The following is a 112,812-nucleotide window of genomic DNA, read 5'->3' on the forward strand; positions in this document are numbered from 1 at the left end:
TCTACCAACTGAGCCACAGGAGTAACCGAAAGGTTACCATTTGAACAGACCTTTAGAATGTCTGACTGGAACCTCTACCAGGCATTCTATAGTTTGAATATTAAGGAACGTCGCAAATTAATTTGACTTAATTAGAAAAAATGTAGTGCTACTGAATCTGGTTGGACTTGATATTGAAGCGGATAAACATTGCAGTATAACTGCTCAGATGCCCACTGAGCTAAGCTAAGTATCGATCCCTCTGGCTCTGAAGACACTGTCATGTCACCTCTGTGTTTAAGTGTTATCTTGTCAGGTTCCAATGATCTCTATGTCAGATTCGGGAGATGTCCTTCTGACGTATATATGTAGCTGAAACTCATATGTGACCAGCCGGCTCGATTCGGTCTTATGTAGCAACATTTGAAATTGTGTTTTTTTTTTTTACATTGGATAAAAGTAGAGACTCGGAGCTAGAAAATTGTCTTTCATACACTGCAGTTGAAGAACAACGGGAAAGTCATTCTGCTCTGAAAGTAGATAAACTTGTAACCGCACTTTTGAGAAAATGGCCCTTGAATATTATGGTACACCTACTGGAGAGCTCTTCTTTGTCTACACCTGTTCAGCATCGTTCACACCCTCTTAAGACTTAGCCCCACCCATCTCATTAAGGATTCACATTGAGGCCATGTGTTAAACAGAGTGAGTAGTGTAGTAAACAACCAAAGAGTTCAAGATAAAGGCTGGTTTATACTATGTTACTGCAGTGCATAATTATAGAATATGATGCATCTGTGTATAATTGTGAACAGGCATAATAGCTGTGTACGTTTGTGTTTGTGTCTCTATTGATTGCATTGTATCATCATGTTTGATAGAACGCTGGAAAGCACATGTGATGAGGATTAGCACAATCTATTTCAGTTACAATAATTGTCCATTCTGTTCCCTTCAACAGTTGTCATCCACTTCTTTGAATACCTTTTATCTAGAAAGAAAAAAAAAACATTAAAATGAATGTGAACAAAGGCTCAGCAGCAGAGCAGCACAGTGCAAATTGCTTCATGATGGATTCCTTAGTCCCACTGCTGATTTAATTGATACTTAAAGGGTGGGTATCCAGTCTCGGGTGCTGAAAGGCTACAAACTGTCTCGGCCTAGGTGTGGTAACAGGGTGAAAAATTGAAAGCAAGTTCTCCCACTGCTAATGTACACCCCGCTTATTGTAAGCACACCATCCGCAATCCACTTCCAGCGCTCATCCTCATGTTTTCACTCAGGCATGTTGTAAACGACATCTCTAAATGTCCTTTGTTTTATTTTTTTCACACCCTCAATTTTTCATCAGACCAATCTGCCCAATGTATACCCATTTTGGTGCAGGTGTCCGGTCATTTACGGATTGGCATAGCTACTCGTGAGTCCTTCTTGTGCTGCAGGCCTGAGATGGTGCTGGTGACTGGCTATCAAAGTCACCCTGGTTGTAACTGCAGGCTGTCTGGAGACCATATTAACACCTAGCAGAGGTTCTGGTCGGAGCATACAGGTGGTGCCATGGTGATGGCGGAGCCCTTCCAGAGTGTATATCTACCAGGTATGCTTCTAATCCTCACCTTTACCCTTGTGTATCTCATGTCCACACGAGAGGCAATGTGACAGTCTAATTCTGTGTAATTTACTCTATGCAATATATACTGGTTCATTTGTAACGTTTAACATAAACGCAGTGATTTTTACTTGTGAGAAATCCAATACTCAGTTTCAGGTCATCTAGTTAATTCAATGTCAATTCAATTCGACATATCTTGCTGCAGCAGCCTACATTACTGCCGTAGCTTGTTGTTTTAAAAGTGGCATGAAGATATTACTGTTTTTTCACCTGTGTTTGTTTGTCATAAAGAAGAGATGTACGTCAGTCTGACAGTCATGTCACATTTTTTTCCCCTCTCAACTTGGAGCGTAGTTTCTCCCTGTAGAATTCAGAAATGATCATTAACCTTTCTTATGGTTTCCTCCCTTGCCTGGGCGCCTCTCCTTTCTATTTGGTTCCTGGCCCCATATGCCGCTTTCCTATTTCCTGCCTGCAGACAGCAGGGAGTAGTTCTATTATCACCTTCACAGAGCTGTCTTTGAATGTGAGAGGCAATTCCATTTCACTTTGCCATGGGGAGGAGGAAAGAGTCAGGTACACTGTACAGCACACAGAAATTGGTTGAGGGCTACCTCTCATAGTTGAATGGCAAGGACACGGTTTGTCTGCTTTTGTTGCTTCGATTTTTTTACATTTTATTACTATTATCAAACATGTTGTGTGTAGGCCTATAGTGCTGGCATAGGTATTCTTCCTGAAGTTTGAAATTACTGCAAAGTTTTAACATATCATGTCTAGCTGTTGCATGAACACCTCATTGTTAACTTCACTTAGAGATGGGGCTCTTCCTGAAATATGAATGGACATAAACCGGTGATACGGCGCTGCTGTGAAGCCGTGCTAAACATATTGAAGATGTCTCTAATGCTTTCACTCTCGAGCGTTCACTCAGCCATTTTGTGCGGTGACTGTGTGGCTGTGTTATTTCTGGCTTTGCCTTTTTGGGTTGGGTTCCAGGTTTTATCAGTCACTATTCCTTTGACAGAGAGGGAGCCGGACTGTATTGCTCTAGGATAAATGAAACATGAGTTAGAGCGATAATCTGTGGGCCTCTCTTTTCACACTGCATTCCCAATGAGCCGTGTGTTGGCCTGCTGTTGTTGCTTGCTACTTTAATTAAGATTATTCTTGTAACACGACAATCGGCTGTTTGCTCCCATTTTCAAAATATCCTATTTTCTGCACCTTGCCTGAGAATATTGTATTTTCTGTGCAGAGGGGAATTTTTATTGTACATTTAGGGGCGGATACCCGGGCACAGATTTAAACTCATCCTGTACTAAATAGCAAGGTCAATAGAGAATCTCCATTGAAAGTGCTTTTTAGTCTAGGACTAGGCTTAATCTTTGTCCAGGAAACCGCCCCTCAATTTCATATCTTGGTGTTACGCAATATCCACTATTTTTCCATGAATATGATTTGCAGGTTGTTGTTTTTATCACAAAATATATAAATATGCTTATGTGGTTTTCAGGTTAACATTTTCTTAACATTCCGTAAAAAAAAAAAAAAAAAAACGAAAATACTTCTAATAGTTTCACTATCTCAAAGCAAATGTTATTATAATGTGAATTTACTTGTGTCTCTTTGCAGATATTGGGATTGTAGCAGCTTCTACCGACATGCTCGGTATGATCTATTAAAAGGGCAATGCTGTGGATACCGGATTTTCTTTTTTTTACATCATTAGATTTAGGCCCAGTGTATAAAAACTCTCTGAGGAGGCTGAAGGGAAAATGTCCACACTTCATGGCATCGGTACTGTTAAAATGAAATTGATGTTTTATAAATAATTTCAAAGTTACAAACAACAACCCCACAATCACAGCGATTCAGTGATATTCATTTGGCATAAGTCAGTTTCATTTCTGTGTGCTTTTCATCAGAAAGAGTTTTAAATTAGAGTTGGCCTGAATTTTTTATGCCACGGGCTTACTAGGGACAGTGGCCAATGTTCTTCACTTGTAGACGTCTGGCAGTGCATGGCAGCAGAAATAACAAAATGGTCACAAACCCCAGCTGCACTCACAGGGTCACACAGTCAGGTACATTTTTAAAGAGACTAGCAACAAACGGAACAGTTGATAACAGGTCAGTAGCAGGTGATAAAATAAGTTTTAGTTGGAACATTAGCCATTTTATACACTTTGTGATTTCTGGCATTATCTCCTCCTAGACCCAATAACCCTTTCTAATACACATCAGTGATTTAGCTTGGCAAAGCAGTTGTAGAGAATCCTATAATCCAAAGGAATATCGTACTAGCTATCTATAGTGCTCTTTGGTATTGTCATATGTAAAAAAAAAAAAAACAGAAATTGTACAACATTGCTGAATTCACACAGCTGTATATTGGTGCTCAAGTCCGAGAGCTTGAGTTCAAACATGGTGAAATCTGGACACTCAGTGCCACACACACTGAGAGTACAAAACATTAGGAACACCCACTCTTTCATTGACATAGACTGACCAGGTTAATCTGGTTGAAAGCTATGATCCCTTATTGATGTCACTTGTTAAATCCACTTCAATCAGTGTAGATGAAGAGGAGGAGACAGGTTAAAGAAGGATTTTTAAGCCTTGAGACAATTGAGACATGGATTGTGTATGTGTGCCATTCAGAGGGTGAATGGGCAAGACAAAATATTTAAGTGAATTGGGTATTTGAATGGGGTATGGTATGGGGTATGGTAGTAGGTGCCAGGCGCACCGGTTTGAGTGTGTCAAAAACTGAAACGCTACTGGGTTTTTTCACACTCAACAGTTTCCTGTGTATCAAGAATGGTCCACCACCCAAAGGACATCCAGCCAACTTGACACAACTATGGGAAGCATTGGCGTCAAAATTGCCCAGCATCCCTTTGGAACGCTTTTGACTCCTTGCCCCAACAAATTGAGGTTGTTTTGAGGGCAAAAGGGGATGCAACCAGTGTATTCATCAATGCCAAGGGAAGCCAGGCTTCCTTCAATTCGCAAGAGGCTGAATGTATCTTACCGGACAAAGCATCCGAGCGAGCAAAAACAGCGCCCCTCTGTGTCTGTATGTGTAACCCATCTATCTGATGCTGTCTGGTCAAAAGGAGTATGACATTGTTGCTGCCCGTAGCATTGAACGCAAGGGAAGCCAGCGAGCATTTGACCAATCAGCGTAGTATAAAATAATAGCCAATCAGCATTGAGCTAAACTGAGTGAGCTCAACCGTGAATGGTCCTGGCGCACCAAAAAAAAGTGTCAAGGGAAGCCAGTTTGGATAGGGCTTCACACCAATCAAATCACATCGAGAGCAAAACATCATTGACAGAAAAAACTTGAATTGTTGCATCTCTTTGTGTTGTTGTCCTCCAGTGGATAGCTATCTAGCTAAAATGGTCCCTTTCCTAAATAAGCCATGGATGGAGATAGGGATTTGGCCTTATGGTTTTACTTAATTCTCTGTACTGGCCAATGATTATAATGGTGATTCTGATCCAACCGCAAATTCATACATTGTGCCCCTGGCCTGAGAGGATGGAAGTTCAACATGTATCTAGATGAAGAAGGCTAATGTTAACTAGCTGGCTCATCATTGCCCATGAAAGGAAGTTAGGCTAGCAAGCAAGCATTTTAGCCAGGCAGACTAGGACAACAAAATCAACACACACACACACACACACAGAAATCATAACCATGGACAGCCACATATTTACCTTATTTAGCTTGTTTTTGGTATATTTTAGTTGTCACTGTATTAGAACAAGCTTAGGTGATTTTATGAAGTTAAAATGTAGAGGTTGAAATGGTGCAGGAATAGTGGAGACAGCTCCTGTTTTCTTTGCGACATGTGGTTACACTCCGTGGTTCTAAATCAATAGTTGTCTACAGTAGTAGTTGAAAATTTTTAAAACATTAACTTCCTTGACCACGCTGTAGGTAATGGAACTGTTTGTTACATGTGATATGCTTTGTGGACTTCAGCGGACACAGGTTGTTCTCCGGTTTTGTGATGAAACAAAGGTGTGGTTGAAGTTATTCTGCTACTGTGTCTTCTTATTCTCTTGGCCTTAGGCTTATATACAGTACAGTTGAAGTCGGAAGTTTACATACACCTTAGCCAAATACATTTAAACTCAGTTTTTCACAATTCCTGACGTTTAATCCTAGTAAAAATTCCCTGTCTTAGGTCAGTTAGGATCACCACTTTATTTTAAGAATGTGAAATGTCAGAATAATAGTAGAGAGAATGATTTATTTCAGCTTTTATTTATTTTATCACATTCCCAGTGGGTCAGAAGTTTACATACACTCAATTAGTATTTGGTAGCATTGCCTTTAAATTATTTCACTTGGGTCAAATGTTTTGGGTAGCCTTTCACAAGCTTCCCACAATAAGTTGGGTGAATTTTGGCCCATTCCTCCAGACAGAGCTGGAGTAACTGAATCAGGTTTGTAGGCCTCCTTGCTCGCACACACTTTTTCAGTTCTGCCCACAAATTTTCTATGGAATTGAGATCAGGGCTTTGTGATAGCCACTCCAATACCTTGACTTTGTTGTCCTTAAGCCATTTTGCCACAACTTTGGAAGTATGCTTGGGGTCATTGTTCATTTGGAAGACCCATTTGCAACCAAGCTTTAACTTCCTGACTGATGTCTTGAGATGTTGCTTCAAAATATCCACAAAATTCTCCTTCCTCGTGATGCCATCTATTTTGTGAAGTGCACCAGTACCTCCTGCAGCAAAGCACCCCCACAACATGATGCTGCCACCCCCGTGCTTCACGGTTGGGATGGTGTTCTTCGGCTTGCAAGCCTCCTGTCACGTCTGCTCCCGATCTTCCCTCCTCTGGCGCTTGAGGGCGCCAGGCTGCCCTGCATCACGCACTCCTGTCATCAATTACGCACACCTGCCTTCCCTCGTCACGCGCATCAGCGATATTGGACTCACCTGGACTCGCTCGCTCATCTGTTTATTTCCTCCCCTGTATTTGTCAGTTCCCTGCTCTGTTACGTGCTGATGCATTAATTGTTTTTTGTCTGTGTTACCTGTTTGCTGACGCTGTTACTGTCTCGTTCCTTGTCCATTCTATATTAAATGTTTTACTCCCTGTACCTGCTTCGTCTCTCCAGCGTCATCCCATGTGACAGAATGCATCAGCCCATACACGAAGCATCGGGGAGTACTGGCGTTCTGGTTGGTATGGTGGCATCGGCTCTGGGTCGCCACCGATGGAACCGGGGGTGCCTAGCCAGCTCGTTGGGCTTCCACACCCTAGCTGGCTTGAGAGGTTTCCTTGCCCCGGTTAGCTCGGATAGCGCCCATCCCACGTCAGGCCTCAGCCGGATCGTCAGTTCTTGTTCGCCCAGCCGATCCAGGAGTTTTTTTTGTTTTTTTCTGGTGACTTTGGGGTGGATTCCGCCACCGATGGAACCGGGGGTGCCTAAGCCAGACCACCGGGCTTTCACGGCTTGGCTGGCTCGAGAGGTTTCCTTGTCTCGGTTGGCTCGGCGGCTTCCCATCCCATGTCACTCTCCACCGGATCATGGGGCTCCCTCTTTGCAGCGGGATCGACAGGCGTCTTGCCTCAGCCGGATCGTCAGGCTCCCATGCCTCAACCGGCTCGCCAGGCTCTCACGCTCCTGCCGGTTCGTTGGGCTCCCACGCCCCAACCGGCTTGCCCAGAGCCCATGTTTCGGCCCGTTCGCCCAGGTGTGACGCCGATTGGCGCCCCAAGGGGGGGGAGGGGGTACTGTCACGTCTACTCCCGCTCTTCCCTCCCCTGGCGCTTGAGGGCGCCAGGCTGCCCTGCATCACGCACTCCTGTCATCAATTACACACACATGCCTTCCCTCGTCATGCGCATCAGTGATATTGAAACTGTTCTTCCTTGTTGAGCAGCCTTTCAGGTTATGTCGATATAGGAGTCGTTTTACTGTGGCTATAGATACACTTGTACCTGTTTCCTCCAGCATCTTCACAAGGTCCTTTGCTGTTGTTCTGGGATTGATTTGCACTTTTCGCACTAAAGTACGTTCATCTCTAGGAGACAGAACACGTCTCCTTCCTGAGCGGTATGGCGGCTGCGTGGTCCCATGGTGTTTATACTTGGTACTATTGTTTGTACAGATGAACGTGGTACCTTCAGGCATTTGTAAATTGCTCCAAAGGATGAACCAGACTTGTGGAGGTCTACAATTTGTTTTCTGAGGTCTTGGCTAATTTCTTTTGATTTTCCCATGATGTCAAGCAAAGAGGCACTGAGTTTGAAGGTAGGCCTTGAAATACATCCACAGGTACACCTCCAATTGACTCAAATTATGTCAATTAGCCTATCAGAAGCTTCTAAAGCCATGACATTATTTTCTGGAATTTTCCAAGCTGTTTAAAGGCACAGTCAACTTAGTGTATGTCAACTTCTGACCCACTGGAATTGTGATACAGTGAATTATAAGTGAAATTATCTGTCTGTAAACAATTGTTGGAAAAATGACTTATGTCATGCACAAAGTAGATGTCCTAACCGACTTGCCAAAACTATAGTTTGTTAACAAGAAATGTGTGGAGTGGTTGAAAAACAAGTTTTAATGACTCCAACCTAAGTGTATGTTAACTTCCGACTTCAACTGTATCACGATGGCAAGGCATACGAACTAACAGGTTATAGAGCAAACAATGCAATTATCACAACAAATTGGTTGTAATATGGCTTTTTTTCCCTGGCTTGGTTTCCCCAGTGATTTTACCCACACACCGCTACTGGGTGCAACTCAATATTATGAAGGTGTTCCTAATGTTTTGTACACTCGGTGTGTTTAAGAAAGTGTACTATGATGATCTCATACTAACTTTATCTTTGACAATGCACTTAAAAGGTTAGATCTCTTATTAGTTTCAAGATTCCAAGTGCAAGGGTTTGTAGGCTTGTGATTACAGCTTGGCGACCAGAGTTTCATTTTAGTTTGGAGTCAAGAGTGTTCGAAGAGACACCTTATGTCATCTGCCCTTTTATGTAACTCCCTGACAGCTAAGTAAAGGGTTGTGGTCAAGAATCGGCGGGATCTCTGACTTGAGGACCCAAAAGGACATCAATAATGAGGGCTATAGGAGTGCACTTCTTGGGATGACATGGCCGGGAGGATGGCTAATAAGGCTTTAAAAGCCACAACTGTCCACCTGGCCCCTTAGCAGACCACCAGCTGTCTTTTTCCCAAAGTGCACCCTGATTCTTTCTGACAGTGGGAGATCTGTGGTTGCAGGATACCACAGGGGCCAACATTTATGTTAGCGTCAAACAAACAAAGGCTAAAGACAAATGAGTTGGACTAATTAAGTTTAGGGGGAATTTATTTGCTTCCTCTCTTTTTTATTCAAACGGCAGAGAAAAAGAGAAATACTTACTTACTAACTTGATTTATTGATGAAAATTCCAATGTGATGTCTGGCAAACAACATATAAATAACTTAAAGGGCATCTTAAATGCATTCCCATGAAATTTTTAGTGCCACTGTAATATAAGCCACTACCTGTCATGAATCACAAATAACCTTGGCTCTATCCTCTTAGTTCAGCTCAGTGTGCTTCATTCCTTATTACTGGCCTGACAGGGAAATGTTTACCCATCCGACAAGAGAGATGCCATTTCATAGTCACAAAAAGGAATTGCATCTGACTGGGGCAGAACACTCTGTCCCCATATCCTTGCTGGCTATAATTTTGTTGTCATTTTGTGTGCTGTGATCACATCATTGATGTGACAGTGCCGGGCATTAGGTAAAGTCCCTGAGCTGGTGCTCACTTTCAGGCTTTTTCTCTCCTTGTCATCCACATTGATTAGATTAGACCCAGGTGGCAAACATAGTTCTTTGGGACATCAAGGAAAAGGACGATACCGTTCACGACTGAAAATTCAGAGTTAAAATGTTCAAAGATTATTAATATGTTTTATTATGTATTTTAATATTTACAATAATTGTTAAAAGGAGATACCTTAATACCTTATGAAGAGACCTGGCTAGCAACCATAGGCCGATTTGTTGGTGCGGTGGACAGCTCCCCTTACTGTAACTGACGTTTATGCTTTCATTGATGGCAAGTGTAATGTACACACAAGTGTAATGTACACAAAATGTACACAGTACATTTTGCAGTGTTAAATCAACACTTAAAGACTTAATTTTAACACTTTCTCAGATAACAGATGGTCCCACTCTACAGAGTGTAAAAAGTACTCTGATTATAGTGTTATATATACACCTCCATAGCGTCAAAATTAAAACTGCATTACACTTGCCAGTGTTATTTATATTTAACACTACGGTTGACCTAGAGTTAACTCATATTAGTGTTAAACAAAAACACTGTGACAGTAAGTCATTTCGGGTGTTGTTGTAACACTGTTTGGTGTAAAGCCAAATTTGCACATTTCCCATTATGCTTTTTCTGTTAATGGTTGTTGAATTCTTTCCTATTAAAGGGATGTGGTTTTCACCAAATGAGTATCTAAGGCGAATGTTATCATAAACATTTTACTTTATGACAACACATTACATATAACATAAGGTGTTACTTTGATGGCCTAGTTTACCCTAACACATTGGTGTTAGGAAACTCCTGGTTTGCAGGCCACATCAGGCCTGCAAGTCACAATATTCTGGCTTGCAAAGTGATGTGTAACTCCTATTGGAATCCAGACAGAGTTAGGATATCCAACAGTTGGAATTTTTATTCACCCGCAACCTGCATTCAGAATGACTGTCAGGGTTGGGAAACTTGATAAAAAGACCATATAAACTTTTAAACCGGAACAACCATTTTAGTAACTGGTGCTATAAATCTAACTAACTGATTGGGTTAGTTTAGAAAATCATTATATATACACACACACACACACACGTGTTTTTCTCCCCAATTTCGTGGTATCCAATTGGTAGTTACAGTCTTGTCCCATCGCTGCAAATCCCATACGGACTCGGGAGAGGCGAAGGTTGAGAACCACGTGTCCTCCGAAACACAACCCAGCCGAGCTGCACTGCTTCTTGACACAATGCCCGCTTTACCTGGAAGCCAGCTACACCAATGTGTTGGAGGAAACACCGTACACCTGGTGACCATGTCAGTGTGCACTGTGCCCGGCCCACCACAGGAGTCACTAGAGCACAATGGGACAAGAACATCCCTGCCGGCCAAACCCTCCCCTAACCCGGACAACGCTGGGCCAATTGTGCACCTCCCCATGGGTCTCCCGGTCGTGGCCGGCTGCGACAGAGCCTGGACTCGAACCAGGATCTCTAGTGGCACACCACTGCGCCACTCGGGAGGCCTAGAAAACAATTATGTTATTTATCTTTGTGTAGCATAAGATGAATCAATCAATGTAGGTGCAAAAATACAGATATTAAAAACAATCCCAAAAAATCTACATGCAGAGCATGCTGGGAAATATGATAATGATGGGTGTGGTTTTCATGGGACTGTTTTACTCTCCACAGTGTAAAACATGAACTCTGGATATTAACACCATCACTCTTGCAGAATCAATTTACATTTACATTTACATTTAAGTCATTTAGCAGACGCTCTTATCCAGAGCGACTTACAAATTGGTGCATTCACCTTATGATATCCAGTGGAACAACCACTTTACAATAGTGCATCTAAATCTTTTAATTAATTTAATTTAATTCCTGAATCAACACTAGAAATGTTACACTGGCCAATTTGCTGTGTAATATGACGTTTTGGGGAAATTAACTTCAGTTGAACGAGCTGTCCATAGGCATACAGGTAAAGTTTCTTACAAAATATATTTAAAAAAAGAGATATCAAATGGATTGAACTGAAGACATTAGCAGGCAGTATTGTTCTTTATATCTCCCATTACAACTATGCATTTAAATAATGCTTATGCTTATAACAGATTCAACTTTCATTCTTTCATATTGTCTTCATAATGTCTGGTCAGAGGAGGGTGTGTGCCAAGCCTGAGGTCCCTCCTTAACCTGCACAATGACCTCCTGAGGGACACTGGCCGTGGCAGGGATAATCAGCCTGGTCCCTCTGTGGTTATGGCCACTAGCTGGGCTAATAAGAACAAAGTACTGGGGCTAATAACAAACAAATGGGAATAGAGCGTGGGGAGAAAACAGACTATGGTGCTGCCCAGTTTGCTTATTAAAGATCAGTGATGGAAGTGAACCATAATGCTGTAATGAGGATGGGAAGGCCTGCGCCAGCTCCTGGTTGGAGGCACAGGCAAGCCCATGCTTGTACGTTTTACAGGAATAGATTACTGGAGCCTATTGCCCTGCTGTAATGACCTCTCTTGTTAGCCTCAGATGCATGGCTCTTCATTAGAATGCAAAGCCTTTCACCTCTCTGGATACCCCACTATCATAGATGGGGGCTTGTTTAAGGTTCAAACACAGACTTTATGCAACTTTATTGAAACAGAATGCAACATTGATTCAAAGTGATGTCCAGTATGCTGATAGTTGATACTTTATTTCAAGCCTGGCTGTTTTCCCTCGGAAATATAATGTTGGTGACTCAAGAAAACACAGGAACTTTTTATACATCATAAGTATTCCGTATATTTTACTCCGGTTCAAACCTGACTGATTTCTGCCAATAGGCTCTGCTGGCTGTTTCAGTTATTAGCAGGTCATCCTCCCACTTTCACTAGTCAAGTGTCTTGACCTGTAGGAATGGTATTTAACCATGCACTTCTTCTGATTGTTCACATTGTGTTTTCTCACCTATCTTGATAAATGCATTTTCTGAACTTGCTAGAACTTGCAAGGGTCTACCAGAAGGGTATGGTAAGGGTGTACAATAATGTAATCAGTTGTGCTGATCTCTCTGAGTTAACACACATCTGTGAACACTGCGCGTGGTCACTGAGTTCAGTTCTTTATTTCAAGCTTTTTGAGGGTTGGGGAGGAGGACAATGGCAGCCAAACAGCGCGCTCTGAAGTTAGAACAACCGATATGTCTTATCATGACCTCTACCAATGTGCTTTGCAATGCCCACATGCTGAGAAACATGCTATTTTCGAACAATAATGTAATATCAACGACAGTTATATTGTGTTGATGTGGAGCATAAAAACAATACAATTTATGCACTTCAAGAAAACATTGGAGCTAGGAACACAATTATTTCGCTACACCCGTAATACCGTCTGCTAAATACGTGTATGTGATAAATAACATTTGATTCGATTTTTTGCGAAATGTTTATAGAATTTGGGGTTGGCATTGGGATATTTATCAAAACAAAATGTCCATGTATGCATATTTGGATTAGTCTTACGTATTTCAATCGATAAGTAGACTTAAGAAAAATGTGGAGTTTTGCCAACCGTGTAAAGCAACACACAGCATCGAATTGGCTCATTCTGGACTACAACATTCATGTTGGATTTTGTCCAATGACCCTGTCACACTGCCACACATCAATGAAGCTCTAATACTGAAAAATAGACAAGATGACAAGATGAGATCGACCTTTTCTGCAGAAGAGTTCTCTCTAAAGTTAGTCTATATATTTGAGAGGAATATCCGATTTTTTCCCCCCGTGCATAATTAATTAGGTCTATAACTGCTAATCAAACAATACAACTCAAAAGAGTCCAATCGTTTAATAATTACAGTGATATCTTATCATATCATTAAACAAAATCGCACCAATTGTTAAGATTTTACACATTTGTTAGAATTCTGAAATAGAAATTGGGTGAGTCCATCGAATTAAAAAATGATTTTCAGATTGTTATTTGATTGGTGATTTTGTTTTTTCATTCTTGCTGATTTTGATTATGTTGTTTTATTTGTCAGGGCACTCGCGTGGAGTGCTCTGATTCAAAACTTTAGACCAGAGTAATAAAATATTTACCTGCCTTGGGACTCATAAACACATCTTCAGATGAACGGCATGATTTCACGCTATATCACAAACATTTTAAAGCATGAAGTGCACTGCCTGTCATTGCCTGTCATTTTTGCTGTGTTAATAATATATTTTTGTTTCCCCGGTAAACATACTTTACCACTCTTACCACATTAATAGGTAAATAACGCACGTTTTCCTTAATAATGTCAAAATCTACAGGGGGAAAACATCATTGTATGTTTCCGGCACGCCTATTTGTATTGATATTGGTTTCTACAACCAACATGAGCATGTGACAATGCACCACAAAGATATGAAATAGTTAGCATATGATATACATCACATAAAGTTCTAATTAGGACATGATGCTGATTGATTGTCTCTACACGCAAATGGGGTTTATGCACAAAGCCATGATGACTATCCCAATTAAGAGCTGTCTTATTAAATTACTGTCTTGAGCTAACCAATAGCAATAGTTGTTTCATTAGCAAGGAAGAGTGTTGAAAAGAAAATCCTTCCTGATTACAGGATGGTGTCAATTGGCTTATTTGCTCTCTTACTCAAAGTGCCTCAAACCATAGGAAGGCGTTTTTTTTTTCGTTTGCTAGATTAGATTTATTAGGCGTGGACAAAAGCTTACATATAGTTTGCCTTAATAGCGGTTTGTCATTGAGAGCTATGCAGCTCGAGAATTGCATCTTGCCAGCTAGTGTGCTCTCCAAGAAATGTCTGAATGTGGGCAGTGGCTACCCATGCTCCGATGGATCTGAGCTCGCAGGACCATACTATTATATCTGCTAGTGACAACCTGGAGAGAAGTTCACCTCTGAAAAAAAATTCCATGGGGATGACGAATCAGTCAGAGGCAGACAATTTTTCCGACTCCAAGGACGCATCAGGGGACGTCCAGAGAGGCAAACTCTCTCCTGATCTCCACGGAGTCTCTGAAATTCGTCATAATTTCGATGGATCTACAGGAGAAAGGTATATCCTTTCTCAATCTAACCAACCACAGTCAGTCTCAGCAACTCCAAGTGCTATGTTCCCCTATCCGAGTCAACATGGACCAGCGCACCCGGCTTTTTCTATTGGGAGTCCGAGTCGTTATATGGCCCACCATCCAGTCATCACTAATGGAGCGTACAACAGTCTTCTGACCAACAGCTCCCCGCAAGGCTACCCAACCGCGGGTTACCCATACGCGCAACAGTATGGACACACTTATCAAGGAGCGGCGTTCTACCAGTTTTCCTCCGCGCAGGCTGGGCTGGTGCCTGGGAAAGCGCAGGTATATCTGTGCAACAGGGCCCTGTGGCTGAAGTTTCACAGACATCAAACAGAGATGATAATCACTAAGCAAGGACGGTAGGTATCCCTCTCCGGTTACATTCACTTCACCACAAGTCTGGAGGCAAATATTGTGATAATAGCCTAATACGCATTTTTTTTTTTGGGGGGGGGGGTATGGAAGGTAATTGCAATTGTAATTCGTTCAATATATTGGCTATATTCTCAATATAATTGAACATGTTTAACTGACTATATATTTTCTTGGATTGTTTCACAAATAATTTCACCATTTGATAGATCACTGTTACGCATGACACGTCGCCTGATATTACATCAGCGCACAACATTTATAGGATTATTCTTTGTATTATTACAGACGGATGTTCCCCTTTTTGAGTTTCAACGTTTCCGGTCTCGACCCGACGGCGCACTACAACATATTTGTGGATGTTATTCTTGCTGATCCAAATCACTGGCGATTCCAGGGTGGCAAGTGGGTACCATGTGGCAAAGCGGACACAAACGTGACAGGTACGTTCCTGTAGCCTACATCTCTGTGAAGTATACAGTGAAGATAACGGTTGATAATTAAGATAAACGTATAGGCCTTGATTCTGCAATGGCAAGCTAACACGCAACATTGAACTAATACCACCAAACAAATATATGATCTAATTAATATAATTGAAAATCAATATTTGCATGATATTTTCTAGTAGCAGCGCATTTCAATGTATTTAATGTATTTATTTTCTACAGGAAACAGGGTGTATATGCACCCTGACTCTCCAAACACCGGGGCGCACTGGATGCGCCAAGAAATCTCATTTGGAAAGCTGAAGTTAACGAACAATAAAGGAGGTTCAAACAACACGGGACAGGTCAGCGACGACATTTTAATTTTAGATACAGGCTATAAAACAAAACGTGAAATAGTATGACCAGAAACGTTCAAAGACCCTCAACTATTGAGTAAGGAGAGTTTTTTTGTGCTGACACCTGCAGTTACATAATAGTTCGCTTATTATGTTCCCCCCAATAATTGATCATAATCTAAAGTCTAAATAAGAATTTTGATAAAATGTGTTATTTTTCTTCAAAACGAATGTCTTATCCTGTCTTCGGTGTTGTTCCTTTAGGCTCTATCAAGAAACTACCATGGCTTATTTACTCCAATTTTAAGTTCGAAATTGACTTTGGTCATTTATGGAATATCTTCCTTACTTGTACCTCCAGATGGTGGTTCTACAATCCCTTCACAAGTACCAGCCCAGACTCCATGTAGTGGAAGTCAACGAAGATGGAACCGAGGACTCCAGCCAACCTGGAAGAGTACAGACGTTCACTTTCCCAGAAACACAGTTTATCGCAGTCACAGCTTACCAGAATACCGACGTAAGAAAACCATTTTGAAAAATCTTATTGACGATAATTCCATTCGTTAAGTATTATAGTATTGTTGCCTATATCCAAAAGCCACATTTCCGTCGGTATATTAGGATTTGGAACGGTAGAAAACAGCAAGCACCTGTTATTCGTTCAAATCTGCCTCATGTTTTTCTGTGCAGATTACGCAGCTAAAAATCGACCACAATCCATTTGCTAAAGGATTTCGGGACAACTATGACACGTAAGACTATTTGTCAATTACTATTTGTGTTTTTATTCTTTGTGTTTAATCCCGTTTGTTTTGCTTGGTTCTGCCTCTCTCCGATTAGAAATTAAATGAAATGATATAGGTGAATTAATTGGAGAGAACCTATTTGAGGCAATTGAAATGATAGAGATACTTTTTATGTAAATTAAGTGTAGCCTAATCATGCCTCATTATTTTTTGCTCATGCTACATTTTAATCTAAAGAAATTTCAATCGCAGTTAAACTTTTAACCAACATTTCTAATACAGCAAGTTGTTCGTTATATTGTGAGATTGTTAGGCTTTTCGTTAGGCTATTGCAAATGAACAAAATAGGCTATTCATGAGAAGCCATATATACAGCCATATAATATATGATATAGGCCCATCGAGTTCTTGGAACGTGCGTTCATTGGGTGCGAGGATTGGTATATAGCCTATGTTGTGTCCACGTTGGCTCTTCAATATCAATAATCTTAAAATGTGATCCGCATCGATAACGAATTAGCCTATCAAGGTTCAAGTTTTCGTTTCATTTTAATGGGGACACATTAATAATAAGCATATGCCTAATTATAATTTGCAGTAGGCCTCAGTCCACTATAACAACCACATTATGGTGACTTTTTATCAGGCCACTGGTTAGATGATAATAATTATTTGATGATGTCCCCCAAAAAATGTAGGTAGTCCTAGGCCTAGTTCCTGCATTTGTATCAAATTAGCATTTGTGAAAGTTTGTTCCATTCTTGCACATTGGCAGTAGTAGCGGTTCTAGACCATTTCAACTGGGGGGGCCAAGCTGGGGCCAGTTGTACTGTTAGAGGGGCCAGTTACATTAGACGTTATTGTTGTCATATCGTTTTCTTCACTGCATTGCAGGCATTAGCAGGCAAAAGACCATGTTCATAATCATCATCGTTGCCACTGTCTAATAACGGATGTAAAAAAAAGACTGATAGCAAAAATGAGTTATGTAAAAATGATTTCATACTCCACATTTAGGGGGGCCACAAGGGGGCCCAAAATTGTTATCACAGGGGCACTGGCCCCCCTGCCCTCCCCAGAACCGCTAGTGATTGGCAGTGACGGATATTGCTCATGATTCATAGTTTGTTTGTATGTTTCTCCCTCATCTTTTCAGTGTCTACACAGGTTGCGACATTGACCGGTTAACGCCATCACCGGGTGACTCGCCTCGCTCTCAGATCATGCCTGGTGCGAGATATGCCATGGCTGGTTCTTTCCTGCAGGACCAATTTGTCAGCAGTTATGCCAAATCTCGCTTTCACCCTGGCGTAGGGACTGGTCCTGGCACGGACCGCAGCGTCCCACTTAGTAACAGCTTGCTATCCCCGCAACAAACCGAAGAGCCCACAGTTGCATCCCCGCAGCGATGGTTTGTCACCCCTGCCAATAACCGACTGGACTTTGCCGCCTCGGCATACGATGCTGCCGCGGCAGCTGATTTTGCCGGTAACGCGGCCACCCTGCTGTCCTACGCAGCGGCTGGAGTAAAGGCCCTTCCCCTGCCCACTGCAGGGTGCTCAAGCAGACCTCTCGGTTACTATGCCGACCCATCCGGCTGGGGCACACGCACACCACCCCAGTACTGCAGTAAGTCTAGCCCTGTTCTATCCTGCTGGCCCACAAATTCTGTTGGTGGCAGAACAGGCACCTCTAACTACCTGGTTGATGACGCCGACACCATCCCAACAGAAAGGTCACCTATCGGAGGTTCTGACGAGGCAAAACCAAAAGACTTATCCGAATCCAGCTGGATTGAGACGCCGTCTTCAATCAAGTCGATTGATTCAAGTGATTCTGGTATTTTTGAGCAAGCCAAACGGAGAAGAATTTCACCGTCTGCCACACCGGTTTCGGAAACCCAGTTGAAATCTGAGATGTTGGCGCCAAGAGAGTGTGAGAAAAATTGCGCCAAGGACATTGGTTACTATAGTTTCTATCCACACAGTTAAACAACCAGACATCTGGAAGAAAAAAAACGCATGACCCATGTGTTATTTTTAGATCCATCTATCTGTAGCCCATATCCAACTGATAATATCCAACGGATTGCCTATCAGTTGCAATGCACACCCTGTCTTGGACCAACATTGACGAACGATTTGAAGATGTTGGCTCGTAGAGCATAGGCCCTACTAAGCACATTTAGGCGAGATTCTTCCATTTAACAGTATTAGTTTGCTATCTGATGGGCCTTAATACAGTAGGCTATTTATTTAATTTGAAGATTTTTCACCAACAGCAATTGTCTATTGTAATTATGAAAATAATGTACATAATATTTAACCCTTTAGTGATACTGTGAAATGAATGTAAACTATTGAATTCATTTGGAATATTTCTAAGTGTAGACATACTCGTTGGTTGTGTTTTAAAACGCATATCGTAGGCCTATACGATAAACAAGTGATCTCATAAAATGTGTTAGATAACAACAAACAAAAAAAACTATTGCGAGTCTATGATGGCTATGTCGTTGTGTAGCATTTACTGGTAGGAGCGAGATCTGAGTATATGTAGCCTAATTATTTCTCAACTCATTGTAGTAGGCTGCTCTTTGCCCATCATGTTCAATCACAGTGTCAGTACAAAATATCCAGATATTAGACATTTGAGTATGCAGCCATTTTATCTGACGCAAAATAAGATGGAAATTCTTTCTAGGTGTGGTAATAAACGTTCTAAATGTTGATATAGTGTACTTTTTACTAGGCTACATTAATAAGGGGAAAAAAACAATGTTGTAATTTTTACGTCTTTTTCGGACCTTCCATTATTTTTTACAGATTGTGTACTAGTGTATGTGGAAGCTTCTGTATCTGCTGTAATGTGCTTCATTGCAATAAATTATAGAAACGTTGGACCAAGATGCTTTCATCCTTCTAAATCCACAGTAGTAGCCTATGCATGGACCAAACGTGACGTACCCAAAACATTTCCAACATAAGCTACCAATTTTTCATAGAATGGCCAAATTCTTGGATTTTGTGGCTGATTACAAGTTAATATAGGTAGGCCTGGAAGTCACGGGCTTAAAACAGCAGGGACCATAAAACCACGATCGTACAGATGGGAGTGGAGATGTCGGACCACAGTCCTAAAAGGTCTGAAATGGCATCCTAGTGCACTACTTTTGAACAGAGGGGTCAACTCTGCCTGATCAAAAGTAGTGCACTATAAAGGGAATAGGGTGCCATTTCAGACGTAGCCAGAGAGAGAACGAGAGAGAGAGAGGAAGAGAAAAAGCATGTATAAGTTATCCTCACAGATGCACAGATCATGAAGATGGGGCTAGGCTATGCAAGCCCTATTTTAAGTTAGGCAAAAGGCCCCATTCAGGGACGGGCCCAAGTGCGAATTATACTGTGACATTCAGTGGTCACGTTTTTGTTTCTCACGGGAGTTCATATTACATCATTTTATGGGCCTAATAGTTAAGACATTTATTTTAATGGTAAACATGTATTACCTTTTAATGTGGTATGAACACAACCAGTCATGATGTTTTCATCTGATTGTCTAACAAATCACTTCAAAAAGTAGGCTACCTGCATACATTTGTCTACTCCAAAATAATTCCAGCATCCAAGCAGTACATCAGCCACTGGATGAATGGGAAGAGACATCTGTTACAAAACACCGACACTTGTAATGTCATTCAGTGATTGTCATTAGAACTACACTCTTGTAGCCTGAATTAATTAATGCATCTTGCTGACAAATTGATCATTTTTGCACAAAGAAAATTCGGGACACCTGAAAGGGGGCTGAAATAGGGGACGGAAATACAGCTGTGTCTGTCCTGAGCGGGAAACTGTGAGGGCATGCCAATTTACATATTGCATGTGACTAACACATTTCAGTTAATTACTATAGCTCCCACCTTGGGCCAATCAGTGTAATTTTGTAAATGCCGGATCTATGGCAAGACCACCCCCCCCCCCCACCCACCCAATTGATACAATGTTGCAAGTTTGAAAGCGAAAACCCAAGACAGACGGAGAGAGAGGCAGACAGGCGGGGCAGAGAAATGAATGCAATTGAAACAACCTGAACCAACCGTCACTGGGTTAAACCATGACATAGAGCTGGGGGTGTTCGTTTCATTTGGAATAAGGTTTCATTTTCATATTTACCACTGTATCAGTGCAACATTGCCTTTTAAACAAATTGGAGAATGATTAAATTAGAGACCCCCCTAAAGTTGGACTTTTGTTGCATTTAGGGGAGCTCGTGTCTCATTGGGGGGTTCTGAGCCCCCCCTCTGTTACTCCTGTAGGCCTATACAGTATCTGCACCACTGACATCTTGTGGCTATCATGGCTATCATTTAGCATTACATGTTAAATTGTGTATTTTATTGTTCATTGTCTTTTAGGTAGACAATACAAACATTCACTACCAGTCAACAGTTCGGACACCTACTCATTCAAGGGTTTTTCTTTATTTTTACTTTTTTCTACATTGTAGAATAATAGTGAATACATCAAAACTATGAAATAACTCATATGGAATCATTTAGTAACCAAAAAAGTGTTAAACAAATCAAAATATAGTTTATATTTGAGATTCTTCAAAGTAGCCACCCTTTGACTTGATGACAGCTTTGCACACTCTTGGCATTCTCTCAACCAGCTTCACCTGGAAGGCTTTTCCAACAGTCTTGAAGGAGTTCCCACATGAGCTGAACACTTGTTGGCTGCTTTTCCTTCACTCATGGGTCCAACTCATCCCAAACCATCTCAATTGGGTTGAAGTCAGGTGATTGTGGAGGCCAGGTCATCTGATGCAGCACTCCATCACTCTCCTTCTTGGTCAAATAGCCCTTACACAGCCTGGAGGTGTGTTGGGTCATTGTTCTGTTGAAAAATAAATGATAGTCCCACTAAGCGCAAACCAGATTGGATGGTGTATCGCTGCAGAATGCTGTGGTAGCCATGCTCGTTAAGAGTGCCTTGAATTATAAATAAATCACAGACAGTGTCAGCAGCAAAGCACCCCCACACCATCACACCTCCTCCTCCATGCTTCACGGTGGGAACCACACATGCGGAGATCATCCGTTCACCTACTCGGCATCTCACAAAGACACTGTGGTTGGAACCAAAAATCTCAAATTTGGACTCATCAGACCAAAGGACAGATTTTCACCGGTCCATTGCTCGTGTTTCTTGGCCCAAGCAAGTCTCTTCTTCTTATTGGTGTCCTTTAGTAGTTGTTTCTTTGCAGCAATTCGTCCATGAAGGCCTGATTCACTCAGTCTCCCCTGAACAGTTGATGTTGAGATTTTGATGCATTTATTTTGGCTGCAATTTCTGAGGCTGGTAAATCTAATGAACTTATCCTCTGCAGCAGAGGTAACTCGGGGTCTTCCTTTCCTGTGGCGGTCCTCATTAGAGCCAGTTTCATCATAGCGCTTGATGGTTTTTGTGACTGCACTTGAAGAAACTTTCAAAGTACTTGACATTTCCGGATTGACTGACCTTCATGTCTTAAAGTAATGATGGACTGTCATTTCTCTTTGCTTATTTGAGCAGTTCTTGCCATAAAATGGACTTGGTCTTTTAGCAAATAGGGCTATCTTCTGTATACCACCCTTACTTGTCACAACACATTCATTGGCTCAAACGCATTAAGGAAAGAAATTCCACAAATGAACTTTTAACAAGGCACACCTGTTCATTGAAATGCATTTCAGGTGACTACCTCATGAAGCTGGTTGAGAGAATGCCAAGAGTGTGCAAAGCTGTCATCAAGGCAAAGGGTGGCTACTTTGAAGAATCTCAAATATAAAATATATCTGATTTGTTTAACACTTTTTTGGTTACTACATGATTCCATACTTGTTATTTCATAGTTTTGATGTCTTCACTATTATTCTACAATGTAGAAAGTAGTAAAAATTAAGAAAACCCTGGAATGAGTAGGTGTGTCCAAACTTTTGACTGGTACTGTATGTCATGATGATTTAGATATATGAAGACTATTTAGCTATGCAAGGCATTCTCAAATGCAGTATCACTTTCCACAATCATTATTGACCAATATTCTGGTCAAAAGGCTAATACTGCTACAATATCTGTGTATCCCATTGATGCCGTTCCATTTGTATACACCAGAGGGCATCAAATACTTTCCCAAAACTGTTTTATGAGAATGAACAATAGTTCAGATAAATCAGTCAAAACAGCATCAATTCTGCCAGTTGACCGAACGATTCTATGACTTGATATATTTTATATGATGCCTAGCAGCAGGTATTGTGCCCAGTGGAAAGGAGTGATGTTTGAGGTGGATGGTGAGAGCTTTCTGAGGACATGGGACTGGTACCGGGCATAAGAGATGTGTTGTTTAGAGTGGGACTGGAGCACAGCTGAAACCTAATGGAGGGCAACGTGGGCTCCCACTTTAATGCCGAGAGCCAAAGGAGAAATGCTGGCATGCTTTCGAACCAAGGCCAAGTTGGACACTGAATTTGGATGACGGGAGCATGGCCTAGTAATGGTCAGGTGTGACCAGTCTGAGTAGTGTGATGTCCTATCTTGGTATCCTCCAAGGCCTGTCCATGAGATCCTAATCCATTTTGATCCACTCCTAATCTGAGACAATTTATGAGGATGGGCCCTGATCTCTGTGGTGAGTGAGCGAGTGCACAGGGGGAGCTGCTGGTTGTGAGATGGAGACATGTTCAGAGTTGGACTGTATATGGTCTGTAAGGGCTTGGAGAAGCAACAGTTGTTCTGGGAATAGGGCATAGTGAGACATTTTCATGACCTATGACCTGAGCATTGCATTTGACCAGCCAAGAGGGGGCAGAATATGTTATGTATAGATGGACTTTTTTCTCAGCCACATATTTACTGCCATGCATTCACATCTATCCTTAATAAACTAGCCATTACACATTTGAATAAATAAAACGAATACACTTAAAATAAACGTGACTTTTAAAAGACATGGACATTTAAAATGACATTATATGCTCTGGTTTCTCGCCTAGTACTGTAGTTTGTGTCAGAGTTGTGTGAAGTTTGTCTCCTGTGTTGATTTAGAATTGTAATTTTGTTATCACAAAAACTTCATTGAGATACGGTAGCCTACCAACATCATCCGTTCAAGAGGTAGCCTACCAACATCATGTGTAAAAGAAGGGCCCCGATAATCTATTCTGCCGCATCACGACAAGGCAAAAGGGATGCTCATGGTTTGTTAGCATGGATATAATATAAGCTGCGCCCCTGTGAGGAATAATTATCTGGCAGGGCTTCACGACTGCTAAACATGTGACCATAGCGTGTCAATTCGTGGTTCTTCTGCACCGCACTTTTCAGACCTGACAGAAATAGTGAAAAGAACAGTTGACTACCACCATTCCATACACACGGATCCATTATTGTTCACGCAACAGAACATGGACATCAAGGACCAAGGAGCTCAAATGGAGCCGCTACTGCCAACGGTAAGGAGCCACTCACCCCCCATTGCACTGCTCTCAGCGGACGTTATTTTCTTTGTGGCGCACATTGACTACATCCCGCGAGCATCTTTTATGATCCAGATATTTGGCGGTGAAAGTGATTTAGATGATGACAAGTAGCATGTGGAATGTAATACAGTGTCACAGCCGATATCACCACAGACATTGATACAATTAGATAAACAGGAAAGCCGGTATATATCTTTTTTACATCTGCTACAGTGGTTATATCAACCACCTGCAGTAGCATAAAATATGCCATATTCTTTTCACACACCAAGCGTTCTAACCTATGCATAAATGTGAAATGCAATTTTGGTCAAGGGAATATTTTGGACAGCTTTGATTGATGTTATGAAGACATTCTATCATAGGCTTCACATTTTTTCATTATAATATCAGTGAATTTAGATATAGTTCTCTTTTCCTCAATAGTCTATAGACTCGTGTCATGTAGAATATAATAGAACAAAATTCTTCATTTTCTTCTAGGAGGAAATTCCTTGCACAAAGATTTGGTGAGTCAACCAGGACAAATTATACCACTGGGTTATAAAATATGAATATAAACATATTGCTCATAAATAAATGAGTGAATCTGAATAAAAAAGCAGACTTTCTGTGACTGAACAGTGTAGCTTACCATTGCAGGCCTATACACATTTCATTAATTTCCTAATTATAGTTAGTAAGTGCTTCTTCTCGGCGAATGACATTAGATTTTAATTTGGAAAAAGCAGTGGTGACCCCATGCACCAAGGTCATGTAGTACTACTGTATTTGAACCCAGGGAAATACATTGTACAGTATGTTTACACAGACATTCACCGATTCACAGGCACTTTAGTGCAACCTATGAACTCATAAGCCTGATTGATCTATGAGGTTGCTTAATCATATCCTAGAGGGTAGTCTCAGGGTGCCTGCCAAGTGCCCTGCTAACGATCAGAGAGCCTTGAGTTAAGCGATCAGTCAAGATGCATGCATCCCAAATGGCAGCCTATTCCCTTCACAGTGCACACATTTTGACCAGGGATCACAGGACCATGGGTGTCTGTAACCAGGCTGAAAATTGTATTCAATAATTGCTTGTGGGCAAAGTTATAGCTTGTAGCATATAGCTTATTGCTTATATCTTGCACTGCATAGAACTGGGATGGTATTTGGGTTGGCTGCATTGTTGGGTGATGGGCTTCCTAAGGGAATATCCAGCAACTGCACGGGCCTCTGACGTCAACCTCAGTTTAGCATGTCTGTGAGTGCTTGTGGAATTGCTTAGCATCCGACCGCAAGGCGCTGCAGAGGGCAGTGCACACGGCCCAGGACAGGCCGAGCTCCCTGCCCTGCCATTCAGGACCTCTATACCAGGCAGTGTCAGAGGACGGACCTAAAAATTGTCAAAGACTCCACCCTAGTCATAGACTGTCTGCTCTGCTACCGCATGGCAAACGGTACCGATGCACCAAGTCTGGAACCAACAGAACCCTGAACAGCTTCTACCCCCATACCATTAGACTGTTAAGTAGTTAGTTAATTAGTTAACCAAATATCTACCCGGACTATCTGCATTGACCCTTTTTGCACTAACTTGTTTTGATTCATCACATACACTGCTGCTTCTGTTTGGTATCTGTCATGTTGACTAGTCACTTTATTCCTAGTTATATCTACATATCTACCTCAATTACCTCATATCGCTACACATCGACTCGGTACTGGTATATAGCCAAGTTATCGCTACTCATTGTGTATTTATTATTACTTTTATTATGACGTGTTTTACTTTTATATCATTTCTCTATTTTCTTTCTCTCTGCATTGTTGGGAAGGGCCCATAAGTAAGCATTTCACTGGTAGTCTACACCTGTTGTTTACAAAGCATGTGACAAATAATGTTTGATTTAATTTGGAAGGAAGGATGCAATGAACATTTTGCAAACTACTCCAGATTAAATTAAAAACAAAAATGTTTATGCACTACCAGCATCTGTGCTGCTATAATCACTTCCGAAGAGATTTGTTTTCATTATCCATTTGCTGTTGACAGTAAAGCAGCTTTTTGTATAACCCCCAAAATACAATCCTCTGTCTGCATTGACTGGTGTGGTGACTGACAGGTGGATGAGTCTGTTCTGATCCTGTGCTTAATACTGTCTTGTACCTATGTTACACCCCCTTAATTAGAGTGGTTGTGAATCAGAAAGCTATCTAGGTTGTTGAGAGCCATGTTCAATGATGAGTTATCTCTTCTGCCTACAGCACCATTTTCCTGACTAATCTCTGTGCGCAAAATGGGATTTGATGACCTAATTTTAAATCACCTCACACACTTATCACACACTTCAATCATCAGTAATTTGATTTAGATTAGATTATGTAAACTTGATTGTCTGTTGCTCACATACATTTCATAAAAATCCACAACAAAAAGAGAGACATAAAACAGTTATAAGGAACATACAAACAATTTATGCAAACGACAGCTTAATCAAATCAAATGTTTTTATATAGCCCTTCTTACATCAGCTGATATCACAAAGTGCTGTACAGAAACCCAGCCTAAAACCCCAAACAGCAAGCAATGCAGGTGTAGATGCACGGTGGCTAGGAAAAACTCCCTAGAAAGGCCAAAACCTAGAAAGAAACCTAGAGAGGAACCAGGCTATGAGGGGTGGCCAGTCCTCTTCTGGCTGTGCCGGGTGGAGATTATAACAGCACATGGCCTAGATGTTCAAATGTTCATAAATGACCAGCATTGTCAAATAATAATAATCATAGTAGTTGTCGAGGGTGCAACAAGTCAGTAACACAAGAGTAAGTGTCAGTTGGCTTTTTCATAGCCGATCTTTGAGAGTATCTCTACCGCTCCTGCTGTCTCTAGAGAGTTGAAAACAGCAGGTCTGGGACAGGTAGCACGTCCGGCGAATAGGTCAGGGTTCCAGCAGGTCTGGGACAACAGGTCTGGGACAGGTAGCACGTCCGGTGAACAGGTCAGGGTTCCATAGCTGCAGGCAGAACAGTTGGAACTGGAGCAGCAGCACGGCCAGGTGAACTGGGGACAGCAAGGAGTCATCAAGCCAGGGTAGTCCTGAGGCATGGTCCTAGGGCTCAGGTCCTCCGAGAGAGAGAAAGAAAGAGAAAGAGAGAATTAGAGAGAGCATATTTAAATTCACACAGGACACCGGAAAAGACAAGAGAAATACTCCAGATGTGACAGACTGACCCTAGCCCCCCGACACATAAACTACTGCAGCATAAATACTGGAGGCTGAGACAGGAGGGGTCAGGAGACACTGTGGCCCCATCCGATGAAATACCCGGACAGGGCCAAACAGGTAGGATATAACCCCACCCACTTTGCCAAAGCACAGCCTCCACACCACTGGAGGGATATCTCCAACCACCAACATACCACCCCGGGACAAGGCCGAGTATAGCCCACAAAGATCTCCGCCACGGCACAGCCCAAGGGGGGGCGCCAACCCAGACAGGAAGACCACGGTCTAATGCAGCCTTTAAAAGAAATATCTCAAAATCAAATCATTTCTGGGTTACAATTAAATACCGTACTTTAATAGTTTTCCATTAAAATGGTCAAAAAGAAACAAAAATAGCCTTTTAGCAACAAAAAAACGATTTCTCAAAAACTAGGACTGTCTGGTCTGAGTGGGGAGGGATATGTAATCTGAAAGTAGCTGTTATTGGCAGAAAGATTTTGAACCATCTTTGTTATTGTTCTATATTAACTTACAGTATACCGCCTGGTGATGTCACCAGGCAAGCCAAAACTCAACCCATGCAAAACCTGGGCTGTGTTCAGTATGTTTTTACATTCTGGAACATTACATTGAATGGAAACGGTGCTGTACTGAACGACCAGTTGAACAACTGGGAGGGGTTGGGGGTTGGGGAACACTGTCAGCATGGCCATTTCCCTTTAAACACGTCACTCATTGCTTCAAGCCACACCTCGCCATACCGACAATCAGGAGCAAACGTACCTCAAAGTCTATTAAATAGATTTTACATTTTAAGAATGTACCAGAAAGTTTTTGCGAAACGTGTTGTTCAGCACAAACCGTACCGCAAAGTGGCAAACGTTCAAGTGAACTGAACGCACCTCTGCTAATTAGAAGGTCCTGTGAAGATTGTATTTTCAACCAGCAGCTATCACGAAATAACACTGATCAAATTTCTTCACACTTTTACAGTGTTAGTTTTGTCAGCTGTTCATCAGCTGTACAATATGATACAAAACACAGGAAAGGCAGCATTTTGACTGCACTGGGCCTGCCTCTTCATAGGTTTCCTGTAATGAGACCATCATCCTTTTCTACATATGTTAGTGGAGTGTAAAGAAATCTGCACACATGGCTTCGCTGCATTCATTGCATTCATATATATAAGACTCATATTCAGAGGCATCATCATCATATATATTAGATATTCTTTCATTATGTTCTAGTCCAGTAGTTGCTCAAAGCTATCTATATGCCGGGCTCTCCCTTGGCAAATATTTAACCTAAAGTAATTCACTCTCTGTCCTCAACCCTGCTGAGAAGACCCGGTGGCTCAAACGGATTTGATTGATGAACCACAGGTGAACCATATGACATACATTTGTGGAGATCTTTGCCTCCAAAAGCCTCTTTGAATACCAGGCTGCATCCCACATTACACCCTATTAGGCTTGGGCGATATACTGTTCATACCGGGGTATTTTGAAATACCGACGGTATGATTTTCAATACCGCGGGGGCTGCGGGGGTTCGTGCTACACCACTACCTATAACCATAAATTAAGGATAACTATAAGAAATCTAAGATGTGTCAAGTAAATGATATGCAGCTCAGGGCTCCAGCTATGCATTTGGTTTGCTAACTTGCTAGCTAAGTGGCTACATGTCAAAGATCAAGCTTCTTGGTTACAGCAGAGATATTCAACCCCCTCCTGGATCAAGATCCCTGTTTCCTAAATGTTTGTTTAATTAGTTTTATAGCGCCCCTTGTGTGCAGTTCTGGTAATACCGTGTACCCCGGTATGGTACAGAAACGGTGTGACGGTATAAAATCTGGATACCATCCAACCCTACACCCTATTACTTTATAGTGCACTACTTTTGACCAGGGCTCTGCAAAATGGATTAGGGAATAGGGTGCCATTTGGGACGCAGCCGCAAGACTTCTGGAAGGCAGGACAGCTTCTGCCTTGCACAGGTTACAAAGTTGCTTTTGAAGTTGTTAGGTTTCATACCATGTGCTTGCTTGCTAAACAATGCTGATAATGACAATATTGTCTTTTCAGGTGTCAACTCCTGGACGCAGAAGTGTGGTAAGTTAGCCCTCTGATTTATTTTTAAAGTGCTTGAAAATGTTCACTGGTCTCTCTATCGAAGCACATCCCAGTGTGACTACAATATAGTCATAGAATCAATGCTTAAGAATTTAATTACTTAATTGTCAGTGACATTGTTGTCCTTGTTCAACCCTGGCAGTGATACGCAGACAAATATTGTTCTGGTACTGGGAGTCAATGCAGCATTTACAATAATGAACTTAGGCCCCAACACTGCACAGAAGGGCAGTTGGCTACATTGGTGAGATGGCTTTCCATCTTTTGTATTGTCCCATGGCTTACCTGAGCTCCAATCAGCACGGAGAAAGAGAGAGAGAGAGAGAGAGAGAGCGAGAGAGAGGGGGGGGGGGGGGGAGAGAGAGAGCAAGGTCAGGCCAGAGTGGCTGAGCTGACAGGTCATGCTGCAGATACTGGGAACTCTCCCAGCGGCCCCAGGGGAGACGCAAGGCGATGCTCTGTGCTCTGCGGTGCGGTATGGAGCAGTGCAGCGATAGCAAGCTGCTGCTACAGGGGCTATACACTGAAAGCCATACAAAAGAGGGAAACACAGTGGCTTAGCACCAGCTAGCTCCCTCTTAGATAAGAGGCTGGACACCAGTGATGTCACTGCTGTAATCTCATGCAGGATTGGTGGATAAATGGCTGAATCAACAGAGGCAGCGAGTGGTGCGTTTGTAAGTCGGTTCCTGGCATGTTGAGAGGGTAGATTGCTTAGCCGCGTGTGTGCCTGTCCCGGCAGCAGAGGCACGCTGGTGCTACGGAGCTCAGCTCGGCTCAGCCTCCTCTCTTTGGCTCAGCCTCCTCTCTTTGGCTCAGCCTCCTCTCTTCGGCTCAGCAGCACTCTTAACTACAAGCGGAAAGGGAAAGGTCATGCATTCTGCTGGAGGCTTGGATCCCAACAGTCGCTTTTATTCTTTAAAGGTATGCCTGTGCTCTGTTTACTCTGTAAAGGTATAACTATGCTCTGTTCTCTGCTCTGTGTTAGGGAGGTTTTTTCATCTCCAGGTGTTCTTAAGGTTATCTAAGGTTAAAGGATGTGTGTTTGATACTGGTGTTTGCTGATAGCCTTTTGGAAATATCTGTACACCTCAATGTCAAACACCTTGACTTCATTATGCATGCAGTATCCTGTTCTTTAATGACCTGTTAAAGGGCAAAGTTAACACAAGGACACACTATTTGAATGGCTTTAGTTTAATAGCAGAGTTAACATTGTATGTAAGTGTACAATGTTAACTCTGAGAGATAGGAGAGCGATACAGTAGAGGACAGGTGGGAGAGAAGAGAGAGGAGAGAAGAGAGAAAGGAATGAGGAGAAAGCAGAGAGGAGAAAGGAGAGAAGAGAGAGGAGGCAAGAGTGAGGAATAAGGAAAGAGGAGAGAGGGGAGAGAAGAGAGATGAGAGTGGAGAGAGGAGAGAGATAGAGGACAGAGGAGAGAGGAGGGAGGAGAGAGAAGGTGGAGAGAGGAGAGAAGAGAGAGGAGAAGGGAGAAAAGAGAGAAGAGAAGAGAGAGGAGAGTGGAAAGTGGAGAGAGAAGAGAGAGGAGAGAGGGGAACGGAGAGAGGAGAGAGCCTGTCCTGCTGTGTCAGCCATTGATTCCTGGGATGCAGGAAAGGAGATAAGTGCACTCATGTTTACTCTGCACCAGCAAAGGCAAACGCCTGCTTACCATTTTGTATTACAAAGCCTATAGGGCCGCTGTCCCTTGGATGTCTTTCTTGAGTCTTCGAGATGTGCCAACTTTGTTGGGGAAAAGTGAATGGAAGTTGAACAAGACTGTATTCGCTGTACTCTGTAAGTTGTGTTCTATGCCAAGCTGAGCTCATCTGAGCACAGTGTTGTTGTCATCATTATGATGCTGCTGGCCTGGTGCTGATGCTGCCAGAGTGACCATTGCCATCCGCAGGGATCAGACCCCTCATCCAATGAAATCCCTTTGGCTGCCCCCAGCAATCCTCCAGTCCTCTGCTCTTAAAGATGGCTTTGCTTTGAGCGCACACCACTCAAACAGTGTGAGTTAGGCCAACACTATTCATCATCATCACACTCCCTATTTTCACCACTGTTGTTCAGGACATGTATTGTAGTCTACCGATCTTTGGTCATCTTTTTTCTCTTGTTAGTCATTCCTACAGTATGTCATGGTTCTATGCACTTATGTCATTCTCATTAGGAGTTTTGGATATAGCCCACCAGGTTAGTCAGAAACCCCACATTGAGAGGTGTTCTAGATAGGGAAAATAGGTTACAAGCCATTGCTTCTGGAGAACAGTAGATTAACCCTAAAACAGTTTTACACTACTTTAACTCTTTACACACACAACAACATTTGCATTGGCCTACAGACAACAAAGAATGCTATACACGACAAACATAAACACACTTCGGGAAGCAGTAACAGAATACAGTAGAAGCTCCTTTTAATGTAGGCTAATGTAATGTATCGCTAAACAAAATGTGTAGTGTGTACTTTAATCCTGTAGCACTGCACAGACTTTGATCCCTCTCCAGTGTATTAGCATTCAGATTATCATCCTGGGTCTTGGCCATGGAGTCTGACCCATGTACCACTGCAGCTGTGGACGGACAACAGTGTCCTTCAGCATCCAAATAGGCCCTGGTGTCCTAGCTCTGGTCCAGGACATTGACGTGCAGCTTGCTGATGCTGAGCCGCCTTCTTCTACAAGAAGGTTCAGCATCAGCAAGCTGTGCGTAAACATCCTGGACCAGAGCTTATGATGTCCAAAACAGGTTTCAGTTAAGCATGTGGCAAGACAAACCATAAAGTAAAAGAAATACTGGGCCCTGTCAAAAGTACTTGATCTGTGGTTTTTTGTCATTACACTGTCTCTGTTTTGATACATTCTGAAGCTCCCCCCACCCACTCACACACATGACATCATCCCACAAGTGTATGTTTTGTGTGAGAGGGCATAGTCCTGACTGAAGAATCAGAGAAGTACAGCACTGCTTAGATTTTTGATGCCGGCAAGGTTTTCCTCCACTTTGTTTGGCTTATACTTTAGACAAAAATCGACTTATTTTTGTCACTAAAAAAGTAGGTTTCATCTGAGTTTCCGACCATCTTAGTGAACAGCATCAAAATAAAGCTGATTTCATCATTCTTAGTGTACACGTTCTGTACAAGATCCTAATTCTTGGCAATGTTTCTAAATATTTGTACTGTGTACATGGTGCTTTATGTCAAATTCTCCTATTTAAAAATGTTAAGCAATTTCTATGAATGTATTTCAAGTGTATGTAGTATAACTTGTTAAAATGGCTTCAGTTGATTGAGTACAGTTTTTTTCAATCACTGGTACAATTTTCACAAGTATGTGGTAAATTGTCACAACTCTTAATACAAAACTCAAAACAGATAATCAAAATGGCTTGTTTCAAAACTCTAAGCACATTTTCAATTGACTAAGTACAACACACAAAATCATAGTCACTTTTTCATCTAGAAAATACTTTCACATTGCAATATATGTTCATCTAAAGTAATTGCCTTTCACACTGCAGTGCTCACATTACTTTTGATATGATTCTCTTCTCTTTTGTTAAAATACATTTTACTATTAGTTAGTACAATTGCACTTAATTGATGATCACTTAAACGTTTGGTAAACCTATACGCACTGCTTTACAAAAATTGCATTGGACAATACAGTACTGTAATACTGTAATATATGCCATTTACCTGGCAGACACCTTAATCAAAAGTGACAACATTCCACACATTTTGGTATGTGACCAAAACCCACAAATCTGGTGTTGCTAGTGCCATGCTCTTGTGAACTGAGCCACGTACAGTACCACTACAATACATAAGCATAATACAATACTGTAAAATACAATGCAAGATTACAAGAATACAAGAACAGTTTTTAGTTTTCTATCTTGTATTTTTTTCTATTGGATCAAATGGTATTTAAATGACTAAATGATGAGCCTATCATTATCTGATGTATTGGTAACTAAACAAAATGGTATTTCACAGCAAACTTTGATTTTGCATGAATGAGGGGGGTGAAAGATGTGTGAAACTCCAATGAATGCACAATCAAAGGTTATGGGGCATTACAAAGATAGGGGGCATTACAAGCAGGGGCGTCACCTTGGTTTTAGAAGTGGGGGGGTGGGGGGGGACATAACCTGGCGTGGGTTCTGGGGGTCTCCAATTTCTTGGGGCATCTAATTCTTATTTCCTGTATTTTTACACGATCCAATATGCCGTCTCCATTTAGAACAAAAAGTAAGCAAAAATGCCCACAGTCATCAAACTAGGTAAGATATCATTATTAAATATGTTTAAGTGATTAATAAGACTAAACTAGATCAAAGATAATTCAATAATAAATAATGAGTTGCACCTTTAACCAATATCCTAACAAATGAACAATGCTTAAGAAAAGGAAAATACTTTTGATTGTCTTTATTAAGACATCCTCTATATAACATTTCAGCCAGAACCGACCAGCCAGCCTGAGCCGCCTGCACGCCCGACCCCCACCAGTCTAGTCAATAACTCGACTCTCTCCCAACACAATTTCCTTCCCAGTTCGCACCTTTATTTTTTTTAATTCCCAAGGGAAAGGTTTGGGGGAAAAAAACAAAAAAAAACACATACACCTCAAATATACATTAACACACAAAAACAGAAAATCCTCCATACAATTAATCTCATAGGACTAATAGTGTTGTAGAGCTCTTTTTACTTGCAAGCAATATAACGGGGTAACTCCGTCCTGTCTCTACTACCCTGCAGCCCGCCAACCCAACCGACCCCACTCAGCTTTATGATCTTAGTAAAACATTCATTATTGGTTTCGGGTGTGTTAGGCCAAGGTCAGAGTGACAACCCACAGGACGGCAGACCCCCAGGGCCAGGACTGAGCAGCCCAGCAGATAGGGATTGCCTAAATAGGTATCTCCCTTGACGTGGGCATGTTTTCAAATCATCTCATTTAGTCGTACTGTATTCCATATGAGGCATCCAGACCTTATGAAAGGTACCCAGTATACCCTTAATCTGGTAATAAATCAAATCTAGTGATACATAACTTGACATTGTGGGAATATAACCAACCTTCCAATTAATGGCAATGCATTTCTTAGCCACTATAAATGCTAGGTTACACAGTTTCTTTAGATAACATTTTCCAGTATCAACATTTCCAAGCAAACAAAAACAGGGAGAAGGGGCAATCTGTAGACATGCTGAGATAAAATAACATACTCTTCGCCAGAATTCAGCCAGCCTTCACAAGACCATGCAAATATGTCCCCTTTAGTGTTTTACCACTCCAGCAGAGGAATGACATCTCTGAGTGCATGTAATTCAGTTTCATTGGCATATAGTAGGGTCTGCAGATGGCCTTAAACTGCACAAATTTATATCTGAGATGATATGAACATGACTGGGCATTCAGGCATATCTGTATCCATTCATCATCATCAACAGCTTCTACCAGGTCTTCCTCACATTTTTGTTTTACATGTTTCGTGTCATCGGGAAAATCCTCACTCAACTCTTGATACAGTTTGGAAATCAACTTTGGAGGTTTGTCAGACTGCCTTAAAATAGTTTCTGTCTTGTCCAGTGTTTGCTGCACAGAGAGAATAAAGTGTTGTATCTGCAAAAATTCACCTCTCTCCCTCACAGACTGGTCTTCCCTGGCTGCCTTACCCTGCCGAGACCCCTGTCACCATCTGATCCCCCTAAAATGAGGCATGACAAAGAATTACCTTGGTGTACATTTATACATTATATTATCCCATTATCAATGGTTCAATAATTGAAATGACCATTATTCCCAGATCCCAGAATGTAGCTTCAAGCTTAAGCTGTTGACCTGTAGCTACTGTAAGTCTACCCATCAATTCAAGATGGAACGTTGTATCTTTCACTGACATTGTTAATATACCCCAAAATTCACCTGAGCTCCGTAGACTGGTCTTCCCTGGCTGTCTGGCCCTGCTGGGATCCCTGTCACCATCTGATCCTGCTAAGCCATGATGAGCACAGTGTGGTGTACTGACTGCACTAGAGGGCTGTATTCATGCGATCAGACAGACGACTTTCGGATGAAAATATTTTGTTGTCCCACAAACGGTCCTCTTTCTGCTTTGTACGCATTAGCCAACCTTTGTATTGAAAGCAGATATTTTTCGCATTATACATACACTCAGAATTCTCTGCTTCACGTTCAGTAGCCTACCTCTCCTAGTTGGGCGTGAGAGTTCAAGTGTGCCTAGTATGTGTGGTCTCATTGAAATAGAGAAGGCTGCCTACATGGGCGGAGAATCACGTGGCAGTTAACTTGAAATTAACTTAAATATGAGTAGACTGTAGTTTACTACAGTGCCTGTAAATAGATATTGATAATGAAAAGAAGTGGAGGATGCTCAACCAACGTGAGTCAAAGTGAAATCAAAAAATGTAATCAGCATTTAATAGGAAAAGGCACAACGTGCACATTGGTTAGGCTACTATGGTGAGCGAGCGTTGCGCCTTTTCATTTTCAGTAAGTATTGATTACCCATTTATTTGTCTCTGCTTGCAAGTCTTCCTCCTAAATGGTATGCTTTATTCTATAGTCCTATGCAAAATGTAGCAAGTGTCGCTATCATCATTCTTGCTGCTTCCAGTTCAGTAGCCATACCTGCGAGATCAGGTGTGCGTGTCCTCTCAGTTAAATAGAGTAGGCTATAGCCTATGCAAGGGGGGAGAAGCACAGGGAAGTTATCTTTCCAAGGAAATGTAAGTACTCTGCTCTCCTCAAACTACATCTAGCATATTGGCCTGTATAGCCCAGTAATACAATATAAGGCCCATGTGAGAATCTCTGGTAATTTAACTTATTTCTTAAGTTATTTATGTGCTTTTGATATTGCTTATAGGGCGCAAAATTGCTAGGACCTTGGCTGGCAAGTGAGCTGCGTCACACATGCCTAAAATAACATTGTGGGACTGCGGTTGGGTTTGGGACCAGTTCTTGTGGTAGCGGGTGAGTCAGACAGAAAGCCAGCGGGTGCGAGCAGAAGCGGGATGAAGAAATTGGTCCAAGCAGACCTCTGCTGTGCACCATGACAGTGAAGCCTGTAATGTTAGAACTGTTTATTACTGTGTCAGTGTGAAAAGTAGGGAAGTAGCTAGGGAAACTGACAGTTCAATAACATTACATTGCCATACTGACTAATAAAACTCACGTTTAATTGTTTGACTCACGGTTTCATTGTTTTATTCAGGTCTAGTGAGATTGAGGCAAAAATAATAGCTAATGTTAGCTAACCTTTGGCCAGCTCTTCCTCTAACGGTACATCAACTGGTGAAAGCTAGCCAAATGTATTTACTTCCGAAACAGGACAAAAAAGAAGGCTACAAAACATTTCCATTCAAACAATAGCTGTTCGTTAGTGATATGAGGTGGCAATTATTACTAACTGACAGATAACTAGAGGCTAGAGCTGACCTGGCTGGTGTAACATCAGCTACTAGCTAGTGTAACCGATGTGAAATGGCTAGTTAGTTAGCGGTGGTGCACGCTAATAGTGCTTCAATCGGGTGACGTCACTCGCTCTGAGACCTGAAGTAGTTGTTCCGCCGCAGCTTTTGTGGCGCGATGGGTAACGATGCTTTGTGGGTGTCAGTTGTTGATGTGTGCAGAGGGTCCCTGGGGCGAGGAGAGGGATGAAAGCTAAACTGTTACTCTAGCATAGCTAGTTTATTCATTCACCTCAGTCGAGAGGGGATAAAACATTAGCTAACGTTACATGTCAGTTACAATACTAGCTCAGCACTGCAAATAAACACTAGTTTAGTTTTTTTCTGTTAAGTTAAACAGCAGTTACCTTGCCAGCTACATCAGTCAACTAAAGAGTATCCAGTTTTTGCTTTGCTTGCTTTTACAACTCGGTATAAGAATGCAACACATGCACATTGAACTATGCTCAACTCTCCCGTGCTGGTCCATCCAGTCTTCGAGAAGCTTTGCCTTCACACAGCCTGTCAGCCCGCTCTGTGGTGTCCGAGCGGTCCTAAATCCAGCTGGCTGATCACTCCAAACAGCCTACCCGATCGCTCGCATGGTCCTAAAGCACACTGTTGCCACTTTTTGTATCACATTGCAATGATAAAACCTGGGTGTACAAAAATGCAATTTCAGAATGTAGGTGGTGGGGGACATGACCCTCCCATCCCCTGTTAAAGTTGCGCCCCTGATTACAAGTGTTATCAGTTTAGAGTTTTGTACATCCTGATCAGCCAGTAGTAACTCATTGTCAATTATGAGGTTATTACCGTTCGTTCTCCTGAACACCCATTGGACTTCTGTGATTAGGGAGAAGTGTGGTAGAAGTTCTATAGGAAGAGAGAGTGTAGATTCTTTCAAACAACAATTTTATTTTAAGATTTGCATAAATTAAGTATTCAACCATTACTAAGAATAGTTCAGAGTTGAAAGCTCAATGAACATAGTTGGATCTCAGCTTTTATAGAAAAGTACAACCTCTTTTGTCTACGTGGCAGTTTAGCAGATGTGTGGAAAATTGGGCGGAACATAGTGTAAAAGGTGATTGGTTTGTCTGTGCAGATTAAGATAGCCCAAGGTTGATAGCACAAGGGCTCAACCGTATAACTTTGTTTTGTTACAGTTCACACTATAATGTGCTCCTTCCTGCAACTTTCCATATGGCTGACTTCCCAGATAGTAAAACCACAGGATATCTCACACGCTGCGGTCGCTCCCAAACAGATCTTAGCTGTACGCCCAGTCTTATGACTAAGTCACACAAAGACAAGTTTGTATCAGGTTAGAAAAACAACACTAGCATATAACAAGAAACAATTCTTTAAGCAGTAAAACACGGGATAGCATGACTAATTTTGTAATTTTCCACAACATGTCCTCCCTTTTGAGGCTTATTCTCAACCTAATACAAAATTACTTGCCAGCATTTTCATCAAACAAGCATTACCATGAGGGGAAAATACATATTAATTAAACATTATAATTCTGATAACATGGTAAAACAAAACCCCTACTATCAATTTTATACAACCCAAATTTAGAATGACAGTGTTCAGTGCTTAATGTTGAGTCTATCACTTAAATTCAAGACCCTCAACTTAGCACACATCGACACGGTTAGAATGTAAATTTACAAACAGTATATTCATCTTATATTTCTAGCATTAACTATTCTTATCACGTGGTAATGACAGATTGGTATCTCAATGCATTCTTAGTCTAAATTACTATACATTTCGCAGTATGTAGACCTCCACAATCAACCTGATACCCCAAATAAACAATGTTGGATAAGCCTAAATCAATTACAGGCACGGTTGACCACCCCCTCCCTCCCGGCACTCATCCTTCTGGCATTTCTTCATGTTCTTCTTCAGATAGTGTTTCAGTTCGTCCTTCCAATGTTCAAAGTGGATGGCCTTTGATAATGTCTCTCACCTGTGCCGCCACTATCCTTTACAGTCCATTATGTCTTGTCCGTTTTCCTACCAGTACACCAAAAACATGAGAACATTTGGACGGGATATCTCTCCATGCTCACTCCATGTGGACTCATGTCGCACTCCTGAGAGAAATGGCATGAGAGAAAAGGCAGTTGATATCTTCTACTGGATGCTGTGTACAGGTTGCTAGCTCGGATTCAGGTCTTACGGTAGAAGTGGTGCAGAACAGGCCCGTAGTGAACACCATTTTTGCCATTACTTGAGCCGGTAAGGGGGGGTTGAGGTTCACACTGTTCTTGGTCAAATTATCCCTTCCAAGCATATAGACACCATCTGTGGTCACCTTCACCAGACCAGGACAGAGTGGACAGACCAGAACAACAGTTTAGTTTAGGGCATTTCTGTTTCAGGAAATCCAGACAAATGATTTACTGTGTGACAAACTATGACTACTACCAATATTCTTAATACAGATTTCTAAAACAAATGTCAAAGAGAATAACAATACACAGTTTAAACAAATTTTCCCCAAATTGGCTTATACTCCCCTATCATCTTGGTGATCTCACTGCAAATTCACCGGCTCAGGGAGTTAGAGAGCTAACCCTTAGTGAGAAATCCCAACAATCCAGCAGACCCAATCTGGTGAGATTTGTTATTGAAGCAAGACAAAAACAAACAAACAACACAACAACAGCAATACACTTCTTCATCTAAAACTAGAGGTGTGGAAAAAACTACACATATATCACTTGAGGTGGGAAAAACTTCAATCCATTTGGAGTAACTGTCAACCATTACCCAAATATATTTCTTCTTTTTATAGGCAGACATGTGTCACGTCCTGGCCAGTATAAGGGTTAATTAGTATTGTAGTTTGGTCAGGACGTGGCAGAGGGTATTCGTTTTATGTGGTTCGGGGTGGTGTGTTTGTTGAAGGGGCATTTGATTTAAGTATTCCGGGGTTTTTGGGCACTGTTTGGTTTTCATGTATTCTATGGTTAGTCTAGTGTGTGTGTTTCTATGTTGAGTTAATTGGGGTTGGACTTCCAATTGAAGGCAGCTGTTTGGTGTTGCCTTTGATTGGAAGTCCTATATTAGTTGGGTGTGTTTGTCTTGTATTTTGTGGGAGATTGTTCTGTGTTTAGCCTTGTGCCTTGCCAGACTGTTGGTTGTTCGTTCATTTTCTTGTTTTGTTATTTTGGTATTCATTTTGGAAGTTAAATAAACGTCAAGATGAGCCTGCACATACCTGCTGCGTTTTGGTCCTCCTTAACCAACGACAACCGTGACATGTGAAGAAAACAAATGTGCATATTTACCAAAGGGCCCCAGGGGACCGGTAATTAAAAGAACAACACTGCCTGTTATATAAAAAATAAATGAATAGAATAAAAAATTTAATTAGAATTACAACTCTTGATAACTCCGTTAAGGAAAATAATTATATCCCATGAGGTAATGGTACAATAGACTAGAGACAGGTGTCCCTCATTCAGGGGCACTGCTCTCTCTCCCCTTCCTGTTCCCGAATCACACATAGGACTATTGCTAAATTATAAACTTCTTCCTAATTATAGGTCTTTACATAGCCCATTTTAATATCACCCAATGTCTCCAGTCTTTCTAGTAAGGGTGACCAGGTCTCACCAGGAAGTCAGAACAGAGGTCAGTCAGCCCTATTAAGTATTTTCTTTTGCTGTACTTACGAAAACCATTTAAAAACATTTCAAATATTTCCATCATTCTGCCTACCCATTTTACAACCAAATTAAAAAAGACCCCACACAATATATCAAACACAGTATTAACACCACTGACAAATATTCATAACCAGTGGGTTGTGTGCCCATGTGTGCTGGTGTGTTTGGTAAAACGTAGGGCAAAAACAAACAAACCAATGGTCAGGCCTTACTTATTTGGGAGCTCCCTCTACGGCCGGATCGGGTACATTTATACTTTATAAAACTGCAGAATTTCACTAACTGTTCTCCCAATTGGGAAGCATTTCAAAGAGAGAGATAGGGACAGCCCATCCTCTCCTAAAATAGAAAAACATTTTATTAGTTTTCACTTTGCTAAATCTTAAACCATTTTACTTTCCAAATAATCTACATCTCTGTTTCCTTTAACTCAGAAGCCCTCTCAATCACCATTACCCAGTACATTTCTCTTCCACTCTAACACTTGATTCAAGTCTCTACTATACTCTTTCTCTTTCCGTCTAACGTTACTTTACCAGGTGAACGAAAGGTTTTAAATTATAGACAAAACAAAACATGATAACTTCTGTTCACAGGTAGGCCACTGTCCTCCCGCCACTCATTAATCGTTTTTTGTCTAAAATGTAAAAGGTACTTTTAGGTTTGGCAACCCCGATGCTGGTGCCTGACAACTGCTTCTTTAGCGTGACAAACGCTTCCTCACACTATTAACTCCACTCTATTTTTTTGTGACCCCTCCTCCCTTTCGTCAATTCTATAAAGCTATTTCAGAATAAGACGGAATAAAGTATCTCACGAGATTGAAAAACTCCTAGGGTTTTCCTGAGTCTGGGAGGTAGAGGTCAACCGATTATGATTTTTCAATGCCGATACCGATTATTGGAGGACTAAAAAAAGCGATGCCGATTAATCGGACGATTTTTATATATATTTGTAATAATGACAATTACAACAATACTGAATGAACAATGAACACTTTTATTTTATCTTAATATAAACATAAATCAAATCAATTTAGTCCCAAATAAATAATGAAACATGTTCAATTTGGTTTAAGTAATGCAAAAACACAGTGTTGGATAAGAAAGTAAAGGTGCAATATGTGCCATGTAAGAAAGCTAATGTTTAAGTTCCTTGCTCAGAACATGAGAACATATGAAAGCTGGTGGTTCCTTTTAACATGAGTCTTCAATATTCCCAGGTAAGAAGTTTTAGGTTGTAGTTATTATAGGAATTATGACACGTCAACTATTTCTCTCTATACCATTTGTATTTCATATACCTTTGACTATCGGATGTTCTTATAGGCACTATAGTATTGCCAGGCTAATCTCGGGAGTTGATAGGCTTGAAGTCATAAACAGCGCTGTGAATCAAGCATTGCTAAGCGCTGCTGGCAAACGCAGTAAAGTGCTGTTTGAATCAATGCTTACGGGCCTGCTGCTGACTACCACCGCTCAGTCAGACTGCTCTATCAAATATCAAATCATAGACTTAATTATAATATAATAAACACACAGAAATACAAGCCTTAGTTCATTAATATGGTCAAATCTGGAAACTATAATTTCAAAAACAAAGCGTTTATTCTTTCAGTGAATAGGGCGGTAACCCTAAGTCTAGATATTGCTGTTACATTGCACAACCTTCACCCAATATCGACTCCACTTCCGTCGCCATGTAACATTATCCGGGTATTGTTACTGGTCCTATGGTCAGAGACATGGATAGTAGTCGTATCGCTTTCGATTCTGCCCATTTCCCCACTAAATATAAGAAGACAGCTTTTTGGGTCACATAGACAGGGTGAGATTGTAATGATAGTATTTATGTCAAGAGAAGGAGCTGGATTATGTTTTATACAGATTAAAAGTCATTTATTTTCATGGTATAAAATGCTTTTCTTTTGAAAGAAGTGCTCTCATGTCTGTGAGCCTGTGTGTGTGTGTGTGTGTGTGTGTGTGTGTGTGTGTGTGTGTGTGTGTGTGTGTGTCTGTGTGAGAGGTGACTCAAATGTAGAGCATATGGCACAACAAACGACCGGATCCTTCAAACGTATGCAGGCCTATCCAGTGTTACAGTATGTTGCTGACAGTCAACACTGATAAACCAATCAAAGTGTAGACCCGTTGAGCAAGATGGACAAAAACACAGCATGCAATGGCACTTTGTAGGGGGCAGTATCATTGAAGTGCTGCAGTTAGCCTTCCCACAGTTCACTCGCTCTACCTGCTAGCTGAAATATATCTTCATATGTCCATCCTTCGCTCTCTGCTGTGTGCCACTCTCTCTCTCTCTATCTCCCTCTCTCTCAGCTGTCTCTTCAAAGGTGCCCTTGAGGCCGGCAGACAGGCAGTGTATGTATCTTTTGCGGACGTCACTGAGTGGGCTGGTGACGTGCGCGCTCCTGCTTCTTCCCGCAGTACCAACCTCCCCCCCATTTCCTGGGAGTTCTGGTCATATTTCCTCCAAGCTGCCACGTGCACACATTAGCAATTGCACTTATTAGCGTAGTGAGTGACTGGAAAGCACTAAATAAGGCATGTTAAAACGTAGAGCTGTGAACTACTGTGAAGGCTTGAGCAGAGCTCTGATGATTCAGTGGCCTTGTCAGGCCAGCTGTGTGTCTGGGGATGCAGCAGGTCGTGATAGAGTAACAGTACTATCAGAAGTACTTGCATTTAGATGGAACACTATAGGGGTTGTGTTCCACTGAAGCAGGGGTGAGACAGCTTGAAGTTGCTAGGTTGTTGGATTTCCTGGCCATCTCGGCTATTCATAGGTTCTGATGGTTTGCTAGTAGCGACATAACATTTGGACTACAACAGCCATCCTGAGACCATAACCCAAGTCATAACAATGACAAAGCATAAATCACTTATTTATTGCTGTTGCACCTGCTCACAACCTTGTGATTTATTATCACTGTCATGTTTGGGAGTGGAAGATTTGTCAATGTGAGTCTGTAATAGACATTAATAATACAGCACATCTGGACAAAGTCTGTTCTGGATGAAGACTGCTGAGTTGGAGATTGTAATTCCTAGGGTTTTGAAGAGGAAATCTTTTGAAATTCGATTTGTGAACATCTTGTCATGTCATGACACCCAGTCCCGAAAACGACAGCATCTCTCTCTCTCTCTCTCTCTCGCCCTCTTTCTCTCACTCTCTCTGTCTCTCTTTCTCTCTCACCATCCTTCTCTCGCTTTCTCACTCTCTCTGTCTCTCTCTCGTCATCCATCTCTCTCTCTCTCTCTCTTCTCGCTCTCTCTGTCTCGCCTTCTCTCATTATCTCTCTCTCTCTCACTCTCTCTGTCTCTCTCTCTCGTCATCCATCTCTCTCTCTCTCTCTCTCTCTCTTCTCGCTCTCTCTGTCTCGCCTTCTCTCTCATTATCCCTCTCTCTCTCTCTCATCATCCTTTCTGCTGTCTCACATGGGTAGCCACGTGGCTATCACACAGTAGAAGCTGCATCAGCAGCATTCATCACTAATCTCCCCAAGTCACTCCACTTATCAGCACCACACATCTAACACTTTCACACTTCACGTACACTCTTTTTCCTCCATCTATTATTTTGGCTAGCAGAGGCATTTTGCCGTGCAGGATTGTGTGCAAGGTGCCAAATGTGTTAAAATTGTGTTTAGTGACTGCATCACAGTTAATTCACAACGGGACTGAGTGGTTCTTCACTCCGGTGGTAAGTGTTTTGAGAAGAGGTTTTCTCAGACTGGGGCTTTGCTAAACATGAAACACTGTATGTAAATCCTTAGTATCCAGCTGTCTTAAATGAAGTATTCTGAGGTTAACCTCCTTCTTACAACTGTCTTATATACTGTAGCCCCTGTATTATGTTGCCCTGTTTTAACCTTCTCTTGTCCCAATACTTGGGTAGCATACTGTACGTACTAGTTTATGTTTCTTGTTACTCTGGAAGTACGTCATTGAAATTTGACGGTAATGAATACACCAGTCACGGTTATGTAATAAACTCTTGAGTGCTTTGTTGTTTACTTTCTAGTAGATATTGAGTTGGCCACATTGAAATGCCTAGGTGACCTGGCTACTATGTGCATGATGCAGCACCGAGACAACAAGCGCTGTGTGCCGTTCTGATTAACTGCATTGTGATCAGCCTGATTCACTGCACCTCAAAGCAACCGTGCCTAACGAGACTCCTGGGTATTATGGATGGAGTCTGTTTTAAAGCAAATATATTCTCCGGGGGAAGATAATGACTATGTAATCACTATATGGATTCAACATTGCAATTGTTCCCATTATGGATCAAAATTGCCATCAAGCAATGCACACATTCACTACCACACCACTTTAGGTTTCAGATGTTGATTGGCTGCTTGGCTGGTTTAGAGGCCTGTACAACAATGTGTTTGTCAATTATGACTACAGTATTTTCTCGATTAGTTGAGCAGACTTGCTATTAGTTGCCATGGAAACTGTCTTATTAAAGTGGTTAGTGTGTTTATTCACTGAGCCCACTGAGGAAGCACACAGAAGAGATTGTGTGTCTCAATGGGTTTCTTCCTGGTTACATAAAGATTAAATAATAAAAACAAAATATAAAAAGGTCAACCGCTATTAAAATGCTCTCTGCGGTAAATATCAACACAAGGACATGCTATCTTAATACCATGGTTTAGACTAGAGATATACCTTTGATAAGGTTTTTTAAGTGATATTCAGTAGCCTAAAGTCACATACAAATTTTACACAACGTTAGAATAATGACGTGTGAAGAATAGAAAAGTAACAAAGACAGACAATTTCTGACCATTTCAATCATCCTCTAACAACAGATACTGACAGAACTCTGTCTGTCCTTCACAGAGAAATGATGAAGAGGCTGTGGTGGACAGAGGTGGAACCCGGTCCATGCTGAAAACCAACTTTGAAAAGGAGGAACTCGAAGGTACACCAACTTTATGAAGTACAATGCCTTGAGGCCTTAATTCAGTTTTGAGGAAGGAAGACTCGAAGGCCACCTACATGGCATCCAGAGAATAGGTTGTTTTCTAGACTGAGGCATCTCCTGCTGAGACAGAGGCTGTCCTAATACGGACTCCGTACCCATGAGACTACAGAGGGTGGCAACGAAAGAGCTGCTTGAGCACACAAAAGCACAGACCTCCAGTAACAAATCAAGAGTCTGCAGAACCATTTATGCTGAGCTTTCAAGGACTTTACTTACAATTAATTTCATCTACATTCCCAGCCATCCATTCATCACAGCACTGAAGGCAGTGATTAGTTCTGATACCGTAGTGTTGGTGGCTGGGATAACGGGGATTGGTTTGAACAGCAGAGGCTGCTAGCTGCCTGGCCGTAGCCCCAGGCCTGAAGGAGCACTCACACAGCTGTGTTTATCCCTGAGGAGAGAGCAGGCTGGAGTCAGGGTGGATTACCCTCACACTGTCACAGTACCACATCTATTCAGCCTCACTGATATCAGCAGGGTGGCGATCCACCCCGTCTGCCTGCTCACCCTCCCCATTCTGCAGCTCTGGTTGTGCACACTGTACGGTTTGTTTTGAGTTTCTAGATGAGACCAGTTTGAATGACTCATCGATTACAGAATATTAGACATATTTCTATAACTATTTATACAATATTCATGCACACACGATAAAATATTTGCCATTTACAGATGGTAAAATATACTTTGCAATTGGTGTACTTCACTCAATAGTTTGCTTTTCCTGTATTATTTTGACAACTGTTCCATTTATGTAACTCAGTTTAACAGTAATATTACATCGAATATGAATAAATATCAAAACTGTTTGATATCAAATATTAGCTTACATGTCAAATCTGTTCACTATTTTTAGGTAAGTTTTTATTAAATGATTTATTCATCCTACCAGATGATGCTCTAAGGGGGTTTTAAGAGAGCCCAAGCATCTGTGGCAGATGTTGAAGCTAAAAACATTCCCAGAGATGTATTTTTAGACTGATACAAAGTAATGATAAAAGGGTTGCATACATGCCAATTCTTTAATGTCATAGAGATTTACATTTTAGTCATTTAGCAGACACTCTTATCCAGAGCGACTTATAGTAGTGAATGCATACATTTCATACATTTTTCCCGTACTGGTCCCCCATGGGAATCAAACCCACAACCCTGGTGTTGCAAACACCATGCTCTACCAACTGAGCCACACAGGACCACATAGAGATGTGTGGTAGGTATCGCTCAATGAAATACCAGTGACATGACCTTAGAAGCATGAATCCAGATTATTATAAGATACAGTATATTCATTCAATTTGGTAATACTTTATTTTATAGCCCTGTGTAAGCTGGTATTTACTTGGTATATACTGTATTGAGTAACAAACTAAGTCGAGTAAATTGTAACCCATCATTTATTTTTTGTGGGCATATTGCTGTTGGAAGTTGACCTATATATACAAACAGAAGGAGCAGGCTGAATCAGTAACTTCTCTGAATGTAATAATTGATCTTCTTGTATACTTCTTACCTTATTCTTCATTATTTTGTCTAATCTTGTTTCTCTCTCTGTGATGGCTGCCTCCAGGTCACAGGACACTCTACATCGGGGTACATGTCCCCCTGGGAAGGAAGAGCCATCGGAGGCATCGGCATCATGGACATAGACACAGGAAGAGGAGCAGGGAGCGGGACTCTGGAGTGGAGGACGGAAGAGAGTCTCCCACATACAGTAAGTCTTGCCACTCTAGCTGGCTGGCACATTTCAAAGCAGCAGTCAAAGTGTCTGGTACTTTGGGGTAGAATAATGCAATTTTCCTCCTCATCTGTTCTTACAGTATATCATATTTCTATCATTTTATAAGTTATAGGATTCTGCAATCATATGTTAAGTCTATATGGCTGCATAATGCATTTCAAAAGAGGGGATTCTGTCTACACATCGCCAAAAATATATACATTTGGATTCAAAACTCAACCTATACTCATCAAATAAACTCATGAAAATAGTAGCTATATTTATTTTTACAAAAGTGAAGAAAATGCAAATGTATGTGCATAACGTTCTGCAGAGCTCCGTAGTCAGGGAGTGTGTATGGCAGACAGTACTGTAAGTGATGACCTTACTTGACCCTGTGCTTCAGACACGCCATCCCAGAGAGTGCAGTTCCTCCTGGGCACAGAGGATGACGACGAGGAGCACATCCCCCATGACCTCTTCACTGAGCTGGACGAGATCTGCCTGAAAGACGGAGAGGAAGCAGAGTGGAGGGAAACCGCCAGGTAGGGAGTCACATGGCCTACCCCTGTCCCATCAGCCGATCACGGACAAGTCCATGTTATTACTGAACGCTTTTAGTCAACTCCAACGTAATCCATAGGTTGTTTTTTTACCTGTTGCTTTTTAATCATGCTAAGTGATGAAATTGTTATATATAGTATGATTTATGATCTATAACTTATTCCTTATAACAATATATTAATGTCCGAAACATTAAACAACTGTTACCTGAAAGAGTTAACGTTACATAAAGAGAGATTGTTGTGTAACCTTGGAGATGGGCTATATAAAGCTCTAATTATAAAGACGGCTGCATGAGCAATGCATGGGAGCCCAGCTCTAAAGGAAATGCTTGTTTACTTGTAGTACACAAGCATACTGTCTGGACTGGAGAAATATCCTGTTGTGCAGTACTATCTGTGCTACAGTGCATCTAGACACAAATGTTACGTCACATATTGACTGACAGAGCTTTACTTGCCATAGCTTGTCAGTCAGTCGGTCGGTCGGTCGGTTGGTCGGTCACTCAGTTAGTCCCTGCCACGGTGTACGGTGTTCAGTTGTCCTGTGAATAAAAAAATGGTTTATGCAGACACAGAGTGACACTTATTCTGTATTGTCTTGGGAAAGTCACCTGTTGAAGTGTCCTATGGTAAAAAAAATGCTTTTTTGGATGACCAAGTCCCTCAGTCGGGCACCTGATTCCCTTTTTTGTTCAAGCTGGGCTGAAATGCATTTTGGTAGGCTTTTGGGTAATGTCTGATGTGTCCTTGGTGTCCCCATCAGTGTAAGCTGAGCTCTATCAGCACATGGCTTCCAGATGGCTGGACAGCTGGCTGTCATCTATCCCCTGGTCCCTTGGCTCAGTGATACTGGTCTGCACTCTTAGAAAAAAGGATTCCAAAAGGGTTCTTCAGCTGTCACCATAGGAGAATCCATTTTGGTTCCAGGTAGAACCCTTTTGGGTTCCATTTAGAACCCTCTTTCGAAAAGGTTCTACCTGGAACCAAAAAGGGTTCTTCAAAGGGTTCTCCTATGGGGACAGCCGAAGAACCCTTTTACAAAGGATCTCAGGTATTTAACAAGGGAAATTGTCTGCAGGTGCGCTCAGATCATGGAGATGTATAGAGATCTCTAGTGCACAAAAGCCTGTATAACATGGGCAGCGCCATTTGAGGACTGAAATGTAGCGATCACTACACACCTCTATGGCTCCTGCAATTTTAGAGACAGTTAACAAAAAAAGTGCCATTAAAGGAACAGTTAGCGAAAAAGTGTGAGAAAAAACAAGAGCCTTTTCTACAGTTCTAGACCACGCGTTCTTTTCTAAGAGTGTGGGCATTTGTGCCTTATACAGGTGGCTGAAGTTTGAGGAGGATGTGGAGGATGGAGGGGAGCGCTGGAGTAAGCCCTACGTGGCCACGCTGTCCCTGCACAGCCTGTTCGAGCTGCGCAGCTGCATCCTCAATGGCGTTGTGCTGCTCGACATGAGGGCCAACTCCGTGGAGGAGGTAGCAGGTACTGTAGAGCACAGAGTGGCATCTGGAATTACCCTGTACACCTTTGTCGTATTCATTAGTGCATACCGTAGCAAAAGGATTTGCGTGAAACAAAAATCTGCATTTCTTATTGGACAGTTGCAGCTAGGTCCTTCACCGTTTTGGCTCGTTTGCTTCTGTTCTGTTCCTAGTGAATACGACCTTGTTCTATGATCTTCATTGTACAATTGTAAACATTGTAATCGGAATGTAATGGACGGTTTCCTAGGTGCTGTTGAACTGTTGACTGTGTGGTCCTGTTTGTCAGACATGGTGTTGGACCAGCAGGAGACCACAGGTCCACTGGGGGACGAGGTGAGGAGGAAGGTGAGAGAGGCCCTCCTCAAAACGCACCATCACCAGAACCAGAAGAAGTTGGCCAATCGCATCCCCATTGTCCGCTCCTTCGCTGACATTGGCAAGAAGCAGTCCGAGCCCCACTCCATGGACAAGAATGGTCAGTAACAGGCATCCCTCTGCTTAGAGTTGCAGAATTCCTCTAACCTTCCCAAAATTCCCAGGTTTTCTAGAAATCTTAGTTGGAAGATTCCTGGCATCAGGAGGGAATACGCAGGGAATCCGTGAATCCTCCAACCAGGATTTCTGGAAAACCTGGGGTTTCTGGGAATGTTACCCGGAATTCAGCAACCCTACTACTGCTACAATAATGGTTCAAGATGACTGCACGTTTTTCAGTTCTCCTCACTTTGTACTGCTGGTCATAGAAACATTGAAACTGGAAGTAATCTTGTTGTAAGTAGTGCTCTCAGTCATCCCATGTGAATGCTTTTCTCATTCTACATTACATTGTCCATGTATGACCTTTTCAGTGTCTCAGTGTGACTCTCTTCTCTTGTTTCCTTGTGTGCGTGTGTGTGCGTGTGTGTGTGTTTGTTTGTGTGTATACGTGGGTGGATGTATGTGTGTGTGTCTGGCAGGCGGTCCATCACTCTATTCTACCTTTAAGTCCTCCTTCTGGGGCTCATTTATGGCAGCGGGGTCTAGGAGTGACAGGCAGGTCACACCCTGCACCCCATGGCCACTCTGTTGTCCCCAGTGTGTCTCCTCCTCCATCTCCTCTCCACTCCCGACCTCATCCACCACCCGCCCCCCTCCAGCCACTCCACAACCAGGCCCCAGACCACAGAAACAGGGTCCCAGAACCCAGACTGATATCCAGCCCATGGACAAAGAGGATGACCCGGACCCAGGCAACTCTTAAACCTTGACAGAACCTTTCTCTACTGCTAGCACTTCCTAAAACATAACTTGTAAAGGTGGTAATCTCAAAGTTGTTTCCGTCAGTAATAGTTAGAGGTTGTGTTTTGTACTTCAGATACTTTGATGAAGTCAGTAATGGTCCATCAGGTGAGAAAGTGTATAGTATATAGACAATAACTCATATCATATGAGCCGTACATTGTATTTTATTGGGCACAATGACAAATCGTAGGAAGTGGCTAGATATAGCTATCAACGGGGATAAAGTTGAAGGAGCTGCTTGAAAGAGTTACTAAACTTATCATTGACATTAATGTCGGCTGTATATTAATCTCTTTTAAAGTATGACGATATGGTGTAGGCCTAACAAGTGTAGAAGATGTTAACAGGACAATATTCAGAAGAGAAAAAGCCCTGAGCAGCGGTGTTTACTGATAATAGGGTTGTGGGTTCGTTTCCCACGGGGGACCCGTAACTCGCTCTGGATAAGAACGTCTGCTAAATGACTAAAATGTCAATGTAAAATAAGGACCCTTTACGTCCTCTTGCGAATGATACCTCATTGAGAATGTCCATCACCTTTTACAGGAATTATGTTTCAGAAGCAAGTTTGCCAGTATTCCACATGCCAATTTTGAAACATGAAGAACACCCAAAACCCTTTAAGCTAATCATTCTTTGCGGTAATTTTAATTCAGAGTGGTTTGTCACAGGCACATTCATTCTAGTGCAGTTATGCAAAGGCTCAATGAAAGAGCGGCAACAGTGTGTGCGTGGCTAACAAAAAAGACCAGTGCCCATGTTAGTGACGGCACCCTCCTGCTCATTGCAAGTACTATCATTTACATCTAAAGGGTTTGTCGCTGTGGTGTTTCTTCATGGGCAGCAGCAGCTGACTCTGTAAATTGCTTTTAGACTTAGCCCTCTCATTGACTTCATGTAGAAATATGAGTCGAAATGAATCTTTGCAAGGCATGCTTTTATTTCTGATTCTCTTGATTCCTAATGCAACCGTTAGTCACTGGTAGTCTCCACTGGCGTGTGAACGGATCAAACACTGAAATTAGTATTTATCTGTGCCCTCTCACAAATGAAAATTAATCCTTTGGATTTAAATCCTTCTTGCTCTACTCTGGCAGCTGTGGGCTAATTTCGTGTTTGCGTCGGTCAGTCTCCTTGACACAATGATAATGCCTAAATCCTAATGGACAAGCTTCATCCACCCATCCTCACCAAGGCCATCCATGACTTCCATCCTTCACCATGCAGCCACTCTTAGGCTTTATCTTCTGTCCTCTCTTGGGATCTGCACTAAATAAGGGTACTTTGCCAATGTCTGATAAATCCCAGATTACTTCAACCTTAGAGTGCAAATCTATAGATTACCAAAGCATTTTTGGTCATTTTGGTAGGCCAAGAGCTCTCTCTCTCTCTGTGATTTATTACCATTGGTGCCTGCACTGCCATGAAACCTTGGTGTTGGTCTGATATAGAGGTTTTAGTAGTTGACTTATTGGACTCTGTCATCTCTGTTTGATCCAGGTCAGGCGATTTCTCCCCAGACCTCTCTGCCCGTCCCCAATGATGGCAAAGCTGAAGTGAGCAGAGAGAACAGCGCTGTGGACTTCAGTAAGGTATAGTAAGACATTTCTTACTATTGATTTAAAGGCAAAACCAATCCTAGATCAGCACTCCCAAGTCTTAGACGATTTATGAATACGGCCTTGAACGTACTAGTATACTACAGTACGACATACTCAACATACCAGTTCTGGCAGTTCAAGTGTGTATGAACACAGTAATCTGTTCCATTTTCATTGATTGTTTGTATGTATTGCTTGAAAAAATGGTTTCAACCATAAACTATTATTATAACACGATACAAATATAGCAAGCCAGTCATCTCACTCACACTGCCATTAGCACTGTAGATTATAGTAGGAGAACAAAAGTCTCTCTTACCTCTGAATCCTACAAGGGTAACCTTTTGTTCAGAGCCTTTGGTTCTTGTTCTGATACTTTATTTGAGCTGTCTAATGTGGTTGAACTCGCCCCAAAAGCATTTCAGAAAAGACAGCGTGATCAAAATCGAACCATAAGTAGAATACCACCGGGGTATTTTTAGACGAAGCTTAATGGAGAGTAACGTTTGCCCCGGATGTTCTGGATGTTTGAAATGCCTATTTAACACACTTAGGCATATATTTGAACTGTACACTATAATGATAACACCACAATTAAACCTCAGTAACTGCCGCATGTCATTATCCATACTCTTCAGTCAGGAGGCAGAAGCCCATATTCCGTATGTATTGGCCCATGATACTATTAAAATTACATTTGCTAAGTGCATCAATCTGTTACACATTGCATGGGAATGAGTTTTGCTGAGGACCATCATCACATGATATTCTTGTTATGTTAGCAGTGAGCATGGTGTTTATAACTGGGACTCTGATGCCCCTACTGCTTCCACTTAATGTTACAGCACTTCCATTTGACGCAGTGCAGCTCCAAAGCAGACAGACAGACAGGATCGCAGCAGAATAGTGATAGGAGGATCAGTTGGCAGGCAGTCAGGCAGGCTCAGATCTGGATGGACGTGTCACTGCGGGGGCAGACAGGGTATCGAAGAGATGATAACCTCTGGAAATGTTATGTAACTGATACCACTTTAGGCTGATGATGGCAATCTGCTGTAATATTTCATCATAGCACATGGTTAAATGTATGTTATGATGGTAATGTTATTAAATATATGAAATAGGGTCCAGTTGGCCAATCTATTATCTATCTTAAGCCATTAACAGGATATTAATTACAAAAACACATAAGGTTTCAAAATTCTGGTAACTATCCCAAAATTCTCAGGTTTTCCAGTACCGGTAATCCTGGTTGGACAATTCCCCGAATCGGGAGGGAATAAGCAGGCAAATGGAAATCCAGGGAATTTGGTGAAAGTTACCAGAATTTTGCAACCCTAGTCACAGCAGGGATCAACAGTAGGGATTAAGTAATATTTGTTTTGCGAATGTATTTCATATTTCTGCATTTCTTTTCCTACGCTCTTGTTTTGGATTGAGGAGTTGCGATATTCATACAGTAAAATGCACCATTCAGACTTCAGTCTAAAAACGCTCAACTAATGACTATCCTGCGTCCATGTAGATAGACCTCCATTTCATGAAGAAGATTCCGGCGGGAGCGGAAGCGTCCAACGTGTTGGTGGGTGAGGCAGAGTTCCTTGACAAACCTGTGGTGGCGTTTGTACGTCTCTCACCTGCGGTCATGCTCAACGGGCTGGCTGAGGTCCCCATCGTTACCAGGTTAGAAATACTGTGGCAAAATGGCAGTAACTTTATCAAAAATCCCAGGTTTTCCAGAAATCAGGGTTAGAAGAGTCCCTGGAATCAGGAATAAGTAGGAAATCCGAGGTATCCTCCAACCTAGATTTCTGGAAACCTGGGATTTTTGAGAAAGTTACTGCAATTTCGCAACCCTACTTCCAATTAGTCTGTCATTATGGTGTCCTATCTATGACTAACGTTATGGCCTTCTTAATCCCTTTTGGGCTGACCCCAACTGTCTCTTCACCGCTCTGTCTGACTCTTATTGTGGCCCTCATTTTATCTTCCTCCGTTAGGTTCTTGTTCATTCTGCTGGGGCCTGTTGGGAAAGGGCCACAGTACCATGAGATTGGCCGATCCATTGCAACTCTCATGACAGACGAGGTAAGACAGCCTCTCCAATGGTGAACATAGTTGTTGGGCATGACTGAACGAACCAGTCAATTAGTGACTGAATTTCCATTCTTCTTCATTCCAAGGTTTTCCATGATGTCGCCTACAAAGCGAAGGACCGAAATGATCTGATTGCTGGAATCGATGAGTTCCTTGACCAAGTGACTGTCCTGCCACCGGGGGAGTGGGATCCCTCTATAAGAATAGAGCCGCCAAAAAACGTACCGTCTCAAGTGAGTTTAGCCCCTTCATTAAAAACAAGTCTTTCATCAGTGGACATACAAATCACAGCAATGTCTTTCATTTGAAAAGGGAGAGCAATAACAGATGTGGTGTTTGAAAAACAGGAGAAGAGGAGGAGTGCAGCACAGTGCGGCACAGACCCAGGGGATGAAGAGGATGAGGACGAGGGACATGGGGGTCCGGAGCTGCAGAGGACAGGACGGTAGGTGGGTTGGTGCGGGGGGGGGGGGGGGGGGGGGGGTGTTACCAGGGACTTAGAGAGTGTGTGCTATGGGAGCCTGGATGTGTATGTTGTTGTGGTTCTGTATTATGTGGTTGTGTATTAAGAAAGAAAGACGGATAAAAAAAAAATAACAGGTTTCTCTCCTGCTTTTTGAAACATCTATCTACGGAACATTGGACAGAGGCCAGGTTTGCCATTGCCACTGAACTCCCTCCCAGGTGACTGTGTGCAGTTCATGCAAAGGTTTCCATAGCAACCTACTGCAGTGAGCTCCCAATTGCCTTGGCTATATTCTGCAACAGGGACATTAGCTCATGCTAAGTCATCCTCACGACTGTGTCTATTTTATGCACTTTAAGTTGTGTGAGGAGAGTAACACATTAAGTCCTGGTGTAGAGAGGGAAAATAAAGCAAAGGAAGGCTACAGCTGCAAGCTGAATGCATACCTCACCACCAGCCAGCAGGTTACCCATGTGGTTGTAGTTTGATTCAATCATTCGGGAAAAAAATGCAATACATAACCGTATTAATGCAATCCACTATCTTCTCCATGGCGTTATAATATTTCCAGATTCTGTGGTGGTCTCCTGTTGGACATCAAACGCAAGGCGCCGCACTACCTGTCTGACTACACAGACGCTGTCAGCCTGCAGTGCTTGGCCTCCTTCCTCTTCCTGTACTGTGCATGCATGTCGCCTGTCATCACGTTCGGGGGCCTACTAGGAGAGGCAACAGAAGGACGTATAGTAAGACATCATGGTTTCATCCCAAATGGCTCCCTATCCCCTACATAGTGCACTACTTTTGGGCCGTGGTCAAAAGTAGTGCACTGTATTGGGAATAGGGAGCCATTTGTATGCAGCCCATCCCTTTCGAATACACAGTGCTAGAATGAAAAAACGATTTGAGATTGATTGAAGTTCAGCTTTTCTTACTAATAGATTTTCTCTGCATTTGTTTCCCGCAGAGTGCAATCGAATCGCTTTTTGGCGCCTCAATGACGGGAATAGCCTATTCCCTGTTTGCTGGCCAGCCACTCACCATTTTGGGCAGCACAGGGCCTGTACTGGTGTTTGAGAAGATATTGTACAAATTCTGCAAGTAAGTTTGAGTAAAACACTCTAGTTGTAATTCTATTACACCCATGTGATGAATCATCTATAGCCCACTGCTCTCAGGGCATTTCTGTATCTATACCCACACCTCAGATAATCTGTGAATTGATTGTATTATGATCTTCTGTCCTTATAACGATAGCAATATAGGATGACCGTGTGCAATATACACTACAAAAAAAAAGGTGCTATCTATAACCTTAAATGGTTCTTCGGCTGTCCCCATAGGAGAACCCTATGAAGAAACCTTATTGTTTCCAGGTAAAACCCTTTTGTGTTCCATTCCATCTACCTGAAACCAAAAAGGGTTCCCCTATGGGAACAGCCGGAAAAACCCTTTTGGAACCTTTTTTTTCTAAGCGTGTGCTGCCAAAATACATGGATAATTTAATGTTCTAAACTGCTTTAAAGAGTATCAAAATAACATAATGACGACCTCAGATGCACTATATTCTGCAGATAGCTAGATATACAGGTAACTGCCAAAATAAAGGAAACACCAACATAAAGTGTCTTAATAAGGCATTGGGCCACGACCCACCAGAACAGCTTCAATGCACCTTGGCATAGATTCTAAGAGTGTCTGGAACTCTACTGGAGAGATGCGACATCATTCTTCTATGAGAAATTCCATAATTTGGTGTTTTGTTGGTGGTGGTGGAAAACGCTGTCTCAGGCACCGTTCCAGAATCTGCCATAAGTGTTTAATTGGGTTGAAATCTGGTGTCTGAGTTTTCATGCTCATCAAGCCATTCAGTGACCACTCGTGCCCTGTGGATGGGGGCATTGCCATGGTAGACAGAATAATGGCCTGCCAGCAGTTTTATACATGACCCTAAGCATGATGGGATGTTAATTGCTTAATTAACTCAGGATGGAAGCACCTGCTTTCAATATACTTTGTGTCCCTCATTTACTCAAGTGTTTCCATTATTCTGCCAGATATCTGTAGATAGTGCATAACATATCCCACAGATGTTGTCATATATGGGGTGGCAGGTAGTGTAGTGGTTAGAGCGTTGGGCCAGTAACTGAAAGGTTGCTAGATCAAATCCCTGAGCTGATGAGGTAAAAAATCTGTTGTTCTGCCCTTGAACAAGGCAGTTAACCCACTGTTCATAGGCTGTCATTGTAAATAAGAGTTTGTTCCTAACTGACTTGCCTAGTTAAATGAAAAGTACAAGGTATTAGATTGCAGTGATGTTTTAACTCTCTCCTCAGGGAGTATGGATTATCCTACCTCTCTCTGAGAACCTGTATAGGGCTGTGGACAGCGTTCCTCTGCCTGGTCCTAGTGGCCACAGACGCTAGCTCCCTGGTCTGTTACATCACACGCTTCACAGAGGAGGCCTTCGCCTCGCTCATCTGCATCATCTTCATCTACGAGGCCTTGGAGAAGCTCATCCACCTGGGGGAACACTACCCCATCAACATGAACAACAACCTGGACAAACTCACACAGTACTCGTACGTTTGCACTCACTCCATTGAAAGTGCCTTTTTAATCCAGAACTAGGCATAATCTGTGTCCAGGAAAATATTCCTTAGAGTTCTGAATGAAAGTAATATCTTAATTTGAGATGATTGTGAAGGAGGGATTTGACGGTGAAGTGTTCCATTGTTTCTATAAGGTGTTCATGTATTGAACCTCCGGATCCAAGCAATGCCACCATACAGTACTGGGAGCAGAACAACATCACTGCTTCTGAGGTCTACTGGGAGGCACTCGAGGTTAAGGTACTGTATAAGAATGTTTAGTGAAATCTGTGGAATCTATGGAAAGGATCAAGCAAAATTCAGAGAAGGAGTTCATCTGGGTCAGGTCTCGTGTTCCGAGAAAAAACCCTAGCCTCCTAGTACAATTTGTGGTTTAATAAACTGAATTAGAGAGCAAAAACAGGTGTTCCTCACAAAGTGGCATACTCTCCCAGATGGAGTTGGTCCTGTGAAGAAGATTAAGGACATGTGGTGGGCTGGATTATTCTGGATTACCCCATGCCAAATCACCATAAAAGCACATTTTTTGTATTAATGTTGCTTTCTGTGGACAAGGGATGCTCTTAATCCAAGGCCCTCTTAACCAAAGGATTTTGTAATTGACTGCATTGTCATGCACTATTAATTCCACTTGTAGTAGGGCAGACCAATCACCCTCCTCTACCTGTTGTTGCAGGACTGCATGGAGAAAAGAGGAGAGTTTGTGGGCAGTGCCTGTGGCCCTCACGGACCCTATATTCCAGATGTTCTCTTCTGGTCCGTGGTTCTCTTCTTCTCCACTGTCTTCATGTCAGCTTTCCTAAAGGAGTTTAAGTTCAGCCGTTACTTCCCCACCAAGGTGAGGCAGCAGACCCAGATCCCACTGTAATCCCACTGGTTTGTATCTATTATGCGTTTGTAGACTGCAGACAAGGTTTCTGTACTTCTGCTGAGGTTTATGGTGCAGTAGAGCACTCTAGTGGTCATATGTGAGTACTGTGTGATTATGTAGGTTCAAAGCAAGTTAGTAATAAAATAAGGTTTTTAATGAAGAAAAGTGTCACGCATCCCCCACTTTCTTTGGATTCTATTATGATTTAAGGCAGCACCACTTATCCCGTTGTTTGGCCACGGAAGCCCCCCCCTTTTTTTTCCGGAGAATTGAATCCACAACCGTGGTGCTCAGTGTTTGAATGATATGGATAGTCCCTGTACTAAGATCAGACGGTTGACATGCACCCCTCTCTTGCACAGTTGAGAGCTGTCATCAGTGACTTTGCTGTGTTCATCACCATCTTTACCATGGTACTGGTGGACTATGCCTTAGGGGTCCCCTCTCCAAAACTAAAAGTCCCCAGTGTGTTTAAGGTGAGCTATATAACAAAGTATTACAAGAGGATTATACATTTTTACTCAAAATACTGTACACCATGGACATGTGCCATGCTATGTAGATGCAATATTTCACAATAATCCGAATCCTTGCAGCCGACTAGAGATGACCGTGGTTGGTTGATCAGCCCGTTAGGCGGCAACCCTTGGTGGACCACCATCGTAACAGTGATCCCTGCTCTGCTATGCACTATCCTCATCTTCATGGACCAACAGATCACCGCTGTCATCATCAACAGGAAGGAGCACAAACTGAAGGTATTGTAGGATACTGTAGTGGCTCAGCTCAGCTCAGACGGGAGGCTTTGTTCACCATAACCTGAATGTCCACTTTTTAGTTGGCTTTGATTTGGTGCATGTGTAGTTGATTGTCAAATAGCGTCCAGTACTGGTTGATATGTACTGAAAAAGTCCCTTTCAGAAATCTCTTTCTACTTGGGGAATTAGTTAACATTTTGACAATATTTTCCTGAACTATTATGAAATGTTGCCGACGCGGAATATCGAGTAGTGCATTCTCAGTTGTACTGTACTGTGTTTCCCTCCCTTACAGAAAGGCTGTGGGTACCATTTGGACTTGTTTGTGGTGGGTGTCATGCTGGGGGTGTGCTCCATCATGGGGCTGCCCTGGTTCGTGGCTGCCACCGTTCTCTCCATCTCCCACGTCAACAGTCTGAAGCTGGAGTCCGAGTGCTCGGCCCCCGGGGAACAACCCAAGTTCCTGGGCATCCGCGAGCAGCGCTTCACTGGCCTCATGATCTTCCTACTCATGGGCTGCTCGGTGTTCATGACATCTGTGCTCAAGGTCAGATAGCTTCTCTGAGGAATATTGTGTTGGCTCTAGCTTCTGAACTGTCCAAAATCTGTTCCTATCGCAGTGTGATAAAAGTGTCTCTCATGCACATGTTGTATTTATTTTGCACCCTGTGTAGTAGTCTGCAGTGTCTCAAAGTGGACCGATATTTTACACTACGTTTTGTATAGTTGAATCTCACTTTTCAACCATTTCTTGGCTGATGCTTGTATGACTGAATCGTAATATAATTTCTCTTGTCCCTTTAGTACATTCCCATGCCTGTGTTGTATGGAGTATTCCTGTACATGGGAGCATCTTCGCTCAGAGGAATACAGGTAGGAGATCACTAAACACACTCAGATGTAGTTTCTGTACAGTACATAACATTCATAGTCAACATTGACTTGTAAGGTGCAGGGCCGTGGTCGAGTGGGTAACAAGCCAGGCACAAGCGACATACACTGAGTATACAAAACATTAAGGACACTTGCTCTTTCCATGACATAGACTGACCAGGTGAATCCAGGTGAAAGCTATGATCCCTTATTGATGATCCCAATGCCGCTTGGTTTTTCACTCTCAACAGTTTCCAGTGTGTATGAAGAATGGTCCACCACCGAAAGGACATCCAAATCAAATCAAATGTTATTTGTCACATGTGCCGAATACAACAGGTGTAGACCTTACAGTGAAATGCTTACTTACAAGCCCTTAACCAACAATGCAGTTTTAAGAAAAATCTGAGTTCGGGGCCTCCCGAGTGGTGCAGCGGTCTAAGGCACTGCATCGCAGTGCTAGAGGCATCTAAACTTAGCCCCGGGTTCGTTCCCGGGCCATGATCGGCCATGATCGGGAGTCCCATAGGGCGGCGCACAATTGGCCCAGTGTCGTCCGGGTTAGGGGAGGGTTTGGCCGGGGGGCTTTACTTGGCTCTTTGCACTCTAGCGACTCCTTGTGGCGGGGCGGGCGCCTGCTGGCTTCCAGGTTAAGCAGGCGGGTGTTAAGAAGCGCGGTTTGGGTCATGTTTCGGAGGACGCATGACTCAGGTCGCCTCCCTAGCCCGTTGGGGAGTTGCAGTGATGAGACAAGATCAAAATTGGGTAGAAAAATGGGCTAAAATACAAAATATAAGAGTTGAGAAAGTATTTACTAAATAAACTAAAGTAAAAAAATAGAAGGGGAACAATAAAATAACAATAACGAGGCAGGAGGTACCGGTACCGAGTCAATGTGTGGGGGTACAGGTTAGTCAAGGTAATTGAGGTAATATGTACAGTACCAGCCAAAATTTTGGACACGCCTACATATTCTAGGGTTTTTCTTTATTTTTATTATTTTCTACATTGTAGAATAATAGTGAAGACATCAAAACTATGAAATAACAGATATGGAATAATGTAGTAACCAAAAAAGGGTTCAACAAATCAAAATATATTTCCGGATTACTGACTTTCGTGTCTTAAAGCAGGGCTCTCCAACTCTGTTCCTGGAGAGCTACCTTCTTGTAGGTTTTTGCTCCAACCCTTTTCTAGCACACCTGATTCTACTAATTAGCTAGTTGATAAGCTGAAATCAGCTAAGTTACAACTGGGGTTGGATTGAAAACCTACAGAAGGGTAGCTCTCCAGGAACAGGGTTGGAGAGCCCTGTCTTAAAGTAATGATGGACTGTTGTTTCTCTTCGTTTATTTACATTTACATTACATTTTAGTCATTTAGCAGACGCTCTTATCCAGAGCGACTTACAGTAGTGAATGCATACATTTCATACATTTTATATATATTTGTTGTACTATTTGATCTGTTCTTGCCATAATATGGACTTGGTCTTTTACAAAATAGGGCTATCTTCTGTATACCACCCCTACCTTGTCACAACACAACTGATTGGCTCAAACGCATTAAGAAGGAAAGAAATTCCACAAATTAACTTTTAACAAGGCAAACCTGTTGAATTGAAATGCATTCCAGGTAACTACCTCATGAAGCTGGTTGAGAGAATGCCAAAAGTGTGCAAAGCAATCATCAATGCAAATAGTCCGGGTAGCCATTTGATTGCCATGCGGTAGCAGTCTAGTCTTTGACTAGGGTGGCTGGAGTCTTTGGCAATTTTTATGACCTTCCTCTGACACCGAATGGTATAAATGTCCTGGATGGCAGGAAGCTTGGCCCCAGTGATGTACTGGGCAGTACGCACTACCCTCTATAGTACCTTGCAGTCGGAGGACGAGAAGTTGCCAACCAGGCGGTGATATAACCAGCCACGATGCTCTCGATGGGGCAACTGTAGAACTTTTTGAGGATCTGAGGACCCACGCCAAATCTTTTCAGTCTCCTGAGGGGGAATAGGCGTTGTCATGCCCTCTTCACGACTGTCTTGATGTATTTGGACCATGATAGTTTGTTGGTGATGTGGACACCAAGGAATTTGAAGCTCTCAACCTGCTCCACTACAGCCCCGTCGATGAAAATGGGGGCGGACTCGGCCCTCCTTTTCCTGTAGTCCACGATCATCTCCTTTGTCTTGATCACGTTGAGGGAGAGGTTGTTATCCTGGCACCACACTGCCAGGTCTCTGGCCTCCTCCCTATAGGCGGTCTCGTCGTTGTCAGTGATCAGGCCCAGCCAACTTGACACAACTGTGGGGAGCATTGGAGTCAACATGGGCCAGGATCCCTGTTGAACGCTTTCGACACCTTGTAGAGTCCATGCCTGATGAATTGAGGCTGTTCTGAATGCAAATTGTGGGGGGTGCAACTCAATATTAGGAATGTGTTCCTAATGTTTTCTACACTCAGTGTATATGCCTTCCTACCAGAGACCAGGGTTCAATTCCTATCTTCACCCTTCCTCCTAAATCTCCCTCCTTACTCTCACCCCATCTGTTTCTGTGCATGTCTGAATAAAGCATGACATGCATTTAAAAAAACAAACAGGCTTGTAAGGCTAAGTCCTAGCACACTTGACCTATATCTAAAGCTAATTTCACAAAGACCATCTGAGGACATTAAAACACAGTACAGAAACACATAAACCGGAATACAATGGTCCTGAGGTTGTAATTTAATCCATTGTTCTATTGCTTATCAGTTATTTGACCGTCTGAAGTTGTTTGGCATGCCAGCCAAACACCAACCTGACTTCATCTACCTGAGACACGTTCCCCTGCGGAAGGTCCATCTCTTCACCATCATCCAACTCAGCTGCCTGGTCATGCTCTGGGTCATCAAGACCTCAAATTATGCCATCGTCTTCCCCATGATGGTTAGCAAACATCTTTCTGCCTTATACAGTAGATTCATCTGAATGGGGTTATATGCCAAATATGCGAAGGCAATCTGGGTACATAGCTTTATTTGGCCATATTGTAGATTGAAGTAAGACAATGTCTTAAGTTATACATTATGAAACCTAGATGCCTTGATGCTCTACAGAAACAGGAGTTAGGCTCCTGCCCTATGGCTGGGACAAATGACTTCTGCAGATGATTCTGTCTGTATAGTAATGTTGAGTTTGTGTTCCTTGCAGGTGTTGGCTCTGGTGTTCATTAGGAAACTGATGGATTGCTTCTTCACCAAGAGAGAGATGAGCTGGCTGGATGATCTAATGCCAGAGAGTAAGAAGAAGAAACTGGAGGATGCTGAAGAAGAGGTATGAAACAGTGGAGGCTGATGAGGGGGGGACGGCTCATAATAATGGCTGGAACGGAGCCAATGGAAAGGCATCAAACACATAGAAATAATGTGTTTGATTGATTTGATACCATTCCACTCATTCTGCTCCAGCCATTACCACGAGCCCATCCTCCCCAATTAAGGTGGCATCAATCTCCTGTGGTATAAAAATAGCATCAAGGAAGATTAGCTCTTTGGTGGGCTAAAATAAACCCTAAAAATCAATACATGACACTAATATGCCATATACCTATCACGTTTCAAGATACAGACAGTGTCGAAGAAACAAACATTTATTTCTAATACAGGGGCAGGCAAACCAGGGGTCAGAAATCCAGAGAGGGTGCAAAGGGTCCAAAACGGCAGGCAGTCTCAGGGTCAGGGCAGACAGGGTTCAATAATCCAGTGAGGTGGGGCAAGGTATAGAATGGCAGGCAGGCTCAGGGCAGACAGAAGGGTATAAACCGGGAAGGACTAGAAAACAGGAGCAAGAAACAGACAGGAGCAGGGGAACAAATGCTGGTAGGTTTCGCTAACTGGCAACAGACAAACAGAGAACACAGGTATAAATACACAGGGGATAATGGGGAAGATGGGCACCTGGAGGGGGGTGGAGACAAGCACAAAGACAGGTGAAACAGATCAGGGAGTGACAGTACCCCCCCTCTAGGGGTTGCCACCTGGCGTCCTACCTGGGCGCATATCTGGTTGACCGGGGTGCCGGCGTTGGAAATCCGCGATGAGGCCTGGGTCCAGGATGTCCCTGGCAGGGGCCCAGCACCTCTCCTTCAGGCTATAACCCTCCCAGTCAACCAGGTACTGGAACCCTCTGCCCCGAGGTCGAACCTTCAATAGACGCTTCACTGTGTACGCCGGTTGGCCATCGATGGGATTTGGGAGCAGGGTGGGCCTGGAAACGGGAGACAAGTGGCTGTGAGATATGGGTTTAACTTTGGACACATGAAAGGTGGGATGTATACGAAGGGTACAGGACAAAAGAAGACGAACAGCAGAGGGGCTAATGACTTTGGAGATGAGAAACGGGCTGAGAAACCGGGGGGAGAGTTTGCGGGATTCCACTCGGAGGGGCAGATCCCGGGTGGATAGCCGTACCTTCTGCCCTAGACGATACCGGGGAGCCAGGGTCCGGTGGCGATCCGCTTGTCGTCGATACCTGGAGGTGGGCCGACCGGGCTCTCCTCCAGGTACGATGACAGCGGCGGACAAACATCTGGGCAGAAGCTATGCCGACCTCTTCCTGCTCAGGGAAGAGCGGTGGCTGATACCCTAGGGAACACTCAAAAGGTGATAGGCCAGTGGCAGAGCAGGGAAGGGTGTTGCAGGCGTATTCGACCCACACAAGCTGCTGGCTCCAGGTGGTGGGGTTGGCAGAGACCAGGCAGTGCAGAGTAGTCTCTAGGTCCTGGTTGGCTCACTCCGACTGGCTGTTGGACTGAAACCCGGAGGACAGGCTGGCCGACGACCTAATGAGGGTGCAGAACGCCTTCCAGAACCTTGACGAGAATTGAGGACCCCGGTCGGAGATCATGTCTACTAATAGTCCATGGATCCGCAAGACATGCTGCACTATGAGCTGGGCCGTCTCTTTGGCAGAGGGTAGCTTGGGGAGAGGAATGAAGTTTGCGGCTTTGGAAAACCGATCCACCATGGTCAGGATGGGGTTGTTGCCATCAGATGGGGGGTGACCCGTGACAAAGTCCATGGAGATGTGAGACCAGGGATGATGAGGGACAGGCAGAGGTTGGAGGAGACCAGCCGGAGCTTGCCAAAGAGTCATGTTCTGTGCACAGACAGTGCAAGCGGCGATGAATGCGGAGACGTCAGGCCATGGCAGGCCACCAAAAGCATTGTTGCACAAAAGCCAGGGTCCTACGGGAGCCCGGGTGGCAGGCAAGCCTGGAGGACCGCGTCAGGCACGAACATCCGGTTTTCTGGACCCCCCCCCCCCCGTCAATGCTGCGACTCCCGAACCTGCTTCCCTAATCCCCTGCTGAGTGCCGTTGCCAGGCACGAGGTGGGAAGGATGGTCTCAGGTTCCAGGGTAGTAGTTGTGGGGCTATAGCGGCATGACAGCGCATCTGGCTTGATATTCTTGGATCCTGGCCGGGAGGAGAAGGAGAAGTTGAACTGGGTGATCAGTAGGGCCCACCTAGCCTGCTTGGAATTGAGGCGCTTGGCGGTGTGGAGATATTCCAGGTTCTTGTGGTTGGTCCGCACAATGAATGGATGTTCTGCCCCCTCTAGCTAGTGCCTCCACTCCTCCAACGCCATCTTTACAGTGAAAAGCTCACGATTCCCCACATTGTAGTTCCTTTCCGTGGCGTTGAGGCGGTGGGAGAAGGCGGCACAGGGATGTAACTTGAGGCCCAGGGGAAGCCAGTGTGCTGTAGCCCTGGATAAAGCGGTGATAAAAGTTGCCGAATCCCAGGAAACGTTGCAGCTGTACTCTGGACATAGGCTGGGGCCAATCCACCACTACTCTCACCTTCCTGGGATCCATCTGTACACTCCATGCAGCGATGATGTAAACCAGAAAGGGGATGGTGAAGCGATGAAATTCGCACTTCTCTGCTTTTACAAAAGCTGGTTCTCCTAGAGGCGTTGGAGAACCTGTCGGACGTGGAGCACGTTTTCTTGGGTGGAGCGGGAGAAGACAAGGATGTCATTGAGGTACACAAATACGAACCTGTTCAACATGTCGCAAATAACATCATTAACCAGAGCCTGGAACACAGCAGGGGCGTTGGTAAGGCCAAATTGCATGACCAGATACTCGTAATGACCGCTGGCCGTGTTGAAGGCAGTTTTCCACTCGTCCCCTTCCCGTATCCGCACCAGGTGGTAGGTGTTCCGCGGGTTTAGCTTGGAGAACACGGTGGTCCCCTGGAGCGGCTTGAAGGCCGAGGAGAAGAGCGGTAACGGGTAGTGGTTCTTCACAGTGATGTCGTTGAGACCTCAGTAGTCGATGCACGGGCGCAGGGTTTTGTTCTTCTTTGTGGAAAAGAAGGACCCTGAGCCGGCGAGGGAGGCAGAAGGATGGATGAACCCAACAGCTAGGGAGTCCTCAATGTAGGTCTCCATAGCCTTGGTCTCCGGACCCGACAAAGAGTACAGTCGTCCTCAGAGCGGTTGTGGTACCTGGGAGAAGCTCAATCCCACAGTCATATGGTCAATGCGGCGGCAGAGAAATGGCCCATGCCTTACTGAACACCTCCCAGAGGTCCTGGTACAGCATGGGAATGGGGAACAGGTCCGGGGCAACTTCCGAGCTCCCAGGAAGATGTCCCGGGGCAGGCTGCACTGACTTCAGGCAATGGGTGTGGCAGAACGAGCTCCAGCCCATGATGGCACCGGCAGACCAGTCAATGAGGGGATTGTGTCGCTGGCGCCAGGAGAATCTCAATACCATGGGAACCTGAGGAGACTTAATGAGCAGGAACTGGATCGTCTCGCTGTGGTTCCCTGACACACGTAGGTTGATGGGGGTGGTATTGTGGGTGACCTGGCCTATAGAGCGCCCGTCCAGTGCTCTAACGTCCATGGGAATGGAGAGGGACTGAGTGGGGATATCCAGCTCGGATGCCAGGGTAGCATCCATAAAGCTCTCATCGGCCCCAGACTCGATGAGTACCAAAATACATTTTGACTGGTTCCCCCACAGAAACATGGCATGAAAAAGGATGCAAGTAAGGGGAGAGGAAAGGTTCTCCGTATGGCCCACCAGAGTACTCGCTCCTACCGGTGAGCCCGGTCTTTTAGTGGACAGGTGGAGACAAAATGACCAGTAGTCCCGCAATAAAAGCAGCTCTTAGTGTGAAGCCTGTATAGCCGTTCAGCTGGAGACAGCCTAGCTCTGCCTAGTTGCATGGGCTCGGGAAGAGGTGAATCAGTAGTCTTCAGAGGCCCTCGGGTTCTCTCGGCAACGGTGCCGTCCGCGACTTCCTGGATACCGCGGAGGCGAGGTGGAATCCATGGACGGGCTAGTGAAATCGAATCTCCTCTCCTTCCTTCATTCCCGTAGTCGCCCATCGATCCGAATGGTCAAGGCAATGAGCGAGTTGAGATCCGTCGGTAGTTCCCGGCCAGCAAGCTCATTCTTTACTTCCTCCGATACTCTGTGCAGGAACATGTCAAACAGTGCTTCCGGGTTCCAGGCACTCTCAGCTGCCAACGTGCGGAAATCAACTGCGTAGTCTGCCTCACTGCGGGAGCCTTGCTGAAGCTGGAGTAACTTCCGGGCAGCCTGTCTCCCGGACAGTGGAGCATTGAAAAGTTTCTTTGCCTCTGCCACGAACTTGTCCAGACTGAAGCATACGGCTGACTGTTGTTACCATACTGCCATAGCCCAGGCGAGAGCCCTCCCGGACATCAGCGTGATGAGGTACGCTATCTTACAGCGGTCCGAGGGGAAGGAAGAGGGCTGCAGCTCGATGAGTGAACAATGAGCGAGAAACGCCCGACAGGTGCCCGACTCTCCATCAAAGCGCTCCGGGGAAGGTAAGCAGGGTTCCCGGGAAACGGGTGCCCGGGGAGGCGGCGCTGCTAACAGCCGGGTTACTGAGGGGCTGGGAGGTTACTGTAGTGGTAGGCTGCCTAGTAGACAACCCACGGAATTGCTCCAGCAATGTGTTCAATGCTTGGTCATGGTGTTCGGCCAAGGTCTGGAACCCTTCCATAAGACCACGAAGCAACTCTTTGTGCCTTCCAATGCTGGCTCCTTGGGAGGAGAGGGCTTTGCGGAGCTGGGTCAGCCATGGCCAGTTCGTACTATCACGTTTCAGGTATGACCCAGATGTAGACAGTGTCGAAGAAACAAAAGTTGATTTCTAATACTGGGGCAAGCAAATGACAGGTCAAAGGCAGGCAGGGGTCAGAAATCCAGAGAAGGTGCAAAGGGTCCAGAAAGGCAGGCAGTCTTAGGGTCAGGGCAGGCAGGGGTCAATAATCCAGTGAGGTGGGGCAAGGTATAGAACGGCAGGCAGGCTCAGGGTCAAGGCAGGCAGAAGGGTCAAAACCGGGAAGGACAAGAAGACAGGAGCAAGAAACAGACAGGAGCAGGGGAACAAACGCTGGTAGATTTCACAAACAAAACGAACTGGCAACAGACAAACAGAGATCACAGGTATAAATACACAGGGGATAATTGGGAAGATGGGCGGCACCTGGAGGGGGGTGGAGACAAGCACAAAGACAGGTGAACCAGATCAGGGTGTGACAATATCAGTAGATCATTTTTACTTGAGATATGTAACTTCCACTGTAATGGTTCATCTCTGCGTGTGTTTTAACAAATGTATTACATACAGTACTAGATGTCACTAGTATAACATGTTCCTGTTGATTTTCTTATTCCCAAGGAGGAGGAGCAAAGTATTTTGGGAGAGGAAGATGGAGTAGTGCAAGTGCCGTTAGAAGGATATCAAAAGTAAGTTATCAGCCATTGTGAGTGGAAAAAATATTAATAGAATCACACTTCATGCTTCATTAGTAGTCAAATAGTTTACTGATTGTTGTGAATTATTATGCATGATTATGTCTTGTTTTTTAGGAGTGAGTCAGCACTCAACATCACTGATGAAATGTCCAAAGGTTCTTTTGGAAACACGTGGAATGTCAACTCTGACAACTCTAAAAAAGAGCTAGACTCAAAAAGGTATTGAATTGCCTCATTCAAGTTCATCTGAAATCAACACATTGATGTTGAAAACATCTCTTTTGTTTTTTTTTCTGTCCGGCTGTATAAAAATGTATTAGTATGAATCCAAATTTAAGATACATTAATGTAACTCAAACTTTCTTGCTAATTTCCCTGTGGCATCAGTTCATTTAGAATATCTCAATTTAGGATTCCTCCTCGTGTGTATTTGTGTTATAACCCATTAAAGAAACAAATAACATCTATGTAATTCATAGAATGCCTCATATTTACCAAGTGTAATGTTCATATAAAGGATTTTTAGGATATTGATACTGTAAGTCAATGCTACTGTAAACAAAATGGGTTGACGGTACATTTTACAGCTAATGAGTTGTTCCATTTCTTGACTGTATTTTCCCATTTCATCTCTATCATAAGTTCCCTTATATCCTCATAGATGCTGAATCCCCCAAAGGTAAGAGTCTGGTCCCCGTGCCCTTGCTTGCTCATCCTTAGTCTGTTTGGTCAGTTTTTTTAGAAAAAAATCTAAAATAATGTTTTTATCTTTGCATGATATGAGGCAGGACAGGAAAATGTCAATTTTTTAAATTTATCATTTGGTTGAAACTAGATGCTGCTTATTTTGCATTCTACAAATTGTCAAGTTACATTATAATTGTTTTAGTTCATCAACACTGAGTGCACAGCTCTTAGGAACTCTGTAATGACTGCCGGTGTTAGGCAAAGGTAAACATTATGGATGCTAAATCCATTACCTTTCCGCTGCTTGGGATATAAACCCAGCATATGACAGGCAGTGAAGAGTAAACATGCGCTCAGTTTAAAGTGACATGACTGTGACAGCAAGGATGTAAAGTGCATGTAGGAGCCATCTCTGAATGATGCTAACTGTATCATTCAGTCTCTGTTAGCATGCCATTCATCCTTTGACTGTATGCCTCTGCCAATGGCTGTGAAGGGCAGTTTGACAAGGAGCACTACAGTACAGCATGCTAGCTGTAGGCTCCGATACGCAACAGCTAGAGAGTGACTTATTATTAGTACATCTCTCCTGAGAACTGCTCTTTCATGAACATTGTCTGAGGTCTTGCCCTTCAGACCCCATACCTCTCAGCTGCCTGGAACATACAGTACAATACTAAACATGTGAGTGGATTAGCATGTGGTTACTAAAGAATGTCAAATATGAACCTAATGTTAATGTAAAGCCCCTCCCAACTAAGACATCAGTTGATGATACATTTGGGGGCAGTTTGCCAGACACTAATTAAGCCTAGTCCTGGACTAAAAAGCATTCTCAATGGAGAATCTTCATTGTTGGAGCCGGACAGCTGATCGGTATAAGCTAAGTTCTGAAGCTGTATACTTGAAAGCACTAACAGCCAGTGTTTATATCCACAGCTTATCCAAGAACAGTGGAAGGAAACAAAAGAGGAGGAGAAAGATGCAGAAGGGCTGCTTCGACAGGGAGTCAAGTTTATGACGTTTCCCCCTTCACTGTGTTTTAAACAAATCAATATATTGTGTGCCACAGTTTACCATTCCTTTATGTTTTATCTTGTAAATCTTTGTGTGTTCAAAAGCTGAAAACAGTATTTTTTAGTTGACGTGTCCAAAACTGCTTCTTTGTGAGGCAACATAAAGAAATGTATTTATTGTATGTATTTTGTATGTTTTTGTATTTTTTCCAGTATCATAATATTACAGTTGTTTGAAATTGCTAAATTATCCAACTAGATAAACAATACATTTAAAAGTTTGTGCAATACTGCAGTTAAAGACTATGAAAGCAAGTGTATATATATATATATATATACATTCAGTATCTCACAAAAGTGAGTACACCCCTCACATTTTTGTAAATATTTGAGTATATCTTTTCATGTGACAACACTGAAGAAATGACACTTTGCTACAATGTAAAGTAGTGAGTGTACAGCTTGTATAACAGTGTAAATTTGTTGTCCCCTCAAAATAACACAACACACAGCCATTAATGTCTAAACCGCTGGCAACAAAAGTGAGTACACCCCTAAGTGAAAATATCCAAATTGGGCCCAAAGTGTCAATATTTTGTGTGGCCACCATCATTTTCCAGCACTGCCTTAACCCTCTTGGGCATGGAGTTCACCAGAGCTTCACAGGTTGCCACTGGAGTCCTCTTCCACGACGACATCACGGCGCTGGTGGATGTTAGAGACCTTGCACTCCTCCACCTTCCATTTGAGGATGCCCCACAGATGCTCAATAGGGTTTAGGTCTGGAGACATGCTTGGCCAGTCCATCACCTTTACCCTCAGCTTCTTTAGCAAGGCAGTGGTCATCTTGGAGGTGTGTTTGGGGTCGTTATCATGTTGGAATACTGCCCTGCGGCCCAGTCTCCGAAGGGAGGGGATCATGCTCTGCCCTCAGTATGTCACAGTACATGTTGGCATTCATGGTTCCCTCAATGAACTGTAGCTCCCCAGTGCCGGCAGCACTCATGCAGCCCCAGACCATGACACTCCCACCACCATGCTTGACTGTAGGCAAGACACACTTGTCTTTGTACTCCTCACCTGGTTGCCGCCACACATGCTTGACACCATCTGAACCAAATAAGTTTATCTTGGTCTCATCAGACCACAGGACATGGTTCCAGTAATCCATGTCCTTAGTCTGCTTGTCTTCAGCAAACTGTTTGCGGGCTTTCTTGTGCATCATCTTTAGAAGAGGCTTCCTTCTGGGACGACAGCCATGCAGACCAATTTGATGCAGTGTGCGGCGTATGGTCTGAGCACTGACAGGCTGACCCCCACCCCTTCAACCTCTGCAGCAATGCTGGCAGCACTCATATGTCTATTTACCAAAGACAACCTCTTGATATGACGCTGAGCACGTGCACTCAACTTCTTTGGTCGACCATGGCGAGGCCTGTTCTGAGTGGAACCTGTCCTGTTAAACCACTGTATGGTCTTGGCCACCGTGCTGCAGCTCAGTTTCAGGGTCTTGGCAATCTTCTTATAGCCCAGGCCATCTTCATGTCGAGCAACAATTCTTTTTTTCAGATCCTCAGAGAGTTCTTTGCCATGGGGTGCCATGTCGAACTTCCAGTGACCAGTCAGTATGAGGGAGTGTGAGAGCGATGACACCAAATTTAACACACCTGCTCCCCATTCACCCCTGAGACCTTGTAACACTAACGAGTCGCATGACACCGGGGAGGGAAAATGGCTAATTGGGCCCAATTTGGACATTTTCACTTAGGGGTGTACTCACTTTTGTTGCCAGCGGTTTAAACATTAATGGCTGTGTGTTGAGTTATTTTGAGGGGACAGCAAATGTACACTGTTATACAAGCTGTACACTCACTACTTTACATTGTAGCAAAGTGTAATTTCTTCAGTGTTGTCACATGAAAAGATATACTCAAATATTTACAAAAATGTGAGGGGTGTACTCACTTTTGTGAGATACTGTATATCATTGATGAATTCATCTAGGCAAAGTCAAAATGTACTTTATGCATGACGTTTTATTTAATGAAGTATTATAAGATATACTGCATCTGCTTGAATTTCAAAATGCTATAAATGCAAAGAAAATCTACAGTATCTGTGTTTGAGCATTCGCATCATGATTTCAGCTTTTTGCAATTGTCTTTAAGCTTTGAATATTGTTAAAATGTATTACTACCAGTTAGGAGATTAGTTGAAATTAGCTTTTTTATATTATTTATGGTTGGCAACATGTTCTTGTACAAAAAGCAAGCATTGCATTGAGCGTTTGAATAGTAAAAAGCCTGACTTAAGTTGTAGAATACTGTTATGCATATCAATAGATAGTATTGAAACAATGTTAAAGAAGAAAATAAAATCTTGGCTTTAGTTTAAATCAAAATATTTGTTTTCATAGTCATACTGCCAAAGTTGAAATAGTTGCAGTTATTGCAGTATATCAATATTTTTCAAGCTGCAAAGTACATGCTTGTGTTTCATTTTATGTTTGTTGTTTGTCATGGGCCATCATGTGTGCCCAGGAATGATTGTCCATTCAATAACTAAAGATGAAGCTCAACTAATACTTGAAGGTGTCTACTAAAGGGCGACATACATGGCTATAGAAACAATTGCAATAGCACTTTTCTAGAAGGGGAAAATGTATAGTATATTTCTTGTTATAACATTTTTGAAACTATTTCCTTTTTACAATATCAAAAATGTATTTGTTCACATATAATTAGCTATGCATATTTATCTATAATACATACCTGTTGCTTCATTTTAAAGTATCAGTATCTGCAAAATATTTTAAAATATCTTGTTGAACATTTCTACTACTACTCGTTACTAATTTTACTTAGGTCGGAATTAATTTGTTTAAATTGTCACTCAATCAGTTTTGTTTGTGACATAAATCATTGTAAGGAAACATGGCACTGGAAAACATTATGTTGTTTCTGCTTCTAAGTTGTTATTGGTCTTTAGAGCTGATGTATTACTGTTTATGATGTATCTTGTATATGTACATTTACTATGAAACTATAAACCTCAAATGTAATACATTTATTTGAACATCTTTCTTTTCCCCATTAATATTACTGTATGCTGTTTGGAGTGTCTGATATGTGCTTGACACTTCAACAAATGCCCCCACAAAATAACCTTAATGCTCATTTTGAGAGAGTTTCTAGATTCGCTTTGTAAACTTTGACTTACGAGAAAGCCAAGGCGTGCCCAAATTCCAGTGAAAAACGGCAGTGAGGGTCTACTTTGAGTTGACCAGTCGACCGTATACACTAGGTCAGGTCACTTACACTGTAGGTGAGAGTGTTTGACAGCAATCCGCTCAACTGAGTCTTCCGCTACACTCACACGCCACATCTGCCTTGTGAGCATGAGGTTGGATAACGAGGTTGGATAATGAAGTACACATGCTGAAGTCATTCAGTGCAGGAACTCAATTTGCCGGGAGGCAATACAATATGACTTCACTTGAACATACTATACAGAACACAACGTCATCCTCATCTAGAGAAGTGACTTACTTAGCTTTTCTTAATTCAACAACAAAAGAAGCCCCACATTTTGATTACGACAAATGCCCAATATGACCCTTAGAGATTTGGAATATAAATAGAATTGAGCGGGCAGGCTTTTAAAAAATCAACAGATGCTTTTTGATGCACTAGCTGACAGCTTAGAAAGGTATAGCATCCCAAAGCATGACATATATCTGGCTCATGTGACTAGTTTGTTTCCGTGCCAGGAAGACCCAGGAAGTGACGCCTGATTGACCACTGATCTCTGCCAGGCTGTCATTGACATAGTATTGTCTCTTGGTTTCCTCAAGTGTCCTTGCTGTCGGTGCTACATTGGTAAAACGTGTTATGACACTAAATTAGCAGATGTGACAGCACGTCGTTCCATTACCTGATTGAAATCCCTGGGTGTGTTTTCCTCTTGGTGATACGTCTGTCCTCAAGGCTGATTGATTTGGGTTCCACCTCTGTGAACACGGGGTCTCTACTTGAACATGATGTCCTTGAAGTGTTACTTATATATAATACAATTAAATGTATTATAAAAGGAAGGATTATGTTTCCACTTAATTTTGGTTTATGGGTTCATTTTATAATGCATCTCTCTTGTTAGTGTTTAGATTTATATATATATATATATATTTAATTATGGCAAGATTAACGATTTATCAAAGGCCCTATGCAGTCAAAAAAATGTGTCGGGACATGGACTCTACAGGGTGTCGAAAGTGATCAACAGGGATGCTGGCCCATGTTGACTCCAATGCTTCCCACAGTTGTGTCAAGTTGGCTGGATGTCCTTTGGGTGGTGGACCATTTATGATAAACACAGGAAAATGTTGAGCGTGAAAAACCCAGCAGCATTGCAGTTCTTGACACATACCAGTGCGCCTGGCACCTACTACCATACCCTGTTCAATGGCACCTAAATATTTTGTCTTGCCCATTCACTCTCTGAATGACACACATACACAATCCATGTCTCAATTGTCTCAAGGCTTAAAAATCCTTCTTTAACCTGTCTCCTCCCCTTCATCTACACTGATTGAAGTGGATTTAACAAGTGACATCAATAAGGGATCATAGCTTTCAACTGGATTCACCTGGTCAGTCTATATCATGGAAAGAGCAGGTATTCTTAATGCTTTGTATACTCAGTGTATATATCCACACTATGATGTTAATATTGTGAAATTGTGAAAATTATGCTAATGCCCATTTTAAATTTAAACTTTATTTAACTAGGCAAGTCAGTTAAGAACAAATTCTTATTTACAATGACGGCCTACCAGGGAACAGTGGGATAACTGCCTTGTTCAGGGGCAGAATGACAGATTTTTACCTTGTCAGCTCGGGAATTCTAACCACTAGGCTACCTGCCGCCCCTTTTTGTGTTAGAAGTTGTTTGAATAGACCACCTGAAATTTCAGCCTGAGTTTTGGCCTGCCTGGTGACATTACCAGGTGGTAAATTAGTTAATATACCAATAAGAAAGATAGTTCTAAACCTCTCTGCCAATAACAGCTAGTTTACAGTTTTCCCCTCCTCACTCAGACCACTACCAGACAATCCTATCAAAATTATTGCTTGATAAATTGCTCTTTGCTAAAAAGCGATTTTTGTTTCTTTTTCACAATTTTAAATGAAAACACTCACAGTAAGGTTCTTTATTGTTAGCCAGAAACGATTTGGTATTGAGCCAGAAATGGCTGCATTGTACCTTTAAAATGTTTCTACCAAAAATTAGCAAGGTACAGATGACAGATTTTGGGCCAGTTTTACCAACATTTTGCACCTGTTATTTTTTAGGAGAGTGAAAGAAAATCTCACTCTTAGGCTACTCTTTAACCATAATATCTTATTCCTCTCCTTTTGTATCACTTCGAAAATCTTGCCACTGATGTTTAAGTACAGAGTGAAGCATTTAGATAATACATTGTCACCATTTTCTGTTAACAACCAAAACATTAGCAATTGACAGACAACAGAATTTCTTGTCAGGGGATTTATTAGCATGACCAGAGGACGATACAGGTTATAAAACATGAAATGGAACAAGGGGGTCATTCTGGATGAGTTGCATTCTCTCTTGACTGGAGGGACATAAGACACTGGGACTCTGTGGCTGAGCAGAGGAGCCCTATTCTCGTCTGCCTCGACCATTCTTCAGCCAGGACACAAACTCCTTGGCTGCCTGGTCCTGCAGGTAGGAGCTCACGTCGCTGGTGTAGGTACCCTCTGCATGCCGTTTGATGGGACCCCTGAAAACACATGGAGAGATTTTATAGTGTTGATAATAACAATTTATAATTGATAATATGAGGAATAAGCAAATGGATTCACTGTGCATTGTTAAGCTGATGTAGTAAGGTTTTACTGAGCTGTAACTTAAAACCATATACAACCAAGATAATCACCAACATGCAGTAAATATCTGCAGTATGTCATAAAGTGTAGCAGAAGCTTATCTTTGATTATAGCGCAGCAAAAACATTTGACATTTCACTAGCAATATCTCTTATTATAACTACTGCATTCATACAGTTTCAGTTTAAGTTGTCTCATATTGGACGATGATCCACTGCATTGTGACATGGAATGAGGAAGACCGACACGCAGCAGGGGAAGAAGAAAGAGACACTCACCCACTTCTCTTGGAGTTCATTAGCCACTGGACAAAGTCTTGTGCTCGTCTCGACTCAAGATATTTACTGTAGTCGTTAGAGAATGTTCCCTCTGAATGTCTCTTCGTGTTTGAAAGCTCCCTTGGCTCACTGAACATAGAGTCCTCTGTCAACAGGCTGAAAAAACAGACAAGTCAGCAGTTACAGGATGATGATTCACAGAGAGAGAAAGAGAGAGAAAGCCTCAACCTGAATGGTGCAGAGTTCAGAAGTTGCTCCGAGTTCGAGGCTCTTACCTAGAGTTGTCCTCTGTGTCCTCCTGTGGGATCTGCCAGCTGCTCTGAACAATGATCAAGAGCAGAAGTCCAGCGAAAGAGTGGGTACTTTTCATCTTTTGACCTCCTAGATATTAGCGGAGAAAAGAGGACAAGCTGTTTCAAATGACAGCAATTTCAGCCAAACAGCATCACAATAGAAGATAATATAATTCAGAGAAAATTCCCGATGAGAAATATTTCAGCGGTTGAAAAGGAGTATGAGGGGGTTTGGTGCTGCTCACCTGTATTCCCTCTGTAGAGTGTGTGAGAAATGTTGGTTGATGTCTTCTGGCTTCTCTCTCTCTGGTTCCCTGGAGTTGCTTCATGGTCCCTTCTAGGTCTGGCCAGCCTTTATATAGTTGAGATGAATGACTGTTTACTCAGGTGGCACCTTCCTCACAGACGCACTAGCCCGTTTGTTACTCTCAATCCATTAGTCAAAACTCGACTCAATGCACTGGGTAGATTTGCAGTCCATCTTTGTTTAAAAGGAGATGTGGAAATGTCCAGAGGTAAAAGCTGTCACTTAGGTGTCAAAATCAAACATGATTTCATCCTGCCCAACAAATCCAAATACTTATATAACCATCCACCATCTGTGTTCAGATAACCTGGTTTGCACTGCAGGTTCAGTGTTTATGGAATATTTCTGAATATGAAGAGAATATGGAGTTAAACTGTAAAACATGTCTTTCCAGCATATTATCCCTAAGTAGAATTTAGTGAATGATCTGCTAGGTGACTAAGGCACAAATACGATGTTATGGAGTTTTATATTCAGTTGTTTATTTGTTCAATACACAGTCTGTATCAATAAGATGTCCAGACTGAACAATCATATACCATAAGATCTTTTCACACATTTCTAATAAGCATACATATACATAATCTCCCTTTTTTCTACCGAATAAACAGGATACAGAAGTGTATCAAACATGCTAGAAAGATAATGAATTCCAAAATGTCTGTCAATATATGTTTTAACTTCTTATCTCTCGCTACGATTTGTTCCTTTTGAACACATGTAAGGACAATTAACAGTTTTTTGTCAACATTTTCAAACGAGAAAATGGTTATAACCATATTTAAATTCCACATACAATTACATCTCACACACAATGTAAAATACAAACAAGATTTGAACATTACACAACAAATTCAGTGCAGTAACAATTTTAACCAATATTACTGAAGTCATTGATATAAAATACTGTTATACCAACATGCAATGGCTTTGAGTACATAGTGGTGAATTCAATGGTCACATTTTTTCTATGATCAGCACAATCATTTCATATCAAACACAAATAGTCATTACAAGCAACCACATATTAATTACAGTATATAACTTATAATGGAATCCTCAGTCCAGAATATCATCAATAAAGAAAAGCGGTCAACATTTTTATTGTAGCAATATACTATACAAATGCTGTCATACTGATACAATGAAACGGCATCGAACTTAGTAAGGGGTTATTAGATCGACTTGGGTTTGACAAGACATTTCTGTAAGAATTGACTCATGTGGGTGTAGAGGTGATGGTAGGCAGGTCCTCCAAGTCCGTGATCCCTGTCAGTGTACCACTGAAAAGAATCCAAAAACACACAATTACTATTATTCTAGATAAGGTGTTCGACATATGTTAGACTCCAGGCTTCGCTCACAGGTGAAAGTCTGTAGCAGAGGCTAGGTATAGATTATAGACATGTCACATAGAGGTCATATATCATATAATTATATTATATATACCTATAAGCTAGTGAAGGACATCTAAAATGTCTTATAGGCTGTAAAATGTGTGTAATTAAAGTTGTAACATACAGTACTAACTCTCCAAAATATTCTTGCACGTACTGTACTTACCCCTGGGACTATCAAATAAGGGTTTTATCAAAAATAGGCATACTGTAGATCAGAGCCGATGAAGAGTATAAGACACTCCTCTGTCAGACTCCAAGTGCAACACGTCATCCCCACCACCCCTCTCAGGTAGTCCTTCCCAAAACCAACATTTACCATCGCCTCAAAGTCAACTTGCTGGACAACCAGGGCTTTGGAGATCTGTGCAGATTGCTGGAAGTGAACATTGTCTACAGGAAAAGCAAACTGTTTGTAATACCTGATTGAACAAGGAAGCATATGCATCTGTGAAAATACGATAAATGATTTTGCACAAGATCAAGAGCCTCTTAATGGCTATACTGAATACTGTATTCTATACATTACACATTATGAATACAACATTGTGAATGAGTGTGTGGTTGATTAGAATGTAAAATACAGTGTTTCACTGAAACAGAAACACATACCATCAGCTGTCCCATGAACCAGGAGATATTCCACTGATTTGAAATTCTTTGCTCTACTTGTTACTGTGGAATTCTGTTGAATAGAAAGTTGTTTGTATGTGGACACAGTTACGGTTGACATACAGTACAACAGATTATGTGATGACTATCCAAATAAAGAGGGACCAAGCTTTTTGATGTTTCTGATGTCTTTACCATAGATATAGAATGAATAGAACGGGCTTGGAAGCTCTAACCTGGCAATTTGACTGGTAAACTCATGGGTACACTTGCAATGGCTGCCTGGTATTGTGAGCTAATCATTTCCATGGTAATTTGGAATGTTCTATCAACTGATACTCCGAGTCGATATTCACATAGTAAATAAGGAATTCCCCTCGACGACGTCCACAAATTGGGGAAAACAAACATTCTTTCCCATTGACCCCCAGTGTAAAAAATCGCGACCTACGGTTCGCAATGCTCCCACGTAGGGAAATAGAGACTGCGAGAAGAGCACTGTGGCTTCAGGCTATTTGGCATGGGAGAGTTGAAAACATTTAATCACAGGTGAGACTTTTAACTTGTTTAGTATAGTTTGTTTGTAACGCCACTCACTACTTGTATCTGTATAGTCCATTTGTTTGTGTTGTTGGTCTTGGATAGCTTAATGTTATGGTCAGGAGCTAGCTAGCACTCACTCACTTGGCTGCTAGCATCCTCATGAAAAGGGGCATGAGGGAAGCCCTACAATATTACGTTTATATAAGTAGTGAGAATGCTAGGGAGTAGGGCAATGTTGAAGTCATCTTTAGACATTACTTTTCTTAAATGTAGTTTTGTAATATGACTAAAACAAACAGACAAGAAAATTGCACTTGGAAAAAGTCACGTTTTTGCTGTGAGCCAATGTGGTAACCTAGGTAACCACAGGTTATTTTCTCCACAGGCGGGCGGGGCCGTGACGTTCTATTTAATACGGACTGGGACTATGCTGGATTGCCATGGTAAAGCACAATGTTCTTTCAAATGATGCTAACTGTTGTGACTCAACAAATCACAGCACTTCCTGCAGCACTTCCTGCAGCACTTCCTGCAGCACTTCCTGCAGCACTTCCTGCAGCACTTCCTGCAGCACTTCCTGCAGCACTTCCTGCAGCACTTCCTACACTTCCTGCATGGGTCTAGCTTGAAGATGGGAAGGTTAAGACAGCATAATAATTTCAGGCGGAAGCGTTTGAAAATAAACAAATTAATGTGACCAGTGCCCTTGCTGGATTATACAGGATTAGCATTGAAAATGTGACCAGTGGTTGGAAAATCTAGTAAAGTGGCTGTAGATTCTTTTTTTAATGTCTAAACTACTAGAATTACAGTAAGGCAGTTATGCTTGTGTTCGCTGAGTAGTTAGCTGAAATTCACTACGATTGTGTTAATTTTTCACTTTGACGGGGAACTTTCTGTGCTGCTACCATTCACTCCCAGTCATTCTGAATGCGGAAGCTGGTCCCTTGTTGACTAGTGGCACAAAGAGTTATGGGATATTAGAAATCTCTTGTCTTAACCTGTATGTGTTTAACCTAGCATGGGTCTAGGTTGAAGATGACAAAGGTTAAGACAATGGGATCCTAATGTCTCATAACGCTTTGCAACAATGGTTTGTTATGCTAATTAGTAACGGCGCTGGTAGTTAGCAACAAAGATGGTCCCAGATTTGTGACGACATTGTCTTAACCTGTATATTTTTGACCTTGGCATGGGTACACTCAAAATGGCTGCCAGTCCACCCATTATGCCATCACACATTTGAATGGGGACGGCCGTTCTGTTCATTCTATTTCTATGGTCTTTACCTTGTAAGAGTCAGCATTCTCCTCCGGTTTACTCATATAGCGTTCAGTATACACCGAGTCTGGAAAAGGAATATCCAGATAGAGAATGAACTCATATAGGATGAAAGAAACACTGGCTTTTGAAGTTTATGCACGACTAAATCTGTGTTCTCACTATTTGACCCTTTCTACGATTATACGCACTGATACATACCATAATATTCCCACTTAGCTACTGGGGCAACTGCAATTCCACACTTGAAAACTCCACTTCCAGCACCCAAAGCCATCGACGTGACATAGCCACCATATGACTGAAAAACAGATTATTTCAAACCACATTAATTAGAGTTTAATTCAACAAATACTGTGTATTCACAACAACAGATTTATAAGAAATATTGTCAAAATCAAAGAGAATGTCCAACTTACCCAACCCCATATGGCTATTCGTTCTTTGTCTATAAAGCCCATGTCGATAAATTTTCTAGTGACAAAAAAAAAATATATCTTTATTTGATCTGCTCTAGCTATATGTCATTAAAGTGTTGAGCAGATTCAATTGATGAGACCTTTTTCAAGAGCAACAGATAGTATACTTTAGGCTACTCCCAATTCACATTCATTATCAGATATGAATACATTACGTCTTGTATTTATTATTATTATTTTATTTTTTTACATATTGTTAAACAGATGTTAGACTTTACACACTGAGGTCTCTATACTTCAATGGCACTTTACCTTGTGGCCGTTATTTGATCTTCCACTTCAAACGTTCCAAGACGTTGGTAGATAGAGTGCATTATTTTGTCACCTTGGTAACCGCTTCCCCTTCCATCGAAACTGGCCACTATTATCCCCTCTGTACTGGAGAGGTACGAACCCCAGTTCAGTCTGTAGCGATAATCTGCCTTCTGACTACAGGGGCCTCCATATCTGTAAGGGAAATAAGCATATAACTTGACACAATCACAGCTGGGCTAATTCATTCTCTGCAAATCCTCTTTAAATATACTTAAGCTTGTATACTTACACATCAATTAGAAGAGGGTACTTTTTGTTCTTTTGGAAATTGGGGGGTAACATCATCTGATACCATAGATCTGTTGGCAAAAAGGTAGTGAAACATGAGGCCATTAGAAATATAGATGTAGGATCTTAATTTGTTCACTCTGTTGCAGGTGAACTTTCCTGCACTGCAATACATTTAAAACTTGTAGTGTATTTGAGGTTTAAAAAGGCTTCTGAAGTTTGCAATTTACACTTTGAAATTTCAGACTTGATTTTCCCTTACAAAAAATGTATCAACCCCTACACAAATGTCCATTAATTATAATCCACTTAACATTTCAAATTTCCTGTTGCTACAGGATTATTTTTCTGGTGTACTGTAGCAAATTGGCTTAAATTAAGATCCTACATCTGTACATTTGATTTTGCATGGCATGATTTGATTGGATCCACCAGTCTCTAAAACTATCACTTACCAAATCCTGCTACCCTCAGGGTCCCACGCTGCATGGTTGGCATTTGGAATTCTTTTAGCATTTCTTCAAGATCTTTGTTGTCACGAAGAACCAGGAGTTCTAAAACAAAACAACTTCCTCAATTGAATCAGAAGTTCCCCGTTTACGGTAAAGATTCCTGAACCTGTATATTTCTCAGTTACAAAGAGTATCTTCAAAGTAGTGGTACTTTTTGCATACCTTTACCTGAGCCTCTATTGTCCATGAGTGTGAACAATGGTGTTCCAGGTCCTGTAAAGAAACAATCAGCACACACAATACAGTATGACATCACGTAGGCTAATTGTTCACCACATAACCTCATGTACTAGCTGACCTAGAGGTCAGAGGTCAGAACTGAGACTACGGCTTCATCCCAAATGGCACCTTATTCCCTATGGGCCCTGGTCAAAAGTAGTGCACTACATAGGGAATTATGTGGTGTTGTGTTGTCTCTCTTGTCGTGACGTGTATTTTGTCCTATATTTTTATTTAATTCATTTTTATTTTTAATCCCAGCCCCCATCCCCGCAGGAGGCCTTTTGACTTTTGGTAGGCCGCCATTGTAAATAAGAATTTGTTCTTAACCGACTTGCCTAGTTAAATAAAGGTTAAATTGAAAATAAAATAAAAACAAGGTGTCATTTGGGACACTTCCTGTATCACTTACTGATACTCCGCACCCCAGTTATTTTTTTTTAGCATTGATCACGAATGGGTTAGTGCTCAGGATGTGAATGGGGAATGGGGTAACTGACCATAGCAGTCCATGCGGTAGTAGGAGGCATTGTAGCTGAAGTAGGCTGAGTTGTACTGACACCTGTCCTTATACAGGCCACAGGTGAGGCACTGGGGAGCAGAGTGGCTCCTTCCGATCATAACCCTGACAAACAAACAAACACAGGTTCATACGAGTTAACATTGCTGTCTGAATAACGAAAAGATTTATGGTAGCAATTGAACATACTTTTATGGTTTATTTTGTATTCAGAATGATTAAGAATTTAGGGAATTTAGGGAAACCACTTTAAATGAAATATCTATAGTGATAGATAAATACTAAATGTACTCGATTCTGTTATCGAATTAAATTAAATGTATTTCTTACTTGTATAGATTTCTCTGTCCAGGCTTTCCTTGGTACTCATTACTTACATAGTATCTGTGAAAATGAAACAATAGTGAAGAAGCATTCTGAAGGAGCAACACACGACATAGTTCATAATGATACTTTTCTAGTTCTTACATACCCACGTCTTGTGCATCTGTACTTACATAGCGTCTTTGGTGAGTTTTGAAATGTAGATGACCTCCCACTTGCCTGAGGTAATAGGTGTTGCCTTGCCCTTTTGAATTATATGCACTTTCATAGGTACTGCATTCTGATATTGCTAACATTTACATGCAAGTAAGCATTTTATTGTACTGTGTACACCACGTGTGTCCTCTACATAAAGCTAATAAACTTTTTGATTTTGATGAAACAATCACTTTGAGGAATAAAATACTTACATCTTTCACACGGTGAAGGTGCTTATAACCGTATGTGTCACTCATCACTTTGTAGAAACTGATATGATCCTCTGCAAACATAGGTTGGAGAGGAACATACTGGAAAATTGAAATAATTGATTATTAGAAAACAAAATATTTCAGCACCTAGATTTCGTTCTCATGGTTCTTTCATTATACAGTATGTGAACTTACTTGGCCAACCCAACCGGTCTTGCTAATTTGTTCATATTTCTAAAAGAAAAAAAGTACAAATATTTTATTACATTTATTTCTATTAGGCCTATACAGTTACAGAATGCTTCACACAGTAACATTCCTGGAGTTAATGTCGACTCTACCAATGAGCTCACCCACAGAGTCTGAGGTGAGGTGACAAGTACCTGGTTCTCATTCCAGTTGTTTCCATCAAAGTCATAGATCTGTAAAAGGACATGGTTCTGCTTCCTCTTGGTCCACTGAACAGCGATGCGCTCATCCGTCACCCAAGTGACTGAACTCAAATAGTGATCACTGGGAGAAAAACAACACAAAGTGACAGGTTTATATCACCCTTTTTTACATGTGATTGATATTGACTAGCCTTGACTGTTTAAACCACTACAAATGTATATTAGAGTATGAAATTATACTGTACCCTGCACCAATGGAATCTGGCACCACCACCTGTGTCCGTCTTGATGGATTTATTGTGTCCACTACAAACAGCTTTGCCTTAGGATTAGTTGAGCCAGCCTTGATAGGAGATAACATGCATAACAAACACTTGATATCTTCCAAAAACATGAGCATTTTCTAAGGGTACAGTACATACAATTCACATACTGTGTGTATAATCATGGTGTATTGACCTATTTACGTGCGATCTGTGGTATGTCTCTCATTCTTATGACATTCGTAACATGCATTAAAAAAGGCACATATTACAACATCCCACCTTGGGGTATGGGACAACCACTGTACTGGGGTATTGTCCATTTCCATACAAAGAGTACTCGATCGTGTGGACACCTGTGTCATTAAACTCAGCATAAGCCAGATACTTTCCAGTTGGTGACCACCATATTGCCTCGTTCGATGAGAAAACCTCCTCTGAAAAAAGAGGAAGGAATCAAGTTACCCAAAAGCCATGTGTGTGATGAAATTCACCTCATCCCTTTCCCCTAAAATGGGTGAATGTTACTTAATACCCACCCTCATATACCCAGTCAGGGGCACCGTTAAGAATCTGATTCTCTTTTCCATTATGGGTCACTTGTATGGCTTCAGCAGTGGCGTTGGGTTTCAAATAAATGTTGTAATTCCAGACGTAAGCCTGGCAGAGAGATCAGCGGTCATGTTAATGTCAGCATTCCATTGACTTTAGTTTATACTAGAGACAGCCTACTTCCTCTACAGTGGTTTTATTCCCTGGCATCCTATTCCAGATTCTTTTGGTTGGTGCAGCAGCTAATCCCACTGTGTTTTGCATCTCTCTGGGCCAACGCCCATTCTCGCCATGGGAGAGAGAGCTAATTATGGTGCCAGCAGTTTGCAAAAACTAGCAGGATACTAGTGAGCAGATGAACGATGCAATAGCAATGACATTAAATACACTCCAGCCTCTTTTCTCATTATACACTTGTTATAGTTACCAAGGGCCTCAGAGAACTCTTAGTCAGGTAGCAAATGTTGTTTTTTTCAAATAAAACTTAGGTTATAATCTGATTTATTTTTCTGATCTTGTTAGATATGGTCCATGGATAGACTTGAATTTGTATTTTATAGTGTATACACATGCTTTGAACACCCTGTTTGCATCCCAAATGGTACCCTATTCCCTACATAGTAGACTACTTCCCTATGGGCCCTGGTCAACAGTAGTGCATTAAATAGGGAATAGGGTGCCATTTGGGACACACCCCCATAGATAGTGTATCCGACTGGTTTTGAATCACTCACCAGTTTGTTTCCTGTTGGTGCCCAGGCAAAGTATTGCACAACTTGTGGAATGTTCACAGACTTGAGAAATGTTCTGGGAGAAAGAGATAGAAACATCAGGTCTTTAGTGATAGAGGAGTAGTTGAGTCTGGCACTTTCACTGGGAAAAGAGAGATGCACTTACGAACTGTCATAATCATAGATGGAGTAAGAGGCTGTGAATGAATGTCTCCATTGCTGTAAACACATGATACAGTAAATCAGTGTTGTGTATTACAAAAGACACCCCATGATCAAACTATAAACAATCATTCAATATATTACCTTGGAGTAGTTGCTCTCAAAGCAGATGTATTTCCGATCAGCAGAAATAATATAGTCTGTGGCATACACTTGTTCCTATGACATAAACATTTTAAATACAAAATGTCAATACATTACTCGCGTTGAAAGATACTACGGAAGATTAGAGTGCTCTTTGCCTGAAAAATATCTTACAAATGTGTTGTTGCTTATATATTCAAAGAAATCCCCTGTTTCAGCATTGTGAAGCATAATGTTGCCTTGTCTCGTTTTATGCAGGTATTCGTTATCTATAGGAGAATGAGACAGAAATGTAACTTTTTGAGACATGATCAAAATGCAGGCCCTTTAAAATCAAAACAAACAATGACAAGGAATGCATGCATATACTTTTAGAAGCAATTGAATAAACAAAACAATGCAATACCTGATATCCACCGCAAATTATATATTTTATACCTAATTGTGTCATTGAAATAATCTGCCAGGGTAAAAGGCCTATTGGAGCCTGCGTCCTCTCCTGAAACATGAAAATGTACTTGAATTAGTGACAGATGCATTTTACTGGAATCAACAACTGCAAATATTGGTTTGTTGATAATCAAACAATATGCTAGTACTTTCCACGAAAGTGGATATCTTCAACAAATCCTTGGAAATTGTACACTACTACAGTTGAAGTCGGACGTTTACATACACCTTAGCCAAATACAATTAAACTCAGTTTTAAACAATTCCTGACATTTAATCCTAGTAAAAATTCCCTGTGTTACGTCAGTTAGGATCACCACTTTATTTTAAGAATGTGAAATGTCAGAATAATAGTAGAGAGAATGATTTCTTTCAGCTTTTATTTATTTCATCACATTCCCAGTGGGTCAGAAGTTTACATACACTCAATTAGTATTTGGTAGCATTGCCTTTAAATTGTTTAACTTGGGTCAAACGTTTCGGGTAGCCTTCCACAAGCTTCCCACAATAAGTTGGGTGAATTTTAGCCCATTCCTCCTGACAGAGCTGCTGGTATGACTGAGTCCGGTTTGTAGGCCTCCTTACTTGCACACGCTTTTTCAGTTCTGCCCACAAATTTTCTATAGGATGGAGGTCAGGGCTTTGTGATGGCCACTCCAACACCTTGACTTTGTTGTCCTTAAGCCATTTTGCCACAACTTTGGAAGTATAATTGGGGTCATCGTCCATTTGGAAGACCCATTTGCAACCAAGCTTTAACTTCCTGACTGAAGTCTTGAGATGTTGCTTCAATATATCCACATCATTTTCCTCTCCTCATGATGCCATCTATTTTGTGAAGTGCACCAGTCCCTCCTGCAGCAAGCACTCCCACAACATGATGCTGCCACCCCCTTGCTTCACGGTTCGGATGCAATCCCCCTTTTGCAGTCGCAAACCGTAGTCTGGCTTTTTTATGGCAGTTTTGGAGCAGTGGTTCTTCCTTGCTGAGCGCCGTTTCAGCATCTCCACAAGGTCCTTTGCTGTTGTTCTGGGATTGATTTGCACTTTTCGCACCAAAGTACATTCATCTCTAGGAGACAGAACGCGTCTCCTTCCTGAGCGTTATGACGGCTGTGTGGTCCCATGGTGTTTATACTTGCGTACCATTGTTTGTACAGATGAACATGGTACCTTCAGGCATTTGGAAATTGCTCCCAAGATTGAATCAGACTTGTGGAAGTCTACAATTTATTTTCTGAGGTCTTGGCTGATTTCTTTTAATTTTCCCATGATGTCAAGCAAAGAGGCACTGAGTTTGAAGGTAGGCCTTGAAATATATCCACAGGTACACCTGCAATTGACTCAAATGATTTCAATTAGCCTATCAGAAGCTTCTAAAGCCATGACATCATTTTCTGGAATTTTCCAAGCTGTTCAAAGGCACAGTCAACTTAGTGTATGTAAACTTCTGACCCACTGGAATTGTGAAATAATCTGTCTGTAAACAATTGTTGGAAAAAATTACTTGTGTCATGCACAAAGTAGATGTCCTAACTGACTTGCCAAAACAATAGTTTGTTAACAGGAAATTTGTAGAGTGGTTGAAAAACGAGTTTTAATGACTCCAACCTAAGTGTATGTAAACTTCCGACTTCAACTGTACATCCAAAAAGGCAATAGCAATCACTTGGTGGCGCCACATGGTTATCACTATATTGTATAGTAGGCCTACTTGAATTTGAAATGTTCCCGTTTGTGGTTCAATAACCCCCCATCCTATCTCATCTTTGGATTTAATGATTCAAGAAATGTAAATAATTCTAGAATAGACAAATTAATGCTCACATTGGAAGTTTCAGTGAAACAATAACACAACAATCTGAGTATTGTTGGTTATTTATGATGACTGACTTAATGAAACTTGGTGAAGTTGTACAATCGCTTCGTCAGCAAACGATCTTCATAAGTCACTGTCAACTCAGTGGACACCATAGTGTGAAAATTGTTTACAGAGTGAATGGAAACCATATCTCATTTAATTAAATGTTGAAATCATACATTTATGATAAAATAAAGCAACTTACTATTCAGATATATTGCCATGGGGACAGTTATTAAAGTGATGACGACAGCCGCCCCCACAACAGCCCAAAGCACCTTGCCGCAGCCCTGTTAAAGGTGAGGGACGAGGGTGACAAAATGTTGCAAAAAGTTCTGTGTGAATTATAAAGTAGTATATTATAGTCTTGGAGGAGAACTCACTGGCATTCTATCTATATCTCTTTGATTTTCATATTTTCTTATTAATATGATTAAAAATTAATAAGACTTGTCATTTAAAGAAGCACCGTTAACTTTGCATTTGTATGTATTTTTAATGCATTCGTTTTACTGACCATAGTAGTACCGATGATGTATCGGCATTCACCCGGGAGTGGACATGCACCTCTCAACCTGAGGAATCCGGTACGCTGACGTGGAGTGACAGCCGACTTCTTCGCACTCTCTCTGGATGTCAAACAATTAACATAGTGCAGAAAAAATATATAGGTTCTTGATTAAACTGTAACATAAGCAGCGGAAAAGAAACAATGTTACTCCGTCCGAGTTGAATTTAGCTTCCCTTGTACTCCAGGGTGCATCCGTAAGGAAGAGTTGGAAATTCTTACTAGTCACAGGGATACCTCCTCGAAGTCAACAGCCCACATAACTTTCCGATGGCGCCGAATTTGTGAAGATTTAGGAAGTGACTTTCCATTCAGCGCATATCATAAATCGTCCAGTTATTATCAGTGAACATCGTTAAGCTTTGCAATTATATAGAATACGTTTGCAATTTGTGGATTTTATGCATTTTGTGGATAAATAACCATAATTTGTATATCTGTAAAGTCCAAATATTTGTACGTCGTCTACACACCATGCAGAAATAACTGAAAGCAAACACACATCAAAGCAGATTCTGCCCCAGTTTATTGTCTCCTCATACACTTTACACATGGCAGGAATTTGTGTTTTGGAAATATCCAGAAAGCTATGCATTCAGGATAAACATTCAACAAAACAATGAAAACAGTAACCAAGGGGCAAAGTCATAAGCATGCAATTTATAAGGCAAGCCCTCATATCATTTTCTTTGATTACTCCCTGAACTATCAAATCACAGTAGCCAGGGTAACACATACCTGTGACATTGACAAAGTGATACGTGAATTTACCAACAATCTTAATGCGATGTGTACTTATTCATCTATTTTCCAGCACCACAAAACACCACCTGTCTTCTGTATGTCAGATCTAACGTAAGCATGTGTGCCAACAGGTGCACTGTAGTGAGAAAGTACCACAGGGACCAGGGAAACACCAGAGGATCCCGAGGGAGAGGAACTGTGAAGAAGTTCATTATCATCTTTAGTTTGATCCATTCCGGTTAGAGAGTTCGGCCAGTAACCGAAAGGTCGCTGGTTCAAATACCCGAGCTGACAAGGTGAAACATCTGTTGATGTGCCCTTGAGCAAGGTACTTAAGCCTAATTTGCTCCATGAGTGACTTACTACTATGGTTGACCCTGTAAAACAACACATTTGACTGCACCTATCCAGGGTATGTGACAATAATTGTGTGATTATGTTGTTACTGACGGAAGCAAATGCAGTGTCTGACACAATAACAGCTCATCTAGGAGCACAGATCAAGCACAATTGTGAAATGTTTGCACATCATATTCAACTAGTCATCTTCCTCTCTCAGCTCTCTTCCTGCTAAACCATTTTTTTCCGAGTCAGTGAGTAAGCATGGAAATATCTAGGGCACATAGTTATAAGTAATGGAATCTTTTCTCTAGGATCCCTTTTTTTATGCAAGCATATTATTCATTTGATTCAACATTTACTGATTGCATAATTCAATTTATTGACAATGACTATGATTCATTTCATTGCAATTGGCAACTTGTTAAAAAGAAAGAAAAAGGCATCTGAAACCCCCAGTATCATTGCGCATTGTCATAGGCGTCGTAAGGATTGGACCAAGGCGCAGCGGGTAAAGTGCTCATCTTCTTAATTTATTTGAAGTAACGTGAACACTTAAACAAAAATAACAAAACGACGAAACAGTTCCATAAGGCACACAGGCTATACAGAAAATAACCACCCACAAAACACAAGTGAAAACAAACCCAGCTAAATATGGCCTCCAATTAGAGGCAACGACAACCAGCTGCCTCTAATTGGAGGTCATTGCCAAAAACCCAACATAGAAACAGAAAACTAGATATACACATAGAAATAGAAAATATAGAACATAAACCAAAAACACAGAAACACACAAAACAAACACCCCCTGCCACGCCCTGACCAAACTACAATGACAAATAACCCCTTTTACTGGTCAGGACGTGACAGTACCCCCCCCCAAAGGTGCAGACCCCGAATGCAACTCAAAAACAAACCCCCCCACAAAAACAACCTCAAACTTAAAGGGAGGGAAGGGAGGGTGGCCACCGTCAACGCCGGTCCCTGTGCTACACCCCTCCTTCTCAAACCTCCCACTACAGAGGTGGCTCTGGGCGTAGCTCCCATTCAGAAAACTCTGGGCTGCGCGGCATCGCTGGAGACTCCGGGCTGAGGAGCGTCGCTGGAGACTCCGGGCTGAGGAGCGTCGCTGGAGACTCCGGGCTGAGGAGCTTTGCTGGAGACCCTTGGGCTTGAGGAGCGTCGCTGGAGACAGGGCTGAGCAGGCGCACTGGAGGCCTGATGCGTGGGACTGGCATAGGAGGCGCCAGACTAGTAACATGCACCTCAAGGCTCGTGTGGGGAGCAGGAACAGGACGTACTGGACTGGGCAGGCGCACTGGAGTTCTGATGCGTGGGGCTGGCTTTGGAGGCGCCAGGTTATTAACACGCACCTCAGGGCGAGTGCGGAGAGTAGGAACAGGACGCCCCGGACTGGGCAGGCGCACTGGAGGCCTGCTGCGTGGGGCTGGCTTTGGAGGCGCCAGACTATTAACACGCACCTCAGGGCGATTGTGGGAAGCAGGAACAGGACGTACTGGGCTGTGAAGGCGCACTGGAGGTCTGGAGAGCGCGGCCTGCACAACCAGTCCTGGCTGGATGGTCACTGTAGCCCGGCAACGCTGCGGAGCCCGTATCAACCGCACTGGACTGTGCGTGCGGATGGGCGAGATAGTGCGCACTACCCCGTAATGCATTTCTCGCCCCTCTGTCCGCCAGCTTCGTAGTGCCCTTTCCGCCAGCACCATTCTCCGGAATCTCACGTCAAACTCCTCGCTTGACTCCTTTACTGGTTCCGGTTTGATCCACGGCTCTCTCCTGTACGCCCGGGATGTTAGGTCAGGGCTGCCCCCTGACTCAACCAAACTCCCCGTATGCCCCCCCAATTTTTTTTGGGGGGGGCTGTCTCTCCACTTCCTGAAATGGAGGATACAATGCCTCGTACCTCCGTCGTTCCCTCTTCGCTTCCTCCAGTTCCTCCTTTGGGCGCTGGTACTCCCCAGCCTGGCTCCATGGACCCTTGCCATCAAGGATCTCCTCCCACGTCCATGACTCCAAATATCTCTCCTGCTGCTCCTTCTTCTGCTGCTTGGTCCTTTTTTGGTGGGTGGTTCTGTCATAGGCGTCGTAAGGATTGGACCAAGGCACAGCGGGTAAAGTGCTCATCTTCTTAATTTATTTGAAGTAACGTGAGCACTTAAACAAAAATAACAAAACGACAAAACAGATAAGGAACACAGGCTATACAGAAAATAGCCACACACAAAACACAAGTGAAAACAAACCCAACTAAATATGGCCTCCAATTAGAGACAACAACAACCAGCTGTCTCTAATTGGAGGTCATTGCCAAAAACCAACATAGAAATAGAAAAGTAGATATACACATAGAAATAGAAAATATAGAACATAAACCAAAAACACCGAAACACACAAAACAAACACCCCCTGCCACGTCCTGACCAAACTACAATAACAAATAACCCCTTTTACTGGTCAGGATGTGACACGCATTTAACAGTCTTCGCAATAAAAAATATAAAAGTCACACACAGTTTGAACATGTGTAATTTGCAGTGAAAATAAGGCTGATTATTAAGTCCAACTACCAAAGGTACAGGGAGCATCACGCATTTTTTTTTCGATCCTTACTATTTGGCAGCAATTCTTGTAGCTACCATGTTATACAGTGATTCTTCATCCTCAGAGCTTCGACCACAGATTGAGCATGTTCAGCATAGTCAGAGGCAGGTAACTGGATAACCAGCTCACTCCACTTGTTAATGTTCTTCTTCTTCTCATCACACGTCACCAGGAAGTACCTCAATTCCACGGTAGAGCATCATTGAACCCCATCTCTGCAGGAAGAAATCAATGAGAGTGGACAACTGGCATTAGCTTTGCAACATGCACTTACAGTAGATATAGATTTAAACGTTTGAATATCTATTTAGGGATTTTTTTAAAGGTTGCCTTATTGCCTGGGGCAAGTGAACTGAGCAGACAGGTAAGTGAACTGAGCAGACGCGCAAGTTGAGCCTCCTCTGAGGTTGCCCCATTGGGCAGGTCAAACAACCAAACAGAAAGAATTCCAGTAGCCTCAAACTGATCATTTTGGTTCCTCCCAATTGTCCCAAGACAGACAATTTATGGTAGTCGGGCAAGTTCAGCATCCTCTGAGATTTCTTTTACTGATAACAACAAAAATACTAATAATTCTGATCTTTCTGATTCATCCCCTATGTGTAGGTGAAAAGCAGGAAATATACACTGAGAGAACAAAACATTAGGAACACCTTCTCTTTCCATGACATAGACTGATCAGGTGAATCTAGGTGAAAGTTATGATCCCTTATTGATGTCACTTGTTAAATCCACTTCAATCAGTGTAGCTGAAGGGGAGGAGACAGGTTAAATAAGTATTTAAGTGCCTCTAAATGGGGTATGGTAGTAGGTGCCAGGCACAGCGGTTTGAATGTGTCTAGAACTGCAACGCTGCTGGATTTATTTCACACTCAACATTTTCTTGTGTGTATCAACAATGGTCCACCACCCAAAGGACATCCAGCCAACTTGACACAACTGTGGGAAGCATTTGAGTCAACATTGGCAAGCATCCCTGTTGAATGCTTGACACCTTGTAGAGTCCATGCCCCGACAAATTGAGGCTGTCTGAGGGCAAAAGGGTGTGCAACTTAATATTAGGAATGTGTTCGTAAAGTTTTCTACAGTCAGTCTATGACTTTCCTGAAGCGAAAAAGGTTCATTTACATTTTCAGGCAAGTGATCATAATCTTCAGGAAACAAAACATACTCCTGATTTGCTAGATGAGCAAGTGCCTTACAGACTTTAACGTAAAATGTTGTCTATTATAGGTCAACACAAACATCTTTCTCTCTTTACAGAATTAGGACAAGGAATAGGCCTACCTGTCCATAGTTTGCATGCTATGAAACGGTCTTGTAGTCCGTTAGCCTCTCAGTAAGTGATGCGTTTTCTCTTTGATTTCTCTTTCGCCGGGAATCTGATTTTACTCAATTGCAGGAAAACAATTCATTTAATATCAAGCTGGAGGTTACGATTTGAGAGTGGAGGCATATCCTTTTATCATATTCCGCTTGATCTAATTTCTTGACTTCATCAGTAGCTTTGCTCATTATCTTCTCATGCTACTCACTGACACTCTCTTTCAGCGACCCCAGAACCCTCCCCCGCCACTAAAGTGTAACTACTGTCCTCGCCTCTGCCTCGGGCCTAAGACATAAAAACAGTAAACATGCTCTCATTAAACCATGGCAACGGGAGCTTGAAGTCACGCTAACAGTATGATGATGCAGATTGAGTTATACAGTGAATACATTGTCTGCTAACCATTATACATTATAGACCATTATACTGCTAATACATTATACTATTTATTTATCTCATGTGGCGAAGCCCGTAAACCCCGCAGCCAGGTTAAGAACGAGGTCACCATAGAAACCTTGTCCAGGGATGAGTTCAACCTGCAGAAGATGATGGTTATGGTCACTGCCTCGTGGAAGCTCTTTGGCATCGACAGCAAGTCAGGCTCTATTCTGTGGAAGCACTACCTGGAGAATGTCCAGCCCAAACGCAGCCTTCAAACTGGTAGTCCAGAGGACCACCGCTCACTTCCCCCATCCCCCACAATGCACTCTGCTCATCAAGGATAAGGACACTGGCCTGGCCACCCTGCATGTGTTCAACCCCATATTTGGCAGGAAGAGCCACATCGCCCTGCCGGCCCTGCCCCGCCCATCCTCCAGTCACTACTACTACCTGTTATAGACCAGGACTACACCAAGGTCCTGCTGCTGGTCGATGACCAATACAAGGTGACAGCCTTCCCCTCCACGAAGAACGTCCTGCAGCAGTTCCAGGAGATGGCCTCCTCGATCTTCTTCTACCTGGTCCATTCAGAGCACGGAAACCTATCTGGATTCAGACTGCGCAAGGACTTGTCCACAGAGCGGATCTGGGAGGTGGTCCTACCTACAGAGGTCCAGAAGATAGTAGCTGTCAAAGGGAAGAGGCCCAACAAACATGTCCACTCTCAGGGCAGAGTGATGGGAGACCACAGTGTTCTCTACAAGTACCTAAACCCTAACCTGCTGGCAGTGGTGACGGAGAGTACAGACGCCCACCCTGAGCGGGCCTTCGTGGGCGTGTTCCTGGTCGATGGTGTGACTGGACGCATCATCCATGAAGCCGTCCAGAGAAAGGCCAGGGGGCCCGTCCACTTTGTCCACGCTGAGAACTGGGTGGTGTATGAGTACTGGAACACCAAGTCCAGGCGTAATGAGTTCAGTGTGCTGGAGCTGTTTGAAGGGACAGAGCTGTATAACAGCACAGTGTTCAGTAGTCTGGACAGACCCCACCTGCCCCAGGTCCTACAGCAGACCTACATCTTCCCCTCTCCCATCACCACCATGGAGGCTACGCTCACTGAGAAGGGCATCACCTCCAGACATCTCCTGGTGGGTTTACCATCAGGAGCCATCTTGTCTCTCCCCAAGATGTTCCTTCATCCACGGAGACCAGAGGTCGTCACTGAGCACAGCCGTGAGGAGAACCTTATACCCTACGCCCCAGAGATGCCCATCCGCACAGAGTGGTTCATCAACTACAATCAGACCGTATTGAGAGTGAAAGGAATCTACACTCCCCCTCTGGCCTGGAGTCCACATGTCTGGTGGTAGCGTACGGTCTTGACATCTACCAAACCAGAGTGTACCCCTCCAAGCAGTTCGACGTGCTGAAAGATGACTACGACTACGTCCTGATTAGCAGTGTTCTGTTCGCTCTGTTCTTCGCCACCATGATTAGTAAACGTCTGGCACAGGTCAAACTGCTCAACCGGGCCTGGCGGTGAAGAGTCAACTTCTCACCTTTCAACTCTGATCTCTCCGTTGCTGCATGGATGACACTGGGACAATGGTGGTGGACGAGCTGAAGCCGTTTTGGTGGGGGGGGGGTCCTCTTTCTTTTTCAAGGAAGAGATTAATTTCGAGTTGCAAGATTTTCCATTAATTTTTTTGTTTGTTTAATTTATTTGGTAAGACTTTACATTGAGGTAGAATTTAAGGGGAGTTGCATTCAGAAAGTATTCCTACCCCTTGACTTATTCCACATTGTTGTTACAGCATGAATTCAAAATGGATTTGATTCCTCCTCAACCCCCTCACCCAGCTAGCTACACACAATACCCCATAATGAAAGTGAAAACATGTTTTTGGAAATGTTTGTACATTTATTGAAAATGAAATACAGATTTAATTTACGTAAGTATTCACACCCCTGAGTCAATACCCCTGGTATTCACACCCCTGGTCCCGTGTGGCTCAGTTGGTAGAGCATGGTGTTTGCAACGCCAGGGTTGTGGGTTCGATTGCCACGGGGGACCAGTACGGAGAAGAAGAAAAAAAATGTATGAAATGTATGCATTCACTACTGTAAGTCGCTCTGGATAAGAGCGTCTGCTAAATGACTAAAATGTAAAATGTAAATGTAATGTGGCGCATACCAAAGAGTTAGCAGACAATAGAGAATCTTAGTTCATCGTTCTTAGTTAATAATGACACCGTGAATATTGACTAATAATAACATGTTTTTGGCAAAGCCAGTTAACCTTTTAAATCACTGACCAGAATCATAGTGATCTCATTGGTCACAAGCTATCGTATCAAAAAGTTACATGCTGCTATGTCCAGACCGTCTTCAGCCACTGTTGTTGCAATCAGCAAGTTGACCTCCGTGTTCCAAAACTTCCCTTTGTTCTGTCTGATAAACACAAATGTGGGCAAAATAAAATACAGTGCATTCGGAGAGTATTCAGAGCCCTTCACTTTTTCCACATTTTGTTGCGTTACAGACTCATTGTAAAATTTATGAAATATTTGCATTTTCTCATCAATCTACACACAATACCCCATAATGACAAAGCGAAAACAGTTTGTTTTAAATATATATATATGAAAAGAAATACTGTGCAGCGACGCTCCTCATCCAACCTGACAGAGCTTGAGAGGATCTGCAGAGAAAAATGGGAGAAACTCCCCAAATATAGGTGTGCCAAGACTAGAGGCTGTAATCGCTGCCAAAGGTGCATTAACAAAGTATTAACTAAAGGGTCTGAATACTTATGGAAATGTGATATTTCAGTTTTTTCTTTGTCATTATGGGGTATTGTGTGTAGATTGATGAGGAGAAGACACAATATAATCAATTTCAAAATAAGCCTGTATGTAACATTACAAAATATGGAAAAAGTCAAGGGGTCTGAAAACTCTCCGAATACACTGTATATTAAATTATTGAATACAATGTACCTAAACACAACTTTACAGACCACAGGATGTGTGACATCATGCATTAATTAGTCAAACAAAGATGAACCACTTTGATGTAATACTACAATCATCAATTTAAGTACATTTTCACACATTCAATGTTTTCAAAGTAGTTTTGATCATATAATCTTTTTAAGTAAACAGCAGACTTGGCTGGCAGCCAGCCTTTGTAAAATTAGAAACAGGGCACTCACAGCAGTCATTGGTTTCACTTTACTCTGGTCTCCTCCTCCAATCACATTGCAAGCTTTTACTTAGACTTCCTCAAACTTTGAGTTCTCCTGAACCAATTGAGCTAATGCAATGGTACTGCAATGGGTCTTGGTGAACATGATCCCCCTCGCCTTCTCTCTAAATGTAAACTCTTGCAGGATCTTGGTTCTCAACTTAGAGAGGCAATTATATTCATACTGGGGAAGCTTAACCAATTCCTGCAGTTTTTCTTTGCTATCTGCAAGAAAGTATATTTGGAAGAAAGCCATGTAAAATAGTTAAACTCCCAGACATCAATGTAGGGCTACAGTACAGTCTAAAAACAGTAGATATACAGTATGCTACCTTTAAAAAATGTAAAGAGGAATCTCTCTGTGTCGGTCTTAATGATGGCCACCTCGCCCTCAGGGGTCACTTTCTTCTTCAGCTCCTCGTAAAAGTATTTGTCCAGAAAGCTGAAGGAATCACACATGCGGATGGTTTTGCTTAGGTACAGGGCCTCGTTGTACTGCCGTAGATGCTCAGCACAAACTTTCACCTTCCGATTCTCCTCTTTTGCAGCTGTAGGAAAACATAGATAATTGCTTTGGAATGTACATTTGAGGTATAACAGGGTGTCATGACACTTGGTATGAAAAATGGTTGAAAAAGAATCTTATCGGTAGCCTTCAAGTAGAGTACAACATGAAAATAAACGTGTTATCTCATCATTTTGTTATTTCCAGACCACCCACTGCTCTGGGTGCTTATGTCGCAGGTAGGGTTTCAGTATATGCATCTCTTAATTCATTATCTCTCTCTACTGGAAATATCAAGAGTACCTATTTTCTCTGTTCAGCAGTGGCAATGTTTTAGTGTTGTTCTTTTTTGTTTTCCCCAAGGTTTACCGTCATAATTTTATATGAGTCCAAGTTTGCACAGATCTACAAAAGACAAAACATGAGTTGAATGAATGAGCAAAAACATCCAAACTAATATGACAAGGTTTCACATATATCAGAAACCATCTAACTCTGTAATAAAGATTAGCAATTCAATACTTCCAAAGTAGTGTTCCGTTAAATCAATCACATAGATTAGTGAGAAAATAAAACAACAATAACAACTTTTTCATCACCAGTTCTGTGTGACCTGTACAGAGTTAAAATAAAAAGCTGTTTCCAACATTTTCCTGTGTGGTGAAAGTATGAGAGGCATGGTAAGATTTATGGCTGCCTGGAGTGCGGGGGCCATGTGGAACATTGGAAACAGCTTGGCTGAGCAGGGGTTTGCACTGAGCAGTGTTCTAACTGAATGAGGGAGGGACTGAGGGAGGGTAGGGAAGTGCTTGACTGGGAGGGAGGAAATTGTTCAATGAACAGAGGGAGGGCAAGAATGAGAATGATGAGGGTGTGTGTGTCTAGAGAGAGAGAAAGAGGGAGAAAAAATGAGATGTAGCATATTATTTACTTGTAGAATGTGCTCCTTGGCTTTCTCCATTTTATTGGCTCCCCCAACGCCGGGCGAGACGGCCAAGCCCAAGGTCTGTGGGAGGGCCACTGTATCCCTCTGCTCTTTCCTTAATGTGGCTTTTCTGTGCTTCTGCTTCAGGTAACGGATCATATTGTGGTTGTACACTCTTAGAAAAAAGGTGCTAAGTAGAACCATATAGGGTTCTTCGGTTTGTCCCCATTGGGGAACCCTATTTGGTGCTAGGTAGAACCCTTTGCAGAGGGTTCTCCCTAGAATGGTTCTCCATATGGTTCAAACTAGAACACTCTATGAAGGGTTCTGCCTAGGACCCTCTATGAATGGTTCTATCAATAACAACAATAATTTTAAGGTTATTCCTAGAACCCTCTATGAAGGGTTCTTCCGAGAACCCTTTCATCTTTGGAGGGATCGTCCTAGAACCCTCTACTAATGGTTCCACCAGCCTTATTAGCCTTTAAAATTGTATTATATATGGCAATACATTACATACATTGCCTTCAGAAAGTATTCACACCCCTTGATTTATTCCACATTTTGTTGTGTTACAAGGTGGGATTAAAATGGATTAAATTATTATTATTTAAAAAAATTGGCAACGATCTACACAAAATACTCTGTAATGTCAAAATTAGAAAAAAAACGTTTTTTACAAATGTTAGAATTTATGAAAAATAAAACACTTTCAGTATATATCTTGATCCCATAAATATTCAGCTCCCTGAGGCAATACATGTTAGAATTACCTTTGGCAGTGATTACAGCTTTGAGTCTTTCTGCGTAAATCTCTAAGAGCTTTGGACACCTGAATTGTACAATATTTCCACATTATTCTTTAAAAAATTCTTCAAGCTTTGTCAAGTTGGGGAAGGGTTCATTTTTCTCCCAGTGTCTTTTGGAAAGCAATCTGAACCACCATTTCCTCTAGGATTTTTCCAGTGATTAGCTCTATTCCATTTATTTTTATCGACAAACCTCCTGTCCTTGCCAATGACAAGCATACCCATAACATGATACAACCACCACCATGCTTGAAAACATGAAGAGTCATTTAGAGGCTTACACATCACGCTTTTGTTGGGTTACCTCCTTGTGTTATATACAGTTGAAGTCGGAAGTTTACATACACTTAGCTTGGAGTCATTAAAACTCATTTTTCAAACACTCCACAAATTTTTGTTAACAAACTATAGTTTTGGCAAGTCGGTTAGGACATCTACATTGTGCATGACACAAGTCATTTTCCAACAATTGTTAACTTCTCTAGGGTAGGGGGTAATATTTTGACATCCAGATGAAAGGCATGCCGTAGTAAACTGCCTGCTACTCAGGCTCAGAAGGTAGGATATGCATATTATTAGTCGATTTGGATAGAACACACTCTGAAGTTTCTAAAACTGTTTGAATGATGTCTGTGAGTATAACAGAACTCATATGGCAGGCAAAACCTGAGAAAAATCCAACCAGGAAGTGTGGAAATCTGAGGTTTGTAGTTTTTCAAGTGATTGCCTATACAGTATTCAGTGACTTAGGGTTCATTTTGCACTTCTTAAGGCTTCCACTAGATGTCAACAGTCTTTAGAACATTGTTTCATGCTTCTACTGTGACTGGGGAGAGAATAAGAGCTGACTCAACAAGTGGACTGCCTGAGGCCAATGAGTTGTTTACTGCGCGGTCACGCAGGTGCACCTTTCCTTCTTTTTCCTCTGTAATGAATACGCTATTGTCCAGTTGGAATATTATCGAATATGTATGTTAAAAAGACCCTAAGGATTGATTGTAAACATCGTTTGACATGTTTCTACGAACGGTAATGGAACTTTTTTACTTTTCGTCTGGGGTTTTGCACTCGCGCATTGTGTCTTTGGAATAGTGATCTGAACGTGTGAACAAAACGGAGGTATTTGGACATAAATATGGAGTTTATCGAATAAAACTAACATTTCTAGTGGAAGTGGGAGTCCTGGGAGTGCATTCCGGCAAAGAACATCAAAGGTAAGTGAAGATTTATAATACTATTTCTGAGTTTCCCAGAACTTGGCGGGTAACTGTATGGCTTGCTTTCATGGCTGAGCTCTGTACTCAGAATGTTGAACAATGTGCTTTCGCCGTAAAGCTATTTTGAAATCTGACACACAGGTTCCATTAAGGAGAAGTGTATCTATAATTCTTTCAATAACTGTTGTAAATCTTATCAACGTTTATGATGAGTATTTTTGTAAATTGATGTGCTCATTCAGTTTCGGAGGCAAAACATTTTCTGAACATCACGCGCCAATGTAAAATGTTTTTTTTTATATAAATATGAACTTTATCGAACAAAACATAAATGTATTGTGTAACATTGAGTCCTGGGAGTGTCATCTGATGAAGATCGTCAAAGGTGAGTGATTAAGTTTAGCTGTATTTCTGGTTTTTGTGACGCCTCTCCTTGCTTGGAAAATGGCTGTGTGGTTTTTCTTGTCTCAGCGCTGTCCTAACATAATCTAATGTTATACTTTCGCCGTAAAGCCTTTTTGAAATCGGACAATGTGGTTGGATTAACAAGAAGTGTATCTTTAAAATGGGATTTAATAGTTGCATGTTTGAGAAATTTGAATTACAAGATTTTTGTTGTTTTGAATTTGCCACCCTGCTATTTCACTGGCTGTTGAATAGTGTGTCACGCTAGCGTCCCACATACCCCAGAGAGGTTTTAACAGACAGATTAGTTCACTTATAATTTGCTGTGTCACAACTCCAGTGGGTCAGAAGTTTACATACACTAAGTTGACTGTGCCTTTAAAGAGCTTGGAAAATTCCAGGAAATTATGTTATGGCTTTAGAAGCATCGGATAGGCTAATTGACATCATTTGAGTCAATTGGAGGTGTACCTGTGGATGTATTTCAAGGCCTACCTTCAAAACCAGTGTCTCTTTGCTTGACATCATGGGAAAATCTAAAGAAATTAGCCAAAAATTGGAGACCTCCACAAGTCTGGTTCATCCTTGGGAGCAATTTCCAAATGCCTGAAGGTACCACGTTCATCTGTACAAACAATAGTACGCAAGTATAAACACCATAGGACCACGCAGCCGTCATACCGCTCAGGAAGGCGGCGCGTTCTGTCTCCTAGAGATGATACGTACTTTGGTGCGAAAGTGCAAATCAATCCCAGAACAACAGCAAAGGACCTTGTGAAGATGCTGGAGGAAACAGGTACAAAAGTATCTATATACACAGTAAAACGAGTCCTATATCGACATAACCTGAAAGGGCACTCAGCAAGGAAGAAGCCACTTCTCCAAGACCACCATAAAAAATCCAGACTAAAAAATCCAGGTTTGCAACTGCACATGGGGACAAAGATCATAGAAATGTCCTCTGGTCTGATGAAACAAAAATAGAACTGTTTGGTCATAATGACCACCGTTATGTTTGGAGGAAAAAGGGGACATCATGTTACACAATACATGCATTTTTTGTTCGATAAAGTTCCTATTTATATATAAAAACAGCATTTTACATCGGCGCGTGACGTTCAGAAAATATTTTCCCTCAAATGTTTTCGGTGAATCAGCGCTACAATTTACAAAATTACTATTCGAAAACATTGTTAAATGTAATATTGTCATTCAAAGAATTATAGATTAACATCTCGTGAATGCAACCGCATTGCCAGATTTAAAAATAACTTTACTGGGAAATCACACTTTGCTTTAAACGAGGTGCTATGCTCAGAAAAATAGGCTAGGCGATACAGGCGATTGCGCCATCTTGGAACCATCTAAAATCAAATATACTATTGTAAATATTCCCTTATCTTTGATTATCTTCATCAGAAGGCACTTCCAGGAATCCCAGGTCCACAACAAATGTAGTTTTGTTCGAAAAAGTTAATTATTTATGTCCCAATAGCTCCTTCTTGTTAGCGCGTTCCGAAGGCTTCTCATAATGTACGAGGCGCACGGGACTTGTCGTCACGAATGCGCAATTTTTTTTAATTTATGTTCGTTCAAACATGTCAAACGTTGTATAACATAAATCTTTAGGGCCTTTTTCAATCAGAGCTTCAATAATATTCAAGGCGGACGATTGCATTGTCTTACTAAACGTTTCGGAACGAAAGGGTACCCACGGGCGCCCGCGTCATAGTAGTAATGGCCCTCCCCCTATGACCAACTTTCCATGCCTCTCGTTCGGTCAGTTTTTACCGGAGAAGACTCAAACCACTTTGTAAAAACTGTTGACATCTAGTGGAAGCCTTAGGAAGTGCTAAATTAATCCTAACTCACGGTGTGTTTCATCGGCAAAGTGTTGAAGGTGATTCAACAAATCAGATTTCCACTTCCTGCATGGAATCTTCTCAGGTTTTTGCCTGCCATATGAGTTCTGTTATACTCACAGACACCATTCAAACAGTTTTAGAAACTTTAGAGTGTTTTCTATCCAAATCTACTAATAATATGCATTTTCTAGTTACTGGGCAGGAGTAGTAACCAGATTAAATTGGGTATGTTTTTTATCCGGCCATGCAACTACTGCCCCCTAGCCCCAACAGGTTTTAAGCCACTTTGCCACAACTTTGGAAGTATGCTTGGGGTCATTGTCCATTTGAAAGACCCATTTGCAACCAAGATTTAACTTCCTGACTGATGTCTTGAGATGTTGCTTCAATATATCCACATAATTTTCCTCCCTCATGATGCCATCTATTTTGTGAAGTGCACCAGTCCCTCCTGCAGCAAAGCACCCCCACAACATGATGCTGCCACCCCCTTGCTTCACGGTTGGGATGGTGTTCTTCGGCTTGCAAGCATCCCCCTTTTTCCTCCAAACATAACGATGGTCATTATGGTCAAACAGTTCAATTTTTGTTTCATCAGACCAGAGGACATTTCTCCAAAAAGTAAGATCTTTGTTCCCATGTGCAGTTGCAAACCGTAGTCTGGATTTTCTATGGCGGTTTTGGAGCAGGGGCTTCTTCCTTGCTGAGTGCCCTTTCAGGTTATGTTGATATAGGACTTGTTTTACTGTGGACATAGATACTTTTGTACCTGTTTCCTCCAGCATCTTCACAAGGTCCTTTGCTGTTGTTCTGGGATTGATTTGCACTTTTCGCACCAAAGTACGTTCATCTCTAGGAGACAGAACGCGTTTCCTTCCTGAGCGGTATGACAGCTGCGTGGTCCCATGCTGTTTATACTTGCGTACTATTGTTTGTACAGATGAACGTGGTACCTTCAGGAGTTTGGAAATTGCTCCCAAGGATGAACCAGACTTGTGGAGGTCTTGGCTGATTTATTTTGATTTTCCCATGATGTCAAGCAAAGAGGCACTGAGTTTGAAGGTAGGCCTTGAAATACATCCACAGGTACACCTGATTCAAATGATGTCAATTAGCATATCAGAAGCTTCTAAAGCCATGACATCATTTTCTGGAATTTTCCAAGCTGTTTAAAAGCATAGTCAACTTAGTGTATTCTGACCCACTGGAATTGTGACACAGTGAATTATTAGTGAAATAATCTGTCTGTAAACAATTGTTGGAAAAATTACTTCTGTCATGCACAATGTAGATGTCCTAACCGACTTGCCAAAATTATAGTTTGTTAACAAGAAATGTGTGGAGTGGTTGAAAAACAAGTTTTAATGACTCCAACCTAAGTTATGTAAACTTCCGACTTCAACTGTATATACACGTGTTTGTTTTGGGCTTCGTCCACGTCATTGTCATGACTTACTTTATTTTGGGTGGAGAAATAAAAAACCCTATCACGTATTCCTGTGCCTGTCTCCTATCATTATACAGCGTGACAGAGTGATGTGTTGGATTTGCCCCAAACATAAAGCTTTGTATTCAGGACATAAAGTTAATTTCTTTGCCATATTTTTGTACTTTAGTGCCTTACTGCAAACAGGATGAATGTTTAGGATTATGTACAGGCTTCTTTATTTTCACTCTGTCATTTCGGTTAGTATTGTGGAGTAACTTTAAATTTGCTGATCCATCCTTAGTTTTTCACAACCATTCAACTCTGTAACTGTTTTAAAGTCACCATTGGCGTCATGATGAAATCCCCTGAGCGGTTTCCTTCCTCTGAGTTAGGACGGACGCCTGTATCTCTGTAGTGACTGGGTGTATTGATACACCATTGATACACTAATTAATAACTTCACCATGCTCAAAGAGATATTCAATGTCTGCTTTTTATTATTTTTACCCATCTACCAATAGGTGCCCTTCTTTGCAAGGCATTGGAAAACCTTACAGATAATTGTATGTATGGGGTACAGAGATGAAGTACTCATTAAAAAAATCATGTTAAACACTATTATTGCACACAGAGTGAGCAACATATTATGTGACTTGTTAAGAACATTTTTACTATTGAATATATTTAGTCTTGCCATAACAACAAATACGTATTGACTGAAGACATTTCAGCTTTTTGTTTTTAATTAATTCGTAAAAATGTCTAAAAACCTAATTCCACTTTGACATTATGGGGCATTGTGTGTAGGCCAGTGACCAACATTCTCAATGTAATCTGTTTTAAATTCAGCCTGTAACACAGCAAAATGTGATAAAAGTCAAGTAGTGTGAATACTTTCTGAAGGCACTGTATATCATAAGACCTTTCTTTGACGGTCAAGTTTTACTCTAAGACAGTGGTGTTAGGAAACTCCTGGTTTACAGGCCACATCAGGCCTGAAAGTCACATTATGTTGGCTTGCAAAGTGATGTTTAATTCATATAGGAATCAAGCCAGAGTTAGGATATCCAACAAGTAGAATATTTTATCACCCACAACCTGCATTCAGAATGACTGCAAGGGTATGGATGATTGAACACTGAGACTACCCCAATTATCTAAACTGGAACAACCATCTCAGTAACGGGTGCAATAAGTCCAACTACTCACAGAGTGGATTAGTTTAGAAAAATGTATGCTATTTATCTTTGTGTAGCATGAGATGAATAAATCAATTCAAAAACACAGATTTTAAAACAAACAATTATGAAAATTACCCTGCAATAGAGCATGCTGGGAAATATATATGGTTCTATATAGAATCCTTCTTGCCTTCTAAAGAAGCCCTCTTGCCTTCCAAAAAATCATGAAAGTACCCTTTCTTCCAACAACAGTTCTTATGAAGTTAAAGGTTCTAGTAGAACACTTTGTCTTACAAATAACCTTTGTCTTCCAAAAAGGTCAGAACGGTTCTTGGTAGAACCCTATCCCTCTGCAAAGAACCCTTTTGGAACCCTTTTTTCTAATGGTGTAGACTCCTCCCTTCTGTGTGTGATGGCAATCAGTGACAAATCTACACAACAGAAATACGGAGCAAAGCACAGGTCAACAATCAAGTCAACAAAAAGACAATGAAACGTATTGGTTTAACATATGAACATGTGTCATATAATGGATACACTGCAGGTCACAGCTGGTGTACATTTCAAATCATAAACATCCTTGCTATTACTCATTCAACAGTCTAAAACCGCCTGACCCTCATAGATTGTAGAAAAGCATCTGCTGAGGCCAGCTTGGTCTGCTCATCACTTTGTCTCCTCTAAAGTCTGATTTTCCCATTACATTGTACCGTGGGTCTGGTTACATTGCTGTAGGCTTCCTAGGAACAAGAGTTTGCTTTAGCTTTACTACCGGTATTCAACCTCTCTTTTGTTTTCTCTCCCATAATGCTAGTGCTGTAAATATACAAGTGGCTTATTGACACCCACAAATTTCAGTCTTCCTCCCTGCCTCTGTGTCTGAGGTACTCCCACACTAACCACCGCTTTTCTAGGAAGTCTACGATGCAGTTTCAACCACACTGCATGACTGCTGTGGCGCTAGAGGCCATTTATCGGAAGGGGGTTTAAATGTGCATTTCACAGCAATGAGAGATGTGTGATGAGGTATGAACATTCACAAACACAACTTTAAACAGGAGTGCTACAAATCACTTCCCCAGAGGGGCATAGGAGTCTGGAGTAGAACATTCAGTCTGATGCAGTGACAGAGGCTCTCTTGTGAATTTGATAAGGCACACACTGATGGCTTGAACAGACGTGTGGCCTGGAAAGTAGCAGAAAAAATGGAACCCTCTCAGGCGTTTCAACAAACAGCATATGTTACACTGAGGGATATTCCACCTTGGACTGGCGAGTGCCAGCAAGAGCAAGCAGGAGAGCCAGAAGCAACTGACTGACAAAAACCTGTCAGATGAATTCTCAGAGGAAACACACTCCTGTTTACTTTCGATTCCAATTCAAATCCCCAGTAACTTCCACAGCTGTGGGCAGCAAACTGACGTTGGGGTAAGTTAAAGCATTGGCTGAGATAAAACACAGGTCAAAGATTTCCATGAACGTGAACAGCTACCTGTAGATTTGTTATTTACCGTTACTACCATCATCACTCACATTGTAGTAATCAAGAAATGTCAAACCTGAAAGTTGAATCCCGTCGTCATCTCCACTGTGAGGCCTTTTCAAGGTTCTCCAGAATCTGGGCCGTACAGATGATGATAGAATTTTTCTGGTCAATCTCTATGAAGGAGCTGGGAGTCCCCACTGACCCTCTCCACATTGTATTTGTGTTTCAGGAACTTCCAGAACTCTGTGAAGTAGTGCTGCTCCACCAGGGTCACCTGAAGGAGAACACATTATTAAAAAGACTAAAGATGTGAGGGTCTGCCTCTAAAAACAATGATATACTGGATTTCTCACTGTCGTGGTTTGAAAATGCCACTATTTATCAAACAGAGTTAACCAATAGACTAGACTGGTGACACATAAGTGGTTCACTGTGTTTGAGGGAGGGTTTCAAGTAGGTTTATTGGTTTTCAGTTTGTGGAGGTACTCTGATGGGAAAACACTCGCTTTCCTCGCAAAAACAGCACTAGGAAAGTCATTTATTTCAATCTCTACTTTAATGAAGATGCATATCATATGGTGGGTTTTATTGAATGATATTTCTCAAATTGGTCACATGGATTGGGATTTATTTTGGGATGTGCATCATTTATACCCAACACTTTCTATAGAGAAGAAAATAGGTTTTATCATCCATGTGAAACCCGCTAGATGTCATATGACAAGGGTTTTTCAGATATAGAAAGTCTGTGCCAAGCTGAAATGTTGTAGTGGTGTATTTTATACTTTTAACATAGAATCTGTGGAGAGTAGAGAGACACAAATTGTGTCCTGCCCAGTACTATACTGAGCTAGCAGTTATTTGTGATCCATATAGATGTGCTACAATACACACGCATACAGACACAGATTGTTTGCATAAGACATTTTATGGAAAACTAGAGTTAGTACCTTCTTAACCAGGACAATAACTTCACTAATCGGCCCTCACTGGTAATATAAACGGCAACTCTGGTTTTACCACTTCCTGTTGAGAGGCATATGATTATGTTTTTTCCCTCCAAGGCGGGCCATGGCCATTTGATAATCTTGAAGAACAACGTCATCTTTTCTTGGGCCTCAAGCAGCAGGGGAGAGAAGTTCTAAAGTAGAGCAGAGGAGAGAGGTTCATAACAAAACTGCTGTCCACGTCAGCACCCTACAATTAGGGCCTACGGTTACAACATTCCCAGCAAGTCAAGGCTTGGTTTGTCATTGTATGGGGTTTGGTGCTGAACTATGTCCTTCTCAACCCTGCTGTTAAAACAGCATCATACTGTATATACATGGAACACTTTTTAATCTCCCTACTGTCTCCCAGACATTGTATGTTAGTGGTCTCTGTCTTGCCTGAAGGAACACTATTAAATTGGACTCATGCAACCCAAAACTTTGGAGATGGAGAGATATGGTCCTAAACTCAATAGGAAATAGACATTGAACTTTGTGGACTCCTTTTCTTTTATTAGCAATTCCCTGACCTCTGACTTATTAGAGAGGAAATGCCTCCATTATCCATGGTTAATGCCATGTCAACAAGAAACGAATCCCACACAGACTGTTTTTCTGTCTACTACTTCAATATATTATGAAGCATTTCCAATATCTTCTTTTAGCAGAGCAACACACATGCCACTGGTTCATGGAAACACAACATCACCTCAGATGTATTGGATCTGCTCACATCAAGCATTGTGCCCAACTTCCAGAGTAGCTATACAGTATAAGATTTTATTTTTGCTTGTGGTGATTCACGATCTTGATAGCAGAGTAATGTAAGCAAGATTGACAGTAAGTCGAAATCAAGGCAGTACAACACTATGGTGTCATCATGGTTTGAGTGACAGGAGCTATCAGCATCAGTGTGTCAGGCTTCACCTGTCCTTGTCCTCCTGTTAGCTCACCTGCCACATCACATTGACGTCCCATGACTCATCATCACTCCACATCATCATTATGATGTCATATAGCCCTTCTGGTGGATTCATGCCATAAATATCAATCGGATGATTTATAAAGTGAACCAATGAGTCATCACTATTACGTGAGGTGAGCAGAGTAAACGTTGCCTCTAAAAGGGCATACACGTACTCATAATTAAATTCAAGTGTTAGCGTGTGAAAGATTATGATCTCAAGGCATCATCAACATAAATTCAAATCTCTTTCTGACAACAAAAAGAAAGGAGAGGCTTCCTGGAAAACCCAGACCTACACTCTATATACAAAAGTATGTGGACACCCCTTCAAATTAGCGTATTCAGCTATTTTAGCCACACACGTTTCTGACAGGTGTATAAATTGAGCACACAGGCATGCAATCTCAATACACAAACATTGGCAGTTGAATGGCCTTACTGAAGAGCTCAGTGACTTTCAACGTGGCACCGTCATAGGATGCCACCTTTCCAACAAGCCAGTTCATCACATTTCTGCCCTGCTAGAGCTGCCCCTGTCAACTGTGGGTGCTGTTATTGTAAAGTTGAAAATATCTAGGAGCAACAACGGCTCAGTCCATGAAGTGGTAGGCCACATAAGCTCACAGAATGAGATTGATGAGTGCTGAAGCACGTAGAGCGTAAAAATCCTCTGTCCTCGGTTGTAACACTCACTTCCTAGTTCCAAACAATCTCTGGAAGCAAAGTCAGCACATTAACTGTTGGTCGGGAGCTTCATGAAATTGACTTCCATGGCCGAGCAGCCGCACACAAGCCTAAGATCACCGTAGGCAATGCGGTGTAAAGCGGTGTAAAGCTCTCCGACTCTGGAGCAGTGGAAACACGTTCTCTGGAGTGATGAATCACGCTTCACCATCTGGCAGTCCAACGGACAAATGCGGGTTTGGCGGATGCCAGGAGAACACTACCTGCACCAATGCATAGTGCCAACTGTAAAGTTTGGTGGAGGAGGAATGATGGTCTGGGGCTGTTTTTCATGGTTCGGGCTAGGTCCCTTAGTCCCAGTGAAGGGATATCTTAACACTACAGCATACAATAACATTCTCGACGATTCTGTGCTTTCAACTTTGTGGCAACCGTTTGGGAAAGATCCTTTCCTGTTTCAGCATGACAATGCCCTCGTGCACAAAGTGAGGTCCATACAGGTCCATACAATGGTTTGTCAAGATCGGTGTGGAAGAACTTGACTGGCCTGCACAGAGCCCTGAACTCAAACCCATTGAACACCTTTGGGATGGATTGGAATGTCGACTGCAAGCCAGGCCTAATCGCCCAACATCAGTGCCTGACCTCATTAATGCTCTTGTGGCTGAATGGAAGCAAGTCCCGACAGAAATGTTCCAACATCTAGTGGAAAGCCTTCCCAGAAGTTTGGAGGCTGTTATAGCAGCAAAGGGAGGACCAACTCCATATTAATGCCTATGATTTTGGTTGAAATGAGATGTTCGACGAGCAGGTGTCCACATACATTTGGTCATGTAGTGTATCTGTGTACACAAAGCTATGACATGTCATTTAATTCAACAAATGTGATGATGAAACTGAAATTTAACGCTATTTGACCTGATGCTTGCAGAGTTGTGTTGGGAATGTATTTTACTAAATGCAGTTATGAGGAGGAAGTAAGCATTTTTTTGTTTGGTAAAATGCTATTTCACTAATGAATCATAACCATGCAACAACATCCAACCCTTTCTTTAGACCCTTTATGAAGTCTAAATAGCATGTGGTTGCAATTTGGAGCTTTGGCTATGTTCCGTCCTGTTTAACCTCTGTGTGGTTTGTTCATGATACACATGGAACATATTCTTTGAGCCAAATAGGACAGGCTCTAGGAACTCTTCCATTCAAACCTCTCTCTCATTCTATTTTCCTCTTACCCAAACTATGGATTCTCCTCCAAATGGGAAATCAACTGCAAGATCCTTTCATGCTATCTTATTCAAAACTCAAGTACAAGCAACAATAGTGAAATTGGGTTTTTATTTTCGTAACAAGGCTTACTTTCCGTTGGATTATGGTGATTAATTACAGACTGGACTCAGTTTATCATGCATCCTTGCGCTTTGTTACTAATGGGCTGGTCCTCGCTTTACATGCACAGCTACATAGTATATGTTTTCATAAACAAAGCCCTTCTGGGTAAACTCCCTCTCTACCTCTGTAGGTAACCTTTATTTAACTAGGCAAGTCAGTTAAGAACAAATTCTTATTTAGCCTGCTCTCCTTCATAACTAACAATATGGCGCCAACAGACATGGTAGACCTGTTCTTAGCTCCTAGGCAACTTTGCTACAAGCATTTCGCTGCACATCTGTAAAATGTGTAAGCGACTCATACAATTTGATTTGATTTACCCGATGCAGTTTACTAGAAGGTTACTAACTACTTATAGTCCTGAGGTCCGCTACCGAGTTAGGAAAGTCTGTATTTTCCTATTGTGCACCAGAAGTATGGAACTGTCTGCAACGTATGCTTAAACTTGATGTTCAAGTGCCCCTCAATGAGTTTAAAACTCTGGTCCAAAATTCTGTTCAGGTGGAGTGCAAATGTTTCCTTTAACCCCCCAAAATGCTTATTATAACTTTACTATAATTACATATTCATCCCTGATGTAATACTTTTACATGAGCGAAACACCAGCTGTTGAGCTTTGATTGAAGGTCCTGACATGTCATTTGAATGTTTAAAATCCATAAAAGAATGAAGAGAGCTTTCAAGTAATGTTAGGAGGACATGATGCAATATAGGACTGACATCACAGAACGTTCAGAAGAAACAGGAACAATAACTTTTCAGGAAATTTGACTGAGTGAGTAACTTCCTGTTGACTTAAGGTAAACGTACAAAAAGAATACCGCCCTGGGTTTCATTGCACACTTGGCTTTTATTTGAAGCCAGCTTGGCAAGCTCCTCCTACATATTTCCAGCATTTCCTCACTCTTTCCATAAGTTGTTCAACCGATTCCACCAAAGTTTGTTTCAAGTTGAATGCTAACTGACACGATACAACTGCTGCTAACTGAATCCAGAACTGCAGACTGCAGAATGAGGGATGGATTAGAACTCACCTTAAAGTGTGGCTTTTTGATGGTTCCCCACTTTGTATAAAGAAGAGTTCAGTATGACTATATACAGTGCATTCGGAAAGTATTCAGACCCCTTCACTTTTTCCACATTTTGTTACGTAACAGCATTATTCTAAAATGTATTCAATTGTTGTTGTTTTTCGCATCAATCTACACACAATACTCCATAATG

General features: G+C 42.1%; 4 protein-coding genes, 1 long non-coding RNA gene and 1 pseudogene across 14 annotated transcripts; 3 read left to right on the top strand and 3 right to left on the bottom strand.

Moving 5' to 3' along the window:
- The first annotated feature begins 14,181 nt into the window (after positions 1-14,181).
- Positions 14,182-19,314, top strand: tbr1b (T-box brain transcription factor 1b). Its single transcript, XM_029711027.1, is given in 7 exon segments — positions 14,182-14,276; positions 14,278-14,868; positions 15,170-15,324; positions 15,553-15,674; positions 16,030-16,188; positions 16,362-16,423; positions 17,574-19,314. Coding segments are annotated over 7 exon segments (2,019 nt in total). The 3' UTR covers positions 18,409-19,314.
- Positions 19,315-23,030: 3,716 nt separating this feature from the next.
- slc4a10b (solute carrier family 4 member 10b) lies at positions 23,031-70,502 on the top strand. Of its 5 annotated transcripts, none has more exons than XM_029711028.1 (28): positions 23,031-23,092; positions 23,788-23,915; positions 29,239-29,265; positions 45,340-45,421; positions 47,055-47,198; positions 47,611-47,749; positions 49,105-49,265; positions 49,554-49,742; positions 52,049-52,140; positions 53,675-53,832; positions 54,150-54,237; positions 54,333-54,479; positions 54,594-54,691; positions 55,284-55,458; positions 55,680-55,813; positions 57,049-57,294; positions 57,459-57,564; positions 58,001-58,162; positions 58,558-58,671; positions 58,792-58,953; positions 59,249-59,500; positions 59,758-59,826; positions 62,581-62,754; positions 63,019-63,141; positions 68,543-68,610; positions 68,734-68,838; positions 69,262-69,298; positions 70,246-70,502. In XM_029711028.1, exons 1-27 carry the CDS (start codon positions 23,068-23,070, stop codon positions 69,278-69,280), a joined length of 3,387 nt encoding a protein of 1,128 aa, XP_029566888.1. In that variant the 5' UTR covers positions 23,031-23,067; the 3' UTR covers positions 69,281-69,298; positions 70,246-70,502. The 5 variants fall into 5 exon arrangements, with proteins under 5 accessions (XP_029566888.1, XP_029566889.1, XP_029566890.1 ...); XM_029711029.1 differs by having other exon boundaries at positions 69,281-69,298; XM_029711030.1 differs by lacking the exon at positions 29,239-29,265.
- Positions 70,503-75,854: 5,352 nt separating this feature from the next.
- LOC115160717 (glucagon-1) lies at positions 75,855-77,145 on the bottom strand. The gene is made up of 4 exons (XM_029711039.1): positions 77,048-77,145; positions 76,785-76,890; positions 76,510-76,665; positions 75,855-76,125 (listed from the first exon to the last, which is right to left on the bottom strand). Exons 2-4 carry the CDS (start codon positions 76,877-76,879, stop codon positions 76,005-76,007), a joined length of 372 nt encoding a protein of 123 aa, XP_029566899.1. The 5' UTR covers positions 76,880-76,890; positions 77,048-77,145; the 3' UTR covers positions 75,855-76,004.
- A 424-nt stretch (positions 77,146-77,569) lies between these two features.
- fap (fibroblast activation protein, alpha) lies at positions 77,570-89,537 on the bottom strand. Of its 5 annotated transcripts, none has more exons than XM_029711036.1 (26): positions 89,022-89,533; positions 88,710-88,794; positions 86,600-86,692; positions 86,368-86,462; positions 86,194-86,268; positions 86,054-86,106; positions 85,891-85,963; positions 85,144-85,264; positions 84,887-85,041; positions 84,587-84,684; positions 84,333-84,462; positions 84,145-84,183; positions 83,950-84,048; positions 83,713-83,783; positions 83,546-83,599; positions 83,196-83,320; positions 82,639-82,689; positions 82,420-82,518; positions 81,966-82,035; positions 81,674-81,868; positions 81,362-81,416; positions 81,144-81,243; positions 80,951-81,009; positions 79,119-79,191; positions 78,826-78,899; positions 77,570-78,392 (listed from the first exon to the last, which is right to left on the bottom strand). In XM_029711036.1, the coding sequence occupies exons 1-26, from the start codon at positions 89,022-89,024 to the stop codon at positions 78,285-78,287; spliced, it is 2,253 nt and encodes a 750-aa protein (XP_029566896.1). In that variant the 5' UTR covers positions 89,025-89,533; the 3' UTR covers positions 77,570-78,284. The 5 variants fall into 5 exon arrangements, with proteins under 5 accessions (XP_029566896.1, XP_029566895.1, XP_029566894.1 ...); XM_029711035.1 differs by lacking the exon at positions 77,570-78,392 and having other exon boundaries at positions 78,399-78,899; positions 89,022-89,133; positions 89,295-89,537; XM_029711034.1 differs by lacking the exon at positions 77,570-78,392 and having other exon boundaries at positions 78,399-78,899; positions 89,022-89,537.
- A 2,534-nt stretch (positions 89,538-92,071) lies between these two features.
- On the top strand, positions 92,072-96,292 carry LOC115161480 (ER membrane protein complex subunit 1-like; annotated as a pseudogene).
- Positions 96,293-98,060: 1,768 nt separating this feature from the next.
- On the bottom strand, positions 98,061-107,926 carry LOC115160718 (uncharacterized). Of its 2 annotated transcripts, none has more exons than XR_003869106.1 (2): positions 107,630-107,926; positions 98,061-98,644 (listed from the first exon to the last, which is right to left on the bottom strand). It is a non-coding gene; the product is annotated as an uncharacterized LOC115160718 (long non-coding RNA). The 2 variants fall into 2 exon arrangements; XR_003869105.1 differs by lacking the exon at positions 107,630-107,926 and adding an exon at positions 99,171-99,410.
- Positions 107,927-112,812: the final 4,886 nt, after the last annotated feature.

Source organism: Salmo trutta, chromosome 24 (genome assembly GCF_901001165.1).
Source record: "Salmo trutta chromosome 24, fSalTru1.1, whole genome shotgun sequence".
Lineage (NCBI taxonomy): Eukaryota > Metazoa > Chordata > Actinopteri > Salmoniformes > Salmonidae > Salmo > Salmo trutta.

Excerpts from the sequence above, each read along its gene's own strand:
- slc4a10b (XM_029711028.1), top strand. The coding sequence starts at position 23,068 with ATGAGGATGGGCCCTGATCTCTGTG. Across the intron at positions 54,238-54,332 it reads CAACTCTCATGACAGACGAG|GTTTTCCATGATGTCGCCTA; the intron begins GTAAGACAGCCT and ends CTTCATTCCAAG. Across the intron at positions 62,755-63,018 it reads CCATCGTCTTCCCCATGATG|GTGTTGGCTCTGGTGTTCAT; the intron begins GTTAGCAAACAT and ends TGTTCCTTGCAG.
- LOC115160717 (XM_029711039.1), bottom strand. The coding sequence starts at position 76,879 with ATGAAAAGTACCCACTCTTTCGCTGGACTTCTGCTCTTGATCATTGTT. Across the intron at positions 76,666-76,784 it reads GACACAGAGGACAACTCTAG|CCTGTTGACAGAGGACTCTA; the intron begins GTAAGAGCCTCG and ends CTGTTTTTTCAG. Across the intron at positions 76,126-76,509 it reads ATGAACTCCAAGAGAAGTGG|GGGTCCCATCAAACGGCATG; the intron begins GTGAGTGTCTCT and ends ATGTGTTTTCAG.
- fap (XM_029711035.1), bottom strand. Across the intron at positions 86,269-86,367 it reads ATATAAGCAACAACACATTT|GAACAAGTGTATGCCACAGA; the intron begins GTAAGATATTTT and ends TTTATGTCATAG. Across the intron at positions 85,042-85,143 it reads CCCTGACTGGGTATATGAGG|AGGAGGTTTTCTCATCGAAC; the intron begins GTGGGTATTAAG and ends CTCTTTTTTCAG.